The sequence below is a fragment of the Ahaetulla prasina genome, chromosome 8, assembly GCF_028640845.1.
Source record: "Ahaetulla prasina isolate Xishuangbanna chromosome 8, ASM2864084v1, whole genome shotgun sequence".
In the NCBI taxonomy this organism is placed as follows: Eukaryota; Metazoa; Chordata; class Lepidosauria; order Squamata; family Colubridae; genus Ahaetulla; species Ahaetulla prasina.
Window position 1 is genome coordinate 40,983,528 of NC_080546.1, and position 144,179 is coordinate 41,127,706.

At 36.2% G+C, this 144,179-nt stretch overlaps 1 protein-coding gene and 1 long non-coding RNA gene across 9 annotated transcripts; one reads left to right on the forward strand and one right to left on the reverse strand.

The window, feature by feature from the left end:
* Positions 1 to 8,405: 8,405 nt before the first annotated feature.
* PCDH10 (protocadherin 10) lies at positions 8,406 to 65,267 on the reverse strand. 4 transcript variants are annotated; one of them, XM_058193265.1, is made up of 6 exons: positions 61,713 to 65,267; positions 59,859 to 59,917; positions 59,179 to 59,285; positions 47,289 to 47,594; positions 16,159 to 16,234; positions 8,406 to 9,043 (listed from the first exon to the last, which is right to left on the reverse strand). In XM_058193265.1, exons 1-5 carry the CDS (start codon positions 64,356 to 64,358, stop codon positions 16,200 to 16,202), a joined length of 3,153 nt encoding a protein of 1,050 aa, XP_058049248.1. In that variant the 5' UTR covers positions 64,359 to 65,267; the 3' UTR covers positions 8,406 to 9,043; positions 16,159 to 16,199. The 4 variants fall into 4 exon arrangements, with proteins under 4 accessions (XP_058049248.1, XP_058049249.1, XP_058049251.1 ...); XM_058193266.1 differs by lacking the exon at positions 16,159 to 16,234; XM_058193268.1 differs by lacking the exons at positions 8,406 to 9,043; positions 16,159 to 16,234 and adding an exon at positions 41,547 to 41,583.
* A 2,539-nt stretch (positions 65,268 to 67,806) lies between these two features.
* Positions 67,807 to 117,874, forward strand: LOC131202963 (uncharacterized). 5 transcript variants are annotated; one of them, XR_009156258.1, is made up of 5 exons: positions 67,807 to 68,003; positions 68,385 to 68,496; positions 72,907 to 73,001; positions 85,476 to 85,521; positions 112,244 to 117,874. It is a non-coding gene; the product is annotated as an uncharacterized LOC131202963 (long non-coding RNA). The 5 variants fall into 5 exon arrangements; XR_009156260.1 differs by lacking the exon at positions 68,385 to 68,496; XR_009156259.1 differs by lacking the exons at positions 67,807 to 68,003; positions 68,385 to 68,496 and adding an exon at positions 68,538 to 68,860.
* The last annotated feature ends 26,305 nt before the right edge of the window (positions 117,875 to 144,179 follow it).

Consider the following 144,179-nt stretch of genomic DNA (forward strand, 5'->3'; position numbering starts at 1 on the left):
ATGGGGATTTTGCAGTAATCTTTCTCTGGAGTGGAGTGGGAATGGAGATTTTACAGTATCCTTCCCCTGCCACACCCACCAAGCTACACTCACCAAGCCATGCCACGCCCACCAAGCCACACCCACAGAACCAGTAGTAAAAAAATTTGAAACCCAACACTGATATGAAGCCACGCCCCAACACTAGTATCCCTGCCTCAGCCCCACCTCTGATCATCAAACATTAGATTCTCATAGGAATGCAAACTCTACTGTAAATGGCACATGTGAGGGATGTAGGTTCATGTGCTCCTCCCCCATCCCCCAGTCCATGGAAAAATTGACTTCCACAAAACCAATCTCTGGTGGCAAAAAGGTTGTGGGGGGCATTATTACAAAAGGTCAAGAATTCCAATCAAAAACAAACATTGCTTAGTTACAAAACTCAATGGGTCTCACATTTGAACTCATTCCATGGAGTTCCTGTATAGAAATTTATACTTTGTCAGCATTACAAAACTATGTACTGTGTATAATATACCGTAATCTACCTCATGGAGTTACCGTGGGGGGCTGAAATGAAGGAAGTTCTCACATAACTCACCTTGAACTTTTGGAAATATAAATTTATAAAATAATAATATAGAAAAATAAAATGTCTAATTCCTTGAGATTTGTTTTCTCTGCTTCATAATGCTTAAGGCAAAATCTCACTTAAACGAAAGCCATGAGCATTCTGCTCATAATGTAGATAGGTGGATTTTTAAAATGCTAATTTATGTTTTAAATGATCCTTTATTTTTCTGATTAACTTGAGAAATCAAAAACAAGCAAAGAAAGGGGGTTTGGAAATGATGAATAACATTATATATGAAATAATTGTCCTTCACTAAAACTTCTCTCAGTTGCCATATTCTGGGGTTTTTTTTCCTACTACACTTTGTATCTATATTTTCTTTTGGACAACTGAATCCATATAATTTTATTTGGATGGGATTTTTTTCCTTGTCAATAGAATACTGTTCCTTTCATTTAAATTTTAAGATCACTTTAGTTCAAAAAAAATATATGTGGAAGAGAAAGTATCCTCTAAAACACATATTTCAGTATGTATGTGTGTGTATGTGTGTGTATATATATATATATATATATATATATATATATGTAGGTCTTTGGTTATTCGGGTTTTCTCCCGCGTAAAATTGGAAGTGTCTTGGCGACGTTTCGACGAAGTCTCATTCGTCATCTTCAGGCTTGGCTTGTGCTGGGAGCATTGCTCCCAGAAGCACGGTTGAAGCCTGAAGATGACGAATGAGACTTCGTCAAACGCCGCCAAGACACTTCCAATTTTACGCGGAGAAACCCAATAACCAAAGACCTACATACAAACACCGAAAACCTCAGAAAACAATATATATATATATATATATATATATATATATATATATATATATATATATATATATATATATATATATATATATATATCCATATATATATATATATCCATATATATATATATATCCATTTTGTATCAAGACTAATTGAATTAGAAAAGAAACAGAAGATGGAACTGATCTTTGCTGCCATCCCTATTTCTTAATGTTTCCAAGCACCAGAATACCATACAGTTAACACCCTAACTGCGATCATCACATAACTTTATCAGATGCCTAGAACCATGAATATGGTCAGCTGATGCTGCAGAAGCCTGTTAGACAGTGCTGCCCATCAATTTGGAGAGGATGTCCTCTTTTACCATGAAGTTACACAATCCATAGTCAATTTCATGCAGGACTTAATTGATAAGGATGAAAAGTCTTTTGCTTTATCAGGAAGCTCTCACAGTTCAGTAATAAATACCCCAGGCAACTAACCTGTGGGGGGTAGAGATGTGGGCTACTGGGTTAATTGCTATTGAGTAAAAATTACTGACCACACTTACTTCTTTTGATTAACTATCCTGTCCAGCAGAAGCAAAAAGCATTAGCTCCATCCTCACAGCACTGCTCATTTCTTTTTTGAAAGAGTGTTCAATGCTCACTCACAACAAGCCATCAGTCAGCTAAGCAATGATTGCGGGGAGTGGGGCAGGGGAAGCTGCTAAGTAAGATGAAAGAACCATTTCTCCCAAGAGCTATTGAAAAAGTCAGTTCTCTTCTTTAATGTTCAGTTTCCTCTTCCCACTGATCAACTGTTCAGTGGCTTCATGGTGTTCTTGGTATCCTAGCAGCAGAAGCTACCACCAATTTTGTTTTTTCTTCTCAGGGTGGGGTGGGGGAAGGAAGAGGACGGAGTGAGAAAATTGTCTTGGACCTCAGAAGGCATACAGAACTAACCCAAAGAAACAAATTGTGATCTGCACTGCTGCCAGCATTGCTGGAGAAGCGTGGCACATTTTCTTTCCTTTAAACTATCAAGTTGTCATTTTAAGAGAAAAACACTACATTTAACATAAATTTTAAACCTGTTTTCTTGTGCATAAGCTGAGGGCAAGAATAAATGTGTCATAGAGAGTGTTTGTAATATGGTCCAGCAAAATCCGAAGGCACGTCAACTTTAATAAAAACCCATTCTACTAGACTAGAGCAAAACTGATGCAATTCTCAATTCTTTTAGTGTTTTTGCACAGAAAATCTGCTGCATAATCTAGATTTTTTTTAAAAAAACTGCCTTTGTTTAAAAAGACCTATTCGATGTGGTGGTTTCCCTTGTTTATATTAATGACCACAAGGTATGCGGCCACCCATTTGTTTTCCAAAATTAAATTGCAGATGAATAAATCCATGAGTGTAGTAAATGACACAGTGAAAAAAAATACCTGAATCAGGTAGTAGAAGCACAAGCCAAACTTTTAAAATATGCCAGATGGAGTCTATAAAAAGAAATAAAGCTCCTCCGCTTTGCAATCCTATTTTGTTAGTTGAAACCACTTTCTACCAGCTGTTTCTGAAGATTGCCAATGTAACACAAATATATCATCAGAAGAAAATGAGCAGAAAGGAGATTGGGCATGAATTACATCCAAACTCAAAGCACAATAAGGAAACAATCGTAATACCAGCACACAGTAAGTACATTCAAATTCTTATATGTAAACTGCTTGGAGTTATTTCTATAAAAGAAGAAGAATAAATAGATATATCATCCCGGTTTGTAAGGTGGCTTATAGAAACCTGTGCCAATATGTTCATTAACAAACTGATCATATATGACAATATTAATGGCAAAATACTGTCACCATTTTAGAGTTCATTGGAAGCTAACTACTAATTTGTTCAGCTCAGTCATGAAAAAAATGACTGTTCAGATTACTCTAGAAAAATTCCTATGAAGAGCTTTAATCATATCTCAGGGATGGATATCCCAAACTGGGTAAAGGGTCACTAACCATATATTGGAACTTCACATTTTATTTCAACGAAATTTTAGTATTCATAACACTATATAAATTTTGTTTTGGCTGAGCATATCTCCAACCTTAATAAAAAAACTATTAATAAATTATGGAAAACCTGGTTTCTACATTGAAAATATATCCCTATTGCAGTTCTGTTTTTCCATGTAGTAATTAAAAAAACCTTTCAAAAGACTTGTCTATGGAGATTCTCAGTCATCAAAGTCATGGTTGTCCCAAAGGTGCTTTTCCAAGAGCCAATTGGATTTTCTGGTTTTTCTTTGAAGACTTTCACTTCTTGTCCAAGAAGCTTCTTCAGCTCTGACTGGATGGTGAGGAATGGAATGACTCTCTAAAAGAATGCAAATGACCAGCTGTCTGCAAGGAGTATACATCCTTTCATTCTCCACAATCCAGTCAGGGCTAAAGCAGCTTCTTGGATGAGAAGTGAAATGTCTTTAAAAAAAAACAACCAGAAAGTCCAGTTGACTCTTGAAAAAGCACCTTTGGGACTTTCAAAAGATTGTTATAGATAATGTATAATTTGGATGATTTGGTAAACTTCTTTATGTTTTTAGTGTAGATATATTATATACTAATATATCATATAGTATAATATAATATATAGTATATATTATATACTAGGGCATATAAAACCTTTGCAGACCTTTACTTGAATACTGCTCACCTGCCTGGAACCCTCACTGTATTTCAGACATCATTACATTAGAGAGGGCCCAGAGATATTTTACTAGGAGAGTACTCAAATCCTCTGCTCAAAATAAAGCCACCAGGCTTGAAATTTTAGGCCTAGATAGCCTTGAACTACTTTGTCTACATTCTGACCTATGCTTAGGTCATAAGATTATTTACCAAAATGTTCTACCTGTAAATTAGTACCTTAATTTCAACCATAATAACACAAGGGCTATCAACAGATTTAAACTCAATGTAATTTGCTCTAATCTTAATTGTAGGAAATATGACTTCTGCAATAGAGCAGTAAATGTCTGGAACACTCTACCTGATCCTGTTGTTAGTTTCTCTAATCCCCATATCTTTTATCTTAAACTGTCTACCATGGACCTTTCATGTTTCTTAAGAGGTCCCTAAGGGGGCATGCATAAGCACACCAGCGTGCCTACCGTCCCTGTCCTACTGTTCCCAATTATATGTAATCATTCTATGTGTTTATGGCTATGTTTTTGCCTATATTGATTTTTTTTAAAAGGTTGTAAGCTACTCAGAGTTACCCTGTGATAAGATGGGCAGCCAATACATTTATAAAATTTACCAAAATGCATAAATAAAATAAACTTGCCAATATACTAGTTGTATCAATTATCTCCATTGGTAAATAATGATGCAAATATATGTTGACCAGATTCAAGAGAGTTTAGGATTCAGTTTATGATTTGAACTTGGGCCTCTTTTTTATAATTATTTAAAATTATAATTATTTAAAATAATTTATAATTATTTTTATAATAGTAAAAACAGTGACTCCTTATATTATAGCAAATAATGGTGTACAAATCTCTTTAAAAATGCAAAAAACACTTGCCAATTTAATAACAAATAGGGTTAAAGACAGGAAGGAGGCAGAATAGCCATGCTATGTTCAGAACCCCAGAATACAGTATTGGACTGGATCTCTAAGTTTCGTTATTTTGTGTACACATGTGATACTGAGAAACAATTTCATATTTATAGACATGGCTCAGAAAAGCAAGACAGTACTCATATTTTTCCTTGTCTTCTAAGGAAACAACCATTCATTAGCTTTAAAAATATAGAACATTTTCTTATAGATGATAGTGAGGTAGATTGTATGCATGTGTGTATTCACAGACAAATATAATTCCAATATTTTATCTGTGGATGGAAATTATATTAAAGCATATAATAGCACATTCTTCACTTAAATCTGGAGTACAGTGAAACTTAGCCCACAGAAACCGGGTATAAGACTTCAAATGTTCATTTTTTCATGCTGCTGGATCACATACAGTATCTGGAAAAATATATTTATGCTTCCTTCAAGAATCCAAAGTGGCTTCCATCAAATTCTCAGCCAACTAAATATATTGTTTTAATAATAGGTCTGCAATCTGGGATCTATTTAGACCTGTGCAAACATTCAGCTTCTAGATTAGTTCTCTTTAAATAGATAATGATTACAGGGGACAAAATAAGTTCTTGAATTTCATCTTGAATGTTTATATATTATACCATATTTATGTCTTCACACTGCATCTAAAGGATCTAAAGCTGTTGGGAAAGTTCTCTTAAGATTCACATGATGAGTATAAAAATGTGAAACAAATTGATTACCATCCTACTCTGTTCATGCAAGGAAATTAGATAAAAATTCCATTCTCTTTTATAAAAAAGCACCAGTCTATCAGGACAACTTGATACAAGATTCAAACCACATTAAGTTTTTGACAGTTATATAATAGTTGCTTGATTTTAACCACATTGGTTCTATGTACTTTCATTTAAATCATGTGCTATTGGAGCAAACTCCATTTTGCACTCTTTGCTTGTTTTTAATTTCATTTTTTACCCATCAGGCATCAAGTTCAGCTATTGCTAAGCATAAAAATATTTAATTGAAGTATTTACCATAGCTTACAAATACCATGCCATTTTTTCATAATGTTATCAAAGGAAAATGGTCAGGATTTTATTCAACTTGTGAAAACAGAGCATCATAAGAAATTTTCTTTAAATTTTCTTTTTCCAAAATTGATAACCAACCCTGGAAACCCCTTTATGTGTGTGAATCTCTCTGGCTTTCATTGTGTAGTTGATATATTTGGATGAGAGAGTAGGAAAATCTAAAGCATGAAATGAATTGATGCATAAACATATCCATTGCAGACAGAGAGAGATGGAATTACTTCAAGTGATGTAAACCTTTTCCCCAAAAAAGTTGCATGCAAAATGTGAGGGAGATTTTTGGTAAATAAAAAATACTTTAATAGTCTATTTAAAAAAAGAAAATGTGATTATTTGTCTCCACAAGACTAGAACGAATTCTAATTAACAGAAAATATCTCTACAGTGAGAGGCTGTAAAAATAAAGCAAACCAATTCCAAGAGGGGTTTCAATTTCTTGCCTTAAAATCAGCAACAAGTTGACAGACTATTCAATTCTTCACACATATCATTACTAAAATAGCCCATTTCCCCATAAAACTAACAAGGCATAAAGGTGACCAAACTTCTATTACCTAAAGCTAAAGATTTTACGGCTATGTTTCTTCAAATTAAATCATTGTTTTCTGTTTCCCCCATCCCCATGGTTTAAATATATTTATACATTGTTAAAAGGATTGCAATAAATTTCTGTCAATATACAAATATTTTAGAAAGAGGCATTCAAAATTTTCAGCAGAAATATTTCTGTGAACAATTTGAAAATGGACATTAGTTATCATTCCATTGTTGAAGTATTTTATGCACATACTTCCCATTCATAGTATAGGAATATTGCAAGAAAAAATATTGATGAAATAAAAAGTGGAAGTTATTCCATAGTTTATGTGAACTTGAATGTCTTACAGACATGGGATGCACTCATACCTGGAAGTATAGAAGGATTTGTGTGAAATGTTCCCCTCCCTATTGTCATGAGCGAGAACACTGACATATATGACATATAAGAAATTCCTTTTGTGCACTGTTTCAAACATAGGATCCAGAATCAAAAGCTATCCATGGAAGAGTCTCCCTTTTGTTTTTATAGTTTTAGGGTTACCTTTTTCCATCCTTACTTTTACTAAGTCATAATTTGGACGATTTTCAGATATGAATAATGACGCAAATAGTGGCTCATAGATGTGATCTCAAATTTCCCAAATAATAGAGGATGCTGTTCATCAATTCAGAAGCATGCTGCTTCCACTTTCAACCAAACCAGGAGTGCATTTTTTTAAAAAAATCTGAACCAAGGGCCACACTTGGGATGAAATAAAATATAGCTAATATGATTTCTGTTCAGTCATGTTTTAATTATGACTTCCTATTACATTAAAAATGTGGTAAAAAATTTCTGAGGGCTACACCAAAGCTTTCAGAGCTGCACATAACCCTATGACCTCAAGTTCTACAATAAAACAATTGTCCATATCACAGATACTATTTTAAAATTTCCTTTGTGCACTAGTCAAGGAAGGAAGGAAGATAGGCAGGGTTTTACAGTTTTTCAACTTAAAAATTATAAAATAAAGGTAAGCTTTGCTTTCCAAAGTTCTGAATGTTTGACAATTTATTCTTTTTCTAATTAAAATACCCTTTCTGACATATGTCAAACCATGAAACTCTTATAAAAATAACATTGATGGGCTTAAACTGGTTAACAGTGAAATTAGCATCAACTAAAATTAACTTCAAGTTGCATTAGTATTAAAAGGACCAATTCAAATTAATGTCTGATTATGACTCTGTCCTTGGCTGTTCTTCATGAAAAGATATATTGGCACAAAACTATGACAAATGATTATGTAGGTAAGCTATGTTTCTTGGAGAATGGGAAGAGGATTTCCTTAAATTAGTTATCTTCGTTTATATCATATATTACATTTCAAAATGTACAGACACCCAATGTACATTTTTTAACAACATATACATGTGAGTTTATAGAGCCATTATAAAAAGTTTTTGATTCTAAATTAAAAGCCATAGAAATAGAATCAAAATAATGGAGGTTGATAGTACAGTCAGTGCTTATTTTCATAATTATTGACAGCTGTATCTTTGGCATTGGAAATTCAGTACAATTTTCAGAAAAAAATGGTGTTGCTTACAGCTTTTTAAACAAGGACAAACAGGATTGACCAAAGTACAAAATTTGGGGGATTATTATTAAAGATTTATTTTTTTTTTCTATTTTTCTAGGCAAGGTTAATTTAAGGACCCTGAATTACCTTCTCATCTTAGGGTATGGTGCAGACTGTATGGACTCATTTAAAAATCAACTAAATGGTACCACGTTTCCCGGAAAATTATATGTAATATAATATATATTTTTATATTTATTTAGAAGCTTTGAAATAGTACAGTAAACACTTTGCAACACGGTGTATAAACTACAGAATGTCTCTGATATTTTGTGGGCTTGCAGATTAACAACATTTTCAAGACCCACAGGTGAAAAGAACATGATTCACAATTTCTTTTGTAAAGTTGGAATAGTCTGGGGAACACTTGATCACACAAAAATAATATAAAACAGTCAAGTTTAAAACAGTGATATTGCATTTATAATGCACGTTTCCTTTGTTTAAAATCTGTACGATTGGCTTCTTGTGGCGAATATAAACATCTAAAGGGCTCAGTGACATTTTGGAGAGAGAAGAGAAAGAAGGAGCTATATAGTGCTGTAAACAGGCACACACTGATCAGAGAGGCAAAATCAGTTGCCTCTTTAAGTTTCTATAGTTCCATACATTTCAACTCATTTCTCAGGCCTGCTGAGAGCAAGTAGGTCCTACTATTGGCCATAATGTCTCCAACAGCACAATATTTCTTCAGTTAACACAGAACTGGATGGCCAAGATAATGAAGTTGAAAAGTTGATGCTTTTGTTGGTCGACTTTTGTGCAAATCATGCTGCTTCAGGTAAGTCCCATAGAATTGACTAGCATATCCTTTTCCGTGCTGTAGAAAAAAAGGGGGAAAAATCATAAGTAAAGATGTTAATGTGCACCAGTATTTATTAACAAAAACAATAAATTATTAGATAATTTAACATTGACAATAGTCATTTCATTCGTCTTTATTTCAGAAATAATATAATTATTAAATTATCCCCTCCCCAAGAAAGTATAAATTGCTTATTACAATATTTCTTTATAAATCTTTTAAATTTATATTTAAAATTGGAATATTGTATTATATCCAGAAACATTCTTTGGCAGTACTCTTCTCTTTCCCTTTTCCAGACTTCAATTGTCTAATTTGGTGGGATGATCATAGGACTAACAAGGACTAGTAACTGGAATTTTTCAATTGTGATTATTGGATCTTACAAAATAAGGATAATTACTAAGACTGAAATAATAATCTTTGTTACGATTGCTTCTGCTATTTAGGTTATCTGAGGGACCATCTCTTGCTAGTCACATCTACCTGACCCATCAGAGCAGGGAGGCAGGGAATATTGCAGGTCCCATCCCCGAGGGAGATGCACCTGGTGGGACCGAGAAGAAGGGTCTTCTCCATGGTGGCTCCCTCTGGAACATCATTCCCCCAGAGATTAGAATGGCCCCTACTCTAATACTCTTTCAGAAGGTGCTGAAGACCTGGTTCTGCCAGCGGGCCTGGGGAACCTGGAGCAGGATGGAGTCCATTAAATGGCTCATGTGTTCTGCTGTCACTGGGGTGGGGGGGTGGGAGGCAGGGAGTGATTCTGTTATATTATACTATATTAATGTATTTGATTCTTTTTGTTAGCTTTTATTGTTTTAAATGTGGCTTTATATTCTGTAAACCTCCTTGAGTCACCATGGGCGAATAGGCGGTAATATAAATTCAATAAATAAATAAATAATAGATAAATAGAATCATTGCTATAAATTAGGTGTGGCTAATTAGAAACGGCTGAAGGCTCTGACCTCCCTTATACTATTTGGAAGACCTTGAATAGGTTCAGAGTTTGAATGCCTAAATGTAAAAACAATATGCTCAATTGGAGGCTCCTAGCAGATAACAACATGCTATGTGAATTTGGAGAGATGCAGAGCCCGGCCCATCTGCTGGTATGTCAACTACTACCAGAAACATATACCAATAATTACTTATTTTTGGAAAAGCCAAAGTGGCTTCATTCAGAAGAAGAAAAAGCAATGACAATGTATTTTCTATTTAAATTCATTATTATGCATATCAATAAAAATAAATTCAAGATATACTAACATTATAACCAAATCCTACAAATCACCGTAAGACAAATAATACTCTAAGATCAAAATTATATGAAAAATATCAGACAAAAGAATATTAGATCTGAAATGACTGGATTGTCTTAATGTAATTTTCTTTAAAGAGAATAAACTGCATTTCACAGTTTTAAGAACTATCCCTGTGAATGTTAAAGATTTGTATAATATAGGTCAATAAGTTTTACTGTATGCATCAAAAAAAAACAACATTGGAGAATTTGGAGAAAATTTGTATCCCAAGCACTATCAGTTTCTCAACATAGCTCAAAACATATCTCATTTTTGTTAATTTCTGGTATAATTAATTCCCTGTCAAAAATCTCAATCCCCTCCTAAGACATTTGTTCTCATGTGAACTAAATAATGAAAAGATGGTGACCCAGCTTTCCTCAACATATCTAGAATTTATCTACTATTATAAATAATTATAAAAATAAATAAAATGATCTATCTACCCAAATATTACAAATATTCAAGTACTGATTTGATTATGAATAGTTTATGGATAGGAATGATATAGAGACAGCAATAGTATGATATAGTTCCACTGAAGTGTCTCCAAACACCATCTGAAAATTATTTCCAAATGGTTAAAGTGAAGATGCATTGCAAAAATACTATTGCATTGGCAGTGGCTACATAGTTCTACATTCCTTATAAGGAACAAAACTCAGTATTTTGGTAGAATTTATTTGGAGCAGCCAGGGCCGAAATTCTTCCTACATTTAGCTCCACTTAAATTCCAGTGAAATAAGTAAGAATGTAGCTGAGTCTTATGATGTAATGATTTGTGATTTTAAATAAATAGTTCTAAAGGGAATAATAAGCATTATTAGATACAATGGTAAAGTCTGTAATGCTTTTGAAGGACAGTATTAATATCAATTAGCATCTATAATGAAAAGAAACAAATTTGACTATAATTTCAAGAATCTCATCCTGGAAAACGGTGGTGGTGGTGGAGTTTAAAAGCTCTTTTATCTAATAAGGTAGCTAGAATCAAAAGCTAGTTTGTGATCTTGTTAGAGCTAGTTATTCAAAGGGTGGGGGGATCTCCTGAATATTCTGAGGTTTTATGGAAATGTTCAGTTTAATAGACTTCAGATTCAACTGACAGAATGTGTACATTGTATGTTCCTGTATATGTGTTAAAATCCCACTCACCATTTTATATATGTTAAAACTACATAAAACCCAATATAGATTTAGTGAACATTCTCTTTTAACAGACATTCTTTCCTCCCATTAATCTCTTAAATTGCGGTTCATAGTATAGCAAATACAGCAAGATTGATTAATCAAGAAAACTGTAAGTACAGAGATGATGGTTCCCTTTAAAAAAAGAGTATTTTTTCTCATCCATTGGAACAAAAACTATTGAGATAAAAAATTGTTTTTAATGCAGTTTACATAAAGATAAAAAAGGAAGAAGACTTGCTTTCTAGTTGTATTTCTTACAATGATCTGTTAAAAACATTGACTAGATGGCAGGTCTTTTCATTAGTAGCCATTCTTCCTTCAGGGGTACATTAAGCATCACCATCTGTGTGTTCTGCAAAGATCAAAATGTTCTAATGTGTTTTTGACCTTAGTTGACCTTTAATATACAGTACTATATTTAGTATATTGTTATTTTTTGTTATATTGAGCATTGCCAGTATGAACAGTTTACAAAAAGTAAAAATAAATATTTATTAGTGCTATGCAAAGCTGTTTAGAGGGATTTACAAAGAACCCATCTGAATGTACTGCTTTTAGTATCAAAGACCTAATGCATTTAAAATCCAGCATAGCCTGTAAAGGACCGTCTTCTGTTGTCTGAGAAAATACATTTTCTCCCAGTGACAATGTCATTTTTGTATGCTATGCACTTGCATGTTCAGATCACTTCGGAAAGCCCTCAAAATAGCTATGCTCTGGGAGAACACAGCACTTCCACAGGTCCAAGACTAATTACGCACAGTCCTACTAGCGACCACTTTATCAGATATATCCTATTTTGGCATGTTTATATGCACACTTTTATATGTTCTTCATGAATAGTGTAGCTAGAAGAAAAAGAAATGCAATAAGTATAGACTGTGTCAATTCCATTAAAGCTTCAAGTCTGGTGAAAATTCAGTGATTTGTATTCAGTATCAATGCAATAACAGTATAAAACATCTCTATTTTATTATTTTATCACTTAAAAACAATTAAACTCTCATTACAGTTATTGAAGAATTATCCAAAGACCTGTTTACACACCTTAGGATAACAAGTTTGAACTCAAAGCAAATTTCTAATGTTAGCACATGTTTATCCTTTCAGGAATCACACTAAAACATGGATATCATCCTTAGGTCTCTGTTCCTAGTTCATATTTTAAAATTAAAGTTGTAATGCAGACAATAGCAGCATTATTAATACTAGGAAAGACATTTATACATTCAATAAAGGAAACAATTATGAATAACTCAAATAGTCACTAATTGATTAGCTTTAACTTCATGACAGGCATTATTCCATTATTATATAACTTTTTCTCCCTATGGGCAAGGATGTAAAAACAGTATTTTATCCAATGTGTATCTTTTTAATGGTATCAATTTCTTGCGAAACAGGATCTTGTTTCTATGCAAATAATATCAATATATAGCTGAATTCTATCCAGATAATTAGGACCGTTATTATGTAATTATATACTTAACTATATACTGTAGTATGAGAGTTGGTCCTCTCATGCAGTTGGTGCACCATTGAAATCAGTATTTCCCATGGCCACAAGTTGGACTACTTTATTTAATGTGTGAGATCACTCATGATGCACAAAAAATGCTTAAAACAAGAATTCATAATCCTTACATAATAAATGTATGTGAATATAATAAATTATGTAAGGATTATGAAAGTAGTATTAGTGAAAGTAGTATCATTTACTATAAATACTATTATGTAGTATTTCAGCCATTTGTATTTTTATGTGTATTAAATCACATTCCAGGTCACTTTATTTTTCTGTTACGCATTTTAAGTTAGTATTCCAAAATGCATAGATGTAGATTGATTAAGTCACAAAAACAGAAATGTCATGAAGATCCCCACAGAAATTCCACTGAAATTGATAAATGTTATATCCATGTAAGTCTATTTTCCCAATCTGCAGACTCCAGAACACATTCTAAATCAATCTCTTCAAACAAAAATAACCAAAATCTGCAATTTGAGTCTTGCTCACAATAGACTTTGCCCCCCTTCCCTTCCCTTCCCTTCCCTTCCCTTCCCTTCCCTTCCTTTCCTTTCCTTTCTCTTTCTCTTTCTCTTTTTCCTTTCCTTTTCCCTTTCTAAGCTTAACCTGAAATTAACCTGAAAAGTAGTAAGTACAATTATATCTCTATTTAGCCCTACAGCTAAAATATAGCCATACAACTCCTTCAGCTAGAAGACATATAGGAGCTGTACCTCCCTAATGGGATCAGTAATTAGTCTTCTATTGTTCTTGCTAGTCCTATCATTATCCCGCCAAATTAGACATCTGAAGTTTGGAAAAGGGAAGGGGAAGAGTGAATACGGGACCGCCTACTGCTACCGAATACCTCTCACCGACCCATGCGCTCTCATAGAGAGGGACTCCTCAGGGTGCCGTCAGCGAGGCAATGTCGTCTGGCGACGCCCAGGGGAAGGGCCTTCTCTGTGGGGGCTCCCACCCTCTGGAACGAACTACCTCCAGGACTTCGTCAGCTTCCAGACCTTCGGACCTTCCGCCGCGAGCTTAAAACATACTTATTTAACTGCGCAGGACTGAGTTAGATTTTAAATTATGGGTTTTAAACTGGTTTTACTTTTATATTTTTAATTATTGGGCTTTTAGAATAAGTTTTTTAATTGTTTTTAGATTGTATTTATGTGTTTTTAAATGCCTGTAAACCGCCCTGAGTCCTTTGGGAGATAGGGGGTATACAAATCTGATCAAATAAATAAATAAATAAATAAATAAATACTGACAAAGAATTTTTCTGGATATAATAATCCAGTTAAATATAAATGTTAAAGATTTATAAAGAAATATTATTATAAGTAATCTATAGCTTTTTGGGAGGAGGATAATTTGCTAACTACCGTATATTATTTCTTAAAGCTGAAATAACTGTGAAGTCCAAAATGACTATTGTTGATGTTAAATTATCTTATAATTGATTACTTTTGTTAGTAAACATTTCTGCATTTTATTGATTTGGTGCTTTATGTGGATTGTAGTATAAACACTGAATAGAAAAGCTGCTTCCACAGTCTGAAAAACAAATAGAATCCTACTCAAAATTATAGCATATAAAAGATTTATCAGTTCTTTCTATCTGAGCTGAATTGGCTAGGCTTAAGTCAACTTAATGGAAAGAAATGTATTTAAATTTAAGGAATTGGTTTTAACTGGATCTAAATGACCTTATTTATCTAAATAAAAATATCTCTAATCGCACAAGCATCATAAACAAGAACCAATATCTCTACAGTTTCTTGGGGATTCTGGAGAAGTGAATTGTAGTCTTAAGCTTTTAGTCTTTGATTTCCAGCTTCAGGCACAAAAGTGTCATGATCTATCTGTGGCTTTGTATGTGGAAAATATTCTTCTGAACCCTCATTAAATGTGTGTACATATATATATTATCTGTATGTACATCTGTGTGTACACACACACCTTATCTGTATCTTTACCTACATACTATTTAATTTGCTTGGCCTTTAACAGGATTCCCTTGAACAATTACCACAGATATATGTAAAACCTGTATTTAAAGACTATTATGTTGCAGGTAATCCTCGACTGACAACAATTCATGTAGTGACCGTTCGAAATTACAATGGCACTGAAAAAGGTGACTTATGACCAGTGGTGGGATTCAAATAATTTAACAACTTAATGATTTCTTCCAACAACCAGTTCACCAAACTGCTCAGAAAGTTAACAACCGGTTCTTCCGAAGTGGTGCGAACTGGCTGAATCCCACCACTCCTTATGACTGTTTTTCGCACTTATTACTATTGCTGCATCCCCAAAGTCATATGGTCAAAAATCAGACACTTGGCAACTGACTCATATTTATGACGTTGCAGTGACCCGGTCATATGATCATCTTTTGTGATCTTCCAACAAGCAAAGTCAATGGGGAAACTGGATTCACTTAATAATGTGTTACTAACTTAACAACTGCAGTGATTCACTAAACAACTGTGGCAAGAAAGGTTGTAACATGGAGTAAAACTGACTTAACAACTGTCTTGCTTAGCAACAGAAATTTTGGGCTCAATTGTGGTCTTAAGTTAAGAACTACCTGAATTTCTTTCTGAGTATTTCTATATATTTTTTTCAAAAGCTGATTCTCTGAAACTCATTTAATTTATTTTTATATAATATGAAAGAACCTTCTCCTTTACTCCAAACTTCTAAATGAATATGATTGGCCTCTATAGTGGGAGCGTAATTAATCTTGCAGTTTTCTGCAAGCACTAAAATGTGCCAATATAGAAAATTTGTCTCGACCTGTATTATTATCCTTGCTTTACAGTTGGGGAAATAGAGCCAGAGAGGTTATGTGGAAAGAAGAATTGTTCTGTAGTTAAAGAGATAATATGAACATATCTGAGCTACATCTGGCTTTGCCTTTTGCAAGGGGGAAAAGGGGAAAGGAAATAAAATAACATAAAAGTCTAAAACGCAATCCTATATTCACTTACCTGGGAGCAAATCCCATTGAACTCAATGGGGCTCACTTCTGGTAGGAATATATAGGATTGCACCTCACACCTCTCTGTCCATAATTCCCCCATCTGTAAAAGGAGAATAATAATGCTTACCTATCTCACAGAGGATCTGCAGTTCTTTAATCACTATTCTTTTATAATCCACTTTGTGATCCACAAATGGCAAGGCCTAGAGAAGTGGAAAGCATTACAATCAGTATAAGAAAACATAGAAGAACCAAGAATTCTAAATAAATAAGTTGTCTCGTACAAAGAGCTTTATAATCTCTTAAATATGAAGATAAATTGAAAATAACAGATTTATGTTCATCTCTGACCTGATGGCTTATTTTGAAATTTATAATTAGAAAATTTAAATAAAATTGACATAATTATACATCATATATATGATTTGGTAATAATATTTAGTAATAGTAATCAGAAAAACAATTATCACACAGAAAGCAAAAAATACATAAAATATACGCTTAAAAACAAAGGAAAATGTGAAGGTTAGCACAGACAATTTTAAATGACATAATAAATTCTACACCAACCTGTCTAAAAATTCTATTCAAGATATTTTTAAAAAAATGATTGTATAATGCAATTTTAATTTCAATGCCAATATATGATGTAATATACAATAAAATCTTTATTTTCATTAAGAATGTGTTTATTAAATAGATTTGCTATGTTTGGGTGCTCATCATCATGAAACCAAGAGCAAGTGGACTAATTTCCTAGCAATACAGTTCTTATTATCTCTCTCCTTTACTTCTCTTACATGTTGATTTTTACAAAGAAATCCTGCTGTGCATTGCACCAAAGTCCCCAATCACATCTGAATAATAGAATTTTGCCTTCCTGTCAGTTGAAATTGAAGACAATAAGCCATGTTCAGAACTTCAACATGCTTATTTCACAGCCCATTGTTTCAAGGGGCAAATGAGCCAAACATTTACATATGTAGAAAACATATCCATGACAAAAACAAACAAACAAACAAACAAACCAGCTTTGTTTTAGCTATCAGTTTATACTGTATGGTTTGTTTGTTTGTTTGTTTGTTTGTTTGTTTACATTTATACCCCGCCCTTCTCCGAAGACTCAGGGTGGCTTACAGTGTATAAGGCAATAGTCTCATTCTATTTGCATATTTTTACAAAGTCAACTTATTGCCCCCCCAACAATCTGGGTCCTCATTTTACCTACCTTATAAAGGATGGAAGGCTGAGTCAACCTTGGGCCGGGCTCGAACCTGCAGTAATTGCAGGCTACTGTGGTCAGCTTATCACTGAGATCAGTTTTGCAAATTTTGAAAAAATAGAAATCCTAGGTAGAGCTGATAAGCATGTTGAAGAAGTGATGGTGTGGCCATTACAAGCATCTCCAGAAGAAATGGATTATTTGGAATTGTGGTAGTCAGGATTCAGGTTGAGGCACTTAGCAGAAACTGCATTGGTTATTCTTACTGATGAGTTTGAGTAAAATAAGGATGGTAATCACCCTTATCCTGCTTAGATCTCATAAGGATATTTGTTGATATCTTCTACATTATTTGCATATCTTGGGAGATGTTTTATTGTATTGGGTGGGTCCGGTGGTGAAATCCAATTTTTTTTACTACCAGTTCTGTGGGCGTGGCTTGGTGGGTGTGGTGTGGCTTGGTGGGCATGGCAGGGGAAGGATATTGCAAAATCTCCATTCCCACCCCACTCTGGGGCCAGCCAGAGATGGTATTTTCCGGTTCTCTGAACTACTCAAAATTTTTGTTACCGGTTCTCCAGAACCTGTCAAAACCTGCTGGTTTTTACCCCTGGGTCAGTCCAGATATTGGTTGGGAGTAGAGGAATTAAGCCAGCAGGCACTTCAATGTGGAGATCCCCCAGGACTTTTTTATTTTTTGTCATTTTTAATATCTACACAAAAAGGTAGGAAAAGGCCATCCATCAGTATGGGTTGAGACAGCAATATGCTATTGATACCAATTACACATGATAACTTGGTCATTACAATGGCCATGTTTATATTACTTGGCTATGGGTTTTTCTTGTGTACCTCAAGATTATATTCACAGCCCATTAGAAAAGCTGATTCAGGGTGATACCAAGTTTGATTTCTAATGGGGATCTGCTCTATTTGAAAGTGCACATTCATAGTTTGAAAGTATGGGTCCCTGAACTCACAGTTCAGAATATGGATCTCAGAGCACATAACTTCTGCTGGAGATCATGGCCAGAAAGGTTGTATGAAAACTGCCATTTTTCTTAGAAGAAGATTTTCTGATGACAGCCCCTTCATTACCTTATTACCTTATCTATGGATCACCACAATGTGCTGTACACGGGGCTTCCCTTGAAGTCCAACCAGAACTTTCAGATGGTACAAAATATGATCACATGTACTTAATGTGATACTATAATATAATAACCCAGCTATCAAGCTTCACTGCTTATTCCTTGTCTATGAGCACAGTTCAAGTGGCTATTACCTATAAAGTCCTATATTGTTAATAGCTTGTTAGAAGTATTTATCTCATGTAAATTCTAATGGAGAAAAACATTCCCAGTGTTCTCCTTTGGAACAGTTTATCTCCTATTCCAAACCAAGAACGAACCTATTCTCTTAGCCCTTAGAGTGCTACTTAAGGACTGCATGTTTTCCCCAGAAAGTCTTTCAAGAATAAATAACCAAAATTAAATTTGAGCCAAACATTGCTATTGGTACTATGATTATAGTACTCTACTATATTATGACATTATTGTATTGTTAAATACTACATTTTGAATTAAAGCAATTTATGAATACAGTAGATACTGCAGAAAAAACAATTGCTACCAACCTGCTTTCCATTGAGGTCCTGTATACTGCACAAGTCAAAAATATTTACAGATCCCTCACATCCTGGACATTAACTGTTTCAACTCCTATCCTCAAAACAACCCTATAGAGCACTGCACACCAGAACAACCAGACACAAGAACATTTTCCTGAATACCATCATTCTGCAAAACAAATAATTCACTCAACATTATCAAACTATTCACATTAGGCTGCATTACTATTGCTATTGGTCTTCTTATTGTTCCTGTCGCCCACCTCCTCCCACTTACGACTGTATGAGTATAACGTTGCTATATCTTTATGATTTATATTGATTGTTTCCTAGTATGATTTGATCGCTTATTTGTACCCTATGACTATCATTAAGTGTTGTACCTTACGATTCTTGATGTATGTATATTTTCTTTTATGTACACTGAGAGCATATGCACCAAGACAAATTCCTTGTGTGTCCAATAGAATAAAAAATTCTATTCTATCTATTCTATAAAAAAAATTAAAAAATGTTTTTAAAATGTGTATAAAGAAAATAGGTAGTTTTTATATTGGTTTATAGTCAAAATATCAGCATCAATATCTACGGTTATTGACACTGTTTCTCTGAAAGAAAAGCACAGGGATTTTGAAATCAATAGCAAGAAACTCCAGAGTCAAATGCCACAAGATTTGTATTATCTTTCAGCTGACTTTACAACTATGTGCTGAGGATGGAAGTTTTGTCAATATGAAGGCAGGGAACCTTTTAGACTCATCTAAGAATATGAAGGGAAAATTAATGGAATGAGCTAAAGGAAAAATAAACCTGGCTGCGTAAATGTAGACCAGATCTAAATTTGCATGTTTCTCTCCCAGCAAAAACATTCTCTTTTTCCACATTGGGCAATGTTGTTGTTATAACACTTAAATAAAGCAGCACAACTAGCATGTCTTATTATTTTGATGCAGGAAAATGTTACAAAAAGTGTAGAGTGTAATTACAAAAGAAAAATCACTTGTATCACCACCAACCTAGATGAAAATAATGGAAACAATTCCATGTGATCAGCCCTTAGTACTGAATACTTAAGCACAGCTTTGAGTTATTATGAAAAGTGGCTTTTCTTGAAAAGTAGAACTATATCTTCAGGCCATGCTTAAAAAAATATTTTTTAAAAAATCTTCAGTTCCTGTCATCAAATATGATGACATATTGTCTAAACAATTTTTATTATTTCTGTAAATCTAAGGCCTACCAGCTGTTCCTCAAGACAATTTGCTCCAAAATCTTCATTATAAACTGTTACTCTCCTTCAACATTAAAATGCTTGTCTTAACTCCCAACAAGAGACTAGTGCCTATCTTGAGTGATGTTTGCAGACTACTAAATATTATTATTATTCTGTGGTTCATTAATTAGCAGTCCCAGTGAGACTTTTCTTACAGAAGAAAAATAAAAGGGAGGGTTAAATAAACAAATATGAATATTCATACTATATGCATGTTACTAAGACAAAAACAAGTTTCCATCCAAGTAAAAAATATAATAGTGTTCTTCACCTGATTTGATAACTACTGTATGCATTATAGTTTCTTTCTGTTCTTTTTGGGGGGTGGGATGGGCTGGGTTGAAGGAAAGAGCAGAGGTGGGTTTCAGCAGGTTCTGACCAGTTCTGGAGAACCGGTAGCAAAAATTTTGAGTAGTTCGGAGAACCAATAGTAAAAATTCTGACTAGACTTGCCCCCATCTATTCTCTGCCTCCCGAGTCCCAGCTGATTTGGAGGAAATCAGGCTTTTGCAGTAACCTTCCCCTGGATTGGGGAGGGAATGGAGATTTTACAGTATCCTTCCCCTGCAATGCCCACCAAGCCACACCCACAGAACCGGTAGTAAAAAAAATTGAAACCCACCACTGGGGAAGAGACTAAGTGGGTTTTCAAAGCAACTAACTCCAATATCTTGGGAGACTAAGATATACTATGTGCCTGTATATCTTAGAAAGTGGCAAAGGAAAGAAAGATTTAAATTTTAGCTGTTAAGGCATGCTAGGACAAAAAAGGTAATATATATAAAGCCCATATGAGATCAAAATTACAATTTTCTGACAAAGTTCAAGAATTTGCTCTTATATGGATCAGCAGTTCTATGCACAGACTGGATAAAAGGCGTGTGTGTGTGTGTGTGTGTGTGTGTGTGTGTGTTTTCACACTGAGGAATGTATGCCTCCCGGTCCCAGTCCTGGCTCCATGCCCACACAAACTGCAGAAGGAGAATCTCCCTGCCCCAGCCCTGACTCCATGCCCAGGCAAACGGAGCAGCTAGACCCCTCCCCCTCCTCCACAGCAGGTGAGCCTGAGGAGGGTTTATTACCAACAGCTGATTGGTGTGACCCTCGCATCAGAAGATTGGAGAGACGGAGGCTACAGAGGGAAGGGAGGGGCAGGCCTTAATGAGTGCTGAGTCATGGTGCCACACCCCATGGCCTATATAAAGGAGCTACTTTCTGGCAGTCTCTGAGTCAGGCAAAAAGTCAAACTTATCTTGCTGAAGTCACTTACTGGTCTCCTGCCTGCTCTGAGGACTTTGCTAGGACTTTGGGCAGAGCTGCAGAGGCACGCCTGATTCGGATTTCCCGGACCCAGCCGTCAGCGGAGGAGTGGGACACGACACTTATAAAGGATGGAAGGCTGAGTCAACCTTGGGCCGGGCTCGAACCTGCAGTAATTGCAGGCTACTGTGGTCAGCTTATCACTGAGATCAGTTTTGCAAATTTTGAAAAAATAGAAATCCTAGGTAGAGCTGATAAGCATGTTGAAGAAGTGATGGTGTGGCCATTACAAGCATCTCCAGAAGAAATGGATTATTTGGAATTGTGGTAGTCAGGATTCAGGTTGAGGCACTTAGCAGAAACTGCATTGGTTATTCTTACTGATGAGTTTGAGTAAAATAAGGATGGTAATCACCCTTATCCTGCTTAGATCTCATAAGGATATTTGTTGATATCTTCTACATTATTTGCATATCTTGGGAGATGTTTTATTGTATTGGGTGGGTCCGGTGGTGAAATCCAATTTTTTTTACTACCAGTTCTGTGGGCGTGGCTTGGTGGGTGTGGTGTGGCTTGGTGGGCATGGCAGGGGAAGGATATTGCAAAATCTCCATTCCCACCCCACTCTGGGGCCAGCCAGAGATGGTATTTTCCGGTTCTCTGAACTACTCAAAATTTTTGTTACCGGTTCTCCAGAACCTGTCAAAACCTGCTGGTTTTTACCCCTGGGTCAGTCCAGATATTGGTTGGGAGTAGAGGAATTAAGCCAGCAGGCACTTCAATGTGGAGATCCCCCAGGACTTTTTTATTTTTTGTCATTTTTAATATCTACACAAAAAGGTAGGAAAAGGCCATCCATCAGTATGGGTTGAGACAGCAATATGCTATTGATACCAATTACACATGATAACTTGGTCATTACAATGGCCATGTTTATATTACTTGGCTATGGGTTTTTCTTGTGTACCTCAAGATTATATTCACAGCCCATTAGAAAAGCTGATTCAGGGTGATACCAAGTTTGATTTCTAATGGGGATCTGCTCTATTTGAAAGTGCACATTCATAGTTTGAAAGTATGGGTCCCTGAACTCACAGTTCAGAATATGGATCTCAGAGCACATAACTTCTGCTGGAGATCATGGCCAGAAAGGTTGTATGAAAACTGCCATTTTTCTTAGAAGAAGATTTTCTGATGACAGCCCCTTCATTACCTTATTACCTTATCTATGGATCACCACAATGTGCTGTACACGGGGCTTCCCTTGAAGTCCAACCAGAACTTTCAGATGGTACAAAATATGATCACATGTACTTAATGTGATACTATAATATAATAACCCAGCTATCAAGCTTCACTGCTTATTCCTTGTCTATGAGCACAGTTCAAGTGGCTATTACCTATAAAGTCCTATATTGTTAATAGCTTGTTAGAAGTATTTATCTCATGTAAATTCTAATGGAGAAAAACATTCTAGTGTTCTCCTTTGGAACAGTTTATCTCCTATTCCAAACCAAGAACGAACCTATTCTCTTAGCAGAGTCCTCAGCCAGCAAAGCTGGCTGAGGAACTCTGGGAATTGAAGTCCACAAGTCTTAAAGGGACCAAGTTTGGACACCCCTGTCTTAGCCCTTAGAGTGCTACTTAAGGACTGCATGTTTTCCCCAGAAAGTCTTTCAAGAATAAATAACCAAAATTAAATTTGAGCCAAACATTGCTATTGGTACTATGATTATAGTACTCTACTATATTATGACATTATTGTATTGTTAAATACTACATTTTGAATTAAAGCAATTTATGAATACAGTAGATACTGCAGAAAAAACAATTGCTACCAACCTGCTTTCCATTGAGGTCCTGTATACTGCACAAGTCAAAAATATTTACAGATCCCTCACATCCTGGACATTAACTGTTTCAACTCCTATCCTCAAAACAACCCTATAGAGCACTGCACACCAGAACAACCAGACACAAGAACATTTTTTCCTGAATACCATCATTCTGCAAAACAAATAATTCACTCAACATTATCAAACTATTCACATTAGGCTGCATTACTATTGCTATTGGTACTATGATTATAGTACTCTACTATATTATGACATTATTGTATTGTTAAATACTACATTTTGAATTAAAGCAATATATCAGAAGCAAACAGCACAAATAATAGTAAATGGTGGGTTAACAGAAACTTTTAAAATTGAGAAAGGGACGAGACAGGGATGTCCCTTGTCCCCATTACTTTTTATTTTTGTCATTTTAATATCTACACAAAAGGTAGGAAAAGGCCATCCATCAGTATGGGTTGAGACAGCAATATGCTATTGATACCAATTACACATGATAACTTGGTCATTACAATGGCCATGTTTATATTACTTGGCTATGGGTTTTCTTGTGTACCTCAAGATTATATTCACAGCCCATTAGAAAAGCTGATTCAGGGTGATACCAAGTTTGACACCCTGTCTTAGCCCTTAGAGTGCTACTTAAGGACTGCATGTTTTCCCCAGAAAGTCTTTCAAGAATAAATAACCAAAATTAAATTTGAGCCAAACATTGCTATTGGTACTATGATTATAGTACTCTACTATATTATGACATTATTGTATTGTTAAATACTACATTTTGAATTAAAGCAATTTATGAATACAGTAGATACTGCAGAAAAAACAATTGCTACCAACCTGCTTTCCATTGAGGTCCTGTATACTGCACAAGTCAAAAATATTTACAGATCCCTCACATCCTGGACATTAACTGTTTCAACTCCTATCCTCAAAACAACCCTATAGAGCACTGCACACCAGAACAACCAGACACAAGAACATTTTTTCCTGAATACCATCATTCTGCAAAACAAATAATTCACTCAACATTATCAAACTATTCACATTAGGCTGCATTACTATTGCTATTGGTCTTCTTATTGTTCCTGTCGCCCACCTCCTCCCACTTACGACTGTATGAGTATAACGTTGCTATATCTTTATGATTTATATTGATTGTTTCCTAGTATGATTTGATCGCTTATTTGTACCCTATGACTATCATTAAGTGTTGTACCTTACGATTCTTGATGTATGTATATTTTCTTTTATGTACACTGAGAGCATATGCACCAAGACAAATTCCTTGTGTGTCCAATAGAATAAAAAATTCTATTCTATCTATTCTATAAAAAAAATTAAAAAATGTTTTTAAAATGTGTATAAAGAAAATAGGTAGTTTTTATATTGGTTTATAGTCAAAATATCAGCATCAATATCTACGGTTATTGACACTGTTTCTCTGAAAGAAAAGCACAGGGATTTTGAAATCAATAGCAAGAAACTCCAGAGTCAAATGCCACAAGATTTGTATTATCTTTCAGCTGACTTTACAACTATGTGCTGAGGATGGAAGTTTTGTCAATATGAAGGCAGGAACCTTTTAGACTCATCTAAGAATATGAAGGGAAAATTAATGGAATGAGCTAAAGGAAAAATAAACCTGGCTGCGTAAATGTAGACCAGATCTAAATTTGCATGTTTCTCTCCCAGCAAAAACATTCTCTTTTTCCACATTGGGCAATGTTGTTGTTATAACACTTAAATAAAGCAGCACAACTAGCATGTCTTATTATTTTGATGCAGGAAAATGTTACAAAAAGTGTAGAGTGTAATTACAAAAGAAAAATCACTTGTATCACCACCAACCTAGATGAAAATAATGGAAACAATTCCATGTGATCAGCCCTTAGTACTGAATACTTAAGCACAGCTTTGAGTTATTATGAAAAGTGGCTTTTCTTGAAAAGTAGAACTATATCTTCAGGCCATGCTTAAAAAAATATTTTTTAAAAAATCTTCAGTTCCTGTCATCAAATATGATGACATATTGTCTAGAGCAATTTTTTTATTATTTCTGTAAATCTAAGGCCTACCAGCTGTTCCTCAAGACAATTTGCTCCAAAATCTTCATTATAAACTGTTACTCTCCTTCAACATTAAAATGCTTGTCTTAACTCCCAACAAGAGACTAGTGCCTATCTTGAGTGATGTTTGCAGACTACTAAATATTATTATTATTCTGTGGTTCATTAATTAGCAGTCCCAGTGAGACTTTTCTTACAGAAGAAAAATAAAAGGGAGGGTTAAATAAACAAATATGAATATTCATACTATATGCATGTTACTAAGACAAAAACAAGTTTCCATCCAAGTAAAAAATATAATAGTGTTCTTCACCTGATTTGATAACTACTGTATGCATTATAGTTTCTTTCTGTTCTTTTTGGGGGGTGGGATGGGCTGGGTTGAAGGAAAGAGCAGAGGTGGGTTTCAGCAGGTTCTGACCAGTTCTGGAGAACCGGTAGCAAAAATTTTGAGTAGTTCGGAGAACCAATAGTAAAAATTCTGACTAGACTCGCCCCCATCTATTCTCTGCCTCCCGAGTCCCAGCTGATCTGGAGGAAATCAGGCTTTTGCAGTAACCTTCCCCTGGATTGGGGAGGGAATGGAGATTTTACAGTATCCTTCCCCTGCAATGCCCACCAAGCCACACCCACAGAACCGGTAGTAAAAAAAATTGAAACCCACCACTGGGGAAGAGACTAAGTGGGTTTTCAAAGCAACTAACTCCAATATCTTGGGAGACTAAGATATACTATGTGCCTGTATATCTTAGAAAGTGGCAAAGGAAAGAAAGATTTAAATTTTAGCTGTTAAGGCATGCTAGGACAAAAAAGGTAATATATATAAAGCCCATATGAGATCAAAATTACAATTTTCTGACAAAGTTCAAGAATTTGCTCTTATATGGATCAGCAGTTCTATGCACAGACTGGATGCAAGGCGTGTGTGTGTGTGTGTGTGTTTTCATAGGTTTTCACAGGTATAGGTATGTAGGTCTTGGCATATTCGGGTCTTTTCCCGTGTAAGGTTGAGGGTATCTTGGCGACATTTTGATGAGGTCTCACTCATCATCTTCAGGCTGGTGCTTTCAGCTTCGTGCTTGTGCAAACCCAAACCCATACAGATTCAAACCCAAACCCATCCCACAGATGAAACACAACCACCATCCAGAAGCCAGACCATGCTGACACCACTGGCTGCTGTGCCCCCCTCCGATCCCCACACAAAGCAGGAGCAGGCTGACACACACCAGGAACACATGACAGGACCTTGGACTTGGAGCCAAACCAGGGCCCGGGATGTTGCATCACAGCCATCTGCTCAAGACATCACATCACAGAACTTCAGAGGCCACAACACCAAAGCTCAGGAACAAAAGACTAGGACCACACCCACACAGGATACTAGGAAACAGCTGACCAATCTGCAAGCACCCACTCCATCTACCAATCAGGATGCAACCACAGAGCCAACCAACCCGTTCACAGCAACACTCCCCACCTCCCCACCAGTATTTATAGAGAGATGGCAGCTCCGACCACTCTTTGCTCGAGAAGCACGAAGCCGAAGACACCAGCCTGAAGATGATGAATGAGACCTCGTCAAAACGTCGCCAAGATACTCTCAACCTTACATGGGAAAAAACCAAAAATGCCAAGATTGAATTGAAAATTTTGGCATATTTTAAAAAACTGCAGAAATTGAATAATAAATTGAATAATGTAGAAACCAGGGAATAACCTTATTTAATTTCCTAGATTTGCCTGATGCATGCATTACTTATCAAAACTACACACTGGTAGTAATTAGAAAACCATATATAGGCTAGAGAATTTCAAATTCAAAAATGCACTAGAATGACTTTTGACCAGTTTGACCCCAGCCTAACCTCTTTTTAGAGGCTGTTGTGAAGATTAAGTCCATCCCCTCCACTTTGCAGAGTGGACACTATAGACAATATACAAAGCTTCAAGAATTTATTCACTATAAAAGCAGTATAGAAATAATATGTATATTGGGCAGAGCCAGTGTGCCTCTGCATTCTATTCCTTTAAGTTTCTGTATAGCTGACTATGTCTTAGGCATTTGGTTTTTTTAAATTAATACTGTACCCAGAATTCTATGTTTCTGTCCCCAGCCATTTTTCATCTCACTTGAATACACATTGTCTGTGCAGTAGAATTAATAGCTGAACAGAATATCTGGGTTAGTAGCAACATTTCTAAAATATTGCATGTTTTTCTCCCATCAAAAACATCCTCCTGTTTCACATTGGGCCGCATGTCCCCAAAAAATCACAAAACATATAACAAATATCTCAGCATCTACCGCAACATTTTTGCTGTAATAGATCATTTGTGTCCTCCACAATATATTGTTCTACTTTTAAATCCATGAAAGACATACTGCAGCAAGAAAAAAATATTCAACAGGTAAATCATTTTGTAATGGGATGAAATGGAAAGAACTCAAGAACATTTTAGGATAGATTGTAGGCAGAAAAGAAGAAAAATTGTCTGGTGGAATGATTGAGACTGAAACTGTATAAGAACATCAATGCCTTTATCTGGTTTCATTTTTATACAAGAAAGTGAAATATATTTATCTTTATATTTCTATACACATTTTTATACAAGAATGTAGAATATGTTTATCTTTCAATCACCGGTAAATTGACATAAACCTCTATAGATAAATAGTTCACTTAGAAAAAAGGTGACACCCTAGTAATCAAGAACATGCATTTTGTATGAAAGATCCCAGATTCATATTTCTAAATAGAGTTAGGAAAGAATATTGCCTGATATTTTGGACAACCACTGCCTTTTACTGTAGACAAAACTATGTGGAATGGACCAGAAATAAAACTCAGTACAAAACAGGTTTCTAGATTTTTCAGTTCCAAGCAAACAGAAAGGGAGTTGCTAAGCTCAATCTTAAAAAACGAAGAAAATTGGGAATGCCACAATTTGCTATATAGGATAATTATTTGACTGCTTTTGTGCTAGGCAATGATCTGTGATGTAAAAAAAAATCATTTCTGTATTGCCTCACAAGCTTAACAGCATTAACACATGAACATCATGATATTCAAACTGACAGCTTTAATTCCAAGAAAAAAACCCACATCAGCTCTCTCAAAAATGCAACTATTACATATTTAATTTTGTTCACTGCTATGATCTCTTTTACTGATGCATTTGAAGGGAAGCATATACTCTTGCTATCTCACATTTTAAAACATACTCCATAATTTTTATTAAAAATATTTGCAAATAGCTTTGTTTTTCTGAATTTTAATCTTGCTTTTAATCTTTTTTTTCTAAACAGCTTATCTTATTTTTGTTCTTATATGTATGTATTTTTATTGTGAATTACTTTCTTAGCTTTTGAGAGCATTTGAAAGATGGGAGAAATGAAAGAAATAATATGCAGTAAAGCTAACAATATAAATGTGAATATAAAAATGCTTTTATATGCACATTTTATGTGTACTTTATCACTTTAATTTTGTTATCCAAATTTTACTTAGTTACGTGTTTGGTTAACCTCATTTATTCTATAAAAGTTAAGCTGTTTAACATATCACTTTCTCTTCCAAATTTTCTCTGCAATACTTTAAGCCCAGCAAACAAGCAATCTTTGTTCAGTTATTTAGAGTTGCTGAAAAACATTTGAAATATTCACATAACACCATATATAAAAGAAACATGATACTAACATGATCATTTCTCTCTATCCAACTAACGTTTTTGAAACTTCTTTGATCCAGATATTTACAATCATGATTATATATATAAAAGAACCTTAGAATTTTTCAATGTGCAATAAAATTGTATTTGTTCATATGTACTCTCATCCAAGAAGCACTGAAATATTGCAGCTTCAGCTTGGAGTACAGAAACAATCAAATGCTTTTCTTAATTACCATACATAGCTATGCTTTATTATTGCTAATGTCCTCTTAATAACTGTCAGTTATATTATGCTTAGCATTAGGTTTGGCCCATTATATTTAAACACATTCACATAAAGTTGCTTCAAATTAAATTGTTTACTTTCTGTTTATTTAAAGAAAATACATTGTTTCCACTTGCTATAGCTCATTTAGTCATACACATTCACACAACCCGTAATGACTAAGTAATGAACATATGGGTTACCTAGCAAAATGTCTCAAATTTAATCTGTGGTATACTGAACAATGCACTTCCCCCACCCCCCGGTCTGAGGATCATAGCTGGTCTTGGTATGCTAGGAAATGCTTTTCATAGAATAAGTAGAAGCCAGCATTAAAAAAAAGTTCCACTTATTTTATTTAAATGTAATAAAATCAGTAAAATATGTAGTCTTAATATAATATACAGTTTGACAACCACAGGTAAATATCTGGAAGATACACTTAAGGACATATGGACTTCAGGCTTAAAAATGTGCACTTCTAATGTACAGCCAGGAAATAGTCCTTGTTGAGACCTCCTACAGCCTTTACGGGACAACACTGACATCATGTATCAATGCATAATATGCTATGTTCCAAATACAGTGGTACCTTGGTACTCATCATTAATAGATTCCATCAGGCATGATAAGTACCAAAAACGATGAGTACTGAACATTTTTCCCCATAAGGAATAATACAGTGAAACACAAGGCAGCCAGCACCAACAAGTTCTAGCTTCTGTATTGAGTACCAAACAAATGATAAGTACTGGGACAAAATTTCTCCATCAAAATGCATTGAGTGCAAATTCAACGAGTTTCAAAGCAGCTGAGCATCAAGGTACCATTGTATAAGAACCCACATTTTTAAAAATACTGTAACTCTTGCTTATTTTCCAAATTTTCCTTTTACAGGAAGGTTGTTGACACGGTGGTGGTAGATCAACCACTGATCACCTTAAATGACATGGCTTATCTGGATCCCTTTTAGGCCCAGCATCAGTTGTTTTCATTGAGGATCTCAATCTGGACCTGGATAAAGAGTCTTTTTAGCTTTTTCATTGCTTTTGATATCAATAACCAGGGTATCTCATTCAGTTACCTTACACAGTTTATCACTGAAGGCACTCCCTTGTAGTTCTGCTTCTTCCTCATGAAAGATTTAGTCCACTGGAATGAGAAGGAGAGGTCATCTCAATGGCCCCTCCTTTGCAGTTTCACAGGGATCAGTTCTTTCTCTATACATCTTTAAGATCTATACAAGATCATCTAACAATTTGGATATAGTCCCATCATTATGCAGATAATGCCAACTATATAACACTATCCTGACCTCTAGGGGAAAAGCAATTAATGTTCCTTCTTGGGGCTGAGATGTCCTCAGACTCTGGATGGGAAAAAACAGCTGAGGTTTAATGTAAGCAAGACAAAAAATAAACCACTGGTCCTGGTGACAGACTCAGATTCAATCTTGCAAGACAGAAATAGTTTGTTCATGAAGTTTTTCATCAATACTGATTTTATATTTGGATAGGCAGGCACTATCCTTAAACATCAGGTTTGTGATTTTGATAACCTTTTAATATATGGCTCCAGATAGTTCAACAAGTGAAATCTATCATTAGATGGGTCTTTCCTTTAATTGCTACATCTGGCATAAGAATATCTCACCATGGTAACTCACAACCTTATTACCATTCAGACACCTACTCTTGCTGTATGGAGTGTTCACTTTAAAGACTATTTGTAAGCTACTGTTATTCCTGAATTCAAAAGTCCATGGACTAATTGACGCACACCATTACATGTATATTATTCTTTGCTAGCATTCTGCATTGGCCACCAGTTAGCTTCCAGGTACAATTTAAAGTGTTAGTTTTTACTTATAAATCTATTAATGGCTTAGCACTTGGGCTCCTTGGAATATTAGACCAACTCTGGTTGAAGCAAATGATGCAGAAATCAAATTGCATTCTGAAATATGCTGAAAACAGAACTATTTTGGAGGGCAACCTAATTACACTAGTCTGTCTCTTTTTTAATTTTATTAGTTGTTTTATTCTTATTTTAGTATGATGCTATGCCGATTTTATAGAATAGAATAGAATAGAATAGAATAGAATAGAATAGAATAGAATAGAATAGAATAGAATAGAATAGAATAGAATAGAATAGAATACTTTATTTGGCCAAATGTGATTAGACACACAAGAAATTTGTATCTGATGCATAAGCTCTCAGTGTACATCATATCAAGGATGCTTTAAACTTTTTTTCCATATGTAACATTAACCTCCAAGAGTTGTTTGCAGTGGGACATAAATGTAACAAACAAGCAAGAAAGGTGGGTGTCCAGGGGGTCTTCATTTAGCATCACAATTGGGACTGGAAATTCCATTGCTAGGCTCTGCAGTCACTAAGCAGAAAATCATTTTCCTCACTTCCCATTTGGTCATTAAGTGACACACTGTGTGACAAACATTAGGATTTTATTTCTGCCTTCTCTATTTGAACTGTTGGTAGCAAGCCAGTTGCAAAGTACACAAATGCTGATGCTGTGACTTCAGGACACTACCACCATCATAAATATGTGCTGATGATCAAGCACCCAAAGGACAATCATGTTACTGTGGGATATTGTGAATGCAAAGTTTGGTCATAAAGCTAATTGTTTTACAACATCATAACTGAATGGTCACCAAATGAGTCAGTCAGTAAGTGAGAACTACCTGTATAGGAATCCCATTATTGCCTATTATCACATTGGAACAGTGTACAAAAAAATCTTGATTATCAACCATTGCAACAGCATAGCTCTCAATATGGTTAAGAATAAGGCATCTCTTAAATTCTGTGAAACCCAGCTTCCAAGTATGGAGGAGCAGAAGGCCTCCTCCTACGAGACAAGTCTAAATTTGATCCAGTTTCTGAATACAAAGGGGGCGATGCTTGTTCATTCTAGATTTTGCAATATATGAAATTCACACCTCTAAATTAAAAAAAAAAGATGATGTTTACCCAAGCGAGTAGATTTATTCAAAAATTTGCAAAATTAAATGAGGGATGTGAGATCATATATCTAGGCAGTAAATAAAATAAGGACTATAATAATTGCTCTTTTTTCATCTTTTCTGACCAACCAAATAATTAAATCTCCTTTTACTCTAATGATGGTTTTATTCCTATTTTGAGGCTGCATGAAAAATGAGCATACCTAAAGTATTAAAAATGCAGCAGGCGACACACAAGCAGCCTTTTACAGAGTTGCATTTAAGTGCATGTTATATAACTACTTAAATAAATTCAAATATTATTTGGTGATACTGACTCAAGGCAACTATAGACAGAAAAGCACTGATGGATGTAGCAATAACTATTCTCTGTTTTCTACCCATTCATAATCACTCTGACACTGAAACTGTCACCATTACCATTAAAAGGGAATAGATGGCGCATCTAAATGCACATTCTCTACAAAAGCATATTTAGGATACTGGACTAACAATCAAGAAAATTTCCTTCAAAAGTTTATGAACCAAATAGCATAGAGATACATACATGCTGCTTCATTAGTTTTAGTACCAAACAGGAATTATGTGTCAAGCAACTCCACCTTTTCATTTTCAAAAGATCAGTATAAGATACATAAGCAATGGTTTTCTTCATGCCAATTTTTTAAAAAATTCTTCACCTGTAATCATGTATTCTGAATTGAGAGTATGTCTAAAGACATACAGTGAGAACAGCCAATCAGTAAAGTTGCATACAACTGAAATGTCCACATGTGTTTAACATGTGCAATACCACTGCTTTGGATATTCTAAACTAACTGAAGAAGCTTCATGGATGAGAAGTGAAACATCTTTAAGGAAAAACAAAGTCCAGTTGCCTTTTGAAAAAGCACCTTTGCAGCAACCATGACTTGGATGACTGAGAATCTCCATGGACACATTCTAAATTAAATTAAATTTTTGAATGTTAGGCTCCTCATATTCCAAAATCAAGTAAAACCTAGGTGTATTTGGCACAGAGAAAAAACAAACTGGACTTATTTGGTATTGTATTACATAATCAAAAGCCAGTGTAATGGAAAGAACTATTTAGGACACTGAGTCAACTGACTTCTGAATGGATGAATCCAAATTAAAATTAAAACTTCTCTGACACCAGACCAGTCATTCCTTAAATGTATCTAATAAAATGGAGCTCATCATCTGCCTTCTGTTTTTACTTGTTGTTATATTACGAAGTCAACTGTTCAAATGTATAACATTTCCAGATATTCCTTCTTGTCATTTATTATCATTGTTCCATATAATGGGCATAGAGGAAGGGGAAGAATTAGACTGATGAAAGTGGCATTCCTATCTTAGTCAAAACACTGCATACATGTTCAAAGGAGACAATTTATAGCAAAAGGGACAGAACTTGTCACATCAATATTTTTGACATTTTGATGAGAGCAATGAGATCATGTAGATGTCACTGCCCATATTCTTGTGCTCTGACCAAGATCTTGCTATTCTTCTGCATCATCTCTTCAGATACCTGAAAATAACTGTCACAGTCCTTCCACAATCAAATTTTTTTCATGGCTAAAAATATTTATTCCCTCGGTCTGTTCTCCAGACAGTTGTTTTTCTATCTCCTGTTCATCCTTGCCATCTTTATTTGTACCTGTTCATATTCTTTGAATCTTCCTTAAACAATAGTGTCAGAAATTATTCAATGTGTCAACACATCATGGAAGACCTAGCAACTGTACTTCTATGATACAATATAAAACTATACTTCCCTTTTTTAACAGCCTTATAATGCTGCTGGCTAATATTCAGTTGATGAACATCTGAAGTTCCAAGATCCTTTTCACATGTAAATTTGTCAAAATTATTTATCTTTTATCCTTTGTGTATTTTTTTTTCTTAAAAGAATTCAAATCAAAAGTGCTTTGGAATACATATGGATGCAAACATAGCACCAGTCTGTAACTCTTTAAATAGGTTTATTTATTTTATTAAATTTATATACTGTCCATCTTGCTGTCAAGCTATATATGCAGTCCTGAAAAGATACAATTTTTAAAGAAATTTAAAGAAATTTTCAGAAAGATACTACATGAAAAGACCTATGGACCTGCTTCAAACTATTATTATTATTCATCACCTTAATGAGTAATCTACCTCTACTAATTTACCTGTACTCTTTCAACGTCATTTTGAATTTTTATTCTATCTTCTGGGATATCAAGTTCTTTTTTTTTAGTATCCACAAACTTGATGAACATTTCCTCCAGCTGTTTATTCAAATCATTCTGTTGTCCCATCCCAAAAATGGGTTCTTGCCCAGGGTGCTGAAGCCCAATTGAACACACCAAGGCAGAGATTTGTCACACAACTTTATTCTATGCAGAAAGAGGACATGGGGAGGTTTCTCTCAAATCCTGTGTAACTTCTTTGTTTACAGCAAAACCTTTCTAATCACAGACTACCAAACCCACAAACTTGATCACCATTGAGTTGTTTCCCTTTTTCCTTACATGTGTTTTCCTCTTTTCCCTTCCGTGGCAAAAACTAGCATTTACAAATATAGATATTTGTGTCCATAGATTAACCACAGGTTTTCATAATACGACTATCACTTCAGCAGTTTTTATGTTCTATATGCTCACTTTTGTAATATTTTAGCAATACTTGCAAGCCTCCTGGTTTCATTTCCCACTACATGATTTGTCCCAAAGTACCTCTAGGAGTTACTCAGAGCAAGCTAGACTTCTGGTCTTGGATAGTTTGGGGTCACTCTTCTGCTTAGCTAGGCTATTTGTTACTTTTTTCCTATGAGAGTACTTCCACAAAGCTATCTTATTGATTATATGTGTCAGCAAAACTTATTGATTAATATCATACATTCTAGGTTGTGAATTGTTTGTCATTTCTCCTTATCGGTTCATTAAAATGTTTACTGGCAAAGAACTGAGCCCAGTGGAACTACAGTTGACAATTAACTTAAACTTTAGAGACAGGAAATTTAAAATATATTTTATCAATTCAAGATGCACACTCAACTGTTTATTAGAAGATTAGATGCTACTTTTTTTCTTTCAAAGCACTAAATCATTTCTTAGCCTTCCCCACCCCCAACTTTTGATATTAATATGTGAGCTGTTTTTTTAAGCATAGCTTGAAAACTTTTCAGGAACTGATCTTTTAAAAATAGAATTGTAATTTCGTAATAGTAACTATTCATTTACAAGACAGCTTTTCTACAGGAGTAATCTAATTTTCATTAATTAACACAAAAAAATCACTTTGCTTGCTTAAAGTCCTCTAGTATCAGACCACTCTGAGATATATAATGCCTTGTTAATTACCATAACCATGACTATCTATATGTAGTAGGAATGAAATTAAGAGTACTCCGGTTGATTATCTCAATTTTCATTATGATCAGTGTATGATGCTGCAGGGTAATTTTTCAGAGTAAGGTAGGTGGCATATAAATTTAATAAATTTAAAATAAATTAAGACATTGTCAGGATCCCGTGTTCCATCCATTTAAGCATCTTCTGAAGCCAACATTTCAAACTCAGAGAGAGAGAACCAAGTAAGTCTATAATTCTAAGTTGCTGCCCCACCACTGAATTCTATACTATACTATATCATTACAATCTTCCACATGTCTTCCATTTCCAGTTGTACCTTACATCATTTCAGGTGTCTGTCCAATTTTTAAATCCATATTTATGTATAACCTTTATCATTTTGGATTGTCTTCTCTTACTTCTGAATCAGTGAAGGAAAACAACCTGCATCTTAATTTAAGGAAGTTCATATGACTGTTTCCTACTGTTTTGCCAGCAACATAGTGGAGAAGGGATCCATTTATACTTTTGGAAAAATAGCCTTCACAATTATTACACTTATTGCCAACAGTATAACTCAAGTTATGTATATTTCTCCTGTATATAAACTATCACTCATTAGTCTGAAAAGCATTCACATTTATCATGGAGATAAGAAGAAAATGAAAAAAGATAGGGATGGGGGAAGGAAGAGGAGGATTTAAGTCATAAAATGCAATGATAGGCCAGTGTATATGTTTTTGTGTGAACATTCATAGGTAGATGTTTATTTTTATATGCAAGTAATTTGCCTGATATTCCATTCCTTCCTCAGTCATGAGTATTAATTTTCTTCTAAATGAGAACTACCATTCATACCAAAGAGATTTCAGATGATTACTTCCCTACAGTTGCATTATTGTTTTATGGGATCCCCTAATACTCAAGATCAGTGGACAAGTGATTCCAAGATATTGATAGTATATTCACAGCTGTATCCACTAAATGCAGGTTTTTTAATTATCGTATTTTAACATTATTGTGAATCAGGTTTTTTTAATGTCAAATCTACATTTTAGGACGACCTGATTACAATTGTAGAGCAGCAATACTTAGAAATGTAAATAACAAAAGGCTTTACAGATTCAGCACAATTATAACTATTCTTGCTTATTAAAAGCTGGTATCTCAAGGGAGGAACATCCTAGTTTCCTACATACTGTAAGGAAGATTCTTTTCCCTTTTTTAATGTGAAGGAAGCATTCAATATGCAATATTCTACTGCATTTCTAAAATGCTACAGATGTATGCTTTACGTAATGTAAACAATACGTGATGGCTTCGAAATAGGAACATACAAAATGAAAGAAAAAAACTGCATTCTAGCCATGACTATATTTTTAATTAAGGTTTCTAGTCCATTTTGCTGTCATTTATTGTAGCAGAAAGTATTAGATACTATGCTTTTTTAATGAAGTTTATTCATCCACATCGTCCACAATATCTCATATTTATTTGCTTTAGTCTTTTATTTAACATTCAAGAGCAAAGCAATTATGTCTTGATTTGAAGTGCTATCTTATCACATTTCAGCCCATCCTTCCAATTTATCAAGATTATAGAGTACTTAATTGCATTTGGCATAAAGATCTGCAATCCTTTCCAAGCTTGTATTGTTTAAATACGTGATTAGCATATTCTTCACAGCAATGTCTAAGTCACAGATGAGTCATGTTATATAATAAATAGGCCACTTGTTATCTTCTCCATCTCAGACACTAGGGTCTCAACAACAATTAACTTGCCTTGTTATCATAATGTTTCATTTTGGCTTTTGTTATATTTCTCCATAAAAAGAGACTGACATAATAGCTTTCATTGTGAATTGGAGACACTTGATGTTTCTCTAATGCAGAATTGTAAGAAATGTGCCCTTTGCTTAAAATAGCAGCGTTCATTGTGGAAGCGGAAGTTGGTGTCAGATTTGCCCAGATGTGAGGTGAGGTTGACGGAAGAAAGCCCGGATGACCCAACATCCTCCAAATGCTAGTAGCCAGCTGGTACAAAGCTAGTTCAACCCCTGTGGTGTACTATGGATAGTGCACATGCATGAACAAAATGAACTAGCAATCTTAAAATGCCAGAACTACTTTGTGGTAAAAAAGATTGTAGACTTCCCAGGCTATTATGCCACGTGCTTTTAAAAAAATGTTCCTGGAAAAGGTGTAAACAAAATGTATTACATAATTAAAGACTTTATCTAGATATTTTCTTAACCATGAAAAGCTAAGTACCTACTTAGATTCACAAATGTTATGTATTTCTGCACCAAGTGTAGAATTTTTTAAAATATTATTTAATAATACCTGAAGTTGTTAAGAATTAGCTAGCATTTTACCAAAATTTGGTTTTGTTATATTTATTGCAATTTTAAAAATAAAATTATATTTTATTTTATTTCCTATAAAGTTGTGTTATATTTGCCTGTAAAATGATAATTATATAATTCACATACACATTTTGATACAAATTTATTTAGGTATGAAAGTGGGTATGAAAATGAATTAATTTAATAAACAGATCCAGCATTTGGTATACTTTCCAATATAAGCCACAAGGTTTATGTAGACAGAAAGGTTAATGTACTTCAGTAATGAGCCTAACTGGATATCAAGAAAAAAAATGATGGAAAAATATGTTAATGTAAGTTTGTAGAAAGTGCATATTGAGAGAAATAAATGCAAAAAATATAGTTTGTATGCACATACACCCATGCTGGAAACAGAGGTGGATGTAAGTCAAACTGAAATTAAGATAGAAAAAGTTAGGAAGTGTAATTTGTACATTTCTCCCTTTTTACCAATGCCCTCTGGAGTTCTCCGTATACTGGGTTTTGTGGAGAGTAAATTGCAGAACTGGGAACTCTGCACATCCTTAGCAATTTCGTAGGACTCCCTAATTGAACAGTTATATTTTGCATGAGTGCTTAGTATGTCTCTCCCCCTCCCCTGTGTGTGTGTGTGTATCTATCTCTCTCCAAATATGTATGTATGTGTACATAAAAATATTATTGACAAATTATCAGGTTGGAAAAGGAATTAAAATTATCTACTCCAATAGCCACCTTCATTTTATCCTTAACAATGAGGAAGAGATAGTCATATCCCTTGACTATCTGATTTCATAGCTAGGCTGCTCTTAACTGTACAGAAAGTTCTGCCAAAACACAACATGATTTACTAGAATTGTGTAGTGCTTTATATTCTAACAGTGCACCAGACAACGCAGGGATGCTTGCTTAGCTTAGATCACATCTTGCATCTTTCTTCAAAGTCTGTGATTGCCCACACAACTGCATTGTGTACCCAAGAAAAGCTGTTATTTACAGTAGTTTGTTTGCCACCAGGTGTTGTTTAGATTCATACACATGCTTTGAAGATTCCATTTGAATCTGAGGTATTGCCATTATCCACCTTCCGGTGAGTAATGAACTATGTGGTTTCAGAAATGAAAATATGCATTAATCTTGATACGCACAGTTCAGTAGAAAATATTTTCAAAATTCCAGATATCTGAAAAATGCTATAATGTACATTTCTCTTTTATTAGTTTCTTTTCAGAGTTGTAGTGAGGAATATAGATAGTCCTTGATTTATAACCACAATTAAGTCTAAAATTTTCATTGTTAAGCATGACAGTTGTTTTGCCCCATTTACAACCTTTCTTGTCACAGTTGTTATGTGAATCACTGTAGTTGTTAAGTCAATAACACAATTGTCAGGTGAGTCTGGCTTCTCCATTGACTCTACTTGTAAGAAGGTGACCACATGATCCTGGGACATTACAACTATCATAAATACATTTATATGAATTTTGATCACGTAAACATGAGGATTCTGCAATGGTCATGAGTGTATAAAATAGTGAGAAATGACTTTTTCAGTGCCACTGTAACTTTGAACAATCACAAAACAAATGATTGCAGGTAAAGGGCTACCTGTATAGAAGGAGGAAGGAATGTTTGTATAATTGCCTCCTTGTATATCGAAACATAAAAATAAAAATGATAAATAATGGTTAATATAATGATATCTAACACCATTGATTTATTCATGTTTTATTATGTAATGCCATTTTAATTTTTATTAAAAATGCTTGGGTTGCTAATTATTTTCTACTTTGAAACAGCTCATTTCTACTTTGAAACAGCCCAGGACTCCGTCAACTTCCGGACCTCCGAACCTTCCGTCGCGAGCTCAAGACATATTTATTCATCTGTGCAGGACTGGCCTAGATTTTAAATTTATAGGGGTTTTAAATTGGTTTTAATATTTATATTTATATTTTTAATTATTTGGCATTAGAATAAGTTTTTTAATGGTTATCTTAATTTGTACATAAATGTTTTATTTGCCTGTGAACCGCCCTGAGTCCTTTGGGAGATAGGGCGGTATATAAATATGAATAAATAAATAAATAAATAAATAAATAAATAAATAAATAAATAAATAAATAAATAAATAAATAAATAAATTTTACTTACTTGTACATATATTTATGTCTGCAACAGGTGGCAGCACTTGCCAACCATAACCAATTAAATAGGCTAATGAGTTACTGCTTGGATGGGAAATCACCAAGAAATCCATGGCTAAACTAGGAAGTTAGAAAGAAAACATTCTGGGATGTTTAGCGAATCATTTTCCCACTACTGCCAAGAAAATCAAAAGGATGAGATTTTGAACTTATCAAAAGCTGAATGAGATCTGAAAGGCCCTTTACCTTTATATATGTGTGTATACATATAAACATTTCTCTTTTTGATACTTTTTAGATTTTTACTTTAATACTTTTTTCATTTGTCTTAGCATCTCTGTTTCAATATGCTTGTGATGTCCACTTTCACTGCTTCTAATTTTCTAGATGATAATAGCATGTATTATCAAGGATTTGAATTTAGTCATTACACAGAACTAGATGAAAGAATCAGATTACTAATTTAGTATTGCCTATTCTTATTGGATAAAGAATTCAAGCATTTTCCATTTTTTATTACTTAAAAAAAAAGAAATGAATTGCATACGGCCTTGTTGATTTAAAGTTTGACCTCTAGCTAGAATTAAATCATTATGCAATTATACTATGTAGTATAGTTGTCAAGATTTTGTGTATATGATTTATTTTAAAAATGAAGAAAAATCCAGATTAATATTAGTTTTCAAAGCACATTTTGAATTACATATCAACAATGTATTTATTCATTGCCTTTTCAAAAGATTGTACTTTTATCTAGTAGTTGATAGGAAGAAAAGCTTCTCAGAAGTCTAGTTAAATTTTCTATTCTTCATACAATTCCTTCTACTGAAGATTGAAGGTATTTGAAAGGAAGTCTTCTTAATTCAAAAAGCTGTTTTGGCTCCATGGAGCTTGGGATAGTTGTGTCAAAAGTGAAGCATAAATATAAGCAAACTGAAATGTAATATCAAGACAGATATTGTTATGCAACAGATTAACAAGGGACTTAAAATAGAAGGAGAATAGAAAGTGATACTATATTTTCCATTCTTCACAAGGTTGAAAGGTCAAAGAAAGTAGATGTTCAGAGGAACTGGTAGAATCAATAATTGGTGCTAACAATTAAATACAGTATTTATGTAAGCTATCTTATTAAATGACACACAAATGTATAAATAGTCCATATTTTTTTATTTATTTAAAGTTTGTACTGCTCTAGATATTGGGAGATGATACTCTTATGACAACAGGAATGGTAGAACCTAGCCAACTTGATTGATACTGGAAAATCTAAGTAATTCTGTATTTGGAAGACTAACAATAATCAGAATTGTAACTTAAACTGGAAGATTAAAAAAAATAATCCCAAAGAAAGAAAATGGTAGTCCAAGTCCATATAGTGAAGAAAATTATATGGATGTGTCCTTGTAATCATTGGAAGTGGAGATTTATTTGAAGACTTATATTTCTGAAAATATTCCAATTATATTCTTAATTGGTAAAAATGAAATAATACATTTCAATAGCATAAACAAACATAAATCTGAGACAGAAAATTCCCTCATGCATTAAAATAATCCTTGTAAACGTATCTGGAAATAAGCACTGTTAATTTTCAGTTTCCTGTACAATCCAAACATTGTCCTATGCTATTTGCATGTCTTTGCAAGATTTCTCTGACTGTCCTGGTTGGTGAGTTAAGGTTACCTATTTTTTATTTCGTCAGGTTTTATGGTGATTCAGCCTAAAAGATACTGAGTATATTCTTTTTTGTTTTATTACTAAAACATGCTGCTAAATTCTTTTCAATGACTTTGAAATACAAAGAACTAAAATTTCTGTATAATTATTTTATAAATAATATGGATATTTTAAAAATACTTTTTCTTGATTATTTATTAATAAAGAAGACTTCAGAATGTTGTCAAGTTACATATGATTGATAGTAGTTAAGAAGTATGTTTCAGAATTTTATTATATATAATTTTGATTTTTTCCCCAATATTTAGGAAAAAAATATCTTGGAAATAATGATGGTTTTGCACTTTAGATTCAATAACTTCATTCTAAAAACAAAATTTGAATATGGGTAAACTAATGCCATAGATCAATAAGAGTACCAGTAAGAAGTGAATATGGGATAAATATGAAATGAATAATGTTACTTGATGTTACAGTACATTACTTTCCATTAAAATCATATGAAAAATATGACATCCTTGTACTACATCTGTTATTTCGTTTGACTAAAATGATTTTTTTAAAAATAGGATCTTAATAATATGCCTCCTGCCTTATTTGTAAAAATATGCAAGTCTATTTACCTAGTCTGGGCAATTCTGAAATCAGCTCTTTAAACAAGTCATCAAATTTATATCACAGATCAGCTGCTAATGTGACTCAGAATTTCAGTATATAGATAGCCCTTGTTTAACAACTTTCTCAGACAGACAACATTTACAGTTATGATGGTGATGAAAAAGTAACTTTCAAACCAATCCTTGTACATATCATCTTGTAGGCCTCTAAAGCAAAGAAAAGTTAAAGTAAGGTCATAAACACTGTCAGTTTCACTTAATAACCACTTTGCTTAACGGTGCAGTTTGCCAGTCCCAATTTTGGTTGCTAAACAAGGACTACTGGCATGTTCTTTTTTTCTGCATGCAAGTTTTTATTATCAAATGACAGAACTTGGTTATAAGATTTGAGTGATTCATTTGGTTTGTGTCGCATGATAGTTTATTGAGATCAGTGTAAACATTTATACTATTAAAGCAGATGCTGAGAGAATTACCCCATTTTCACTTGTAAATGTTGCCTCCTCTGTTGCAGTAGATGTTGATACTTTTACTATTTTAATTGAATCTAGTTTGTTTCACTAATGTATGATGGGTTACTGAGGGAGGGGTGGTTAGAGGAATTCTAGAATTCTATTAGAAATGTCGTATAGGCACAAAAAAAAAGGATTTGAACAGTTCAGAGACACCCAAACATCATCAATTTCTCTTCAGACTAGGTCAAGGTTTTATGGGAATAACAACACTTTTTGTCATTGCTTTTTTCTAAAATTTTATATTTCAAATTCTCAGTCTCAACTATAGCTGGTACTTACAAATATTTTTCAGATTTGACCCTCTGTAGCTTTTTTAAAATGTTGCCACCTAACATGGGCTAGAATGTTATAGAATGTTTCTTATTCATTCCTGACCAGAAATGCTTTGGTTAAGAAGAAATTTCCTAACAGTGAGGACGATTGGAACAGCTTGCCTTCAGAAGTTGTAGGGGCTTCATCACTGGAGGTTTTTAAGAAAAGGCTGGACAGCCACCGATCTGAAATGGTATTGGGTCCCCTGCTTGAGCAGGGGGTTGGACTAGAAGACCTCCAAGGTTACTTCCAGCTCTATTCAGATTGATTGATCTGATTGATTATCTCAATAGTTTATTTTGTTTTTTAAAATCTTACTTATTATGGTTTCATTATTTGGTAATGATTTATAATAGGACTGGTTTAATAATGTAAAAAAAAATCTTTACTTACCTCCCATAGATAGATATCTTAGACCTGAACTATTGTTTTCATTGTCCAAAATTAATAGACTTCAATTATTTAGCCCTACTAAGTCATTTAATAATTTTAACAAAGCAGATGTTTGTATTTCCTATTCAAAAATTGTATCAACCTACTTTTAATATTGCAGTGTATCTTTACTAATTAGAGTGTTTTCTTGACAAAAAAACCCCAAACACTTAGTATTCTGCAATAAAATCCTTTTTGTTTTCCTTTTTGTTTTCATTATCATTTGCTGACAGCCATTTGATTTCTTCAGTTATTAGGAAGATGACCCTTTATTCCTGCTCTCCATTCAGATATTATTTAAAGCTCCTGCAATCCTGATGATGTATAGCAGATTTAATTTAAGCAAGAGACCTCCTTTCCCAATCCTCCCTCTTCTCTTTCTCCTGTATTCACCATCTCTCTCTCTCTCTCTCTCTTTCTCTCTCTCTCTCTCAAAAAAGGTGCAGGGTGTATGAAAAAGAAAGGGGAAATCTGTTGACCTGACACATGTTAATCATTCAGCAAAGTGATAGCTTGTGATAGAACTCCAAAATCATGACATATAAAGTCTGTTTTGATATTGCAATAAACCTCCATGCATACTTGTTTTAACATACTTGTTTTAACATACTTGTTTTAATTTGCACCAAGACAAATTCCTTGTGTGTCCAATCACACTTGGCCAATAAAATTCTATTCTATTCTATTCTATGTCCAGATATAGAAAAACCTACTCTTGTACTCATTTAAAAACTCTCATCATTTGTAATTTTTCTAATGCTCTAAGGGACACTTGTTGAGATGGGCAGCTATAGAAATCAATAAATAAAATACATTAGTTTATATCTGCTGAGGTTAAAGTATTTTGAACTGCAGTATTTTCTGAGTTGAATTTAATTTAAAACATGAGCATTGCCTGGTGATTTTTATTTTTCAAGTTGCAAATTGACTCAGTTTTTTCCTAAAATGTATTTGCAACTGTTGGATGAATACCATCTGGTGTAGGGAACTTATTTTTATTTATTGGATCAATCTATTCCAAAATTTTGTCACTGACTTCTCAGATACATCCTTTAACCTGTTACAAACTTATAAAATGTATTATTCTGTCATATTGGCTACTTTCAGTTATTTAATTATGCATTTCTTAACTCACCTTTTTCAGCATTAAAAAATAATTCCAAGGAAAATGTTCAATGTATATCTCAGTACTAATCCAAATAGCTTTTATCTATTTTATCAGTTCTTTAAATACTTCTAAAAAGCTAATGTAAACATTCTTTTTTTTTCATAAGTAGCTATATTTTTTTTTACCTAGATATAATTTTGAGTCCATTTTATTTCTCCATTTACAGTAACTTACAAAGTTAACATTGCAATACTAAATAGTAGGTATTCTGCCTATAACCTGTAATTTTCTAAATATTTTCCATCTACCATTATGGGATTAAAGCCATAACCAAGTACTTTCCATAGTAAGTCATTGAGAAGAAGGGTATTGGTGTTTGATTCCATCACTGAAGCCAGGAAAAAAAATCACTTTTAAAATTTAGATAGTTCTCTTGTGTTTTTAACTGGAAAGTCTGAGACTGAAGCACAAAACAGATTTCCTAATCAGATCCAGGCTTCAACCATATACAGATCATGTATATCAAACCATTATCATTATTATTACCATCATCACCATTTTAATGAAATAAATTCAGAAATTCCAAACCTTTTGACAATTAAATGTTTATTAAGTCAAATTAAATATATTTATCCCTTCCATTTCTTCCTCCTTTTTCTTAAAGAAAGAAATAACACATTAGCTGATTGATACTTCCTCAGTTTTATCAATTAATATGGCTAGTGCTACATACCCAGTAGACTCTAATTTTGGGGGGCTTTTCTTATTTAGCCTTTTTATTTAATTCAAAATGTAAATTGCAATGTTTTCTTGATCCTTTTTTTTTTGGTGTAATCAGACCCAGGAGAATGCTAAATTTGATTATTCTATGGACATTAGTAGCCATTCTGCTACAATTATCTTTTGTATAAAATCTTGCTGTTGTCTTTATAAGTGAAATAAAAATAGTTTCTTTATTTATCTCTCTGCCTGCCTGCCTGCCTATCTGTTTTCAACCTTCACACTGTACTAAGGCACTGATTTCTTCTTTTAATAAATATATTCTATAAAAATAGTAGCTATGTATTGTTTAGGTTTAGTACAAGAATCAAAACCACCTTCCACCCCACAAATATATATGGGTTGCTGTTAACTTGTAACACAGCATTTATTTCAATTCATTAGGAAATTAAATGCTGAATTCTAATGAAAATTAAGGTTTTGCAAATTTGGATGCTAGCTTGTCATTTTTGATGCACTTTGTAAACTGAATAAAACAAAGAAAGAAAATATGATAGATCTGAGTTCAGGTTGTGGATATTAGCAGCATGCCTCTAAGATAGTAGCTGTTGAATGGAATGTGCATGGGATGGATCTTGATGTGAACAACAGGCTGTCAACTCCATCTTTATCCAAAATTTCAAATGTACACCAGATGATGCTCATGGGAATGTATGTTTTTTTTAATATGAAGTTCTTGTAAGTAGTATCTAAATCTTAACAGTGATATAAAAATTGTCCATTCTCTCAACTATTCAATCTAAAAGAAAAGCTGTATTTCAGACTGAATCCTTATTTTACAACGGGCTAATTTCAAGACAAAAATAAGGATGAGTAAAAGAGATCAAATGAAGTACTCTAGTAGCAAGTGTATTATTTGAAATTGCTGTTATCACCTCTGCTGTCTTTCAGTCTTTAATTTCCTTCAAAAATCTCCCTGAAATATTTGCCATAGTTGTACTATTAAATAAATGGTTTGCTGATGAACGGTGCCTTCTTCTGTTCCAATGATATAGATTTTAATAATCACTGAATATATTTCTAATGAACGGAAAAATTCTACTCTTGCAATATAAAAATGGGTTGATAAACTTAGTAATATATCATCTTCATTCAACGTATTTTATCTAGCTCATAATGTGAAGCATATAAAGAAATATATAGCACCTTCTGTGTTGCCTACATAAGCATTATCATATGAATGAAGATCATAAAAATTCAGAAAACATCAAAATAGAACATTCAAATTCATTGAAGTATGATCAAGGAAACAAAAAAAAATAGTGGAGTAGACGGAAGGTATAACTTCCTGTAAGATGTCCTCTAAGCACTACTCCATGGTAAAAACATTATGATGCTTAATGAATTTCAATGAAGAGGCACCACAAACGGCTACATAATGTGCAGAAATGATGATGTTGTTAATTCTTTACTTAAGACCCTGTATAGTAAGGCAAAACTTCTAAAAAACAAGCTAGGGATTTTTGTTTTGTAAAAAATAAATTAATCTTCAACGGTGTCCTAGAAGTAGAAAGCTTAAAATGCCATAACTGTTTTTCTTTAAAAAATCAATGTTATATGGAGAGTAATTGACGAGAGTGAAGAATTTCAGAAGAATGGGATGGGGGTCCTCCCATTGTCTTTATCTATTCCTAGCAAGCATATTGGAAATGATGTTTTACTCCTACAAAAGGAACACTTTCTAGCATCCTTTTTGGACAGTACTTACTCAAATATGGTGGTTTGTAAGGCGCTCGTGTATTAGACAGCAGTCCATCCAGTTCCTTCCTCTCCAGGGTGCTGTGAAGGGCCTTCTCTTTGCCAAAGGTGGAGAAAGATCTCTCTGCCCCTGGCTGGGCTTCTGGTGTTTCAAACACTTCGGTGTCTGGAACAGAGTCCATTCCAGGTACATGAAGATTGCTGCGGTAATCCGCAGCCTGCCGTCCATCAGAAGGGACAAAAGAGGGCATCCAACACCGATCTGAGTGACCCAATGCTTTACATTCCTCTGTGCAATTAGAGAAGAGATCCATGCCTATAAGCAGGAAAGAGAAAAACTGCAGATATAACCTTTAGTGTCATCACCTGCTGAAGGCATGGTGATAAAAAAAGATACTTTCTATTCTATTATCATCTTACCAGTAAAGAATTTGATTAATAAGTCTTCAAAGAAGCTTCATTATACAAAAAAAGCAAAAGAAAGAAAAAAGATAAGAAGTGCAAGAATGTTCCACAACTGGCCAAATAATCACAAGATGACAACTGGGATCACTGTTATTAAAAAAAAATTCTTGTCATCTGCTTTGTCAAACCATCTAGGGACAAGTCCCACTTTCCAAAGGTGAAAGTGTCAGCTTAATGACCATTAATAGACTACATAGGCCTAATGTATATGCAAAGGTGTGACATATAAAAAATACCGATGGTAGGGGAAAATATGTTGAGAATGTTCCTGAAAATTTCAACAAATTAGGCCACTGGTTTTTTTTAAAGAATACACTTCTCAGACTTTCTTCCACTTAATCCCACTAGAGTCCTAAGTCACATTAAAAGCCTATAAAAAGAAACTGCTAAAATTCACAGCTAGTCTAATATGACATAGATCCAGCTTGTATGACAAATGTGTGAATGCTTACTCTATACCAATATGAATCCCTGCCAACAGAAAACAGTATGCTTATAAATCCTTTTAAACGTATTCATTTCTCCAACGATAAGCAAGCTTTTCACTCTGTGTCTTAAATGGGTATTTCTTTTTTCATATGAAACCGAGTCACATTTCTTAAAGAAATAGCAATGTACTTAAATGAAATAGTCAATGGGACTATTAATTGTGATAATATTAATATGAGCGTAATAAAAGTTAAAGAAGTAAAAAGTTATTTTTTACAGTGTTGCTCAGAAAAGAAGTGAAGAGCTGTTTATGCCTGTACAACAAACAAGGGTACTCTTGCCGATTTGGTTCAACAATGATCAAATTATAATAATTTTCATATACATACATGTCACCCATTCCCTACACATTGTAATTCATTAATATAATAATGCTGAATATTAAACATTATTTGGTCAAAACATCATTGGGTAAAAGATATATAACCAATTTTCAGAATTATTTGATTCATTGGAAGTGCATTATTGAAGAATTCCAAATCTGCTGATAAACTGAAGACCACACAAAGTAGGAATTATTTGCTATAACAAATGTACTCTTCTGTGTCAGTCCCCAAGAGTGACATTTGGATCCTAAAGATTATATTTTCCAATTCAGGAATGCCTGCTATTGGACAATAATACATCAACATGAATACATAAACCATATGGTCAAAAGTATCTAACCCTCTAAAGATCAGTAGTAAAAATAGGTTAGTATTCTCTTCTACTAATTTTCAGTTTAATTGGAGCCATGTTGGTAAAAATCCCACAAAGTTACCAGTAAATTTTTAGGAAGGAAGGAAGGAAGGAAGGAAGGAAGGAAGGAAGGAAGGAAGGAAGGAAGGAAGGAAGGAGTATTTGACAATTAATACTTTATAATAGAAATGTTTTAAATTCAGAAAAAAAAGAATTTGGCTTTGTCTGAAATCTTCTACAGATAATTGCAATCACAAAAGTTTGAAAATAAATAATTAATGAGTAAACTTTGAGGAATGTACATGTAAACATCATCTGGAAATAAAATTTTAGAGGAGCAATATGCACACACAATACAAAACAAATTATATACATGCACATAAATGTATTATATACATGTGCACATACAGATAGTCCTCAATTTATGACCACAACTAGGACTGAAATTTCTGTCATAAGTCAATGTGAGTCATCATGTGATCAGATGTGATGTGACTATTTTAATGAAGTCATTAAGTGACTCACATGGTTAACTGAATGATTGTGGTTGTTAAGTAAAATTAGTTTTCTAAATTGTCTTTGTTTCTCAGAAGACATTTGGGAAGGTTGTAAATTATGATCACATGATTATAAGATACTGCAATCATCAGAAATACAAGCCAGTTGTCAGGCACTGGAATTGTGAACACATGAGCCCATGGTGATATCATAGTCATAACTTTGAACACAGGTAAATAAATTAATTTTTTCAAGACTGTCATAATTTTGTAAAATTGCTAAAATTTAGAAATTGGTTTTAAATTGAGGACTACCTGAATATTATAATATAAATGCTTGCAAAATAAATGGCTAGTTTACTTACTACTGGTAAAATAGTAAATAGAAATATTAACCAAAAAAAGTAAGTTTTTTCATGAAATGCCTATTTATATTGAATACAGTTCATTAATCCAGCTTTGTTCTACCATCTGCCCACCAGATGTGATGGGACCCCAATTCCAATTCTTTTGGAGAACAGATCAAGATTGTACTGCTTAGTTTTCCAGGAGATATGATCATAATAAAATCAGATGAAAATCAGAATGAAATTATCATTATCATCATACCAACTAAAGTGATTTGAACTTATTAAATTTTAATTTACGTATATGATGAAATATATTAATTTCCACAATCAAGGTCTTCAAATGAGGAATTATGAGGCATTCACACAATTGTTAGTCAACATAGCTACTTGTTAGAAAATACCAACACATCTAAAAGCTATTTGGCTGGAGAAGGATACAATATCTAAAAATGTACCCTTACTAATAAGGCCAGTTGACTCACTGATACAATTATTCACAAACTTAACACTGCACTAAGTAAATATTAAAAACATACATTTTGAATAAGCATTTAATAATATGTAATGAAAGCTCCTATCCAGTCTTGTAGACTGAAGCTCTCAGACCATTTTCCTTTACAGTCCAAAAAATTTAAAACAAAACTCTGATTTAAAATTATATTCATGTATGTAAACAGATACCTGTTTGTAAGTAAACACATAGACACCTATACCGGTTAGGTAATTTCAATATAGAAATTTAAAACTTGTTACAGTGTTTCTAGCAGGTGATTCTTCACAGTGTCAAGATATTCTAAAATTCTAAAGACATGGTGTTATCAGAAGCAGAGGTGCAGATTCAGTAAACTGAAAATACCAGAGGCTTACTGCCTGGTGATTTATTTGGTTCTTTTTCCCCCCTCAAACTTGACCATCATAAAAACGAGATTTAGGGTACAATTCTACACACTTTATGCTTACTGTAGAAGCTAGACCCAACGAACTCAGGTTATGGGCAGTGATTAAGGATAGGAATACAAAGAATATAAAGAAAGAAGCTTTCAGTTTCTGTTGTTTAGGGCTGATATATATTTTTTAATATAAAAACAAATAAGTGTTTCTAATCACTAAGTGGAAAATGTATTTATTTAAGTAGCATACAAAGATGTACATATGGTTTGATATGTAAGAAGCATGTTTTGGGGATGACAACAATGGTATGTTAGGCTTGATTTCAAGTACTATTTCTTTAAATTTATGGTCTGCTTCTTCCCAAAGGATAGAAATGAACTTATATAACATTAAAATATACATCCATCCAGCCAAGCTATTTGTTACAGATGGTAAAATATTGTTAAATATTTTGTAGGGACAAACAAATATCTGATGTTCAATAACATTTGTACCACTGACTTCCAACAAAAATTAGTGCTTTTCACTATTTGACAAACCTCCTGGTTAGAACAGATTGCTGGCATGAAGAAATGTGGCAACAACTATTCATTCCATAGTCTTTTATAAACCAAAAATTCCAATATTATATTTAAAGGAAATATTCAATCCATTCAAACGCTTCCATTCTCTCACATAATCATTTCAACACTCAAATAGTCTCTCAATGAATACATTTGTTATTTCAGCCAACTTACAGAAAAGGAATGGATATCTGAAAAGTATAAACGTTTCTCTTTTTTAATTAGCATTTTATAAGTACATGTGAGTTATAGATTTTCAACACTTATAGCAAAAGAATTCTAATAATACAGTGTATGCTTTATGTTCATTACCCTTCTTGAGTCAACTAAAGTAAAAATGATTCCAATAACTTGCAAACAATACCTTTCTCCAAAAGGCAAACATGGGAATTGGTAAAACCATGTGGAACATGGGTGCAGAGATCTTGCTAAATTCATTGAGATTAACCTAGCAAGCACAAAAAAAACCCTCCAGAAATATTAAGTGATCTTCAATCTATATATATATATAAAAGCCAAATGCCACTCATCACGAAATCTCCAGATTCTGTAAAGCCTACAAACTTGAAATTTGGCATGTATGTTCCCCTTGGCTTCTAGGTGCTTGCTAAGAAAGAATTTTCTGAAATGACCATCAGATTATTAGTATTTCATATACAATATTATATCCACATGCTCTGATCCTAAGGAATTAGATGTTCTACTCCCCTTCCCTACCTGAAAGGAACTCTGTCCCAACCGCCAGTTGCCTTATATCAGAGTTTCTCAATTCTGACAACTTGAAGAGGTGTGGACTTCAACTCCCAGAATTCCCCAGCCAGCTGTGCTGGCTGGGGAATTCTGGGAATTGAAGTTTATTTATTTATTTTATTTATTTATTTATTTAAGTCCATACCTCTTCAAGTTGTCACAATTGAGAAACACTGCCTTATATTAACATGCTCTGCTGCTAAGGAGCTAGACCTTCTACTCCCCCTCCCCACTAGAAAAGAACTCTGTTCCAACTGCTAGTTGCCTTACATTAACACGCTCTGCTGCTATCTCCTTCGCTAAACTAGACATGGGCGTGGCCAGTGTGTGACTCATCCAGCCTGCGGGCTGGGACATTCCACTCCCACTCCCCTTTGTTTCAACTGCCAGTTGCCTTATATTAATATGCTTTGATGCTACAGCGTTACACATTCTACATTAAGTTTCAGGCTTTAAGTATCAATTTATCACGCCCGATCACATATTTTCGTAGCAAAGCATTTCGTCCAGATAATATATTATATGCACTAACGATCCAGCTATAAGTAATTGATTTGCCAGGTTAAATCTACTTTCTACCGGATGTTACATTTTCAATAGCAATAGTGTTTTCCGCTTGTTTAATTTGAAGGCTGGTCACCTAAACCTTTCTTTGAATGATCTATATCTGTGGATCTTCTATTCTCTCTTGTCTGACAATGCAATTGCAAAACATCAATCCCACAGCAGAATCAAGAGCATTTTGGATTAACAACCAAAAATGGGGAAAAATTCAAAGATGCTCACTGTCAAAGAACTAACAAAAGCTGTTTTAGTATAACCCTACATAATTTGGCACAAAGCAACTGAAATATCAGAATCATCTTTAAATAGAACAGAAATAAAAGTCAGCATGGATTGGATAAGGAAAATAGCATTTTCTGTCACCTTTGTCTTATATTCTTTTTTTCCCCACCCAGAATTTGCAAAGTATTCTTCAAGTTCTATAACTTAAAACCTCTGATTCATTTTGCAGATGGCAAGAAATGTTTCTCAACTCTCTTAACAAAATCTATCCTCTAAAATTGTATATATTCAAACTATCTGGTAGGAATTTTTTGATACAGACTAGGAACAAAAATGGCCCAACAAATTACATGCCAGCCAATGTTGCATTTTATGTGGTGTTCCACTGACACACAATAAGAAAGTCATTAGCACTATCTACAATCCAATCCTGCAAATCTTTGATTTTTGTACTATAAGTGAAAACTAAAAAGATACAGCCTCTTTTTTCACACTGTTACAAATCAAATTTCAAATCAGTATTACTTTTAGTATAAACACCTGAAAGAATGAAGTAATACCTTTCTTTCAAGTCTAGCTCAGTGTCTACACTATATAACATTAAAAAACCCCACAGAAATAGATACTTAGAACCTATGTTAAAACTGTCAGAATATTATTTCTTTTTTATACTACCTTTATTATTTTTATAAATACCAGTAAGTAAAGAGAGAGAACATACACAATACAGCTTCTTCCTCCTATTTTCCCCATAACAACAATCCCGTGATTTGGGCTCAGAGAGGGTAACTGGCCTTAACTTTCATGTATTGGACAGGACTAGAACTCACAGTCTCCCAGTTTCTTGCCTGCTGTCTTAACCACCAGACCAAACTCGCTCTCAATAATACAAGGTATAACACAAGGTAACATGTTGCCCATGGATAATGTACACAAATAAATTTAGATAATTCATCTTCAGTACTGTATTTGACATTCAAAAAACATTCTGCTAAACCCCCAACCCCCCCCACACAAGAGGGCTTTCTGTTATCATTTATCATCTACTGTTCTCCATGGATTTTAAATTCATTTTTACTATGAAGCCATGGTCTTTTTTTACAAGGCTATGCTTTGATATATTCTAAATAATCCCTTTTGTAGCCTGCAAATGTTGTTTGCATTATTTTGTTAGGGACAAGATTTATTTTATTTATTTATTTATTTATTTAAGTCCATACCTTTCAAGTTGTCACAATTGAGAAACACTGCCTTATATTAACATGCTCTGCTGCTAAGGAGCTAGACCTTCTACTCCCTTCCCTACCTGAAAGGAACTCTGTCCCAACCGCCAGTTGCCTTATATTAACATGCTCTGCTGCAAAGGACCTAGACGTTCTACTCCCCCTCCCCACTAGAAAAGAACTCTGTTCCAACTGCTAGTTGCCTTATATTAACACGCTCTGCTGCTATCTCCTTCGCTAAAGTAGACATGGGCGTGGCCAGTGTGTGACTCATCCGGCCTGCGGGCTGGGACATTCCACTCCCACTCCCCTTTGTTTCAACTGCCAGTTGCCTTATATTAACATGCTCTGCTGCTAAGGAGCTAGACCTTCTACTCCTCCCCACTAGAAAAGAACTCTGTTCCAACTGCTAGTTGCCTTATATTAACATGCTCTGCTGCTAAGGAGCTAGACCTTCTACTCCTCCCCACTAGAAAAGAACTCTGTTCCAACTGCTAGTTGCCTTATATTAACATGCTCTGCTGCTAAGGAGCTAGACCTTCTACTCCTCCCCACTAGAAAAGAACTCTGTTCCAACTGCTAGTTGCCTTATATTAATATGCTTTGATATATTCTAAATAATCCTTTTGTAGCCTGCAAATGTTGTTTGCATTATTTTTATTTATTTAAGTCCATACCTCTTCAAGTTGTCACAATTGAGAAACACTGCCTTATATTAACACGCTCTGCTGCTAAGGAGCTAGACCTTCTACTCCTCCCCACTAGAAAAGAACTCTGTTCCAACTGCTAGTTGCCTTATATTAACATGCTCTGCTGCTAAGGAGCTAGACCTTCTACTCCCTTCCCTACCTGAAAGGAACTCTGTCCCAACCGCCAGTTGCCTTATATTAACATGCTCTGCTGCTAAGGAGCTAGACCTTCTACTCCTCCCCACTAGAAAAGAACTCTGTTCCAACTGCTAGTTGCCTTACATTAACACGCTCTGCTGCTAAGGAGCTAGACCTTCTACTCCCTTCCCTACCTGAAAGGAACTCTGTCCCAACCGCCAGTTGCCTTATATTAACACGCTCTGCTGCTATCTCCTTCGCTAAACTAGACATGGGCGTGGCCAGTGTGTGACTCATCCAGCCTGCGGGCTGGGACATTCCACTCCCACTCCCTTTGTTTCAACTGCCAGTTGCCTTATATTAATATGCTTTGATATATTCTAAATAATCCCTTTTGTAGCCTGCAAATGTTGTTTGCATTATTTTGTTAGGGACAAGATTTATTTTTTAAAATGTAATGTATTATTCAAAAATACTTTTTCAGAAAAAAAATGAATATTAATAATTTGTTTTAACTGAGCTATTATTCACGTGAAGGAATTTTTCACAATGCTTTATTGAATTATAGCAGAGAATGTGACATATAGTTTAGATCTTACAGTTTTCTAGTTTTACAAAAAATAAGTCGTCCATTTTTAGAAGTACCAGTGCTAGTCCATTTCTGAGCTCATTTATAAACATCTAGAGTCAGTTTATCTTCAATGTGCCTTTCTAAATGTATCGGATTTAAAATGAAGTGATGCAAGTAGTTGTCTGGCTACTAAAGAAGAAGCTTTTCAATGGGGATGTTCTGATTATAGAATTCATGTCTCAGACATGTTTGTGTTGATATTTCCATTGTGATCTTTTCCATTTCCAGCTGAAAATGTTTTATTATTCCAGGCTTTTTAGTTGGGATTTTTAGAAACACATTTAGCTATTTTCAAAATACTCTTATTTCTAGTGGCTTATTTTATTGCTGTTGGCCAGTCACTCTCTCACAGCCCAAACTGAATCAGGGGTTGCTGTGGGGAAAATAGGAGGTCAGAGCATTATGTCTACTGAATTGGGTTGTACAAAATAAATGGTGGGACATAAAGCTGAGAATAAACATACTCTATGGGTGTTTTAACCTGATTTAACCTCTTTTTCTTTGCATTGAGCTGGGATGGTAAATGAAGCCACTCTGTGATGTGTACACTTGTTTTTTTTATTGCAAGCCTCTATTATGTGTTAATTATGCATTATGTTTTTCAGTTTTTTAGATTATTTTTATTAGATTTTTTATTATTATTATTCTTTCAATGTTTTTGTCTTTTGACCACACAGAATCACAGATTGTGAGAGGGTGGCTTTGTAAATCTTTTAAATAAATGCTAGTCTAACATTATTTTAATGCATTTATGAATTTTAGCTTTTTAACTTTATTTCCACCATACAAAGTGTCACACTGTGAAGTGATATATAAAAAGAACATATGACTAGTTAGGAGATGTATTTCAACAGAGCCATCTGTACCTGTTGTTCTTAACACAGAGTCCAAGCCATGACACATGAATCAACAATAGGCAATTTGGTCTTGCATGACCAGATAGGAAGGAAAAAAGAGGCTGAAGATTTTTTTTTTTCTTTAAAAAAGGAGGAATAGTAAAGTCAAGTCTATTCAAGTTTCATTATAGTATAACATGAGACCTAATGGGTAATCACAATCTCTTCAGAAAATGTGGCTCTTGAATACGTGCTAAATAATTAGTTGTGGAATTTGGTTTCGCTTTTTTTTTTTAAGAAAACAATTTACAAAGGAATATCAGTGTAATGCTGTTATAGAGTAATAAGAATGAGAGGCAAATGGAAGACATAAACCCAAATCATAAAAAGAAATGAAAGATGACAATAAGAGAAACAATGGGCCAAAAGAAGTTGTAAGGTCCAAATAAATACATACAAAATTCCTGGCAAGTTTTGGGGTTTTCCAATAGTTAAATTAAGCAAGATGTAAACATTTTGAAAACTTTAGTATTCAGTATCGTATTTATCTGATGCTAGTGAAGAAAAACTGATTTTGATTGATAAAATGGAAATAGGTTTAAAATCATATGTGTTACATGTCTTTATCTCTCATATAATTAGACTACTGATGAAGTTGGGAACTAAAATATTTAGCTAAATTATCTGTTTTACTTATTACTTTCTGCCTGAACAACGTTGTTTAATTATTAGTCATATTATATTTACATATTAGCATATAAACACAATGTTCTTTAAGGTTCTCTAAACTAGGTAGGAAAAAAAACTGTACATTTATCAGATACTCTAACCCAATTGTCCCAGCATCAACACTTATCTATGCAATGCAAAAAAAACCCAACCCTAAATGCAAAATGATTGCGTAATTTGGCAACCTACGTATTAGGAATTATTAATCTGAAGTAAAAATTCATATCATACTATCAATTCTGATTAAAAAACAATTGCTGAATGCAATTTATTCCTCTTTTATATCTGCAGAAACTTGAATCTAAAGTTCACAAATCAAACTACAAACCAAATATGTCATGAATCTGAAGTCAGTCAACGGAAATTAGATTAAATGAAAAAATTTCAATTTACTAGTAAAGTATATAATAGCTAGATTATAGAAAGAGTTTAGTTTCAAAGCAACCTTTCATACAATCTAATTCCAGGTAAATCATCTAAAAGAAGAACAGGGAAGTTATGTATAGCAACATTACTGGATTTTTTTAAAAAATGCCTTTTGTTTGATGTGCATCCCAAATGATTGCATCCATTCATTCTGCTTTCCCATTCTAGGTCCTTGCAAAGATGTTTATTTTCTTCTCTCACACTTCGTTACCATGGTTCATTATATTGAGGGATAAACTGGCTGAAGATGAAATATTCATGAACGTGAGTGCTGCAATAAAATTTATTTATTTATTTGAATTTATGAGCTGCCCAACTCCAATTTGTTTCTTTCTTTTAAAAGACAATAAGAGAACAACTAAGGAATAGAACAAATAAAGCGTTTGTTAAAAATAAAATCTTCAAATATTAATAGTTGCCTTACAGATGATGCCAGAAAACTGGGAGAAGAGTGGGGAAAATGAAACATTTAGAAAAGAATAATTTGCAAAAAAATAATAAGAAGCTATTTATGTTCCAATGTACATTTGGCAAGAGTTGATTTGTTATAAGGTTTCCAGACACAAAATAGATGCTGTGTTCATTAAGCACGAAGCCCTCCAAGACGCAGGGAGCTTAGAGGCTCTTGGCTTTTCTCAAGTCTCATTAGGTCTGCATATTAATGACCTGCAGCAATATAAAGCAGTCCTTGAATGGAATCCCAGGCTCCCCCTCCCCCAGGTGCCTAAACTTTTCATAGCCAAAGGAACAGCATAGAACTTTTTAAAAAAAGACTGGAATTCCCTCCTCCCCCATCAACACAAGTGCCAATGTTTCTATGTTTCTGGGTAGATGGGGGTTTGCTCAGTCCAGCTGCCTTAGAAGATGTTTTAGGGAAGAGACAGACAGAAAGAAAGGGAGGGAGGGAGGGAGGGAATAAACACGCATCAACCTGGAAGGCATTTTTGTAGCAGCAACTCTCTGGAGTTTTTACCAAATGAGAAAAGGCAGAGATTTATTACTACTAAGCCTAGATTCCAGGAACTCAGTTGATTACAATCTAGTGACAAGTGCCTCTAACACCTGCTAAACTGCAGGGATGCTGTTGCAGTGAAGCAAATGCTAAAAGAGTCAGCATTCCTCTTAAGTATACAGATGTAAAGTGAGAATACTGTCAGATTTACCAAGGGAATGAGAGTCAAATTCTCTTCAAAGCAAACATTGCAATACTTACTACTTGAAAAATACCACATTTCCAAGAATTTTCGAGTTTCCGACTGAAGATAAACGACTGCTCTCCATGATTGATAGATATTACAGTCTACTCTGTCACACACTTGCAGTTCTCCCTTGTTCAATTCTCTGTGGACCCATCACTTGGGCATAACTCTGAATATACTAAGTTCTGAACTGAGCTGAGAATTGCTACTGAAAACCAGTTTGAAAATATCCCATTAGCTTTTCAGGATTTAAGAATCCCACTAAAATATATCAGCATTTTTGTATCTTCATATACAAAGCACAATTAATGTTTCAAAACTATCTACCTTGCAAAAGTCAGCCAGCATTTTTTTTAAAAAAGCCATCTTCCTATAAGTGTATTACAACTGAAAAATCTATTTGTTACATCCAGTCAGATGTACATTAGCACAAAATTATAAACACTCTGCATCAAATTACTTATGGCCCATTATTAATTTACCTATCTATAATTGCTCCTTATAGATCTATTAAAAGATCAAATATTTAGAGTTCTCCCCCACACACACATCAAACTTACCAGTGGATTGACCTCGATTAGTGGCGTCATGATCGCTGTCTCCTTGTTCACTGTCTCCATGACCACTGTCCTTAGAGCTTACTATGTCTGCTTCCTGGAATGCAGAACTAGAAATATATAAAAAAAGGGGGGAACTTAATGTTTGAATCACCAAGAAAAGAGAAATTCATAAAACATTCTTCTGCCATCATATGGTGACAGATGGTGCTGCACTCAGCTACATGGTCTTTGCTACACTGTTCCAACTAAGCAGCACTCTCCAACAAAAGCAAAACTTATATTTTCAGGGACAGTAACCAAATGTTTAGCGTGCTTGTTATTACCACCATGGGTATTTGGTGTCATTATGCTAAACAATTTTGTTAAATGGTCAAGGATCTAAATTTGGACAGATAGTGTCCTATAATATTATTGTTGAGTTTTTGAAATGTAATTCAAATCAGTATAACATTTATCTCTTTTTTCCCCCAAGCAATTTCAATGTGATTCACCAAATGCCACAGTTCAGAGATGTTCATTCATTGCACATATATGGTGCCACCTGAATACATTTTTTTGATATTGCTCAGCTACTATTTAATACCTTCTGTAAGTACATATCTGTATTCACCTTTGAGAAATACATGGGTTGTGCATAATTCTGACCCTAATTTAGGAAATCAGAAATGTGGAGCTCCCACCTGTTTACACGCCGAGGTCTGTCAACTAGATAACTGAGTTCTGTCCGCTGATGTTTTGTCTAAAAAAATAATTAGGAAATAAACAAATATTTTTTTGAAAACCTATGCATTTTTAGTCATAATAGCACACATATATGCATATATACTTGCTTTTAATCAATTAAATAACCAATACTTCTGGAATAGCTCATCTGGTTTTCTCTTAACTTGCATAAGAAAGGATTATACATTTATCTCTAAATACAATTAACAGCAACTACTCATCTAATGTAAAATCGACAACTGTTACTAAAACTAGCCAACAACATGTACTCTGGATGGAGAAAAAAAGTCAAGTGACAGTTAAATAAACACCACTTCAAGGCAAACTATGAGGGAAAAAATGACATGTTTAAAAATAATGTATAGCCACCAAATTGATATATCCCAGTGATATATCCCATTCCTGATAGTAGGCTTTACTTATGAGTAGGTATATTTAGAACTGCACTGGAAATAGGTTTGACATTTTCCCAGCAATATGTACAGAGAAAATATAGCAAAGTTATTTTGTATCATATGACTGTCTAAACCCAGATTATAGGATAGACAAATACTATTTACACACTAGCTTAATACAAAAGTTCCATAAGTTGCTTTCAGATGCATTTTCTCAAGGTGTCTCTTTTGATGGGGGAAAACATATAGAATGATAATCTTATGTAGCGATACTTAGTGGATCTTTAACTATGAAATTATTTTAATTCTCTGCTTGCTAGTTAGATGTTCATATTTCATAAGCCTCAATCACAAATAAAGGCATTTCTAAAGGTTTTTTGTTTGTTTGTTGATTTCCCTGTAGGAATTATCTTCAGACACCAAGTCTGTTCCTGGAAAAAGCAATGAAAACAACCATAGAATTAATTCTAACTAACCATTCTACACAAAGAATAGTTAATACTACTCAGGGTATGCTAGTTTGATTCTGAAAATGGAACAAGCAAACTAAAATGCTCACAGTATGGCCTTTGTTAAACTGCAACAATATTTAAGTTGTTCATTGACACTTCTGCATCTGAAAAGAAAGTGGCTGAAAAGTGACAAATGTGGTGCAGAAGAAAGCTGCACTGCACTGCAGATTGACTTATGTACACAACAATGTTTTCCAGATAAGAGCTTGTGTTGTTGGTGAGTTGACATAAACCAGGTACATATTCATCTGCAGCTACTTGTTATAGTTGTAACAAGTATATAGTTGGAAAATCTATTAAGGAAGGTTGAACAATAAGCTCCTAATAACAATTAGTAGTGAGAAATGTCAAAGTACAGAATTGTAAACATTTGTGGAAAGAAAACCATCAGAAAAAAATGTGTCAAGTTTATACTAACTCTAGAATTGACACACTGCAATCAGTATTAATGCTACTACTTAAGGCTACCATCTTTTGACTGGAAAAATCTAGACAACCACAAAGTGGCTACAAAGAATTTTTGTTTTCCTTCCCTCTATCTCTTTGTTGCCCTTTACTGATTGCACAAGTATTGTGTTATCAATAATAAAAATGTAGGGATGTTTGTCAATTGTAACAATATTGCAATTACTGCAATACCACATTACAATAATAATTGTAATATTGCAATATTAATGACCAAGCACACAGGTTGCATGAGAGGAAGTTTCCCTCAATGCAACAGGCAGCCCAAGCCAAAAAGTGTAGACTAGTCTAATTAGGATGCAATGATGTAGACCTTGAGGTTATAGTAGGACATTAATTAACCTTAACTGGTGACATTTAGAGGGAAATTGGGGAGAACACTGCAATGTACTTGGCAGCGAGTGGATGTTCCTGAGAGGTGGAGAGGCTAGCGTCTTACCTCACTAGACAATATACTGCCATTCGAGATGATGTCGGGCTGCTGGTCAGTGTATCCCGTGACGATGGCCCCGCAAGGGTTGTGCTCCGCCTCTGTGCTGCGGGAAGGGCTACAAGGCTTGAGGAACATCAGATCGGTCTTGGCCGACTCGGGTGTGAGGCAAACCTGATAGCAATAGTTCTGGTTGTGGTGGTGGGAACTGAAACTTGCCGACTCCTCTACGGGCACCTGGACTGGGTTGCTGGGTACATTAGAGCTCTGGACCAGCATGATATCCGATTTGCTGAGCTTCTTCTTACGGGCCCGCGCCTGGCGGCTGCAGCAAGAACAGCAGCAACAACAGCTCAGGCAACAGTCGCTGGCCAAACACGTGTAGATGTTAAGCTTCTTCTCCTTCTGGCAGCGGACGGCCAGCACGATCATAGCCAGCAGGAAGATGAAAGAGACCGACCCCAAGGCAATAATGAGGATCAGAGTCAGGTCCAGCGAGGTGTCGGCGCTGCTGGCACCGCCCGAGCGGCTGGGCCGATGCTCTCCACCGGGACCTCCTGCGCCCCCAGGGACTAGCCCCCCAGCACCCCCTCCTCCCCCGCCCCCGCCAGCGCCCGCCCCCTGGCGCTCCACCGCGCTGTCCACCAAGACCACGTGGAGGGCGGCGGTGGAAGATAGCGGGGGCTGCCCGTGGTCGCGGACCTCGATGACCAGCTCGTAGGGCCGCTGCGGATCTCGCTTGGCGGGCACTTTGCGCGCCGTGCGCAACTCGCCGGTGCGCCAGTCCATGCGAAAGAGGCTCGCCTCGTTGCCCCGGGCGATGCTGTAGGTGAGACGCGCGTTTTCGCCGTCGTCCGCATCCACCGCCGCCACGCGGGAGACCAAGTAACCCGGTTCGGCGCCTCGGGGCAGCACCTCTCGCGCCGGCGTGCCGTTGCGGCCCGGCAGCGGGCTGACGATAGCCGGCGCGTTGTCGTTCTGGTCCACGACCACAATGTTGACGGTGGCGTTGCCGGCTAGCGCTTCCTCGCCGTTGGGTTCCTCGCCCCCTCCGGCCGCGTCACGGGCTTCTACTTGGAAGCTGAACTCCTTGAGCTGCTCGTAATCGAACGAGCGCAGCGCGTAGAGGAAACCGTTCTCGGAGTTGATGGAGACGTAGGTGAAGACCGACATGCCCTGGATCTGGCTCTCCAAGATGGAGTAGGCTAACTGCGCGTTGGCGCCCTGGTCCCGGTCCGCAGCGCTGACGGCATAAATGTAGGCTCCGGGCACGTTATTTTCGCTCACGTACACCTGGTAAACGGGTTGCGAGAAGCGGGGCGCGTTGTCGTTCACATCGCTGACTCGCACCTGGATGGACTTACTGGTGGTCAGCGGCGGTTCACCCATGTCCCGTGCCACCACTGTTAAAGTGTAGGCGTCGCCTCCGGGCTGCTCTCGGTCTAGTGGCCCCTCGGTGACAATGGTGTAGTAGTTCTTGAAGGAGCTTTTCAGGCGGAAAGGCGCGTCGCCTTGCAGCAGCTCGCATTGCACTTGCCCGTTCTCCTCGGAGTCTCGATCCGAGACGCTGAAGAGAGCCACCACCGTGCCTGGAGCTGCCGCCTCGCTCACCGCTTCTTTGACGGTGGAGAAACTGATCTCGGGAGCGTTGTCGTTCGCGTCCAGCACCCGTACCAGCACCTTACAGTGAGCAGGCACGGCGTTGGGCCCCAGATCCTTGGCTTGGACGTACACCTGATACACGCTACTCTCCTCGTAGTCCAGTTCGCCGTTGACTTCCAACCGCCCGGTCCGTGGGGAGATGCCGAAGAGCTCCCGCGCCCGGGCAGAGATGTGACTGCTGAACGAATAGATGATCTCGCCATTCTGGCCTTCGTCCGGGTCGCTGGCATTGAGCTGTAGCACCAGGGTGCCGGGCGGCGAGTTCTCCGGCAGGGAGACAGTATAGACGGGCTGTTCAAAGGCGGGCACATTATCGTTGGAATCTAGTACTCGAATAGTGAGCAGAGCCGTGCCGGTCCGCTGTTGGGGCTGCCCACCATCCACGGCCGTGAGCACGTAGCGGTGCACCGCCTGCTGCTCTCGGTCCAAGGGCTTGGACAGTACTAGTTCGGCGAAGCGATTGCCATCGGGTTGCGTCTGGACGTCCAGGGAGAAGTAGCTGTTGGGGGTGATCTCATAGGTGCGCAGCGAGTTAGTCCCCACGTCTGGATCGAAAGCGCTTTCTAAAGGGAAACGGGTGCCCGGCGTGGCGCTCTCCGAGATCTCGACTGTCAGGTCGGGCTCCGGGAAAGCAGGCGGGTTGTCGTTAATGTCCAGCACTTCGATTTCGACACGGAACAGCTCCAGCGGATTTTCCAAGAAAACCTCTAGGTGCAACTGGCAAGACGGACTTTGCTTGCAGATTTGCTCCCGGTCGATCTTTTCACTCACGTATAGCACCCCGGTTTCCAGATTGAGATCCAGATAAGGGCTTCGCGAATTAGGCACCGTCTGGAAGCGGCGAGCGGAAAGTTTTGTAATGTCCAAGCCCAGATCTTCCGCAATATTTCCCACGAAAGTGCCATGTTCCTGTTCTTCCTGCACTGTGTAGTGAAGCTGCGAAAGGGCTCCCTCCACCATCCAGTTTAAGGCAAAGAAGAATAGCACCACCATCTCCAAAAGGGGAAAGAGATCCCCCTCCCCGACGCCAACACTTCCTCCTTCTCCAAAGAAAAAAAACAACACCCTCCTCCTTCGAGAAATACCGTGTTTAACGGGCCGGAGAGGAAAAGCAAAAGACTGAGGCGAGCTTCAACAACGATTTATGGTCATTCCTTTCCCTTCATTTTCTCTTGTCTTCCCCATCACCGTCTCCCTTCACACGAAACTGGAAAAAAAGGGAAGGGGGGGACGACGACGGAGGGCTGGGAAATCATGCAAGCTAGGCACAGGAGGCTGCCAGGCAGAGCTCCCACCACATCAGTGATCTTCGTAAGAAATGGCAATAGGTAGGGGGCTATATAGACAGAAGAGCCCGTGTTAATTTATTCCCAGTGTCCAGGCACTGCACCGCATCAGCAGGAGAGGCGGTGGAGGCAGCAGCAGCAGCAAATCCGAGGGAACTGGTATATTTCAAGATTATCCTCGGGTTGGCTTCCTTGTAGGAGCAGGAGGGGGGAAAGCCGATGGACATGCCCCTTTCGGTTGAAGAAAAATAAAATTGACCCAAGAAAAACTGCTCTTTCTCCCTCCCTCTTCCCGGGGAGGGGGGGGGGACAGATGAAATTAAAAACAGCCAAAAGATACTACAGCCATCGAAAAGATGTGGCGGGCTGGGAGGAAAGCAAAAGAGCAGTTCGGTGACCCTAAACTTTAAATCCCTGAATTTCTCGAGGACTCAGTGGAGATTCTCTTAAACCTCTCTCGCCATCTCTTCCTTGAATGCCTTTTCCCTGGAAGCGGTCTTTTTTCTTTCTTTCTTCCCCTCGCTAACAAGAGTCCGGATCAGTTTTCATCCACCCTCCTTTTTAAGCTATCTCTGGCTTCCCAGACTCATTCACTGACTAGGTGGCTCTTTCTCTCCTGTCCCAGCTCGAGCTTCTGTGATCTCTGCTGGCAGTTTCTGAGCTCCGAGCGCTCGGCTTGTCTGTTTTTGCGCAGCGATCTGCTTCTGCCAACCAATCGCCTTGTAGTTACAGGCTTAGGACGAGAGCGTATTGGTTTAGCCGCACGTCGAGTAACTTCCGTCAGAGAAGGGGGAGGAGAGAATACGGGAGAACCCGTCGCTCTTATTCTGTGTCTGTCTCTGTGTGTGTGTGTCTGTGTGTGGTGTGTGGCGGAGAGAATAACCCTGACACTCCCGAAGCGCTTACTGGGGATTCTCTGCCTCGGAAAGTTACTATTCCCTTGTTGCAGTTACTGAGCAAGGAGATTACTTCTCGTCATCAGGCAATACCATGACGCTAATAAACAAGCTGGTCCTTGGAGATGGAGTTTCCACCTGCTGCGGACTTTCCCTTTCGTCTTTTACTCTTTCCACACTCTCCTCGCTTTAAAAAAAAAGGAAAGCCCTTAAAATAACAAAACAAACAAGGAACATTTGAGGTAGATTTTCCTCTTGTCTGTTGCCTCATTAATTTTGTATGGCAACAAACACTTTCGAGAATTTGACTTTCCAGCAAGTGTCTGAAGTTGAATCCTTTCTTGTAGGGAGGGCGGTATTGCTCGTATTGGAAACATTTGGCCGCACGTCCTTTTTGCGCTTTAATCGATTGGACTGTGCAAGCTGCTTGGCAGAAGAAATTAAACAGAGAAAAGAAGGAGGGGCAGATAATGAGACTCTTTCAGGTCACGTGATAGTACTAAAAACTACCAGGAATACAGTGGCAAAAAGCTGGCAAATGTTTTAGATAGGATTTCCTGAACAAGGGTTTGCTTCATCAGCTTGACGTCTCACGTCTAAACAATCTTTCCCAAAAGTGTTGTACTCCAGAAATAAGGGATTTCGACAATACCTGGCCAGCGCTACCAAATTATGGGCGTTGAAATCCAATACGTATGGAAAAGGCACAAGTTTGGGAGAAGCAGCCGAATGTCTGGCCATAATTATAAACACATTGGCTTAAATGGCAAGTGGTGACAGGCAATGTAACCAAGCTGGGGGCAGGAAGAAAGAAGGCTTTTTCTTGGCTTTTATGATAGCCCTTGGTTGTGTATTGTGATGGCGAGAAATTAAGATCAATAACACTGCCTGTTCACCGCTTAAACCTACACTTAGACTCCTACGGATCGGCTGTTTACTACCGCTCCTGGCTCTCCTGATTTAATATGGTGGCGCAGGGGAATTGTACTATAGCAACGGATCCTAGTGCTCTCTTGGTGAAACGCTGCTTCTCGACTTCTTAAACTTCCAGGAGCCGCAAAACCCCTGAGGCTAAGTTCGCCCCACCCCCATCGCCGGAGAGTCTTAGCGCTTGCAGGGAAGCGACGAGCGTCGCCGACTACTTGCCCCTCCTTCTTCGAATAGTGTATCACTACAGTAGATCTGAAGCATCACTGAATGGTGAATTGGAGCAGAATGGCGGAAGATGTCTCATTAACCGAATACCTCGTTTTACGTCTTGCTTGAAAGAACTCCGTAGGGCTTACTACTGAGCAGGCAAGCATAAACTTCAACCGCTCTAGGGTTCAAGCAATTTAAACCAAACCAATTTGAAAAAAAGAGTTGGCAGATCGCAGCATAAGTAGTCAGTAGGGTGGCCTTCCAAATCACAGGTAGATTGACTTGGAAATGGCTGTTTCCGAGGAAATCCTATATATGTTTACTCCAAAGTAGTTCACCTGTGCATTAGGACAGCAGCCTGAAAGAGCTCTCCAAATTACAGAATTGAGAAAAAAACTACCACGGGATTGCTTTTTAAGGAAATAATTTATAAATGGAGTCTGAGGTTATAATTATATTTTTATTGTGCTGCCAAGATCTCCTCACAGATATGGAGGACACAGGGGAGACGCCGTGTTCGGTTGCATTCAAATATTTACACATCTAGTTGAGGAAAATAATATCTCTTATTAGTAAGCGCCAAACATGTATACATGCGCCCCTTCAGCTCCGTGTATTTGTATTTCGTTGGCTTCTTTAAAACAAGGAATTGAATGCAAAGGCAATTTCTTCAGCGAAGCTGGTCGAAAACTCGATTTTCCTTTGAACATATTTAGTCCTCCATCCCCTTTATGTTTTGGGTCTAAGCCTAACCGATAAATCGAGCGATAGGTCCATTTGGCTCTTAACACTGTGAAGCGTCATACAGATTTCCGGGAAAAGATATGGAATTACAAGATCAAAACAGCCTAGGTCTCTAGGAGGATATCCCCGGAGCCGTCAAAACACAACTCCCTTTAATGTAATAGCATATGTCCGTTTCTTCCACCCGCTGAAAAAAAGAAAAAAGGATTTTTAGCTTTCTGAGAAGCTCTTTATCACCCCCCCTCCACCCCCACCCCCCGATCCCCGCTGCAAGGCACACATCTCTTAGCATCCTTCTCTTGGCAGCTCTCCGGCTCTCCGCCTCCGCTTCTTTTCACGTGAATAGGTCCTGCCTTTGAGCAGAGGAGAGCCTAAGCTGCCAGGGAGAAGAAAAGGGGGAGCACGGAGAGAGGGCTTGTTTTTAGCTGCAGTAAATTTACGGACCGGCAGAGCAAAGCTGCCCGAAAGCCGCCGCTGCAGCGTCACACGCTGGTGGAAAGGATGAGAAAGGCGAGTTGAAAGCACCAGCGAGACCTGTGGCTTTCCCGGAGTCAAAAAGAGGGAACCGCTAGGTGGGTGAAGATCATTTTTTTTGCCCCCGCGGAACTTCCTTTCCGCGATTTATTTTGAGGCTGAAAAAGATGTTCAACCTCTGGATAGGTTCACAGCTGGGTGCGATGGTTAAAACTTGCCCCTTTTTAATCTAGTGCTCTAAAACGCCATCAGGATGGCTGAGCGGGTGGTTGTGTTGAAAACACCAGACGTGGGTTGAGAGCTTCGGAAGGGAGGTGAGAAAGCGACATCCAGCCACGGTTAAATTCTCCTTGGGAAGCGAATACTGTGCGTTTAAATAGGAAAAGGAGAAAAACGAATTGGAAGAGTCCGGATAGTAAATAAGCTCCGGTATCCATGGCACAAGTTTCTTTTTTCTTCCCCCTTCCCTTCCCTCCAAGCTGGAAGATGGAGAGAAACAATCTCCGTTTGGCAAATGTAAGCGGCAGGCTCCTCCTAGCGATCAGAGTGAGTCTCTGCTGGAGTTGGGATGTCGAATTCGCGACGCCGTGTGTAAGTACTAGGCAGACGCTAAAACGCGGGTCTGTGCGCGTGCACGGCTCCGGCCTCCCCCCCCCCTCTCGCTCCCGCTCTTCTCCTGCACGCGGCGGTTAGCTTACGCCGCCGCTGCGCGCGCCCTCCTTCCGAAGAAGACAAGCGACTGCAGATCGGCGGTTCCAACGGAAACCTAAGAACCGGCCCACTTCGTAAACACGTGCAAGCCTCCCATTCGCTGCCCGGCTTTCCCCTGCTTTGGAAATGGCTGGCTGGCGTGCGTGCGACGCAGCGGTTTCCCTGTGGCTGGGCAGACTGCGAGGTGTTTTTTTTTTCTCTTCTCCCCATATTGGTTCATAAAATGACCTCATTGCATTTTCAGGTGAAATTCCTGTACCTCTTACTTTTATTTCGTCTCCCGAATTCCTTCTTTCATTTCTCCCGGGAAGCCCGATTCCTTCCTTCCTTCCTTCATTCATTCGTTAAGTGTCTTTTACATTGCGCAGCCCTTTCTGCTGTCTCTCACCTGTCAAAACCCCACTTTTTTTGTGCGTGTGTTTTACAGAAGCTAAGTTAAGTATCATGTTGCTGTCTTCCCTAATACAAGGAAAGCTCAGTGGTTGGCATCATTTAGCTCACTTTGGCTTGCTAGTCAGACCTGATGGTGTTTTGGTGAGAGATTACCTGAAAGTTGGGGGAGGGGGGAGGGGCAAAGGAAACCAGAAGGGAGCTCCCACTGGTATTGCTAAGAAAACTGACTGGATGAGCCATAAAATCACCAGGTGTGTGTCTGCGTGAAGAATTTATTTTCCCAGTTTACACACAGAGGGAGGGCAAATGTACAAAATCAGGGGCAGTCTACATTGCACCCGTGAGGTGATTTAGGCCCTTTCCTTGCTAGTGATTTATAGGGTTATGCTGCAGTTCTCCAATCACTGCTGTGCTGAAGAATCCGTAATGAAGATAGGTTTTATATCTCCATGCTGATGGCTAAGGGATGTTATAAACTGCTGTAAATCACTAGTGTGGAAATTATCAAAAGCTGCTTCAGTTTTCAATCAGGGCAAAACAGATAGATTTCATTATTGATATCTTTTGGGTATTTCTGAGATTTTCTCTTGTTCCTCTTCTTTTTTTATATTTTACTCTGTTTAAAAATCCTTGTTTTCCTTTTAAGAATTTTCATAGAGAAGATGGAGGAGAGCAGGAGGAAAATGGACTTTCCGTGTTAGGCATTTTCCTTTGGGAAAAGGAAAGTGGGCCAGTTTGTTAACATCTGGATAAATGACTGCTTGTGGTGATTTAACATGACTTGAAAGCAATCTGTTTCTAAATCCTCTTATTATTGTGCCATGCTTAGAGCTTTCTGAGAGGCATTTTTTTTTCTCCGAGTAATTGAGGAAAAACAGGAAATCCTGATGGAGTAATAAAAATGCATTCTCTGAAGGAGGGGAAAAAAGATGGTCCAGATAGGATAATTAACTAATAAACAATGTGGAACAAGAGGCAAACAGAAACATATTTCTTCATGTTGGTGAAGAAAATTTAAAACCCATAAAGTACAGCGAATCTTCCCACAACCTGTGGATATGTAGAAATGGATGCCATGCTGGCTGGATATGATGGGAATTTTGAAGCCTAACATTTGGAAGGGCTGGGTTTGGAAAACTGGAATAACACTTGCAAAACATGTTGCCTAATATAGTATCATTCAGAAGGACAGAAACAAAAAGCAACTTTTGCCTTTTAATTTTTGAACATTGTCTCAGTTTTCTCTGTTCTTTTAGTATGTAAGCCTATGGGCCAGGACATATAGCTGAGAATGACATTGACATTAATGCTAAGATTATGGCTGCATAAAATTTATAAACTAAGGAATGCATTTTTAAAATGGGCAAATAAATAAGAAAAATAAGGTAGGTGTGTGAATTTCGAGATTATGCAGCTGCTTTAATGAAATGCAGACAAGTGCTATGATTGCATCCTTGCATGTTCTGATAGAGTTTTTGTAATTGACTCCCAAGCAGTGCCCAGCCTGTTTAAGGAAGTTCCTGTTTAATCTATCTCTGATCTATATCTTAGTACTGAAGCAGAAATACCAGAATACCTATGCAACAAAAAATAATTTGGAAACAATTTATAATTTATTGCTTTTCCAATCTCGATTGCCATCCAGATATAAGAATTAGCTTCCAATATTCACAGTAACAGTCCTATTGCATGGAGAATTCTATTGGAGATTGTGTAGCTAAGAAAGACTAGCTCAGTTCACACAAGTATTCATGTATGTTGGCTACATTAATTCTATGCATATTTAGAGAAGTATAGTTATACTATGTTTCCTGGAGATCAAGTATACATAGGTTTCATTCTGAGAGATATATTGCATATGTTAATGAACTATTGAAATTCAGTTGTGTAGCGTTAGTTCCACTCTCTCTACTTTCAGTTTATTATGGCTTTATCACCAATCTTCCCCCTTGATCTCAATATTTTATCCCCAGCCCCTGATTTAAGACCCTTAATCTGTGATTGTGTACTGGTAATACAAGTAATACTTTATCCTTAAGTCTTCACCATCCTGCCAGAACTGTATAATATTAGCTGACCTGATGTAGGCATGATCAGAGTTGTTAGAAGGGGACTGTTAGAAGGAGTGGGCATCCCAATCTAGTTATTAGTCAGCTTCCACTGGAATAATTTTTCTTCCAAAGTTGTCCTTTTTATGAGCATTTTTTTTACTTCAGTACTCTACATGCCTCTCTCCTTCCTGTTATATAATTTTGACTTTTTTTGTGGGAGGTCAGTAAGGCACTGGAGCGGGGAGCAGAACTCCGTATTTTATTTTGGGAAGAAGGGTCTTTTGAGCACTCTTTTAATACTGTGTTTCCCTGAAAATAAGACTCTGTCTTACATTTTTTTGAATCCCGAAATAAGCGCTTGGCCTTATTTTCAGGGAAGTCTTATTATTTTGGAGCACGATGGGGCTCCTCTTGCCGTCTTACCTGATTTCCAGTTTTGTGTTTAAATATTTTCGGGGATGGCTTATTTTCAGGGGGAGGCTTATTTTAGCACATGCACTCAAAAGTCCAATTGGGCTTATTATCAGGGGATGTCTTGTTTTTGGGGAAACAGGGTAGCAACATTGTGATGTAAACAAGCCTCCACTATTCTATTGGGAGGAAAAGGGAATATTTTTTTATGCTTTTCCATTTTAACGGTACTTTGAAAAGTATCTTTAGCTGTAACTAAATCATCTTTGTTTTATTGTAGTGTCCAGACAATAAAAAAAAACTGTTGACCTGCACTTTTGGTATTATTTATTATTTCCCCTATATTCAACAGTATCAGTTCTACTTCTCACTTCTGCCTAAAGTAAAAATGGTGGCTCTCTAAGTAAGTTTCAACTTTCCTTACGCTACATGTCGAAACCAGCTACACCATAATGATAGAGTGCCCTCATGCTTTCTGGAGCTATTTCTTTCCTAATGTCTTACAATATTCACTTGAAATCTAAACATATGGGAGGAAGTCCAGGCAAGCCAACCTAAAAAAAATTCCAACCATCACAAAGTCAGACCTCCTCATTCCCATGGCAGTGGGTTACCTAGTGGATGTTTTTCCCATGGCTAATAATATATTGAATGAGGACAAGATGGCAGCAAATCCAGAGGTGAAAAATAGTCTCCTTGCCTATAATGTGTGGCACCCCCCGCCAATCAGAAGAATACCATTTGACAGTGATTTGGAACAGATAGAATTCAAGCATGATAGGATGTGGCAGTAAGAAAAGGAATGTCTGTGTTGTTCATGCTGACTTAAGAGTAGGTGGCTAGCATTTTAACTCAGTAATGGAAAAAAGACCTTTGTATGTAATTCTTAATAATAATCTAATTCTGGAAGACAGCACAGCTTCGATAGCTTTTGTTATTATAGCCTCTTTCTTTTTGAATTAACTACTATCATAGCTATGTGCCAAATTGAGAAAGAAAGTCTATCAACTGTTTTAAACACATTTATGTTAATGATATTTGGAATTGGGCAGTTATATTACATTTAAATAATTTATAAATCTTAAATAATTATAAATCTTTACTTTTAGCATTGAAAGAACTAAGCGTTCCACCAGCTATAGCTATGTTCAAATCTTTAAAAAAAATACACCATGGCTTTTGAGAATATCTGTTTGAGGGTATTATTTTACGTGAAAGTCAGACTAGCAGATCTATCTATTGATAATGCATATTTGCAATTGTAAAAACAGTTGGGAGAGAAGCAATGAGATTATCCCCCAATTTCTTTTAACTACACAAGATCATCTAGATTGGCTTATAAAAAGATTGTGGGATATTAATGTATTATATTATAGCAAATTGTACAAATAGTTACCTTTTCAATGTTTATGAACCATGTATTCCACTTTCCTAGATATTTCCTGGGGAAAAAGAATCATTATGAATTTATGTGTGCTTTGTTCAATATGTCAGCATATAAGCGTCCACATTGAAGAGTACAGTAGGCAGGTATGTAATAAATTATAAATTTATCATCTTTCCTTAGATGTTTCAATAGAGGAGCATCGTTTTTTCAATATTTCCTACCTTAGAATGTTTGTCCATTAATGTAAGTAATCTAGACAGATAGATAAGGAGACAGATAAAAGTTATATTTCAGTGAAATAAAACAGACAGATCATTAATAATAATATTGATAGTTATGTGAAAAGAAATGTATTATATTTTCCTACTCAAAATATTGTTAAGCCATGTTACAGGCCATATATTCCTCCTAGAGTAATTTACAGATTAAAATTATGACCTTACCAATGTCAGTACTGTTTGTTCTTAGTTTACAATGGCAATTGGAGTTGTTTTGACACAGTCATATAGTGGGATATTACATGACTGCATTGCTTAGTGACAACAGTCCAGGCAGTCCTGGTTATTAAACAACGAACATGTGGGTTGTTAAGGAAGGACCACATGTGACTGCAATGTACAACTTCCTGCCCAGCTTCCACATTGATTTTGCTTGTGGGAAGTCAGCAGGGAACATCAGAAAACATGATCACAGTTTGATGAGACAGAATAGAATAGAATAGAATAGAATAGAATAGAATAGAATAGAATAGAATAGAATAGAATAGAATAGAATCATATGTTCTCAATCTCCCTTGTAGGACTCTCAAAGTTGTTTTCATTGCCGCTCCAGTGTAATCAAGCACATCTACTATTCAAAGTTATGAAGGCACTGAATATAAATGCCATCTGTGATGCATCTTTGTAGTTCTAACTGTGGTAGCATCAGGTGATTTCAATCCAGGCACTTGGCACCTGGTTCATGATTATGTATACCGAGACCATATGCATCAAGACAAATTCTTTGTGTGTCTAATCACACTTGGCCAATAAAGAATTCTATTCTATCCTCTCTCACCCTCTCCCTCCCTCTCTTTCTCCCTCCCTCCCTCCCTCCCTCCCTCCCTCCCTCCCTCCCTCCCTCCCTCTCTCTCCATCCAATTTAGAAACCACCCATCTCCTTTATAGCAGGGCCCTGTTCTTGGAGAAGTTGATCTATGACACTGCTAAAGCTTAATTGCTAACTTGATAGTATTCACTCTTTCATAATGAAAATATAGTAAGTTTAAAACATTTTTAAAAATATCCCCTGGAAAAGTGTTTTGTGTTAATGGCAGAACACATCTTTTCCATGCAGAGATCAATCCAGTAGAAAAACTATAGAGTTGCTGTGATCAGTGTAAAGTACTGGAGATATGCTGCCAATCGATGCTTTGCATGCTGGGGTAGCGGAAACAATGTTCTAGTGTAACATAAGGTAGCTTTTTCTACTACTGCATTTTTCTAATCTACAATTTAGGGTACATGTATCTTTATCAATTTTGATTCCCCCCCTTTCTTCTTTCTATCATTTTTCTTACAAGAGTGGGTTCTTCTTACAAGAATGTTGATCGTTTGTGGCAGAAATTGATCAACTGGCTTGTTACATCATGACATCATGTGCTGAGAAAAAAATACTGGTTCAAAGTCCTAAAGTTGGCTTTCATGGCTAGGGCAGGACTGGAACTCTCCATCTCTTGGTCTAGCCTGGTGCCTTAACCACTAGACTAAACTAGACTCATCTATTTTGATTGTCCAAGCCAGGAAAACTCTGTACAATTCCATTTAGTGTCCATAGAATTCTATTGTGCAATTTCCTGTTGTTTTCATGTGCAGCATGGGAAAATAACTTCCCACTGATTGCATCTACTATGCATAAGCAAAGCATTAGGCTAACAGCATACTATTAACTGCTGCCAGCATCTTTATCTCTTCTCGGGTTTGTCCAAACTATGTGCAAGGGCACTCTATTTTCGTATAGTCTCACTTGTCAGGCAGGGCTGGACAGCATTTTGTTAAACTCTAAATAGTGAATTAAAAGCACTGATGATTTGAAGCAACCCCCTAATGCAAAATGATAAATTGCACTTAGGTAATACATGAACAAGAAAATGATTTATAGATTTTCACAATGGTCTGAGCAAATGAAGGCAATATGAATTATATATCCTAATGCTCACTATATCATTTTCTAATAATACTGTTGCAGCTGCAATGCCATACACGACTTTCTTCAATAGAAGTTATTGATTAATAAGAAGTCCAAATCTAGTTTTATAGCAGACATGCTTTTTCTCCTCTTATTAATTGCTTTAATGCCAACAAAAATGTTTTATGTATGTATGCATGTATGTATGTATTTCTTGATTTTAGAAGTAAATGACAAGATTCAACTGAGCACCACAGTTTCGGTCTGCTACTCCATATGTCACCATTTTAGGCTGCTATTACTTCTACAAATGAAGAATAATCTTTTATAAAAACCACATTTTCCTTCATGCTGCCATTTAGAAATGCAAATAAATGGTTGTAGGCTGGTAAATCTATCTTTCATATTGAAATGGAAAATGAGCAACAAATTCGTCTTTTCCTAGTGAAATGTCTGAAGTTTGATCATCGTCTGTCTACTTTGCCTATAGAAAATGTTTTCATTGGATTATCTAACAATTTAGATAAAAGAGCAGGTGATTTTGAAGCCTGGTGTTAAAGAAACAGTGTATTTTGTTTTGTTTTTACTATAGGAGCATTAACACATTTCAACATAACTTTTTGTTAGTTTGTTGTTTTCTTCTGTTCTTATATCTCTGGTACTATATTGCAACCTAATTTTTAATGTCTTGGACTTACCACTCTTAGTTCTCCATTCTGACTTATTTGGATCTGGCATGCCTAACAATGTGGCTGTAGTCAATGATCATAAAATCAGGACATTAAAAAGAACACATCAAGTCTTTTTGTTTCTTAAAGCAATAGAGGTTGATTGGAAGCAATGTTTTCTATCACTAATGAAAATGAAGCAATTCCACTGGTGTTAAGACAGAGCCTGTTGTGACTTGACTTTGTCAGATTTATGAGACATAGATCAAGTGACAGACCTATTTTTGGTAATGCCCATTTTATGCAATACTCTCTCCCAAAGGGATGGATGGTTCCAATTTTGTAAGTATTTTGAAAAAATATACTAATGCTACATTTTCCCAGCAGGCATTAGGGCCTTAGTTTAAAGAGTGCCTTTTACATACTTCTGCTTTTCCTAATTGATAATTATCTGGCACTTTCCCCAAACTGCTGATCTAGTTCTACAGAGGAATTATTGAGTCTGTCATTTGCACCTCTATAACTGTCTGGTTCGGTTCTGCAACCCAACAAGACAGACACAGACTTCAGAGGATAATTAGAACTGCAGAAAAAATAATTGCTACCAACCTGCCTTCCACTGAGGATCTGTATACTGCATGAGTCAAAAAGAGGACTGTAAAAATATTTACAGACCCCTCACATCCTGGACATAAACTGTTTCAACTCCTACCCTCAAAAGGACACTATAGAGCACTGCACAACAGAACAACTAGACACAAGAACAGTTTTTCCCCGAATGCCATCACTCTGCTAAACAAATAATTCCCTCAACACTGTCAAACTATTTACTAAATCTGCAGTACTATTAATCTTCTCATGGTTCCCATCACCCCTCTCCTTCCACTTATGAGTGTATGACTGTAACTTTGTTGCTGGTAATCCTTATGATTTATATTGATATTGATTGTTTCCTGATTGCTTATTTGTACCCTATGATTATCATTAAGTGTTGTATCATTAAGTGTTAAATTGTACCCTATGACCATCATTGTGTTGTAAATGTTGTACCTTGATGAAGGTATCTTTTCTTTTATGTACACTGAGAGCATATGCACCAAGACAAATTCCTTGTGTGTGCAATCACACTTGGCCAACAAAAATTCTATTCTGTTCTATTCTAAAAAAAGAGCCACTGGCAGTCAGGCCCTTCTATCCCTTTCCCACATCACCAGTCTCACTTGTCAGGCAGGGCTGGACAGCATTTTGTTAAACTCTAAATAGTGAATTAAAAGCACTGATGATTTGAAGCAACCCCCTAATGCAAAATGATAAATTGCACTTAGGTAATACATGAACAAGAAAATGATTTATAGATTTTCACAATGGTCTGAGCAAATGAAGGCAATATGAATTATATATCCTAATGCTCACTATATCATTTTCTAATAATACTGTTGCAGCTGCAATGCCATACACGACTTTCTTCAATAGAAGTTATTGATTAATAAGAAGTCCAAATCTAGTTTTATAGCAGACATGCTTTTTCTCCTCTTATTAATTGCTTTAATGCCAACAAAAATGTTTTATGTATGTATGCATGTATGTATGTATTTCTTGATTTTAGAAGTAAATGACAAGATTCAACTGAGCACCACAGTTTCGGTCTGCTACTCCATATGTCACCATTTTAGGCTGCTATTACTTCTACAAATGAAGAATAATCTTTTATAAAAACCACATTTTCCTTCATGCTGCCATTTAGAAATGCAAATAAATGGTTGTAGGCTGGTAAATCTATCTTTCATATTGAAATGGAAAATGAGCAACAAATTCGTCTTTTCCTAGTGAAATGTCTGAAGTTTGATCATCGTCTGTCTACTTTGCCTATAGAAAATGTTTTCATTGGATTATCTAACAATTTAGATAAAAGAGCAGGTGATTTTGAAGCCTGGTGTTAAAGAAACAGTGTATTTTGTTTTGTTTTTACTATAGGAGCATTAACACATTTCAACATAACTTTTTGTTAGTTTGTTGTTTTCTTCTGTTCTTATATCTCTGGTACTATATTGCAACCTAATTTTTAATGTCTTGGACTTACTACTCTTAGTTCTCCATTCTGACTTATTTGGATCTGGCATGCCTAACAGTGTGGCTGTAGTCAATGATCATAAAATCAGGACATTAAAAAGAACACATCAAGTCTTTTTGTTTCTTAAAGCAATAGAGGTTGATTGGAAGCAATGTTTTCTATCACTAATGAAAATGAAGCAATTCCACTGGTGTTAAGACAGAGCCTGTTGTGACTTGACTTTGTCAGATTTATGAGACATAGATCAAGTGACAGACCTATTTTTGGTAATGCCCATTTTATGCAATACTCTCTCCCAAAGGGATGGATGGTTCCAATTTTGTAAGTATTTTGAAAAAATATACTAATGCTACATTTTCCCAGCAGGCATTAGGGCCTTAGTTTAAAGAGTGCCTTTTACATACTTCTGCTTTTCCTAATTGATAATTATCTGGCACTTTCCCCAAACTGCTGATCTAGTTCTACAGAGGAATTATTGAGTCTGTCATTTGCACCTCTATAACTGTCTGGTTCGGTTCTGCAACCCAACAAGACAGACACAGACTTCAGAGGATAATTAGAACTGCAGAAAAAATAATTGCTACCAACCTGCCTTCCACTGAGGATCTGTATACTGCATGAGTCAAAAAGAGGACTGTGAAAATATTTACAGACCCCTCGCATCCTGGACATAAACTGTTTCAACTCCTACCCTCAAAAGGACACTATAGAGCACTGCACAACAGAACAACTAGACACAAGAACAGTTTTTCCCCGAATGCCATCACTCTGCTAAACAAATAATTCCCTCAACACTTTCAAACTATTTACTAAATCTGCAGTACTATTAATCTTCTCATGGTTCCCATCACCCCTCTCCTTCCACTTATGAGTGTATGACTGTAACTTTGTTGCTGGTAATCCTTATGATTTATATTGATATTGATTGTTTCCTGATTGCTTATTTGTACCCTATGATTATCATTAAGTGTTGTATCATTAAGTGTTAAATTGTACCCTATGACCATCATTGTGTTGTAAATGTTATACCTTGATGAAGGTATCTTTTCTTTTATGTACACTGAGAGCATATGCACCAAGACAAATTCCTTGTGTGTGCAATCACACTTGGCCAACAAAAATTCTATTCTGTTCTATTCTAAAAAAAGAGCCACTGGCAGTCAGGCCCTTCTATCCCTTTCCCACATCACCAGCCTTACCTGACCCAGGCACACCAACATAACTTTGGAGGGAATTGCAAGCTTTAATTAAAAATAATGGCTGTTAAGATTTTAAAAAATCAAATTAAACAACACAATAATTATAAAATATTAAATCTTATAGTGAGCAATGTTGCTTGAGCTAAAAATATCCCAAAGTCTCTCCCTTTTGGCCAAATAGCTTGACACCAATCTGTTGTCTCATAAACATGTCTTCTGCAGACCCAGGAAGAGGCTATGGAGGCCTCTTGAGACAACTAGGATACAGTCTCTAGGCTGAGATATTGCTTTTGCGCTTTCTTGGAGGGGCAATCTCTTTTCAAAGGAGTCCAGCCTCTTTTTGCTCCATCTCTGTGTTTTCTCCTCAGCTGTTCGAATCTGTTACTCTACCCCCAGCCCTCTAATTTAATTCTGGGGATTACATTTCCCAGATATTTTCTCCAGGGCCTCTTCCTGTCCCAACTGTAAATTCTGCACAATAAAATCAATGAAATTCCTGACACAGATCTATGTACATGTTATTATTGTTATAGCACAACAGCTCCACTGCTATAGTATACATGAATGTATGTATGTATGTATGTATGTATGTATGTATTTAATTTATATAGCGGCCCATCTCACCAAAGGTAACTCTGAATTGTGTACAATTTAGTATTCTTGCTAGGTGAGATTTAATCTGTGTATGTATTATTATTATTATTATTATTATTATTATTATTATTATTATTAATTATATTTGTATACCGCCCATCTCCCGAAGGACTCAGGGCGGTTCACAGCCAAAAAACAACAGAAAACATATAATACATATAAACAGCTAAAAGAATAGACAGTTAAATTCAATTGATGCCCTAAAACTATAAGTATAACACACACATACACACACATACACACACAGCACACACAATTTCCTAGCATTTAAGGTCAGTTGTTAATACTAAGCATGGGCTGCAGCAAGGTTGTGTTTGACCTTGGGGGGCCAGGGTGGGTGTGGCTAGTTCAACTCACTCATGTCAGGTGCGCCTGTGATGGCCTGAGCGCTCTGCCACAGAAAATGGGGTCCCGAGCTCTGTTTTTGGATGTGATGGCTTCCTGCAACCCTCTGCCAGTAAAAACAGAGCTCCCGAGCTTTTTTTTACTGGCAGAGGCACTGCAGGCTGGTCCTTTGCTGTTTCCATGGCGACCCCGCGGGTCAAATCTAAATACACCATGGACCGGATCTGCCCCCTGGGCCTTAAGTTTTACACCCCTTTTCTAGATGGTTGGGGAGCTTTTCTAATCTCAGCTATGGTTGTTGTGCTCTGATAAACTGGTTGTCCTCTTTCCAGATGATTGAGGAATTAGTAAATAGCTATTACCGAGGTTTAGGGATAAGACTGCCGATAATAAGCCAATGACATATTTCGGGGGTCAAACACGTTGACCCGTTTTCAGTGAAACACGGTATTTCCTAACTATCTCTTGAATACGAAGTTGTTAACAGACCACTCCACTTAAACAACTATTTTCATGAAATACTCCCTTTAACTTTTAGTTAAAAATCACCTTTTTGTTGTTTGGGATCATAGGTATCTGTTCCTAACTACAATGATTTCAAAGTGGCAAAATGTTAACATGCTGTTATAATGCAACTCTGCTCCTTCCTTGTAGTATTTCATGTATAAAAAAGGAGTAGAGTTTGTGTCATAGGGTCATGTTTCATCATTATCTCTACAAACAGACCCAAATAGCTTGATTATTCAGTCTGGAGCATGGGTGTCAAACTCTATCGCATCACATGACGTATCACATATCGCAATATTTTTTGCCTTTGTGGAGCTGAGGTGGGCCTGTGCATGACACATCGGGCCTGCGAGCTGACAGTTTGACTCCTCTGATCTAGAGTGAGAACACAACTTTTTTGGTGCTTAAATAACATGACCAAGGTAAAAAAAAATCAGTAATAAAATTGGGTTATTTTAATTCAGTTAATATAAAAACTTTACATATAATTTCCTCCTTTCCCTTATATCATTTTTAAAAAATTAATTTAACATCAAGCTTTGAAGAGGGTTTGTGGAACATGCCAAATATTTACAGGTTGTATAATCCTACTTTGAAGCAAAAGAAAACGAACATACTTTACTATTTACTGTATATGACAATTTTTTAAATATTTGAAAATGACTTTCATAGTGTTATATGTCTCATAATGTTTATTTTTTTCTACAGACTTAAACATACTCAATGCGTTTAACCTTTCTTCACAGAACTTGGTGGCCATGACTATATTTATCACTCACCTTAAACAAATAGTAGGAACGTTCCAAATTATCTTAGTGGACATTCATGCCAAAAAATTAACCCTATAACAATCTATTTATGCCTCTTCAAAGTGAGAAAATGGTGATGTGAACTAGCTGAAAAATACAGAATAATGAAACTTTATTGAATTAACTTTCATTGCCAATCCATAAGAAACACTTACTTGTGTTACATAATCTATATTGTAATCTGAGTTAAGACAATTCCATTAAGAATGGTAACTGAATATTATTAATCAATAACAATGTTCTTAAGTGACAATTAGTTTCATGTTTAATCCATGATATGTTCAATTAGAGTTGTGTGTGTTTGTCTGTATATACATGTGTACACACACATATCAAAAATAGTGTTTCAATGAAGATTTTAGAATGGGGGGAAAAAAGGGCCAACATAAATTATATTCAGATAGTTTATAGCAGGGGTCTCCAACCTTGGCAACTTTAAGACTTCTGGACTTCAACTCCCAGAGGAGTTAAAATTGCCAAGGTTGGAGATCCTGGTTTATAGCTATCTTATGTGTTTTATTTTTGTTTTTAATCAGATACCATCTTTGTTCTCTTCCTCTTTCTCCCAGATAGGATCTTTTTATTTTATTGTTTTAAACTTACTTATACTGTCAACCATTGTATACTGAAAACAATAAATCCACAAAAGCATTGCAAAGGGAATATCACCAGTCAATTATTCTTATATTAAACACTATTCCTCTACTTTATTGAATGATGTTAAGTGTTGTGTATGATCCCATTGGTGGGAAATTCCAGCGGGAGATTCCAGCGGGAAAACATTTGAATTCTATTGGTGGCCAACTGATCCAGGTGTGTATATAAGGAGAGCATCCTGCCTGTATCTTTTGCTGAAGTCTCACATTGAATAAAAAGAGCTGTTGTCACAACTCCGGTCTCGGTCTCCTCATTCGGCCAACTCAACAGTAATGATGATGATGATGACAACAACAACAACGATAATGATTTGCCTAATCAGAGACATACATTAACGTTTAAAAGTTAAAAGGCTAAGATGAATTCAGATTATCATCAATATCTTAATTGTAGAATTAGGGAGAGAGGTTATGGTAATTAAAGCATATATTAAAGAAATATAAAAAGGAAAAAAAAACATTTTAAAAGGCATAAGGAAAAAGAAGGATCTATATCAGTGATGATGAAAGTATGGCACATGTGCCACACAAGCCATTGCCCCAGTTGAGCGCCACTGTGCATGTGCCCGTCCCTCCCACCGGCCAGCTGGTCTTCAGGTTTCTGCTGCACATGTGCAGTGGGAAGGGTGCATGCGAGGGGCACACATGCATGCGTGGGGTGCATGCGTGGGGAGCGCACACATTGCATTTTGGGGGGGTTGGGTGCTTTGGGCACTCAGTCTGGAAAAGGTTAGACATCACTGATCTATATAATGCCCATTTAATATGAATATAAAATGAGCTCAGTCCTTAAGCTCATCATTAAATCTACACCATATAGATACTGCTTCACCTTATGTCTTAATACTGAAACTGTAGGGGTCTCTGAGCTGCTAAAGCATCCAGGCCATCCTGTTTAGTCAGCACATTTTCAGTTGCATATATCACCAGTAGATACAATAAGTGAATCATATTTATAGCATAATCTCTCAAAGTCTTTAAAACAACCAGTGCAGATCAACTTTTATCTCATGTTCAAACTAAATACTCCAAATCAGGGGTGAAATGCTCCTGGTTCGGACCGGATCACGCGATCCGGTAGCGATGGCAGCGGGTGATTTGGAGAACCGGCAGCAAAAATCCCTGCCCCTTCCCCCCACCCCCCACATGCCCAGCTGAGCCACAAGATCATCAGAGGGTTTTTATTTTTACTTTTAAAAGCATTTTTTCTTTGGCCGAAAAAATGCTTTTAAAAGTAAAAATAAAAAGCCTCTGATGATTGCATGGCTCAGCTGGGATTGTCAGAACCCTTTCAAAGCATTTTTTTACAAGCTCTTCGGTTGAATGGGCTGTAAAAAAAGTTTTTAAAGGGTTCTGGCAATCAGGCAACTCACCTGAGATCGTCAGAATCCTTTCAAAGATTTTTTTCTACAAGCTCTTCGGCCGAAGAGGTTGTAGAAAAAATGCTTTTAAAAGTAAAAAAAAAGTTGGCCACACCCACCCAGTCACATTACCCTCCCCCCAGTCATGCCCACAGAACCGGTAGTAAAAACTTTTACATTTCATCCCTGCTCCAAATACTCCCCCCAAAAAAGCAAAAATAAGTGTGATTTTTAAAAAATGTGATCTGTGTCTAGGTACAGATAACACTGGCTGAAATACTATAAAAGCTTAAAATTATTTTATTTATATAAATTTATGTTGTCCATCTCACTGACAAGTGACTGAATTAATTATTTGATTGTATCAACTAATACATTAATTAACAATGTAGCAATTACCTTTAATAAAAATTCTGATCCCGAGCAAAGATTCTGTTTTCTACTAACTTTATTTTAAACAAACAATGTATTAATTTCTTCAAAACCAACAAAATACTATAATTGTCAAGTGACTATACAAACAAAGGAAGGCAGTTTCAATGTTCATTTTCAGTCTTTCAATGATACCATTCTTAATTGGCATTCCAATTATAGCCTAAAGTGTGTGAAGTTGACACATTATTATTTTTTAGTTTCTGTTCATTTTAAATAAAGATAAATCCATGTGGTTGGACTTATACACTATCAAGGATCACTAGAAAAAAAGAAGCTGGGGTGATTTTCAGTTGCATGTGCAGAATTTCAGTTACATTGGAAAATTCTCTGCTGGCTTTAGTTTCCCCATTAACAATGGATTTGGCCTTTCTAGCAATTGTAAAAGAAATCTCTAGAGTATCGTTAGTCAATGTAATTTTAATTATCTAGATTTGCAAAACAAACAAATACATGCCCTGGTTTTGTTTTGTGAGAATTAATAATTGTTCTTAGTGCAGGAAAGATTACCAAAATCAATGGTGTGATTAGGAATGTAAATAAGAACAACAAGCTGTTACCATATTTGTAAAAGTTGCCCTAATATCTAATATTAGCTTTGTACTTTACTTATAGAGCTCAATGATAAAACCCATGAGCCAAACTTTAAAAATAAATATTCAAAATTAAATATTTTAAAAATAGTTTAGAAACTATTATAAAAATATAAATTTGAGTGATTTTTACAAATCCACTAATTTTTGTCGATTTAACTAAATTAACTAAAACTATGAGAAATTTTAGGAAGAGAAATGAAGCTGCCATCATCTATCCAATTCAAAATGGCTAGATTTCTTTCAGGAATCTCAGTTTACAACACTTCTCTCAGCACAAGATTCTCACAAAATAGTATGTAAATCAATAGTATATCAAATGAAATATGTACAGAGTTATATAGCAGTTTTGTCACCTGAAAGTTTCTTCTATCATTAGCTTCATGAATCACAGCTTTCTTCAGTTATGAAATGACATGCTATCTTAAATGTAATTGTCTTATTCTCCTGATTCTGAGAGAAATAATTGTGGATGTTCTGTATTAGAAGGCCTATTATAAATATATGGATTCTAATTCTACGCATATAAAAATAGCCCAAGTCTTGTAAAAAAAGAAAGGTAAACCAGATATGATTGCCTTTGAAGGTTATATTACCTTATTCCCAGTTCCATACCCAATCAGAAAGACTGAGCGGCACAAAGACTTGTGATTGTTTAGGGCAGAGTAACTGATTAAATGCCCCCAAATTAAGCTGTCAAATGCCCCAAATAATAACTTTTAATGTGACAATAGGAAGGCTACATTAAATACATTACAATACAAATACAATACATACAGGATAATCATAATTATATTTAAAGTGCATGTAATTGAAAGATACTAAAGTTTTGACAGATCTGGCCAACTACTTCTGGAATTTGATCAAAAGCATGGTCCTTATATATTTTTTTATAGCCTACTTATGGCTTAAGTTCTCTACTATCTTAGATGAGTTAAGAATTCTATCAAATAGAGGCTATCAGGATGAAAAATTTTAATTTCAAGCTACAGAGGAAGTATTAATGAACACAATCGGGTTTAATGATGTATAACTTTTTCTAAACAGTAAAGCCGGTGTGTGTATGTCTGCATGCTAATGTGTAGTATAAGATGTATGCATCATTGTGAGTGACAGAACTGGGTTATATTTTTGGTATTTCAATTTATACTTTCAGATGCTTGATGACAGATGACAAAGGATTTTCACAGTGACTTATAGTTGTATGTATTTTACCATATTTTGATTTTGTATTAATCCCTTACTTTGCATAAAAATATTTGCTTTTCTAATACAAATATTCATATTCACGAAATATGTCATTAAATAGAATAAACATATGTTAAGAACTGTAGTTTTCTATAAAATATCTATGCATAGTAAATATGAAGAATGATGAATTCAAACAATAGCCTTATATTATAATATAAAACTGTATATATCATTTAAGTATTACTTGCTCTTAACTTACATTTTTAATTTGATTCATAATTAAAATGGAATGTCCATACTTTAGGTCTAAGTGATTGGTGTACAGCAATAACTCTGACAAGGGAAAGTGGACATTATTAGCACTCATATTTTGTTCCTTTACTTGATATTAGTGAGAACTATCTTATTTCCCGGTATTTTTAGTATACTTTTAGTATCTCTATTGTCAAGGTGGATGTGGGAATATTCACTTTTATTGCAGTTAATGCTATCACTTATTAATTCACTGTTATCTAGGCAGAGGAGCATAAATGTTGCTCAAACAATGGCCATTCCAGTAAAACAAGTTATATTATAACGGCCTCTGCAGCTGTTTACAATTATTCTTCCCTTTTTAGTGACTAATTAGGATACAGGTCAAAGACATTTAATAAGACTTTAATCAGTTCCTACCTGTCAAATCTCTACAGTTTCCAAGTAACATTTTGGGAATGTGTATGCAATTGCCAGATAAATGTGATGATAGATGAGAAGAATAAATAAGTAAATAAATAAATAAATAAGTAAGTAAACAAACAAACAAACAAACAAATGTCAGCATTCACTTTTTGTAACAGGAACCAGATCTCTAGTGACCTTGGGCTCTGGGTGCTACTTTGGAATGCCAAGTTGGTCTGCAATAAATCTATGCTTATCTATAATCCATAATTTTATGGATGAGAGTATTGATCTGACATACATAAAAAAGGTCCTGATTGGGCCCAGAAAGGGCTATATTACCCATGGATCCTTGGTGTACCCTGAGCTTGGTGGTTTTCTTGCAGACATTCCTTTACCAATGTAGTTTGGTGATGAAATGTCTGCAAGGAAACCACCAAGCTCAGAGAGTGGAAAAGACCCCACAGTTCAATCCTGAGCTACAAATACTCTCTTCTATCAGGCTATTACCCTTTCAGAATTGTACACAAATAAGTTTTGGCTATGCATAAGCTGAGACCCCAGGGAAGACAGTAATGATTATTGATATCTATAAGTTGTTGAAGATTTTCAGATGGGCTGCTTCATGGATATTTGGATGAGGGACTGTCTGGTTGAAGTTAGGCTTTAAGGGAACAGTTAGGATGGCTGATGTTGCATTATACTCCCTGCAGCTCAGTTTCATTTCTTCCTGAATTGCCAATTTTATTTATTTTTTGCTATGTTGGCTTCAAAAACCCAGGGTTATTAGTTATTATGGATTTTAATTTGTTGTTAAGATTCGGAGTCCATGTGAAAGGGAATTAGTTAAGGACTGTATGATAAAATGGGCACAAAATATTCAGCAACCTATAATGACGGAAACGTGGGAAAAATCTGGGTTACAAATGTTAAATTTACTCAAGCACAAAATTTAAGAGAAAATTTTTATAAAATGTTTTATAGATGGCATTTAGATCCAAAAAAATTGGTGTGTATGTATCTGAATTTGCAAGCTAAATGTTGGAGATGTGTTTGTGATCATGTTACTTATTATCATATATGGTGGACTTGTAAAAAAATCAAAGCATTTTGGATAAGGATTTGGTGGATTATGCAAAATATTTTGAAAAAGAAGATAAAGTTTACCCCACAACTGTTTCTTTTGGGTATAATTATGGACTGTACCTCAATAGAGATTAAATTAATTTTAAATTTAATATCAGCAGCCAGACTATTGGTGGCGCAATATTGGAAGAAGGAACATTTGCCTACAATTGAAGAATGGGCATAAAAAGTAACGAACTTAGCGGAAATGGCAAAAATTTCAGCGTATTTGAAAGATCATTCACAAAAAAGATATATATTGGAATGGGGAAGGTGGATTGATTATGTTCAAAATAAATATTAGACTAAAAATTATCAAATAGCTTATGAATGAATAGAAAGTAATAATTGTATCTGTATATATATTTCTTTTGTGTATGGGAAAAGGGACTTATGGTTCTATGGGACGGATTGGAGTTTATGAATAGTTAGCGTAATTTAGCTTATGATTGTTAGATGTTATACCCTGTATTTTGCTCTGGGAAGTCCAGGTGTGTGTGTGAAAGGGGGTAGAGGGAGAGAGTGGGGGTGGAGGGAAGAGGAGGGCATGTATTTGTTAAAAAAAAATTGTAAAACTTTTTAATAATAATAAAAAAAGATTAGGAGTCCATGGCCTTCATAGCAAAGATGGAGATGTTCCAAGTCATAGAAGGTGTGGTGCATATTAGTACTAAAAAGTTAGATGTGTTTTTTGTCTGGGGCAATTGCAATGTGGTGTCTTATTGAATGATATTATTATCAGTTGCTATGGACAGATCTCTCTTTGATTGCCATTGGGTTGATAATGTCACTCCATCCTGCTAGAAGACAGGGGTTATTAAATTAGCCGAGCCCAGTTTATGGAGTCTATCCTCTTTCCAGGAATGTCAAACTCAATTTTATTGAGGGTTGCATCAGGGTTGTGTTTTACCTCAAGGCCAGGTGGCCAAGGCCAGCTCTACATCACTTGTGTCGGGGCACCTGTGGTGGCCTGGGTGAGGCTAGGGGAATCCACTGTCTTCAGCAGAGGAAGGCAAAACCAAGGAGAATGCCAAACCCTTGTCCTCCAGAAGAGCCTTGCGTCTGTTGGTGGCCAAGTGCTAAGGCAGGACTTCCCTTCTTTCCTTCCTTCCTTCCTTCCTTCCTTCCTTCCTTCCTTCCTTCCTTCCTTCCTTCCTTCCTTCCTTCCTTCCTTTTTCTTCCCTCTTCATTGTCCTTTCTTCTTCCTTCACCTCTTTCTTTCTTTTTCCTTCCTTGCTCTCTTCCCATCTTTCTTTTTCTTTTTCTTTCCTCTTTCCTTTTCTCCTTTCCTGTCCCTTCTCCTTTTGTTTTGTTTTGCTAGCCCTTTACCAGCAAAAATGGAGCCTGGGGGGCTGCGCACAGCCCCCTTAGGCCCCTTTTTCGGCCTGGATGGTCTCCTGTAGCCTCTGCCAGTGAAAACAGATCCCAGGGGGGTCATGGTAGAGGGCTGCAGGAGGCCATCCATGCTGAAAATGGCCTGGGAGGGCTGCATGCGGTCCTTCAGAGCTCCATGTTTGCTGCAAAGGCATTACAGGGTGGTTGTTCCCTGTTTCCAGGGCAGCCCTGCGGATTAGATCTAAGCACCCCATGGGACAGATTTGGCTCGCAGGCCTTGAGATTGACATCCCTGCTCTTCTCCTTTTCATCCTTTTTTTATGATCTATTCTTTTATCTTTTTAAATTGTAGTATATTTCTAATCATGAAATGCGAAGTTACAAATAGGTTCATGTGTTCTTGTGCTTGTATATAGTATGCTCAATGTATATTATAGCTTAGCTTTTATTTTAATTTGTTATATCTAAAATTGTGAGAAGGCCAAGAAGTGAATAGATGCTATATGCAGTAGCTATTTCATGCTCAAACTATTTTAGAAGGGGAGTGTGAATCACCTGGTTTATTTTTATTTATCAATGCTTGGCTCTTTCCTTAGCTGGCATGATTAAATGCATGCACTTAAACCAGCAAAAAACAAACCTTTTGTAAATTTCAGTTTAAATCATTCTTATCTGCAAATCCTGAAATGTGACCATCCAGGGGAGTTGGACTTGGAATATTGCATTCAGTTTTGGTTGCCACAATACAAAAAGCTGTTGAGACTCTAGAATGAGTGCCAGAAGAGCAACAAAGGTGTTTAGGGGACTGGATGCTAAAACATGAAGAACAGTTGAAGGAATTGGGTGTGTCTAGTTTAATGAAAAGAAGAATTGGGGTAAAAGGATAGCAATGTTCTGATACTTGAGGGCTGCCACAAAGAAGAGAGAGTCAACCTATTCTCCAAAACACCTGAAGATAGGACAAGAAACAATAGATGAAAACTAATCAAGGACAGAACTAACCCCAAAATAAAGAGAAATATCCTGACATTTAAAACAATTAATCAGTGGAACTGCTTGCCTTCAGAAGTTGTGGGTGTCCATCACTCAAGCTTTTTAAGAAGAGATTGGATAACCAGTTGTCTGAAATGGTATAGGGCCTCTTGCTTGAGTGAGGGTTTGAACTAGAAGCTCTCCAAAGCCCCTTCTAACTCTTATTCAGTTACCAGGAAAGAGGGAGGGAAAGAGATGAAATGTGTATTGAGATATCCTCATCTAAATGATTCCTTATAGATTTGTATTGTAGACTTGTAAGAAATGGCAGAGTGGAACTTGTATCATGATGTCATGAGCCACATTTCATTATTTTGGCTAGCTGCAGACATTTGTATCCTGGACTAATATGTATAATCAGTGAAGCTGTCTGACAGATTTTGTAGTACCATGAATTATGACATAGTATTCGATTCAAAAGTATCTAGAATGCAAGTAAAATGTGAATTTGATATTTACAAACCAGAGAATACTATTCCCTTTTTTTGAGCAAATACTGGGAGAATCCTTGGTAATCCTAAATTTTCATACTTACAAATTGTGTCCCATCTGCAGTCTAAAACATATAACATAGTACAACAGTGGTGGAATTCAAATAATTTAACAAACAGTTCTCTGCCCTAATGACTGGCTGGGTAGGTGTGGCTGGGTGGTCATGTGACTGGGTAGGTGTGACCAACTCGACATCACTCATCATACCCAGCCCTGCCTCCCAGCCACTCACCTCAAAGGCAGAGGTGGGATTTAGCCAGTTTGGACAGGTTTGGGCTAATCCCACCACTGGCTGGCCCAGCCCTGCCCATTTTTCATTCCATTTTGAAGTCCACAAGTCTTAAAGTTGCCAAGGTTGGATACCCCTGAGCTAGATATTCTGATAGATCAGTGTTTTTCAAATTTGGCAACTTTTAAGATGTATAGACTTCAACATCCAGAATGTTGTCTGGGCAATTCTGGAAGTCCACACATTTTAGGAGTGCAAGTTTGAAAAACTCTGTCAAAATGGGCAAATTAAGATCCTTTGAGGGATCTGTGCTTTGGTCTTTTTTAAAAAAACATATTACAGATTATCCTGAGCAGTATATATATGCAGGAAGACTCTAATAGAAACATGCTTTATGCATAGAAATATAGAAAGGCATCTAAGGATCAGTAATCTCCCCACTTTCATGGACCATAATTTAAGAGAAGTTCACAATGATCTCTACAGATGTTTTCCTCAACTCTCCTTTGCCTGTCTATGCAATATCTATGCTCTGTCATTGAGCTGTGATCATTCTGGCCCTAAAAATAGACACAAAGTTCTCTCAATCACAAAAATTGTCCTCCATTCTCTTTATTCATAGTATAGGAACCTAAAAATAGACACAAAGTTCTCCCAATCATAAAACTGTCCTCCTCTGTCTTTATTTATATTCTGGAATAATCAGATAATGAGGAAAAGCTGAGCAGGAAAGATACATGGACAGACATTATTATTGATCTGATTTATCCTAGAACTGTTATCCCTGGAAAAAAGGGACTTTTACATTGATAAAGATTCCTTCCCTATCCCGCCCCATTACCTATGTACTGAGCTTATTTTCTCAGAATTGATTCTAAAACTGGACATAAAGTTTATTAGTACAGAAATTGTAATTGGAGCAAAGAAGGAAGCAGGGGACTTTAGGAAGACAACATTATGGAATGCAAGTTTTTGATGAGGTTTTCTTGTTTTCCTTATTTTCCTATCTTGGCTTTAAATCATCCCAAAGACATTACATTTGTTCAACATAGTCTATATATGACATGTGGGAATTTGTATCATTTTCCCCCCACAAAGTTTTGCTATAGTCCAGGTGTTACTGCGCGTAGTAGTGCAATTTTATACTATTTCATATAGTTCAGAAGGGGGATATGCTTTGGGGTGAAGGCTCACTTTGTGTTTGCCAGAAAATGTTTAAAAGATTTGTTCAGTGGGGCAGGAAAAAGCACAATGGATGTGAGGTATTGAGAGGTCTGAAGTGTGTGCACACACAAGCTACGAATTCGTCTTCCCCTTTCAAATCCAGATTGTTGTACACCTTCAAGAGAGGTAATTGAGGATTTGAAATCTTCATTTTTCGGCCTGTTTTTCAGCCATTTTCGGACTGTTTTTCAGGCATTTTTGGCCACTTTTCGGCTGTTTTTTGGGCCATTTTTGGGCCATTTTGGATGTTCAATAGTAGTAAATAAATAGGGAAATTGTACCGTTAGGCCTTTGACTCAATTTTCCTCTCTATTTATTTACTACTACTGAACATCCAAAATTGCTTGAAAATGGCCCAAAAAACAACTGAAAAACAACCCCCAAAATGGCTCCAAAATTGGGTGGGGGTGGGGCCAGCCAGCGGTGGGATTAACCAGTTCACGGAACTGGGCAGAATTTTAACAACCGGTTCACCTGAACTGATCAGTACCGGCTGAATCCCACTTCTGTAGTACAGACAAGATTATATCCCCACATTTTCAGGTCAATTTTTGCATTTATTCATGTATAATATACAGGGAAGTTTTACTGCAATGATGGACAGTGTTCTTTTGCCCTTTTTTCTTTATCTCTGTTTTTACTTTGCCAACCTTATAGCATTACTGCACGGTTGTTGTTGTTTTTTTAAATTTTTCTTTTGACTTTTTGGAGTGGGTTGGAAGGATGTAAGGCTCAGAACAGGCCCTATAAATCTAAACTCCTATTTTGTCCTTAAAATGAATCAAAAAGGGAAAAAGTGTCCAATTGTGTGGCAGAAGTTCAGGGTCTTTAAGGATTAAAATGGGCACTTTAAACTGCTGCAAACCTTAAATCACAAAAAAGGGAAACAAATCAATTTTGATTAGATTTCAAGGATGATAAAAAAAAATTGGAAAAAGAATGTTGAGAGCTATTGAATATAAATATTGGGATTGTATTATTTTGAAATCACTCCTACACAAACCTATAGTAACTAGATATAACAATTGGTTTCATTGGGGCTCCTTCTCAATTAAGAAGCAAAAGGAAACAAACTTGGATATGCATATTTTGAGAGAAAGTAGATATTTTCCACTATTAGCTTCTGCTTTCAACTCCCGATAATGAAGAAATATCAAAGAACAAATATATGTATATGTGTATAAGAGAGAGAGTGGTTTTCCCAATAGATGAAAACAAAATTGTTTTCAGATTTTTTTAAAAAAAGAATTGCTTTTTTCGTTCACTATTATTGCTGGTTGAACAAATGCGACAGCTGTGGATTAAACCCAAATCAATAAAAGAGTTCCTATCAGTTCAATGAGATTTTGATAATCTTTTATTTTTCTTCAAACTGCTTAGTGCAACAGAGGCATGTACTGTACGTTAATCTTAGTTTTGAATATGCAGGATGTTTGTTTTTGTGGTTAGATATTAAGAGAATAGAAATTCATTCATTGAATGTCCCTGGAAATTTCATTTTATTTCAGTTTTTTTCTCTTTACCTCACAGTTTGTGTTTATAAAGAATGTATTAAAAATTCAGATAAATTCTCTAAAAATATAATGCATGCTACTTTAAGGTATTAGGAACCTGAGGCTTGTGAGGAAATGATTTGTTTTTAAAAAAATATTTTATCTTAATGAAAGAGTGCTAGTGTTTTATGCTTCTGTAAATAACGGTTTACCCTCTCTGAATAGGAAGTTAGTGTAAAATTGGCAGAGGATTATAAACAAATTTATCATAAACTAATGATAAATGAGAGCTTGTCTTGGTTCTACATACAGATCTTATACATGAAATATAACATCATTATCCAGGCATAAGTTGTCTTTGAATGAAAATTGCTGAACCTAGCACTAGTAGCAAGACAGAATCATACATGTCTGCTCTTGAAGAACCAGAATCATGTTCTGAACTATAAGTGATAGAATACATCTATTTGTAACTATGTCATACTGCAAAACATGATATTTCTAAACCCCTGGTTTGTTCCTCTCTTTATTTACTACTACTGAACATCAAAATTGCTGAAAATATTTAACTAACAACAACCCCAAAATGGCTCCAAAATTGGGTGGGGGTGGGGCCAGCCAGCGGTGGGATTAACCAGTTCACGGAACTGGGCAGAATTTTAACAACCGGTTCACCTGAACTGATCAGTACCGGCTGAATCCCACTTCTGTAGTACAGACAAGATTATATCCCCACATTTTCAGGTCAATTTTTGCATTTATTCATGTATAATATACAGGGAAGTTTTATTGCAATGATGGACAGTGTTCTTTTGCCCTTTTTTCTTTATCTCTGTTTTTACTTTGCCAACCTTATAGCATTACTGCACGGTTGTTGTTGTTGTTTTAAATTTTTCTTTTGACTTTTTGGAGTGGGTTGGAAGGATGTAAGGCTCAGAACAGGCCCTATAAATCTAAACTCCTATTTTGTCCTTAAAATGAATCAAAAAGGGAAAAAGTGTCCAATTGTGAGGCAGAAGTTCAGGGTCTTTAAGGATTAAAATGGGCACTTTAAACTGCTGCAAACCTTAAATCACAAAAAAAGGGAAACAAATCAATTTTGATTAGATTTCAAGGATGATAAAAAAAAATTGGAAAAAGAATGTTGAGAGCTATTGAATATAAATATTGGGATTGTATTAGTTTGAAATCACTCCTACACAAACCTATAGTAACTAGATATAACAATTGGTTTCATTGGGGCTCCTTCTCAATTAAGAAGCAAAAGGAAACAAACTTGGATATGCATATTTTGAGAGAAAGTAGATATTTTCCACTATTAGCTTCTGCTTTCAACTCCCGATAATGAAGAAATATCAAAGAACAAATATATGTATATGTGTATAAGAGAGAGAGTGGTTTTCCCAATAGATGAAAACAAAATTGTTTTCAGATTTTTAAAAAAGAATTGCTTTTCGTTCACTATTATTGCTGGTTGAACAAATGCGACAGCTGTGGATTAAACCCAAATCAATAAAAGAGTTCCTATCAGTTCAATGAGATTTTGATAATCTTTTATTTTTCTTCAAACTGCTTAGTGCAACAGAGGCATGTACTGTACGTTAATCTTAGTTTTGAATATGCAGGATGTTTGTTTTTGTGGTTAGATATTAAGAGAATAGAAATTCATTCATTGAATGTCCCTGGAAATTTCATTTTATTTCAGTTTTTTTCTCTTTACCTCACAGTTTGTGTTTATAAAGAATGTATTAAAAATTCAGATAAATTCTCTAAAAATATAATGCATGCTACTTTAAGGTATTAGGAACCTGAGGCTTGTGAGGAAATGATTTGTTTTAAAAAAAATATTTTATCTTAATGAAAGAGTGCTAGTGTTTTATGCTTCTGTAAATAACGGTTTACCCTCTCTGAATGGGAAGTTAGTGTAAAATTGGCAGAGGATTATAAACAAATTTATCATAAACTAATGATAAATGAGAGCTTGTCTTGGTTCTACATACAGATCTTATACATGAAATATAACATCATTATCCAGGCATAAGTTGTCTTTGAATGAAAATTGCTGAACCTAGCACTAGTAGCAAGACAGAATCATACATGTCTGCTCTTGAAGAACCAGAATCATGTTCTGAACTATAAGTGATAGAATACATCTATTTGTAACTATGTCATACTGCAAAACATGATATTTCTAAACCCCTGGTTTGTTCCTCTCTTTTCTTATTTATTCCTTCTATCTATGATTGTTTATATATTTTGTTTAATGTTTAATATAAAATACATATTTATAAAAGAATCTATTGTAGTTGAGAGAAAAGGAGGATGAGCAGCAGGAAGAGGAGGAGGAATGAAAGCCAGGCTGGTTTAGTCTAAATTATATATTCAATAAGAATGGCACTGCATGTAAAGGCAGAGACTAGAGAAGTTGAAGGATTCTTAGTTGAGTGAGAGATACCACAAGCGGAATATTCTTCTAAGGTGGGGCATCTGTGAAAGGGAGATGGCATCATATTTTCAATATTGTGTTCTTTTCTATGCACATTGTACACATAATTATTGCATGGGTGTAGCTTCAGTTATATGATTGTGTCTCACATCATCTATTTGACCTCACCCGGTCCAAAATACTTACCTGTCTCAAGGATAGGCTGTTCCTCTGGCAACCTTAGCTTTGTAGCCTAATCAAGACTAGTTGTAGTTGGGTGGGAACTGGGATCTTTTTGCATTTAAGTTTCTATCTGCTTCTGCAATGATTTCCACTACAGGCTACTTTTACTACCCTTTGCAATATCTCCAAATAATGTTGCAGGAAACTGCTTGGACTAGACAATAATATTTGCTTTACCCCAAATCTCAACTGCCAGTACAAAACATGCTTCATACAAACTGACCTGTAACTGAGAATACATCTTTGCTTAAAAAGTTCCATCTGAAACATCCTTAATTTAGTTTTAGCCTTGAGGGACAGGGATTAAAACTGAAATATTAAATAACCAGTGTTTTCTCTTTCTGGACTGGTTAATTACTTACCTCTTCATCTTTTTCTTTATAGATCATTTGGATCTATAAAGATCATTTATTGTTGTGGTCTTAATACAAAGATGTGGCAGACTTAACCAATGCAAATTAACAAATTCAAATGAAGAGAAATTTTCTACCTAAACAGATTAAACAAGAATAAGCTATTGGTTTTAAAAGTCAAGACCAGTTTTTGAATTTTATCCATCTATAAATAGTCAATGAGCCTGTTTAAACATTATTGTGATAAGTTCTATCTGATGACTCCAGTCAACAGTTCTCTAGACTAACAAAAACATTAGAGTGGATTTCAAAGAAAGCATAATACAATATTTAAAAAGATGTTAGGTAAAGGTAAAGGTTCCCACACACACGCATGCTAGTCATTTCTGGCTCTAGGGGCAGTGCTCATCTCCATTTCTAAGCTGAAGAGCCAGCGCTGTCAGAGCACGTCTCCAAGGTCATGTGGCTGGCATGACTAAACGATGAAGGCACACGGAGCACTGTTACCTTCCCACCAAAGTGGTCCCTATTTTTCTACTTGCATTTTTTACGTGCTTTCGAGCTGCTAGGTTGGCAGAAGCTGGGGCAAATAATGGAAGCTCACTCTGTTATGCGGCACTAGGGATTCAAACCACTGAACTGCTGACCTTCTGATCGACAAGCTCAGTGTTTTAGCCACTTAAAAAGATGGTAATTAAAACAAAAATATTTGCCATGATATATATCTGTTATGTATTTAAACTTTAGGAGGGAAGTTTGGGCGGGAACAAGCACGTTGCTGATTGGCTGATGCCTCAGCCAAAATAGTATTTAAAGAGGGGTTTTTGCTGTTGGTCTTTTGCTGGGTCACAATAAACTAAAGAGCTGTTGTCACTCGTGTGGTCTCCTGCCTCGTTATTGCCCAAACATAACATTGGCGACGAAGGTGGGATACTGAGGCAGCGAGACCAGGAAAAGAGCTGAAGGAGCACGGATTTGCAAAACCCAGCCAGTATCGGGATCGGTTACATAGCCATGTCCAGCTATACACCGCCAGCACCATTTGACCCGGCCAAAGAGAAATGGGGGTCGTACATGTCTCGTTTCGAGTGTTTCCTCGAAGCAAACGAACTACAGGGAGTCTCGGACAATCGGAAGTGGGCTTATTTCCTAAGTCACTGTGGACCGGAGGTTTTCGATACCGCCGAATCGCTGTCAGAACCAACGCCGGTACAGTCGGTGCCATGGCAAACGCTGCAGACAACACTGAAGGCACACTATGCTCTGGTGCCGTTGAAGTTTGTTCAGCGTTTCGAGCTAAGACAGCGAGTTCAGCGAGAGGGCTAATCGATAAGCGTGTACATGGCCGCATTAAGGAAAGCCGTGAACCACTGTGAGTACCGGGATTTGGATGATTCCCTACTGGAACAACTCATTTGTGGGGTCTGGAACATCCGTTTACAGAGGAGGTTGCTGTCCAAAAGCAACCTAACCCTGGCCCTGGCCCTGGACGAGGCAAGGGCACACGAGATGTCCACCAAAGCGGCGGAAACCCTACAGAACCTGAACACACCGAACACCGGCACGAAAGCAATGCCAGTCCACAGCGAAGTTGTCAAGGCCGAATCCGGGGAAGAGGAAGAAGAAGAAGTTTTCCATACCGGAAGGGCAGAGAGAGGCGACCAGGATGAGTGCGTGAGCTGTGGGGGCCAACACCAATGACAAAATTGCAGATTCAAGGACGCAATTTGCCGGCAGTGCAAAAAGAAAGGGCACATTGCACAGGCCTGTCGAGCCCCTCAACCGTCCCGCCTAAAATTCAAACCGGCCAATCAGCAGAGCGCTGGACCGACAAGACGGCCAGGGATTGGCTCTTCCAAAAGAGGCGCGAAATTGAACCAAACAACTGTACGAGTGGGTCACGCATCGATGCGAATCGAAAAGAAGATATTCACACAAACGCACATCGAAGGAGTGCCGTGTAAAATGGAGGTGGACACCGGATCGTCGATCACGATCATGTCCTGGGACACCGTCACGAGGAACCTGCCAGAGGTCGCGAGACGCCAACTGCAAACCCAAAAGCTGAGAGTGCAAGACTACCAGGGAAACCGGATCCCTGTTCGAGGAGTCACGTCCGTCAAAGTGAGATATGGAAATTTTAAGAAAACTCTACCGATCACCATCGTAGATGGAGACCTTCCAAGCTTGCTAGGCCTGGACTGGTTCAGAGCCCTGGGGATGGAAGTGACCGGGGTTCACCGAAACGGAGTCACCCTAAAGGATGAACTGCTGAAAGAGTTCAAGGACGTCTTCCAGGACTGCCTGGGCAAGTACGTGGGGACCCCTATTTCGTTTAATTTAGATCCCCAGGTGGCTCCCATTAGGTTAAAGGCTAGGAGGGTCCCCTTCGCCCTTAAGCCCAAGATTGACCGGGAGTTAGACAAACTAGTAAACCAGGGCATACTAGTCCCCGTCGACCATGCCAAATGGGAGACACCAATTGTAACTCCAGTCAAGCCGGACGGATCGGTCCGGATTTGCGCTGACTACAAGGCAACGCTTAACAAAGCATTGCAAAAGAGCGCATACCCCGTTCCCGTAGTGCAACATCTGTTGCACTCATTGGGACAAGGGCAGGTCTTCGCCAAACTCGATTTGGCCGAAGCCTACCAACAACTGCCCGTAGATGAGGACACAGCCGAGGCGCAGACGATCGTAACGCATCGAGGCGCATTCAAATGCACTCGACTCCAGTTTGGAGTCAGCGTAGCCCCAGGGTTGTTCCAAAATCTAATGGAACGTCTATTACAAGGAATACCGGGGGTCGTACCATACTTTGACGACGTGCTAGTTTCAGCAGAGAACCTAGATGAGTTAGGGACCAAACTACGGAAAGTTTTGGGCATTTTCAGGTCTGCTGGACTTAAGGTCAAGCTCAACAAATGCCAGATAGGAGTTGAGTCCGTAGAATTCTTGGGTTACCAAATAAACAGAGAGGGAATTCACCTCATGGAGAGCAAAGTGCGAGCCATCAGGAAGGCTCCGGCTCCCAAAAATAAGGCTGAGCTACAGGCATTTTTGGGGCTTGTGAATTTCTATGCGGTCTTCTTGCGAAATAAGGCAACAGTAGCAGAACCGCTGCACAAGCTATTAGCGAAAAAGACTGCTTGGTCGTGGGGCAAGGCTGAGGCTAGGGCATTCGAGGGCGTTAAGAACCTATTGTCCAGTGATAGCCTACTAATCCAATACAATGGGACATTGCCACTAGTGCTAGTCTGCGACGCGTCACCCTACGGGGTGGGGGCTGTCCTCAGCCATAGGTTACCGAACGGATCGGAAGCCCCCGTTGCATATTTTTCCCGTACAATGTCAGCAGCAGAAAGAAACTACAGTCAGCTAGATAGAGAGGCCCTAGCCATAGTTTCGGGAGTTAAAAAATTCCACGAATACTTATTTGGGCGACAATTCGAAATAGTGACAGACCACAGACCACTATTGGGACTTCTGGCAGGGGACCGTCCAACTCCAGTTGCATTATCACCCAGAATGACCCGTTGGACTATCTTCCTGGCAGCATACTCGTACAAATTGTCCCATCGTCCAGGAAAGGACTTAGGACACGCAGACGCTTTAAGTAGATGCCCCTTGCCAGAGACGATCAAAGACCCAACCCTAGGGACACCCATCTTACTAATTGACTCTCTAGACTCCGGCCCGGTCACTTCTAAGGAAGTGACTAGGGCATTATACAGAGACGTTATTATAAGGACTGTAATCGGATGGGTACAGAGGGGATGGCCAAATACACCGGGAGATCGCTTCAAGAACTTTACAAAAAAACGATCGGAACTGTCGGTGCAAGAGGGTTGTCTGTTATGGGGGGATAGAATGGTTATTCCAGAGAAACTGCGAAAAAATGTGTTGGAACTGTTACATGAGGGGCACCCGGGAATTGTCAGGATGAAAAGCCTGGCGAGGAGTTATGTGTGGTGGCCACAAATGGATAAAAATATTAGCGATAGGGTAGGAAAATGCCGGGCCTGCCAAGAGTCAAGGCCACTACCCCCAACAGCCCCCATAAGAGAGTGGGAGAAACCCCAGGGTCCTTGGTCCAGGATCCATATAGATTTTGCCGGGCCATTCCATGGGCAAACCTTTTTAATCATGGTAGATGCATTTTCAAAGTGGTTAGAAATTCTGCTCATGAAATCCACAACAGCCGAAGCTGTAATTACAACTTTGCGGCACCTTTTTGTAACACACGGATTGCCGGACACCCTGGTGTCCGACAACGGCCCGCAATTCACGGCTACCCAATTCGAAGGGTACTTAGCAGAAGAGGGCATCCGACATGTCCTCTCGGCGCCTTTCCACCCGGCGATGAATGGACTTGCAGAAAGATTCATTCGGAGTGCCAAGGAAGCGCTATCTAGAATCACCCCCGGTGATTGGCAAGCCAAAATCAACACCTTTCTAGCGGTACAACACAGGACCCCCTGTGTAGCCACAGGGCGCAGCCCATCCGAACTATTAATGGGTCGGAAACTAAGGTGTCCCTTAGATCGATTGAACCCTACATATTCCCCTGACAGGTACCAAGGCATTCACGAAAAAACCAGGGAAATGACAACTGGTGATTTAGTGTGGGCACATAACTATAGTGAAGGCCCAGCATGGCTAAAAGGAACAATCACTGGGGTAACTGGCCCAAAATCATATATAGTGGACCTGGGGGATGGCAGAGTATGGAGGCGCCACATAGATCAACTACGTAGAAGGGTACAAAACAAACCAGAAACCACGCAACCAGACCCTGACTACCCAATATCTGAACCAACAGCTAACTTAAGCCCGCGGCGATCAGAGGACTTATCTGAACTCGAAGAAGTCCAGCGACGCCAACTGGTTCTTCCTGAAGGCTGCAGGGACGACTCTGCAAATAATCCAGGGCCGGAGGGCCCAGAGGAGGAGCTGGGAGGAACAAACAGTCACTCCGACCAGCTCGACTCACTCCCAGAGAATGAATTGCGCAGGTCAGAAAGAGTTAGGAGACGCCCTGTCTACCTGCGTGACTACGTGGAAAAATAACATGCAAATTCCATGCAAAGTAGGGGCTCAATGCGTTCTGGGAGGGGAAGAGTGTTATGTATTTAAACTTTAGGAGGGAAGTTTGGGCGGGAACAAGCTGTTGTGTCTCGCCCAATCTCACCACAGCCGGGGTCTGCTTATCTGCTTCCGAACGCTGAAGAATGTCCTAGCATGCCTCTCGGCCCCAGCCCTGGCTCCATGCCCAGACAGGCTGAGGAGGGGGCATCTCCCGGCCCCAGCCCTGGCTCCATGCCCAGACAGGCTGAAGAAGAGCAAGTATCTCCAGCCCCCAGCTCTGGCTCCATGCCCAGGCAAACGGACCCCTCCCCCTCCTCCACAGCATGTGAGCCTGAGGAAGGTCAATAACGAACAGCTGCCGATTGGAGTGACCCTTACTTCAGAAGAATTGATAGGCGGCGGCGTCAGAAGGAAGGGAGGGGCAGGCCTGGATAAGTGCTAAGTCATGGAGCCACACCCCATGGCCTATATAAAGGATCTGCTTTCTGGCAGTCTCTGAGTCAGGCAAAGTCTAAACATATCTTGCTGAAGTCACTTTCTGGTCTCCTGCTTGCCTTGAGGACTTTGCTAGGACTTTGGCAGAGCTGCAGAGGCACACCTGATTTCGATTTTCCTGACCCGGCCGTCAGCGGAGGAGTGGGACACAACACAAACACGTTGCTGATTGGCTAATGCCTCAGCCAAAATAGTATTTGAAGAGGGGTTTTTGCTGTTGTCTTTTGCTGGGTCACAATAAACTAAAGAGCTGTTGTCACTCGTGTGGTCTCCTGCCTCGTTATTGCCCAAACATAACAATATCCTAGATATTTGAAGAACAACTGGTGATCTACTCATAGGTGCTAGGAAATGTGTGCTTAAGGTATTGCTAAAAAAGTCAGCATAATAATCTATGAACACACACAAATTAAGAACATTATGCTTTAGGGCAAAAACAGCCTGATCCAAAATCAGCAAAACACAGTTCCCTGGTTTTATGAAGCTATTGCTAAAACTTTATAGTTTGAATACACATTTCAAAATGTAGTCACTTAGTTACCAAATAGCTCTTCTCACCCAATGGAGCCCTCAAGAACTTCAGATAAAAAGACTTCTATTTATATAGGTGTGTTTGAAAATAGAAATCATAGAGTCATAGACTAAAACTGCATCAGTTGTTTAGGCAAATGAGTCCCACTTCTTGTTCAAGAGTGGAATCCAAATTACAGATTTCCCACCGAGAGCCTGCAATTGTTGCTTGAACATATCAGTGTGAGTTTTCTACTTCTATAGATACTTGCCATTTTCACAAAGGCCTCTTTTCTACTTATAATCTTTATTTGCACGAGTGTCACGGAAAATGATAAATATAACACATTGCCATCATACTTGTATAATGCCTAAAGAGGGTTTTATCGGTTTGAGGTTTTAATTTCACAAATTTCAAATATCAATACTTATTTATTTTTTATTTATTTATTTTATTTTGTCACAAAAGTATATATAAGCATATGCATGAAATAATTATACAATATATAAGCATATATATATAAGCATAAGTATGTAATAACTATATTAATTGGATATAATGAAAGGAAGCAATAGGACAGTAACGGTAGGCACATTTGTGCTCTTATACTCACCCCTTACAGACCTCTTAGGAATGGGGTGAGGTCAATAGTAGACAGTTTTTAGTTAAAGCTTTTGGGATTTTGGGAAGAGACAGTTAGACACAGAGACAGTTAGTGTGTTCCAAGCATTAACAACTCTGTTGCTGAAGTCATATTTTCTGCAATCAAGATTGGAGCAGTTAACATTAAGTTTAAATCTATTGTGTGCTCTTGTATTGTTGCAATTGAAGCTGAAGTAGTCTTCAACAGGAAGGACATTGTAATGGATGATTCTATGAGTTAAACTCAGGTCATGTCGAAGGCGGCAGAGTTCTAAGTTTTCTAAACCCAGGATTTCAAGTCTGATGGCATAAGGTATTTTGTTGTATTCAGAGGAGTTGAGAACTCTTCTTGTAAAGTATTTCTGGACACGTATTAGGGAGAATACTTCTTTTCTACTTATACAGATATATTGATGTTTGAAATTTTATATATGCATTTTAATGATTTTCACTCAAAATCTTTGTATGGCCTTACCTTGTGTTTTCATTGTGAAAATATACAGCCCGAGACACAAACCCAAACACAAGAAAGCACTAAATGACAATATTCATTCAGGCATCTTCTCCCAATCTTTTTTTTTAATGGTTGAGTAATTAAGAGACATGTTGTGCTATTAATTCAGCATTAAAGCAAAATCTGATTAAATATTTGAAAAATCTTCATCTGTAAACAAAGTGACCTTTTCCCAGGAGAATCTTTACTTTGATTTCAGGAACTAGGTCATATAGATTTCACAGGTAGTCCCAATAATTAGCAAACCCCCTGTTGTGGTATGGATCATCAATGGGACACAGAGAATACTGTTTCAGTATTAATATTTTTGTATTAGAAGGCTGAAAATTCCAAGGCTTCCTGTTATTTCCTACATCAATAGGACTAAGATTAGAGAGGCAAGTATACTTAGAGGATAAATCCACTTGAACTCAATGGATTTTCTACATAATAAATTCTATATTGTTTTTTGAAGCTAGGAGAACAAAATGGGTTGATTTTGTGATATTTTTGAAGGAAGGAATAAAGAACTTTATAGCCCATCATATGCATATTTGTACAAAACAATAACACAAAAAGTCTCTCTCCATTTCAATGTACATTTTTCTGTTTTCTTGAATTATAAACTCATGAAGACATATTCAATATCCTTAACACTATAGCCACATACATATGGATTAGTATTTGTCACTGCAAAACAAAACAAATCAGATGATATTTTTTTCACTCTAAAACATATTTAAACATGTCTATAACAGAAGAAAGTAGAAATAACAGTTTATACTTCCCAGTTTAAAAGTTCAAAATGGCTACTATTTATCCAAAATAAAGATAAACAAATATATTCACCACCAATATAGTGTTTAGTTGTTACTACCATGAAAAATTCATCACAAAGATTTGTCAGAGTTCCTATTAATCTTACTGTTCTATTTGAGCCCTCTATATAAAGTGTGCAATTGCCGCAAACTACAGTGGCAGTTTTGAATTAACTTTCTATAGAACTTGACATAATTCTGATAAATAAAATATCTTACGAACATGATTTTTGATGTGGTCTCAGATTTGAAAATGTCAATTGCTTATGTGAGGAGATATGACGATCCTTACATTGAATACTAATATGGGTAGGCGATTGATCTTGTCAGAGGTGGCAAGTCAATCTTTTATTTATTTGTGTATCACAGGCACTTTTAGGCTAACTCAATCTAAGCAGTTTATAATGCAAAAATACAACATCATAAATATACAGCAAAACATACCAAAGTTATTTATAATGTTATTATAATATAACTGTTAATAGTAAGCAACATCATAATTCATCCAAAATATTTCCTCTATTTTTTCCTCAGCAATCCTCTTCAAAAACATCAGAACTTCCCAAGCCATTTGAATATGAAAAATGAGGGCACAATTGTTACATCTCGTAGCATTTAATATATTGGTGGGGTTGTAGTTCAGTAATCAAGAACATTTATGTACCATAAATTGGGGCTTTATTATGAATTTATGCATTTCTATTCAAATATTCAACTAGTACAACTATTATTGTAATATAGTAATGTAGAAAACTTAATGACAAGTCAGATCATTGCTCATCTGACTTAATGTATTCTATACCAACTAGTATCCATTCTCAGAGTTAAAGATGTGGGTATAGATGTGAGTATATGCCCTGTATATGCATGATAAATTTGAACCTGGGATCTTCTCCCAAATCATGTATCAACCAGGGGTGAAATTCAGCTGGTTCTATCTAGCAGCGGCTGCGGGAGGCTGCACCCACCTGCATGGACATCTTGACATTGCTTTTTTGCAACAATTTTAAGCCTCTGCACATGCTCAGGCAGCTTTGCACATGCACGAACAACACGGTGCGCACACGCATTTGCAAACTGGTAGGGAAGGTAAGTGAATTTCACCCCTGATATCTATTGAACAATCATCTTTCTTGAATTTGGGAAAGGCACATAAATCTGGCATTCCTTCTTGGCTAAATCCTGTGATAATATCATTTCTTCATTAAAATTTTCACAGCCACAAATTTGCTAAGACACTTATTATTAGCAATCTGCTATGTGAAGATCTGTTGAGAAAGTACTTATTGCAGTAATAATTAGCATATAACATATACATAGATGACCATAGGACAAACTGTACTTTTATCTATATAAATTGAGAATGGATATACAATTTTCATTTACAGCAAAAGGGTAAATGATACTATTTTACTGTATGTTTGAATATGCATAATGAATCAGATATTTGAATAGATTCAGCTTTATAAAATTTAAATGATTACTCTGGAGACCAATCAGCATGTATAATCAATTAATTGCAATAATTTGTTAGATTATTCATATTTTTCTAACCAACAGAAGATTTCTTTATTGATTAGAAAAATATAGAAACTCTGTTATTTATAAATTACAGAGAACTTCTATAATGACATATATAGGAAAGAACCAAAAGTGTCACTGCGAGATTGGCTGGAAAAAAGCAGACTCTGACGAGCCTTAAGAAAATCCAGCCATACAAACTGCTGTCGGGTGGTCTTCAGACTGGATCCGTCTTGTAGGGACGGTGAAGAAGGAGAGCACCTCAGACGGCCAAAAGGAACAGGCAAGTTCCTCGGAAGTCAGAGGAAACTCTTCAATCCAGTGGCAGGGACAGGCGCCATTATGACTGTCATGAAGCTGGGGCAACCCAAATAAGATTTGTGCAGGTGCGATGTTTTGGACAAAGTATTGGTACCGGGTGAGTGATTGGCCAACTCACAGGTAAAAAAGAAGTATTTAAAAATTTTTCAAAAGAAGTCCTGGCGAGGAAATATCAGCTAATTGGTGTTGGGGAATGTTAATGAAGGGAGAAGAACAAAACGGAAGTTAAAGAACTAAAGCCCAGAATGGAGTTTGATATTTGGATTGGAAATTGGATTTGGAAATATTAAAATTATTATATTAAAATTATTATATGAAAAAGAAACCCAAAAGAAAATAATTTCTGAACAAGATTGGACATAAGTTTTGAACTTTGAAGGAAAAACAAAGAAAAATTCAAAATAGAAAAGCCTTGTAAAGGAATTTTTTCAATTGGATTTGAAATTGGATTTTAAACTGGAATTTGGGATATATAAAATTAAGAAGAGAAAAAAGAAACTTGAAAAACATTTGTTAAGCGGATTTAATACACAAATTGGATATTTTGTGACTGTTGATTTGAAACTTGTGGATTGGAGAGAGACATCTGCTGGCAGAAAAAAAGCACTACAACGAACAATTCGAAATCTGGAAAAAATTACAGTGACCCTACAAGAGCTATGAGAAGTTTGAAGGAGGATATGTTTTCTTTTAAGCTGTTTGATCTTGACAACCAAAGGAGGTGGAAACTAACAAAATTGTAAATTGGAGTTAAAAACAAACCAGAACATCAAAATGTGGCACTAATTGAGATGGTTAAAATGTGTGTATCATTCAATCTTCATAGAAAATGAGAAATTGTGTCAGAACATATTCAGTTGGATAAAGAGGCTAAGAATGAGAAGCAAGAAAACAGCACTGAAGATAAAGACATTGATAATGAAAAATTAAATGATTACATTGGGAGTAACAATAAAAAAGAAGGGACAGGAGGAAACAATCTACAAAAAAGCAAGCAAAGTAAGAGAAGAAAAGGAAAGGGGAAAAGGCGAGAGGAAAATATGTTTAATGATTACACCGGGATTAACAGTGGCAAAAATAGAGAAGATAGGATAAGCAAAAGATAAAAGAAAATGGGAAAGGATTAGGCACAAAAAAGTTTAATGATTACACTGAGATCAACAGTGGGGAAATAAAAAAAGTGAGAGGAGAAAAGGGGAATAGATCAGATGGGAACTTAGGGCAAACTAGACAAGTAAAGGATTTAAAAGTCAAAGGAAGAAAAGACATAATAATTATAAAAAGAAAAAAAGAAAATGAATGGGATAAAGGGAGGGAAATTTTAAGAGGTGGATTGCTGGATGGACCAAGAGAAAATGGTTAAAAGGAGTAATTAATGGAAAGGAGAAAGGATATACTGTATAAAGGAGGATATACTGTATACCTATATTTATGAAGTGAACTTTATTATTAATATTTGTGATTGTAATATGAAATATATTGTGTAATACCAATGGTAGAATGGAGAAAAACAAGGAAAAAGAAAGGAAATATGCTATATACTTATAGAATCAAATGAATTGTATTAATATCAGTATTGTAAAAATTGAATTATGATATAAATTGTGAAATACAAAAAGAATTTTAGAAGGGTTAATATGATCTTATTTATTTAGAAGGGGTTAAGATATGGAACTTCAAATCAAATTGAAATTGAATAAGATAATAAAAATTAAGAAAAAGAAGATGATTAAGAGATTAAGATAATGTTTGTATCTGAAAAAACTGGTGTGAAAAACAAAACTGAAGAAATATATTGTTCTTGGTAAAATGGTAAAATGATTAATAGGGAAATAAGAAATGATAAATTGGTCCACCATAGAAAATAATTGACATTAAGAGATAAATGTGAAATATCAAGCTATAATAAAAAAGTAGAAACTGTATGAAAAGCACTATTTAAATTAAAGAGTTTCAATAGAAAAAAGGGAATAAGAGGAAAGAAATTGAAATAATTTACCAATAATTTTAATGGTAATTTTGAGAAATATATGTGATAAATGGAGAAGTAAGATAATGAAATGAAATAAGATTAAGATTGGAGGGTTAGGGCAGATGGTAATATTGATTATATATTAAATATTAAGTAGAGATAAAAAATAAAAAAGGGGAAAAAAAGAATATTATGGCAGAAATTGAAATGCTGTATATAAATTATATTTAGGAAGTAATGTTATAAGCTGTAAATTTTTACTTGGTCTATACTCTATTGAGAAAAAATGTACTGTTTTTGTTTGTTTTTTAAAAAATAAAAATGTTTATTAAAAAATATAATGACATATATAGGATAGTTTATCATGCATAATTCAGACATTAATATTACAATATCAGAATTGTTTAAATTTTAGAAAGTTTTCAGACACAAATTCTGGAATGAATAGAAGAAACAGAAATAAAAAGTACCAGCACACTTTTACAATGTTACAGAATTTTTTAGATGTATTGGCTATACAAATAAAGTAATAACAAAATTGCAAAAAACAAACAAACAAAAAAAACCTCAGTAAATTAAGACCAATCCTGATGTATGGATAGGAAAAGGGGAAATAGTGATGTTTTGCCTGTTCAAGCATCAACTGCTAGAACTTTGGTTGTTGTTATCTCCCTCGTGATTTGAATATCCATATATCAATACATTTTCTTTATCCAAAGTCCACTGAAGATGTCTCCTCGAATGGGAATGAAATGTTTGCAACCAAATCGCCAAGCTTGGAGCTCAAACCAACAATATAATTCCTATTATTACCCTCTTCAGGCATTCAAAAATTATAAGACACGACAGGATGCAAATTTCAACTACCTCTCTCTGCACTGATGGGAAAGATCTAAAATACATGGATGCCTGCATTCAGGCATGGGTCTGGAAACAGTTTGTATAGCATTCTCTATTGAATGAACCATTGTAGATATATTCTCTACCTATACCTACATTTAAATATTTCCTGTCAAAAAGGCAATCAAGACTGAAAGCCTGGAGAGTGCATTCATGTCATCATTATTTCAAATTATGATATGAATGCAGATAATTTTCTGGGGTTTAAAAATTTTTAAACTTTTAAAGCTCCTTTTTAGCTTTTTATTGAAAATTCTTATTTACACAGTAAGTTTACATATGTATTTTTGTGACAGATTGCATTCTTCTAAGATGTATAACTTATATACATGCAGTGTTACAGTGTTTGTTTTCACTTGATCTATGCATATAGAAACACCTGCATGTTTTTCTGTATTATATGCTATACTTGGTATATGTTCATGAATCATTTGCAAACAAGACAGTAAATGAAATTGGTATGGTCAGCCAGCTGTTAAGATGTGCATTTGAGATTTTATTAGAAACCTGAGCACGGTCGGCAGCTGAATTCTAGCAATTACATTTATGCAGTTTAAAAAATATTCGGTTTTCATCTGAATTTCCCATGATTAGAAAACTGAACAGAAATTAATCAGATCTCAGAAACATTGGCTTTATTTCAACTCAATTGTATTTTGTTTTTCGTTCTGTGTACAATATTTTGATGACTCAGGAGAAATTACTGTGCTTGTGAATTGGTATATTTTGATAACAGTCTCCTCTGTTTATAAAATATTGGAAAAATGAGAATTTTTTACCTTATGAAACTCTCAATGTTTTAAATTGAAGAAGCTAGTATGCATAGTAAACTAGTATTCATAGTATGTTTCTGATAGATATCCTTTTTGGATTCCCATCCCAAAAGTCAATTGACAGGATTAAAAACAAAAATAAAAAATATATGTTTATATTAAAATTAAAAGTATGCAACTGGAAAGATACACATTGCATGGAGTGCATAATAAGAATTGTAGTACTCTTTATACTAGAATCATAATGGTTAATGTCTGAACATTGAATTGATACTAGAAGAATATGGAATTCATTCACTTCTCTTTGGAAATCTCAAAGTAAGAAAAATATTTTTGGAGAACAATTAGATCATATCTCTTTACAATGTGGTATGAAACAGAGTGAAAGAAAAGTGGCTGCTTTATCTAAGAGCCAACCTTTTTGTGATACTGAAAATAGTATCACAAGAGGTATAAGAATTTATAGGCCTAATGTAAAAGACTCAATATTCTGGTTACTAATTGGACTTGTCAGAGACTGCTTTTTGCTAGCAGTTGCTGGAGTTTGCTCCAGGTTGAAATGGTTGTTTAGATTTTTCTTTTACCTTGCTTATCATTTTGGTAGGGAAGGTGATATATAACACATCATTGCAATTATATTAAGAGTTTAACAAAATGATTCCTGCTACATAAACTCCAGAGGCACATTTCATAAAAACAGTTGTTCCCAGATCTATGTTTATCTTAGATCATTATTACAGGAGGGGGAACACTAGCAGGTGTAAAATTTTGTTGGCTTGATGCTTTTTTCCCCCAGGAAAAAAAAAAGCCACACTTCATTGCACTGTATATATGTATGTGTGCTGCCTGCTTGCAATTCTAATAAGATTCTTTTCCCCTTTATTTTTGTAATTTTCCCATTGACTCCAAGAATAATATTAACATGCAGATACAGGGAAAGACAGTAGAGAGGAGCTTTGGAGAAAAATTGGTAGGAGGAGAGAGATTTAAACCTCTCACTTGCTAATTTTTTCCTGCAAATGTTGTTCTCAAAAAAGCACACATTTCGAAAATACAAATGACTCTGTCATTAGGTAGTTCTGCACACTTTTCTATCAGATATTGCATTCCTTTGATGCTACTTTTTGGTTTTTTTATATTGGATAAATCTAGAGAATACTGTTGTAACCTGGTTCCCTGCAGATGTGCTAGATGACAATTTGAAATGCCCTCTGAGCAGCAACCGCTGAAAGATATCAACTTGAGGAAAGTTGGCCTGAAGTTTCTTTATAGGAGCAGTACTAGGCATACATAGCACACTATCTGGATGAATGTATCAAGCTGTCCTTAAAGCACAGGTGTCAAACTCACGGTGTCACGTTGCCATCATGTGATGTTTTGCAACATTTTCCCCCTTTGCAGAGCTGAGGTGGGTGTGGCCTGCATATGATGCATCTGGTTTACAGGCTGCCAATTTGACACCCATGTCTTAAAGGTTTAGCATACAGTTGGTCATATTTAGTTGGGTGATTTTTTTACATGTGTTTGTACTTACAAAAGTGAATATACTAATTTGTTCCAGAATTTGACTTTTTTTTTTCCTGGATCCAATCTGGATCAGTTAGTGAGACCAGAGGTATAATCTTCCCACCTTTTGGACTCAGGCTGGAGCCTATCCTCTGGGAACTTTTCTCTAACAGATTCAATCTGTCTGTCTGTCTGTCTGTCTGTCTGTCTGTCTCTTTCTCTCTCTCTCTCTCCCTCCCTCCCTCCCTCCCTCCCCCCTCCCTCCCTCCCCTCTCTTTGATGTTTTTTTAAATAGTTTATACTACAGAAAAAATGGTTATGAAATCTGAAAGAGTTTAAAGTATAGCATATATTATAGCTAGAAAAAAATTAACAACATTTAAATATACCTTGATAAATTAGAAATATAAGATTTTGTTCATAATGGGAATTCATTAAAACATATGCTGCTATGTAGGACTTCCAGTGAGGGCATGGTGAACATGTTAAAGAAATGGGTACAATATTACAAAGCATATTGCTTATCAGATACAGGATCTGGACCACTAAAATCTCTCTAGAGAATGAGGGATTGTGATATTTCCCACATATATTTGGTGTTTTTTGCTATCTGCTTGTGAGTTGAGTGGCTGAAAATTAGGGATAGGTGTAATGAAGCCTTTTAAAGAATAAGATTTCACCAATCCTGCTTTCTTAATCACTTTGGAATACTTTTAATTGGTTTTACATATAGAGCACCTCCATAATGATGTGCTGCATGGCATTTTTTTTCCTTCAATGGTCTACAAAAATAAGTTAAAAGTATGAGTTTAAATATTTTTTTTCAGAATTAACAGCGAAAGGGCGATAAGATGGTTGATTTAAAACTGGCCAACTCTTCAAATGGAATAAAATAATACTAATGCGGGGTGGTTTTATAAAAAAAAAGGCTGAGTTTATAAGCAAAGGATGAAATCCACAATGGGTTCAATGTTTGATTGAAGAACAGAGCCAAATAAGCTATAATGGATTTGGAAAGCTTTATTTTAGCATAAAAATTATGCATTTATGTTTATTAATTCTGTTTATTCCCTCCTTATCTATAGAGTACATACAAAATATGAACCATTTGAAAAAGTGATCACTGTCTTATTAATGGAAGGACATAAGGTAAAGACAATACTAGACAACACAGTATCAACGGTAGAGACCTTCAAACTTCTAGGTTCTACCATATTGCAAGATCGAAAATGGACATCTAACATCAAAAACGTCATCAAAAAAGGACAACAAAGAATGTTCTTTCTGTGCCAACTCAGAAAGCTCAAACTGCCCAAGCAGCTGCTGATCCAGTTCTACAGAGGAATTATTGAGTCTGTCATCTGTACCTCTATAATTGTCTGTTTGGTTCTGCAACCCAACAAGACAGACACAGTCTTCAGAGGATAATTAGAACTGCAGAAAAAACAATGGCTACCAACCTGCCTTCCACTGAGGACCTTTATACTGCACGAGTTAAAAAGAGGGCTGTGAAAATATTTACAGACCCCGCACATCCTGGACATAAACTGTTTCAACGTCTACCCTCAAAACGTTGTTACAGAGCACTGCACACCAGAACAACTAGGCACAAAAACAGTTTCTTCCGGAATGCCATCACTCTGCTAAACAAATAATTCCCTCAACACTGTCAAACTATTTACTAAATCGGCACTATTATTAATCTTCTCATCGTTCCCATCACCCATCTCCTTCCACTTATGATTGTATGACTGTAACTTTGTTGCTTGTATCCTTACGATTTATATTGATATTGATTGTTTCCTGATTGCATATTTTTACCCTATGCCTATCATTAAGTATTGTACCTTAGAATTATTGATGAACATATCTTTTCTTTTATGTACACTGAGAGCATATGCACCAAGACAAATTCCTTGTGTGTCCAATCACACTTGGCCAATAAAAAAAATCTATTCAATTTAATTCTATTCAAGATAACTATTTAGGTACTATAATCCCTAGCATGAGTGCACCATAGTAGAAGTGACTAGAATAATGCTATGACTTTACAATAATGAAGAATTGGAAATTCTCCACTGGGAATGAACATAATTTTAGAATGTGGATGGAGAATAAAAAAATAAATTAGCTATACAGTAGATATTGTAAGTAGAATATTTAGGAGACTCTTGTTGGTGGATAGATAAGGAACTAAGCTCCTACCCTGGAGTCAGATCAGGCTGGTTATCCCCATATGGATAAGAGGCAGGTAGTGGTGAATAGGTTGTTGAGCATGATGGTTGTGTGGCTGCTGAATGATTTAATAGAAAACAGTCACAAGAAGAATATGTGAGTGTAATGGGTAACAACAAAGGCACAAGAATTCAAGAATTGAGAGTAGAAAGATGACTGTTTGCTGGTGAGAGTAGACAGAAATTGGGAAATATAGTGGTGAAAATGCTGCTTTTTATGAAAAGGAATGGAAATCTGAGACCAATCCTATCTTCTGGCCTCATCTTGGGGCCTAGGTTCCAGGGCTTGGCAAAAAAAAAACAAAAAAAAACATGTAAAGTGATGCTGATTGTCAACAAAGAATTAAGTTAGAACTAAGATCTAACTAAACGTGGGTAAAGCTCAAGTTCAAGAATGCTAAATTACATTGTATTAGTAATAATGGTAAAAAATCACTACTTCTCTTCACTTTATCACTTTATCTTTATCTCAAATTGCCACACAACAATCTTTTTAAGGTTACCTGGATCTTATTAGATAATTATGAGCTGGAGGATAGGTTAGTAGCCACTATGATGAATCTTTTGGAGGATAAAAGTCATACAGATACACATTTTCTCAGAGTTGAATACTACCAGGACATGTCCTAATGAGCTAACAATACTAGTGAGAATAGGAAGAAAGGTAATTATGAACTGATTTGAATCATGGCAATTCCAAGGAAGTGGACAAGATTTTCTGTGATGTGGGATCTGTCATGTATAGATTACTTTTTTTATCAATGACAAATGGTGATGAGGTTAGGAAAGGATTGAAAAAATAGACAAACATTAAATACAAGCATTTGACATCTTGTCTCATAAATAGCAACTTAATCCAATTAAAAATGTTTCAAATCTAAGAGACTCTAAGAGAAACTCTTAAGATACTTCATCTTAATCAACTCCCAGTCAATGAGTCTAGGAAATTTCTGTTACAGTTTCCAAGATTCTATATACACCTGAAATAACATTAACATTTCTTTACAGCAATCTGTAGATTTGCTTGCCAATTGTATGGGACTTGACGTTCGACCGTTTTGTTAGTGAAAACTACTGAGGACTAGACAGGAGGGTTACAGCAAATGACAGTTAAAATTACTGTCTCTTTCTCTCATTTTCTTCTTGTAAGTTATTATAGTTTCTTTTTTCCCTCCTTAGTGAATTTATTGACAATGGAATGCCTCAAAATTTCCCCCCAAATATCTAGCTGCCAAACGATTCCTTTAGAACTCTCCACTGTCCAGCATCTGAATCTTTTTAACCCAACCCTGGCCATCTCCTAATATTTCCACATTCTCACAAGTTACTATAGACTTTTTCTCCCAATCTTGCTACACATCCCAGGCTGGGATCTTCAGACTTGGCAGGCTGTGTTGTTTTTCCACTCTACATGATGGTAACCGTATGATGTCCTCTCCAGAAACAGACCTGCAACATCTGAAATGTAACATATGCACACTACTCTCTTTCTCCTTTTTATATTCTATATTTAAAGCATGTTTATGTCACTGTACAGGTGCATTCGTGTTCCTTTTTTTTTTCTTATACAGGCTCTTGGCCTTGTGCTGAATCATCTATTTTATCTAAAAAAAGAAATCTTTGACCTTGGCACAAACCCAGCCACTTCTCTCCAGTCGAGGACTTTACCCTTTCACAGTATGTCCTTTTCTCAAGAAGCCATTACTCAACCCTGTTATTCTAAGTAACTGCTGGCCAGTCTCCAAATTTCCCTTTTTAAGTGAGGATGTAGAAAAATGTAGAAAAACCATTTTGGAGAGTCCTGGAAAAAGGATTTTATGGTCTCTTTCAATATGATTTCAGCCTGGGAATTATACTGATTTTGTATTGGTCAGTCTTATTGACAGGTTTTGTGGACTCCTCTGCTTCTGAGGCTGAAGAGAAGCACCTGGTGGATTCTAGTATCTGCATGGCAATGAAATTTTTCTTCTTAATTGAAATATATCATTAATTGATCTAGTATATTTTCAATGTACAAAATATCAACAAGTATCCCATTATCTGAAAGTGCGTCTATATTTATACATTTTAAAAACAAGTAATAAAAAATTCTTTAAGGTGGTTTTACCTCAACACATTATTCATAAAAGATCAGCTGAGTACAAATTTGTGGCACAACATTGAAACCATATGTTATATTGTGACCCAATAGGGATACAAAATAGCATATTACTACTAATAAAGATGGTGATGAAATAATTGCACTTTCATACGCCTCTTACCATGATTTAGACAAGAGGGAATTTATAAGAAAGAATACTGCAGAATTATTCTTTTGGTAAAATATCTTGTTCAAGGGCTTTCCTGTGACCAAAGGGAATTGTCTTCCACTATTGCAATAGTATGTAATGTGTAGTTTCTGCAAACAACTGGATTTTTATCAATCTATATGTACCAGTAAGCACATATGTATCAATCCATATGTACCAGTAAGAAATTTCTGGAAATATTTCCCTATTAATTGAATAAACATTTTAAATACCAACTGTCTCAACTTTTTAAAATGTACAAATCTAGCAGTTGTTTTGGTGTTTCCTGGTACACTTAGATTTAAACGTGGTTAATTTGGCTTATCATGCTGAGCAAATGAACTGGTTAGCTCAATTTATTGCACAAATCCTGATAATTGGTTAATTCATTACATTGTGGGTCTTCCCCATTGTCCACATCAATTTTCCTCTTTATTTTGTGGTAAGGAATTGGGTAAATTATATATTTTAAGCAAGCGATATAAACAGAGAACGAACCATTTGTAGAGAAGCTGTGAAGATAACAATAGTAGTGTGAAGTTTGCTTATGATCTCCTAAACTGAAGCAACTCTTCAGAGATTTCATCATCATTTTAGAATAGAATAGAATAGAATTTTTTATTGGCCAAGTGTGATTGGACACACAAGGAATTTGTCTTGGAGCGTATGCTCTCAGTGTACATAAAAGAAAAGATACGTTCATCAAGGTACAACATTTACAACACAATTGATGATCAATATATCAATATAAATCATAAGGATTGCCAGCAACAAGTTATAGTCATACAGTCATAAGTGGAAAGAGATTGGCGATGGGAACTATGAAACGATTAATAGTAGTGCAGATTCAGTAAATAGTCTGACAGTGTTGAGGGAATTATTTGTTTAGCAGAGTGATGGCCTTCGGGAAAAAACTGTTCTTGTGTCTAGTTGTTCTGGTGTGCAGTGCTCTATAGCGTCGTTTGGAGGGTAGGAGTTGAAACAGTTTATGTCCAGGATGCGAGGGATCTGCAAATATTTTCACGGCCCTCTTCTTGATTCGTGCAGTATACAGGTCCTCAATGGAAGGCAAGTTGGTAGCACTTATTTTTTCTGCAGTTCTAATTATCCTCTGAAGTCTGTGTTTTTCTTGTTGGGTTGCAGAACCGAACCAGACAGTTATAGAGGTGCAAATGACAGACTCAATAATTCCTCTGTAGAATTGGATCAGCAGCTCCTTGGGCAGTTTGAGCTTACTGAGTTGGCGCAGAAAGAACATTCTTTGTTGTCCTTTTTTTAATGATGTTTTTGATGTTAGCTGTCCATTTGAGATCTTGCGATATGATAGAACCCAGAAATTTGAAGGTTTCTACTGTTGATACTGTGTTGTCAAGTATTGTGAGAGGTGGAAGTATGGAAGGGTTTTTCCTAAAGTCTACCACCATTTCTACGGTTTTGAGTGTGTTCAGTTCCAGGTACATAAGGAACACTACCCAAGGTTCCCATTGAAAGTGGGTTGGTTTAGGGGGGTCTCTGTTGATTTGTTTATTATATTTATATGTGGTAAATTTACATGGTAAAAATAAATAGAAAAGCTATTTTTTTAAAACAATGCACAATAAAAATGTAAAACTATACAGAAAACCGAAACCAAGGAGACAGATGGGGAAAAGATATTTTTACCCTATTAGAAGGTCTATTAGTAGGGTCCTTCTGACAGACAAACCTGTCAGCCTATTTTATATAATATTGAGGTCATTCAGACCCTCAGAATAAAGTATTAGCCATATGTTTATGATACCTAACTGTACTGCACTCTATAATTGACCTCCAAGGAGTAATCCATATTTTTTAACATAGTCTAATTTTGACAAGGGACTATATGATAGCAAACTAACTAAAATTAAATGAAGAAAAATGATATATTGTTGATAAGGAGAAAAATGAACCAAATTAAGGATAATTTTATATTGGAAAGATCCTTGATTTCATGTATTGGATTACAACTATCAGCTGTAATAAAGAATGTGGTTAACCAGCTGTGATTACTATACCAACTGTAACCCTTTCAGAGTTAGCCAGACTTGGTGACATTGATTTATGCTTTGGTTTTGACAACTGCAAGACACTTGATAATGGAACTATATTTAAAAGATGTCTGTATATTGCAGTCAATAGAAAATACGTACCTGACTTATAATTACTGCAAAGTACAGGGATTATCTGTATTAAAATATTTATACAATTACTAGGCACACTTTAAGGAGTTGATATCTAAAACCAAACTTCATTTTTTTTCTTTGGAAATTTTTATCAGAATATACAAGGAAACTGGTACGTAGTATAATTTATTTGGTACTTTCATAAGTATTTATTACCAACTAAATGCATTTATATTTGCTAAAAGATATGCAAGTAATATTTTTGCATGTTGGGAAATATATCAATTTCCTTCTACAGGAAAAAAAATCAAATTATTTGATTCTCATAATTTGTGATCTGGAGCCAGACATAATTATCACAAAAAGCATTAAAGCAAAGTTCATAAAAATCAGTGCAAAACATAATACAGCCCAATGTATTTTTATTCTCCACAAGAGCAATTTATAATACTCTCTGATTCCTTGTTTGTTCATGGATGGCTAAAATGACAATGTGGTCCCTATCTAATACTTCATATATAAAAGAATTATGAATAGGAAATGGATAGATGGTTGCTTTCTGATTTGACTAAAATCCATTAACATCACTTATTTGTTTCAGCTTGTGTCTAGCTTCCTAAAGAGCTTTAAAACTGTGAGGAAGGAAATTAAACTGATTAGTGTTAGATTGTTGAAGAACCTAAAATACTAAGCAGAATAGATCTATAGCACTGTGTTATGTCATTGTAATTTGATAAACATATATAGCTTTCCAGATGTGTGTATGAAATTATTAGCAGGGTAATCAAAAGGAGATTAAATATATAATGATTTCAAGCCTCTTTGCCTTTATTAGAAGCATTCCATTGAAATGATTGAACTCCAGGTTTGTAAATATATGCATAAATGTTCTAAATATGCATGTCTTATAAATCTTATATATGTGCCAGAAGAATGAACAGTAAAAGTGTGTATTTGTATATTTGGGTACAAGTTATTCAAAACAGATAGCAGATAGATCTGTAAAAAGCTACGATTTACCTCAGTCCAGATTTTTGCAATGGTCTGATTCAAGACATCATCCTGACTTGGAAAATTGAGTTGCTCTGCTTCAGTGCCTTGAATCAAAGTGAGCTAACTCAATTTGTCCAGGTACTTGGATCCTATGGAAGGAAGTTTCTATAAATGCACAGTGCATGAACGGTCGCCAGACTGAAGTGAGGTAGCCGCTCCAAAGAAGTTTCTGATCAAAGGTTTATGGAATCAAAGCCTCCTCAAAGATTTAACCATCCTAACAGCACTCCAATAGATAAATCAAATTTATATTTTTAACAACACTAACAGTGACAGCATGTTGATAGAGCACTGAAATATCATAGGGATGAAAATAGATTAAAAGACTTCTAATATAAAGCTACCAGATTATGAAGAGTTTTAAGGTCAAAACTAGTATTTTGAATTTAAATCAAAACAGATCAAAGGCAATACCCTAGACATGACTGCTATAGTTTGGCAAAATTGCCAATTCCTAATTATTATGTGGTGCAGTCATATTCACAATATAAATACAACTTCAAAATATGAGTACAACAGTTTCCAGTTTCACCTCAATGTCCTGCCCATAATACATTAGAGCAAGTTCCATTGAAATTTGTCAAAATATAGATTCCTTGATTCAACAACAAAAAGAACTATGTACCATTTATTATCAGAAAAAGACTAGTAGCAGCTTTTCTGCTAACTATTTTTTTTAGAAGGCAAAAGCTTTTGTGAGTGGCAGTGAATGACTCAGCCATACTGAGTGGCAAGATTGAACCACTCCACACATCTGTTAAAGTTTGCAAAAGTGAATATCTTTTAAAAACATTTGCTAGTGAAAAAAGAATCTATCGGACTCTTCCTGATGTTTTGGCAGCAGACATTAACCATACCCCTGCTTTGTCTTCAATAAGAAGCAGTTTATTAATCTCTCGCAATAAAATATTTGAAAGCGTTTCCATTTAGATAGTTGTGGCTGGGAATTTTTCAAGTAAGAAATTATACTGCCTGATTCTGCTTTTATTTATTCATTTTTATTTATTCACTTTATGATATTGAAATCCAAATACTCAACTGAAATAGCAATTGATAAGATTGCCAGGAATGGTATATAAAGAGCTACTTCTAAGCTTACTGTACTTAGCTGCCCCAAACAGATTTCTTGCAAGCATATATCCAAGCCTGATAGAAATTGGCTTGTGTATATTCTTCATATATATTTGAGATGCCTTCTTTCCTTTTGGATGATGCTAATGTAAAATCATAAAAGGTAACCATATAAATAATTCCTCTTTGCAATACTCGACAAAACTCACACACATTTTAATGTTTCAATTTTATGCACTTTCCATCAAGGAAAGGAGCCAATGAGATAATATAAAAAAAGGACGTTATGATATCAGGTTACAGTAAATGCTGTAAAATACTTTACAGCTGCAATTTCGTGATTAGGTTGGTTGCAGGAGGGAAACTTGGTTAGCAAAAATTGACTTCTGCCACTTCCTTATCTGAATTTCAAGGATATAAAGAAACATACTTTACTTCCATCAGATATTATTAATCACAGAATTTGTCCATCAGACAGTTTTGTATCATCTTTTTATCAAACCAAGAAATGAACTGTGTCTCAGCTTGACTTCTAACAAATCAAGCACCTTCTTAAGCACCAACCTTTTTCTCATTTTCATTATAGAACATCTTTCTCCCTTCCTCTGAGTTATTGGAATATATCTGCACTTCTACATACAAAGCTTTAAAAAAAGCAGAATGGCTTTGAGTAATCTCTCGTAGTATGCAATTTACTCTTCAGTATTTCCCAAAACCTTTGATGCTTTTCATATTCAAATAGTGTTCCAGCATCTAATTTTTAAAAGTTCTGCTTTTGTGGCTAAATGATTCATGGATACTTTAATGTCAACACTGAGCAAATTGTTATACAATTTTTCAATTGGATAAAACCAGCCAGTTTACAATGCCTTGAATGTAGTTCATAGATAGATATAGATACAATAGATATCTGTATATCTACATAGATATAATAATATTCCATTTATCTTCATTTGTGATAATTATCTATCTATCTATCTATCTATCTATCTATCTATCTATCTATCTATCTATCTATCTATCTATCATCTATCTATCTATAACATTCTATTTCATTAATCTTTTAAATCTATAAGCAAACAAAAGTTATCAGAATGGAAAAAGATTTGCAAAAATAATGCTTCTTAATTGTACCATCCAATACATTTTACAAATATCAGTACTTCCATCTTGCAAAAATTAAAATGGCAAACTGCAAAAACTAGGAAAAATCCTATTTTCTTATTGCTAATGAATGATAAATAGAAGCTGACCATTTTAAAGTATCTATACATACATACATACATACATACATACATACATACATACATACATACATACATTATTTGGACCAGGGCAAGGCCCAAAATAATTTAATATAAATTTAATTCTGAAAGATGCCTTTTCTTGATTTACCAAATTTAGGAAACTTTTGAGGTGGCATTTTTTTGCTGTGCCTTATGTTAACAGAAGAATACTCCCATAGTTTAAAAAAAAAGTATGAGAGTTATGATTCAGAAGTCACAAACTTTTCTGAAGTTATAGGTCAGTAAAATGAGGACCCAGTTTGTTGGGGGCAATATGCTGACTCTGTAAATTGCTTAGAGAGTGCTATAAAGCATTATGAAGTGGTATATACTGTAAGTCTAAGTACTATTGTTATTACTGTAGTGCTTTCAATGAAGTTGTGTTTCTTCTTAACCATTTACTTAATTTCAGATGAAAGGAATAACATAGCTATTCATAGGTAATATAAATAATGTGTAAAAATAAAAAAGGAGCCATTATCAAAACAACATATTTTTTTATGCTTTTTTATTGCAAAAATTTTTAAAAATATTTTTTTAAAAATTATTTTGCTTATAGTATTTCAGAATACCTAATGTATTATTCCACCACACTATTGATTGTAATCATAAACTAAAATAAATAAATTGAATCTAAAAATACATAAAACACTGTTAAACCTAGAACTTTAATATTGGTAATATTACCATTATTAAAAATCATTGTTAAAAATGATTTTACTGCTATTGTTACTATAGTTTCTATTTTCTGCCTCTCAGGACTCTATGTTTGGATACATATATTTTTAAATGGGTTGTTTTTAACAAAAAATGGCAACTAAAATAAATAAAGCAATAAAGTAATAATTAAAAATATAAATATAAGAGTTCAGTGGTGGGTTTTCTAGGTTATCAGAACATGCCATAAAATATATACTACTGGAAAAATAACATACCACAGTTGTTCAGAATAATGGATTTTCATGAGTAGAAGCCCATGCAGTGATGATTCTGATTGTGTGTGTGTGTGTGTGTGTGTGTGTGTGTGTGCGCGCGCGCATGCACGCACACACACACACACACACACACACACACACACTTATTTAACTTATAAAAATATGGATGCAACTATGTTTATTAGGAATGCAATTTTAGAGTTCAATAGTAAGGGATAAAGACATTTCAGTAGTGCCTTCTGAAACATTTTACACACATTATTGGTTCTGTGCAAGATTAAAATGCATTACAAAAATACACTCTCCTGTATTCTGAGAATACTTGCTGTGATTACTTTTTATGTCTCATAATAACCATAACATGCTTTAATTAAAATAATGGACTTGTGTCTTGGGTACTTGGTCTAAAATTGTCTGCCCTTTTACATTGCCTGTACATGCTTACTACTTTCTCTCCCCATTTGTTTCCTGTGCCTCTTCTTAGTTCTGACTCCCCCATGGCTAAGATTCTTGTTTCTTACTGAGATGCCAAATGACTGAACAGTAGGAGACTGTCGATAGTAAAAAAGATGGCAAAAGTTCAGAATGATAACTCAGGAATCAGCAGGCAAGCATTTCATATAGTGCCTTCTCAGTGACAATTGATACACTAGCTAAGGGACTGCTAAGAAAAATTGCACTTTTCTTTATCATTCCAGAGCAATGAAGAATTTTGTTTCAATGATTTTTCTGTCACTATATGAGAAAGATAGGGTCTGCAACCATTCATGAAATAAGGAGGATTAAGGTTTTCTCAAAAAAATTACAAAGAGAGGGGATAGGTGCTACACTGCTCTCATTTCACATTTTAAAAGATGGAGAAAAGTGTGAGGGTCATTTTCCTCCTAAAAGCACTGTAGGTTCACCAAAAATTACTGCATTGGATGAAGAATTTTTTAGGTTAAGTGATTTGTATTGGATCAAGCAATGAATGATGTTTGCAAAAAAGCAACCATGCATGTCCTTCATATTATCCCCTTTCAGGCGAGGCAACATTATGCAGACCACAGAAAAGAAGAAATATTTAGCCAAGAAATTAAAGCATGAGATAAAAAAAGAAAAGCTAAACTAGTTGGCATTATTCATTACACTTCTCTGTATTCCCGTATCCTTGAAAAATGTCCTTACTTTCAATACAAATGTAAATCTTTGTATATCTCCTTTTATTCTGTATAATTCTCACCATTCCCTTTTTGAGAGGATCATTCACTGAACTGCAGTTTTCTTAATTTTCCCATTTCTCTCAATCCTTTTTTTTTTTTAAAAAAATCTCAATATAGAAATCACTCATGTTTGTATTTTATTCCCATTGTTTCAGTAGCTATTCGATTTTAACTTAACTTTGTTTTATCACACAAAGTTCTTAAACATATCCCCCTCATCTCATTCACCTTACTTTTGTTTCACACATGTTTTGAACTCTTCTAAAATGCTTAAATTCCGGGAGAAAATCCTTTTATGTATCAACTTGACTTTGAGACAGATTTTAATATCTTTTGATATCTCTATTCTTTTGGATTATATATCTGCTAAATGGAAATTCATAGTGGAAACAAAATGAATTTTGCATGCCATTTTTATAGCTAAGAAATTGTATCGCATTTTATTGGAAATAAAATTTTATGCTCCAGTTACTCAATAGACTAAGCACCTCATGTTACTTGCAACATATTAATTTTTTTAATTAATATATGGCCACCCATCTCAATTATATGACTCTCAGTATGATCTTAACAATTAAAAGCAAAATAAAAACAATAAGCTAGAACTATAAATAATGTAACATAAAACAGTAGCCAGGCAACAACATATAAGAAGCATCCATTGTTAAGAAACAAGCTTATTGGTAGTTATTTAGAAATGAGTTATTTACAGAGCTAGATTATGTATGAAGAGTTATAATGAAATATAATAATATTTCATTGAAATCTCTGGGCAAAATGCTGTGTATGTTTGTCTTATTTTGTTTAATTAACAAAAGACAAAAATAAATTAGAACAAATGTTTCTCCTTAGTATTCATATTTCTTTTAAATATATTGTAATGAGCCGTATAAACATCCATTTTTGGTTCTTTCTATATTCAATTCTTCACTGCATACTGACCAATATTTTTCATCAGTATCAATATCAGTAATATATATCCATATAATTTCCTATTTTTAATAAACATTGTATTGAGTCAGAAATTAATTTACTTGCTCTACTTTATATATATTTATATGTAACTAGTAATTAATAGTTCTCTTTTTCTACCGGCCTAATATTTTGATAAATTTTAGATTCATACTTCTTGTCCTGTTGTACATACTTTCTAAGATTCACTGCAAAACGTTCAAATGCTCAGCTGAAACAGCACCATCTAGTTACAAAATATACAAGATTGCTGTTTCCAACAAACATGCATTTAATATCACTCTAAGCTTTCCACAAATTCTTTAAATATCAAGACATCATACATCACAACCATTCTCTATGTATTCCATTTATTCTCATATCTGCTTTAAGTCCAACACGTGCCATATTTTTGTTATTTTAATTTTATTTGCAGATTCATTCTTTTTTGCTTAACCCTACATATTAGGTTTCAATCTTCTGTATACCATGACCATTATCACATGGGCCCATTTGATCTCTACTGGCCATTATACATTTGGTAAATCAAAGTTTTCACATAATGCTTATTAATACAATAAATCAGTTCTTGTATTATCAACAATTATCAACTTTATTAATACTAATACTATATTCCCTGCTGTAGTAACGATAGTACCAGTTAGTTTTGGCACATTTTAGCCAACATGTCTCAAGCACAACTGAAGCATATATCTCAATCACATTCACATCATTTTATGCAAGCTAGGAACCCTAAGCGAAAGAAAATTCCTTAACAAACTTAATATTGCCTTTTCCCCACCTTCTGAGAGCTATATATAGTGTATGACACACATTCTCTCGTTACATCTCGCCTGGACTATTGCAATGCTCTCTACATGGGGCTCCCCTTGAAGAGCACTCGGAGACTCCAGTTAGTCCAGAATGCGGCTGCGCGGGTTATTGAGGGAGCAGCACGGAGCTCCCATGTAACACCTATCCTGCGCAGACTGCACTGGCTACCTGTGGTCTTCCGGGTGCGCTTCAAGGTATTGGTGACGACCTTTAAAGCGCTCCATGGCTTAGGACCGGGATATTTATGGGACCGGCTTCTGCCGGCTTCAATCTCCCAGCGACCGGTACGTTCTCACAGAGAGGGACTCATTAGGGTGCCGTCAGCCAAACAATGTCAACTGGCGGCCCCCAGGGGGAGGGCCTTCTCTGTGGGGGCTCCTACCCTGTGGAGCGAGCTTTCCCTGGACTTGACAATTGTCTGACCTCAGGACCTTTCGCGAACTTAAAACCTATTTGTTCCATCTCGCTGGACTGGCTTGATCTTTTAAAAATTTTAATAATTTGTAGGGGGTAATTGTGTTTTAGTCTTGGCCAATTGAATGAGTTTTTTAAGGGTTGTTTTAATATTGTCTGTTTTTCTGTATTTTAACTTGGCTGTTCACCGCCCTGAGTCCTTCGGGAGAAGGGCGGTCTATAAATTAAAATATTATTATTATTCTCATTGTAGTATTATTTTCCCTTAAAAGAGGTTAAATTATGTAAAGGTAAGATTATATTTAATTTATTCCAATTTATTTCTTTTTGCAAGCAACAACAACAAATTCCTGTTAGTGTTCAATGTCAGTCCATACAAAACAGAAAAAAAGGCCAATAAGTTTGGAATGTGTTATTGCCATGTTGTAAACTTTCCTAAGAATAGTCAGGATTTATCTTCAAATCTGAATCACCAGTGATTTGTTTTCAGGAACATAGTAGAGACAAGAAATTGCACAAGCCTTTTCAAATACTAGGCCAAGGTCTCTCATGGAGGGCAAACATCCAGAGTCAGTGAGTTGCTTTCAGGGGAGTGAAAAATGTGTGGTGGCTGCTTGTATATATTTCAAGATGTTGGTTGATGTGGCTTGATTAAAGTGATGCTTAGCCTTCCTTTCAGCGAGATTTTCCAATCATCTTTGTTCTGCTCATCATTGCTGCTGGCATATTATTAGGCTAGGTATTCTGCAAGAATCTATCCCCTCACGACCAGAATGAATTCTTAGCTCAGGATTGAAATGCTCCTGGTTCAGACTGGATCATCTGATCCGGTAACGATGGCAGCGGGTGGTTCAGAGAACCAGTAGCAAAAATCCCTGCCCCACTCCTGCCCAGCTGAGCCGCGCGATCATCAGAGGCTTTTTATTTTATTTTTTTTTTTTTTTTTTTTTTTTTTTTTTTTTTTTTTTTTTTTTTTTTTTTTTTTTTTTTTTTTTTTTTTTTTTTTTTTTTTTTTTTTTTTTAAAAATTTTAATCTGATTAATTGGGTTTTAAAATTTTAATCTGATTAATTGGGTTTTAAAATTTTAATCTGATTAATTGGGTTTTAAAATTTTAATCTGATTAATTGGGTTTTAAAATTTTAATCTGATTAATTGGGTTTTAAAATTTTAATCTGATTAATTGGGTTTTAAAATTTTAATCTGATTAATTGGGTTTTAAAATTTTAATCTGATTAATTGGGTTTTAAAATTTTAATCTGATTAATTGGGTTTTAAAATTTTAATCTGATTAATTGGGTTTTAAAATTTTAATCTGATTAATTGGGTTTTAAAATTTTAATCTGATTAATTGGGTTTTAAAATTTTAATCTGATTAATTGGGTTTTAAAATTTTAATCTGATTAATTGGGTTTTAAAATTTTAATCTGATTAATTGGGTTTTAAAATTTTAATCTGATTAATTGGGTTTTAAAATTTTAATCTGATTAATTGGGTTTTAAAATTTTAATCTGATTAATTGGGTTTTAAAATTTTAATCTGATTAATTGGGTTTTAAAATTTTAATCTGATTAATTGGGTTTTAAAATTTTAATCTGATTAATTGGGTTTTAAAATTTTAATCTGATTAATTGGGTTTTAAAATTTTAATCTGATTAATTGGGTTTTAAAATTTTAATCTGATTAATTGGGTTTTAAAATTTTAATAAACATTGTATTGAGTCAGAAATTAATTTACTTGCTCTACTTTATATATATTTATATGTAACTAGTAATTAATAGTTCTCTTTTCTACCGCCTAATATTTTGATAAATTTTAGATTCATACTTCTTGTCCTGTTGTACATACTTTCTAAGATTCACTGCAAAACGTTCAAATGCTCAGCTGAAACAGCACCATCTAGTTACAAAATATACAAGATTGCTGTTTCCAACAAACATGCATTTAATATCACTCTAAGCTTTCCACAAATTCTTTAAATATCAAGACATCATACATCACAACCATTCTCTATGTATTCCATTTATTCTCATATCTGCTTTAAGTCCAACACGTGCCATATTTTTGTTATTTTAATTTTATTTGCAGATTCATTCTTTTTTGCTTAACCCTACATATTAGGTTTCAATCTTCTGTATACCATGACCATTATCACATGGGCCCATTTGATCTCTACTGGCCATTATATATTTGGTAAATCAAAGTTTTCACATAATGCTTATTAATACAATAAATCAGTTCTTGTATTATCAACAATTATCAACTTTATTAATACTAATACTATATTCCCTGCTGTAGTAACGATAGTACCAGTTAGTTTTGGCACATTTTAGCCAACATGTCTCAAGCACAACTGAAGCATATATCTCAATCACATTCACATCATTTTATGCAAGCTAGGAACCCTAAGCCAAAGAAAATTCCTTAACAAACTTAATATTGCCTTTTCCCCACCTTCTGAGAGCTATATATAGTGTATGACACACATTCTCTCGTTACATCTCGCCTGGACTACTGCAATGATCTCTACATGGGGCTCCCCTTGAAGAGCACTCGGAGACTCCAGCTAGTCCAGAATGCGGCTGCGCGGGTTATTGAGGGAGCAGTACGTAGCTCCCATGTAACACCTATCCTGCGCAGACTGCACTGGCTACCTGTGGTCTTCTGGGTGCGCTTCAAGGTTTTGGTGACGACCTTTAAAGCGCTCCATGGCTTAGGACCGGGATATTTATGGGACCGTCTTCTGCCGGCTTCAATCTCCCAGCGACCGGTGCGTTCTCACAGAGAGGGACTCCTTAGGGTGCCGTCAGCCAAACAATGTCGACTGGCGGCCCCCAGAAGGAGGGCCTTCTCTGTGGGGGCTCCTACCCTGTGGAACGAGCTTTCCCCTGGACTTCGACAATTGTCTGACCTCAGGACCTTTCGCCGCGAACTTAAAACCTATTTGTTCCATCTCGCTGGACTGGCTTGATCTTTTAAAAAATTTTAATCTGATTAATTGGGTTTTTAAAATTTTTAATAATTTGTAGGGGGTAATTGTGTTTTAGTCTTGGCCAATTGAATGAGTTTTTTAAGGGTTGTTTTAATATTGTCTGTTTTTCTGTATTTTAACTTGGCTGTTCACCGCCCTGAGTCCTTCGGGAGAAGGGCGGTCTATAAATTAAAATATTATTATTATTATTATTATTATTCTCATTGTAGTATTATTTTCCCTTAAAAGAGGTTAAATTATGTAAAGGTAAGATTATATTTAATTTATTCCAATTTATTTCTTTTTGCAAGCAACAACAACAAATTCCTGTTAGTGTTCAATGTCAGTCCATACAAAACAGAAAAAAAGGCCAATAAGTTTGGAATGTGTTATTGCCATGTTGTAAACTTTCCTAAGAATAGTCAGGATTTATCTTCAAATCTGAATCACCAGTGATTTGTTTTCAGGAACATAGTAGAGACAAGAAATTGCACAAGCCTGTTCAAATACTAGGCCAAGGTCTCTCATGGAGGGCAAACATCCAGAGTCAGTGAGTTGCTTTCAGGGGAGTGAAAAATGTGTGGTGGCTGCTTGTATATATTTCAAGTTGTTGGTTGATGTGGCTTGATTAAAGTGATGCTTAGCCTTCCTTTCAGCGAGATTTTCCAATCATCTTTGTTCTGCTCATCATTGCTGCTGGCATATTATTAGGCTAGGTATTCTGCAAGAATCTATCCCCTCACAACCAGAATGAATTCTTAGCTCAGGATTGAAATGCTCCTGGTTCAGACTGGATCATCTGATCCGGTAACGATGACAGCGGGTAGTTCGGAGAACCAGTAGCAAAAATCCCTGCCCCACTCCTGCCCAGCTGAGCCGCGCGATCATCAGAGGCTTTTTTTTTTTACTTTTAAAAGCATTTTTTCTTCAGCTGAAAAAATGCTTTTAAAGGGTTCTGACGATCAGGCAACTCAGCTGGGATCATCAGAACCCTTTAAAAGCTTTTAATAGGCACCTCTGGCAATCCCAGCTGAGTTGCCTGATCATCAAAACTTTAAAAGCTTTTTTTCTACAATCTCTTCGGCCGAAGAGATTGTAAAAAAAATGCTTTTAAAGGGTTCTGACGATCAGGCAACTCAGCTGGGATCATCAGAACCCTTTAAAAGCTTTTAATAGGCACCTCTGGCAATCCCAGCTGAGTTGCCTGATCATCAAAGGCTTTTAAAAGCATTTTTATACAACCTCTTTAGCTGAAGAGATTGTAGAAAAAATGCTTTTAAAAGTAAAAAAATAAGTTGGCCACGCCCACCCAATCACATTACCCCACCACCAAGCCACGCCCACAGAACTGATAGTAACAAATTTTACATTTCACCCCTGCCTTAGCTGCTAAATTTCATGGTCTCTGGTAATTGCCATAGTATTTGATTGCCTACCAACTCTTCAAACTGATTGTCTGGTCTTCCTCATTAATTTTGGAGTCCATAAATTCAGAGAAGATCATAACATTAAAGTACAAATCTTTTCAAGGCAGTTTGCAAAATAAAATAGCCCACTCATCGGTGTCAATGTTAATAGTACAAAGTGCTTTGTATACATACAGACTCCAAATACAATAAAGATAAAATATAAGAAATTAGTATGTTAATAATATGTTGTTGATAAGGGTTCAGTGTTTTGGGGACCACTGCAGAAAATGTCTCCTTGAAGTCAACTAATCTTAGAGGCTTGCAAACAGCATTTTACAGCTTTTAGAATACCAATGGAAAATGCTGGCCTCCAGACTTAGCACTGAATAGACAATTTTTGGAAATCAAAGGCTGCATTCTGGACACTTACATTCTGGAGAGAGAGAAGCATTTCAAAGTTCATGTGGATACATTAGAGAAACTCTTTGTGTATGTGGATGCATGTGAGAGATATCTATTCTAGGCATATCCTAAAATTCATATTTCTTTCTCACCTGAAAATGATAAGAAAATTGTTGTCAGTGATCAGCAGTCATGGATAGATTGGACTCAAAGTCTCCCCCACCAAAAAGTAGAGGACTCCATACAGCCTTAGATTGTTTGACCCTAGGTTTAGGATCCTTTTATGCACAATGAATGATAGTTCACTTACCAGCGAAGAGAGGAATTATGCAACTCTAGGCATAGGATTCATTTTGCCCCATCACTATCCATTGTGCTGATCTCTCCATTAATATAATCAGAAATATATTATTCAGCTTACATCCAGTTATTTGGAAGCTCAGTGTAAGCAACCTTGTAGAAAGTAGATAAAAAATATAGGCTGAAAAACTTTTAGCAGAAGAATATTGAGAAAGTTAAAAGAACCATTCAAATAACATGTTATTTTAAAGTAATTTTATTGGAAAACCTTAGAAAGAAACCATGAGAATGTTAACATTTGATGAAGGTGAATTTGCTGCTGCACATACTATATATACTTTGCAAATCAGGAAAAAAAGCAATGACCTTTGCAGTTCAGATTGTGAATACATAGTAGAAAGGTAATGGCATGTCTATCTATCATTGAAATAGACTGGAGACATTGGGAAAAATAATGATTATTTGTAAACCAACTAATAGATTCCCAAGGACAGATCATGTGGTTACATATTGCTACTTTGAATATGAATGATGGAAGCTTGAAAGAAACACCCAAGGGATAAAAACTTTATGCCAGAATTACTTGGTCTTTTTGTTTTAGAATGCATTTTTTTATTGCTTTAATGTATAAGAGAGAACAGGGAAGGGGAAAGGTGGGTCAAAGGGAAGCAGGAGGAAACTACAAAATATGTATAAATGTATAATTAATTAGAAAGGGTTTTCAATTAACAGCATGCTGAATTCTGACAAGTCCCAGTTTTTATTTGCTTGATAGTTTAAATATTTAGTGAAATAGCTAATGTAGTATGTTTGCTTATATAGATGTAGCTTCCTAAAATACATTCTTGCCAGATAGAGCTCATTCTTATACACTGCTTCTCAGACATGAAGACCCTTTATTAACTTTTTCTGAAAAATAATTCCTCATGAAATCACCTCCATCTCATCCCATCCTCCCACCACTGTCTCCCAAATTGTCTTTCGTTGTTCCAGTTTGGAAGTAATGTTTCACTTCTCCCAACCATACCTCACTATGCAGGGACCTAGGACACTTCAGTGATAGACTGGAAATCAGGACATCAGGAAAGCAGGAAACAATATTGCATATCCATGTACACTTTGCCTTTGGTTTTGAAACCTAAGAATAAATTCTTGTTTTTGGGGAGTGGGGAATCCATCCTTGCATATAAATCCAGTCAGTCCTTGGAAATGATGCAGTCCAAATCTTTTAGGGCTAGGCTTAGCTTTAAGCAGTAGAACATAGCCTTTTGCTCATTCCAGACATGGGAACTCTGGCTGTCTGCCACTCATTTACTCTTCACATGGATTGTACATCCAGTTCTCATTGTTGAATTCAAGGAAGGTTTCTTGGCTTGTTTTATCCATTGCCAAGAGTTCAGCTCTCCATTTTATTACTAAAAGATGAAAAGCACCAGTAAATGTAAGTGATAAGAGCCTCTGGGAACTTAGGAACTTCCAGGGTGAGATGCAGGGGAATTAGACTCCATTCTCCCTGTCAGATTTTCTGTGTTTTGGAAGCCAGTAATGGCAAAGCGGGTCCTTGGAGGGGACAGCTATACTGTGGGGAGCATCCAGGGGTGACAGGAGAGAAGCGATCCCTCGTTACGAAGGCTGAGAGCCCTGAAAACCAGCACAGAAGAGACCAGATCTCAAGGTGAGGTCCAGAGATGTGGTGACCTGGCAAAGATAGGAGAGGAAGCAGAAAGTGAGAAGTGGCAGAAGTATCAGATAGGGGGGGAAAAAGCATGTGACACCAAACTATCTCTCTGGTAGATGGGATTTACAAAAACTACTGAATAGAAGTAAGTCTCCGAGGTGGAAGTGTTGGTGCCTTAGCCGTGGTGGAAGAAGAAGACTGAATTGTTGTAGATTGGCAAAGAAGGAAAGTGATTGTGAGTGTGGATTTGAATAGTTGATATATTGGAAACAGTGTTTTGAGAGTCAAAAATCTGTGGTGGAACATGGCAGGAAGAAAGAATAGGCTACCTTTCTGGGACAGTTGTGATAGAAGTGGAAGAAAGCAAAGAAAGTGAAGAGAAGGACAGTGACAATGACAGTGCAAACTGAAGGTAGTCACCATTCGGAAAGCAAAGAACAAGGAAGTTGTAAAGTGAGCAGAGAGACCAAAGACTAAGAACTGTGGTAATTTAAATTTATTTATTTATTTATTTATTGATTGAATTTTTATACCGCCCTTCTCCCGAAGGACTCAGGGCGGTGTACAGCCGAACATAAAATACAAAATATGTACAATTAAAACAAATTAAAACATAGCAAAATTACAAAAATGGCTAATAATTAAAATTAAATTTAAAATATTTAAGAATATTAATAAAACCCCAATTTAAAATCAAACTATTATGCCAGTCCCGCTTGAATAAATAAGTATGTTTAGCTCACGACGGAAGGTCCGAAGATCAGGCAGTTGACGTAGGCCAGGGGGGAGTTCATTCCAGAGCGTCGATGCTCCCACAGAGAAGGCCCTACCCCTGGGGGCCGCCAGCCGACACTGTTTGGCGGACGGCACCCTGAGGAGACCCTCTCTATGAGAGCGTACGGGTCGGTGGGAGGCATAGGGTAACAGCAGGCGGTCTCATAAGTACCCGGGTCCTAAGCCATGGAGCGCTTTAAAGGTGGTAACCAAAATCTTGAAGCGCACCCGAAAGACCACAGGAAGCCAGTGCTGACTACGGAGCAGTGGTGTTACGTGGGAGCCACGAGCGGCTCCCATTACTACTCGCGCAGCCGCATTCTGGACTAACTGCAGCCTCCGGGTGCACCTCAAGGGCAGCCCCATGTAGAGAGCATTGCAGTAATCCAACCGAGATGTAACCAGAGCGTGAGTGACTGTGCATAAGGCATCCCGGTCAAGGAAGGGACGCAACTGGCGGACCAAGCGGACTTGGTAAAAGGCCCTCCTGGAGACGGCCGCCAGATGTTCATCAAAGGACAGCCGTCCATCCAGGAGGACGCCCAAGTTGCGAACCACCTCCTTTGGGGCCACTAACTCGCCCCCAACAGTCAGCTGTGGATGCAGCTGACTGTACCGGGGTGCCAGCATCCACATCCACTCCGTCTTGGAGGGATTGAGCTTGAGTCTGTTTCTCCCCATCCAGACCTGTACAGCTTCCAGGCACCGGGACAGCACTTCGACCGCTTCGTTGGGGTGGTCCGGGGTGGAAAAGTACAGCTGAGTATCATCAGCGTACAGATGATAACTCACCCCGAAACAACTGATGACCTCACCCAGCGGCTTCATATAGATGTTGAACAGGGTAGGTGAGAGAATTGACCCCTGAGGCACCCCACAAGTGAGGCGCCTCACGGACGACCTCTTCCCCCATGTCAACACCGTCTGCGACCGGTCGGAGAGATAGGAGGAGAACCACCGATAAACGGTGCCTCCCACTCCCAATCCCTCTAACCGGCGCAGCAAGATACCATGGTCGATGGTATCAAAAGCCGCTGAGAGATCTAATAGGACCAAGGCAGAGGAACAACCCCTGTCCCTGTCCCTCCAGAGGTCATCCACCAACGTGACCAAAGCCGTCTCCGTGCTGTAACCGGGTCGGAAGCCGGACTGGAACGGGTCTAGATAGACAGCTTCCTCCAGGTGCCGGGGGAGCTGCCACGCAACCACACTCTCTACAACCTTCGCCACAAAGCGAAGGTTGGAGACTGGACGGTAGTTTCCCAAAATAGCTGGGTCCAGGGAAGGCTTCTTCAGGAGAGGTCTCACCACCGCCTCTTTCAAGGCGGCGGGGAAAACCCCTTCAACCAAAGAAGCGTTTATAATCCCCTGGAGCCAGCCTCGTGTCACTTCCTGAGCAGCCAGCACTAGCCAGGAAGGACACGGGTCCAGTAAACATGTAGTTGCATGCAACCTCCCCAGCAACCTGTCCACATCCTCGAGAGCCACAGAATCAAACTCATCCCAAATAACCTCAACAAGACGTGTCTCCGCATCTCGGTTGGATCATCGCAATCTTGGTCCAAGCTATCCCGAAGCTGAACGATTTTATCGTATAGATAACCGTTAAACTCCTCAGCCCGTCCCTGTAGGGGGTCATCCCGTCCCTCCTGATGAAGGAGGGAACGGGTCACCCGAAACAGGGCGGCCAGGCGGTTATCTGCCGATGCAATGAGGGTGGAAACGTAGGAACGTTTCGCCTCCCTCATTGCCACTAGGTAGGTCTTAGTAAAAGACCTCACTAGTGTCCGATCAGCCTCGGAATGGCTGGACCTCCAGGTACTCTCTAGGCGTCTTCTTCGCCGTTTCATCTCTCTTAGCTCCTCGGAGAACCAGGGAGCCAATTGAGATCTAGGCCGGGTCAGAGGCCACAAAGGCACGACATGGTCCAAAGCCCCAGCCGCGGCCTGTTCCCAAGCCGCAACCAGTTCTTCAGTCGTGCTGTGGGCAAGATCCTCAGGGAATGGCCCAAGCTCCGTCAGGAACCTCTCCGGGTCCATCAGGCGCCTGGGACGGAACCAACGTGTTGGCTCCGTCTCCCTGCGGTGGTGAGCGGTGGTCCAAAAGTCTAGGCGAAGAAGAAAATGATCTGACCATGACACCAGTTCTTTCAGTACATCTCCTAAATCCAGATCATTAACCCACTGACCAGAGATAAAAATCAAGTCTAGCGCGCCTCCCCCAATGTGTGTAGGGCCATCAGTTACTTGAATCAGGTCCAAGGCCGTCATGGAGGCCTGGAACTCCTGAACCACCGTTGATGACAAGCCAGCCGATGGCAAGTTGAAATCCCCCAAGACTAGAAGTCTGGGAATCTCAACCGCCACGCCAGCAAGCACCTCTAGTAGCTCAGGTAGGGCTGTAGTCACGCAGCAAGGAGCCAGGTACGTGATCAACAGCCCCATCTAATTCCGATGGCCCCACTTCACAAGGAGGGATTCACAGCCAGCTATCTGAGGAACAGTGGACTCCCTCGGCTCCAGACTTTCTTTGATCACAAAGATATGTACAGCAGAGAAATCTCCCAACCCTACCAGAAACCGCAAAAAAAAAATTAGATAGAAAATAACGATGTTAGAATTAAAAAGGGCGATTCAAAAACAAAAAAGCAATAAAACACCGGGTTCAGATGGAATTCCAGCAAAATTTTACAAAGAATTACAAAAACCCTGGATAATTTACTATTACAAACATACAACAAAGTACTAGAGTGAACAATGATACCAAAATCTTGGAGGGAGGCACTGATAATCTTAATTCCCAAAAATAATGTGGAAAGGAAAAAAATCCAAAATTATAGGCCAATCTCGCTGCTGAATGCTGACTATAAGATATTTATGACAATAATTGCAGAAAGGATGAAACATATATTAAATGAAATCATACAACCAGATCAGAATGGATTTACCCACCAGACACATAAAAAAAATATAAGAATGATAATGAATACATTAAAATATTACGAAACACATCTGGAGAAACAAGCAGCTTTGATATTCCTCGACGCACAAAAAGCATTCGACAACTTAAATTGAGATTTTTTAATTAACCAACTAGGAGTAATGAATTTTGGTGAAAAAATTATTAGAACAATTAGAGCAATATACTCAAACCAGAAAGCAAAAATACTATTAAATGGAGAAATAACAGCATAACAAAAGGAGTCAGACAGGGATGCTCCGTATCTCCTCTGCTATTTATTTTTTCAATAGAAACACTGTTGCAACAAATTAGACAGAATCAGGAAATCAAAGAATTAAAAATTAGAAGAAAGAATATAAAGTAGAGGAATTCGCTGATGACTGGGCATTTATTATAGAAGAACCCTTAGAGACGGGATTAATACTACTACAGAATATAAACCAATTTGGCAAAGGGACAGGGCTTAAAAGAAACAAAGAGAAAATTAAAATAATAACCAAAAATTTAACTAAAAGACAAAATGAAGAACTAGAGGAGAAAATGGGAATATAGGCCTTGACAACCAATCAATTGGTTCCTCTCTTCTTTGGAACAGCATTTTCTCTGAGATCGAGATTGTCATCAACTTACTGGGCCTTGGCAAGATGATTAAAATTGGATTTTTATCCAGGTTATGGGGATAGGTGTATTATGAAATGTTTATTCTCTGAATATAGTGTACTGTTTGTATTGAGCTTGTTATTTTGCCTGTAACCTGGAGCCTTGAAATATGTTAACTTTTTTGTCATATTTATAGCCTTATTTTACGTAATACAACTGAAGCAACAAATAAGCCCACTAAATAAATAAATAAATACATTTTTGTTTCATTCAAACCAACATTTCAAGTTATATAGTACAGATAAATGGGAGTATTGAGAGATAGATAAAAACACTTACGAGCTTCTGGGGAAGAATAAATGCAGTGGAAGTGAATATGGCTTCAAGATTGTTAAATACTTAGAGTGTACTGACTGTATTGATCTCACTCAGGTATTTTTAAACAAATTGATAAGTTAATGACAATTTTTAATGGAATGGTCTGATATAAGAAATCTCTCTTTTAAAGTTATATATCATATCACAAGAACATTTTCCTCATTTTAAACCATATAATTGTGTCTGTCTATTAACTTCAATAAGATATTGGAATAAAAGCAACATTGATTATGTACTATTTTCAGCCAAACAGAAGTTTTATTATTTGGCAGTCTTGAAATACTGGCAAGTACTTGGTTCCAATTATAGTAGGAAATTTTAAATATTTCCAACACTTAAGTCAATTAAGCATATTTGGATACTATTAGGTAAGAAATTAATATTTGATTTGAACTCTCATGAGAAATAGAGAATTCAGAATTATTTTATGGAAAATAATGAGCTTTTAGAAGAGGAAATGTGCAATGAATGGGATGGTTTTCTTGTATATGTTTATTGTACTTCTATATTTCAAAGACTTTGGAAGATTGTAAATAGAATATAATATACTAAAACAAGAAGACTACAATATATACAGTACAAACATTTATTATATTCTTTGGTCCAGATATCTTAGCAGTTTCTGAAATGTTGGTAGCATTGAAAGCACTTTTAGGGAGGCTAAGCCAACAATCCAGTATTATCAATGATTTAAAAAATCATAAAAACAAGCTTTGATAATATATAAGAAATGTGGAATGTAAAATTGAAGTATTCTATACTACACAACTGTTTCCCATTTTAAGGAACATAACAATCAAATGTGTTAAGCAAAGAAAAATAATGAAGGTATATTAGTATGTTTTCTTAGAATATACACTGGTACTTCATTTTTGGTTAGATATCAGTGTTATAGGAAATCAGCTTTTTAGGAGGAAGGTAAGGTTAGAGATACTCCAAATCTGGTGATATAATTTAATAATATGACAGTATTTATTTATGAGTAGATACGTGAACTATTGAATAGTGTAAATTCTTAGAAAAAATTAGATACATTATATTAAAATGGAATGCTTTTTCTTCTTTTTGTACTTTAATCATATACATATTCAGACAAAACTTGCTTGAATTGTTTAAGTTGTTATTTATTTATTATTTTCATTTGTAACTTTTAAGTAAAACCAACTTTCTGCAGCCTCACTGTAGAAACACAATAAAGCTCAGCTATAGGTACAACACAGTTGATGTCAACGTACCGTAATTTCCTCCCAACATGTTAAATAGCTGTGGGTGAACCCATAGATGCACAAAGAATGAATCTTAGATCATATATTCCATTAAAAGAAATAAAGTCCTTTGGGTCCAATAGCACTGTAGCATAGACTTATAATGAAACATCAGCATATGTATGCGTAAGACTAAAAGGCTTCTCTGTTTAACTATTCTCTTTGGGGAGCAGATTTTTGCTCCAATTAATTTTTTACCTTTTTTGGGTAAAAAAAATCTGCAGGGAAAAATTAACAAACTAAATCTGAGGATGGGTTACATTTATTTTCTAAACTGTATTAGGTAGCCAAGAGGTCTCATCTATCTCTGCTTAAGGACTGGGTGTTGTTTTACGTTCTATGTATTTTAAGTATTCTATGGCCAGCTGCTTTGAACAGAAGAGGCTGTTCCTAGTACTTCCTGGAACATTTAATGCTCTCCAATCTTTATGAAAAGGATACTAATTGTTTAGATTTTTCTACTGTATTTTTGACAAATTTAAGATCAATATTTGGTCCTAGAAGAAACCTATAACCTCCAACCACTTTCCTTAATATCCACTGCATTTATCATCCAGACAAGGAGAAATAGTAGTTCCTAAGCCTTTTTATGAACCATTGCTCATGTCATTTCAAGTGACATGGGGACGAGAAGGGACAGCAGGACTCATGTTGTTGAATAAAGAATTGAAGCAGGTTTGTATGAAAAGCTTAAAATAGGCCAGCTTGAAGCCCAAATTCTAAAAGTTTCTATCTGAGCTTTCAAGAACATAACTATCTGGTTTCAATTTGATTCTGAAGCATAACCTTCTTTAATCTCCAGATGAATTGGACTTCAAATCCCCAAATCCTTCAAGATAGCTATGCTTTGACAGGAGAGTTGCAAGCCAACATCAAAATAGATCAGATGGACTAGAGATATTACGGTGGGAAGTACTATTTCAGATATTAAATAGAGGGTGCTTTGAATACTCCTAAATGTATTCATGCAAATTCATTTTTAAAAATAGCTCAGCACAACAGGCAAAGAATTCTTGCTTTTTCTTGGCAAAAAGCCTGCTTGCTTGCCTGTCTGCCTGCTAGCATTTTGCTTCCGAAATGCTTTTATATTCTATCTAAAATGGTCTCAAATTCCTTTCAGCCTCACAAACACAAAATGTCAGGAACAGGGTGGGTTTTGAATTGGCAGTTTTGAATTGAAACAACTGAGCCATTTTGAACAATGCATTATTTCCTATTTATATAGAGTGATTTAAGAAAGCATTATACTTCACAATAAGGAAAATTATATCTGAAAATCTCCTCTAATTTTAGGAAATATAAATTCTTAGTAAAATCTTGGCTTAGGCTTCTTTTCATGAAAAAGGGTAGTAATGATTAGTAGGTCAAAAGAATTTAGTAAACCAACATGAGTATTAGTGATACAATATCATTGGTATTAATTGACATCCAACCAGCACTTGGCATCTAACCAAACTTTCTAATTTTATGAGAAATGGAACAAAACTATAATAGGTCATTTTTCACCTCTGTTGAAAAAACAGCCATCTAACCAGAAATTGGCATCTAACCAAAACTTACTCATTTTATGAGACATAAAAGAAAACTATAATAGGTCATTTTTCACTTCTGTTGAAATAACATAAGAAAATTAGCTCAAAACCCAAAATCTCCGTGAAAAACAGAAATCTCACTGTAGATTTTGTAACTTATAAAGTTGTAATTTAGTCAAATAGGCAGTTAAAATGTCTCTTCAGACATTAATTTTTGAAACAAGTTTTACTTGCAGTAAAATGAAGCTTGAATGGCTGCAGAGAGTTGTGTTCTGAGGCTCATCTTGGGCCCTATGAAACTCGCCTACCCGTCATCCTATAATTATGAAACTAAAGTTTTGATTTTTTTAATGTTTATTACACAAAAGCTTTGTTGATGATCTGGAAGCAAGATAATTGAATCTGTCAGCTAATCTCAAATCTAAGGAAAAGAAACACATCAAAAGATGGATTTAAGCAATATCATTCATTTCTCAGCTGATTATGTTCGTCAGATAGGCTACACCCCTATTATTTCCTCTTTATTATTACTGCTGCAAGATTCTATTTCAATAAGTACTTAACACTTTCAAGATGGCAGTAAGAATGGACATAGATATCTCTAAAAAAAGATCTTTGTGGCCTGTTTTTCAGTTGCAGAAGAAGAAGAAGGAGATGAAGAAGAGTCATGTTATGCAGCTCCAGGCAGTATTCAATATTAAAATACATATGAATCTTAACTTTAATGTTTCACATTTTTCATATAATTTTAAACAAGATTTTTTCTGTATTTATAGAGAAGAAAACAAATATAGTTTATAGTAAGATATACCTGACTTTATAAGAATAACATAAAAACTGATGGAAACTTATATGATACAAATTGAATGTGAGTTAGCAATGTGACATGGCTGCTAAAATAAAAGTGAAATTTAATAGAAGTATAATTTCTGGATTATACAAAGTAATAATTCTATTTGATATCCTATATCAAGTTCTGTCTTTTAAAGGTCACCAAGCTAAAGCTAAAACTCCAAAAAAGTGCAGTGAGAAGTGACCGAGGATACTAATTATCTTTTAAAAAAAGTTAACTAAGGTGAAACATGAAAGCACTTTCCATACCTGAAAAGGTATCCAAAGGAAAGGGTTAACACATATTATCTATCATCCCAAAGCACAGAACATAATGACTTAAGTTCCAAGAAAAGAGGTTCAGGTAGAATATTTCAAATATTTAGTAATCTCTAAGAGCAGTTGACAGTAGTACCAATTACACAGGGAGTAGGTTGGCAACTTGCCTTTTATTGAATATGTTCATGCCAAATTTCAGAAATGCTTAGTTACAATATCTTCATCCAGTAGAAACATGGGGTGCCTTCTATGTTTTTACATTACAATATATAATAATGGCCATACATGTTAACAATATGATCAGTGTTATGTGTGAGTGTGCATGAAAATCATCAGACTATAAAATAATATTATAATGCTGGGAAACATATTAATTACTATAATTTAAAATATTTTTTAAAAAGAAATCACAATTGAATTTTTTAAAATTTACTTTAAAAAAACAAAACAAAACCCAACTATCTTGATTTGAGTTTTTCCACTGATAACACACATGAATATAGATTTGGTTTTCACACTGAATAAACTCCATATAAATTTCTTTTCCACATCCTGTCTCTGTGCTTCAAAGCATGTTGTTTTTGAAATTACACCAGGGGTGAAATGCTCCCGGATCGGACCAGCTCGCGCGATCTGGTAGTGATGGCAGCTGCTGGTTCAGAGGAGCAAAAATCCCTGCCCACCCACCCCCGCCTCTGCTGAGCCGCACCATCAGCAGAAGGTCTTTTTTTTACTTTTAAAAACCGGTTTTGCTTCAGCCGAAACATGCCTTTAAAAGTAAAAAAAAAGTTTGAGGATCCCGCCCCTCAGCTGAGATTGGCAGAGACTTTAAACTTTTTTTAAAAAAAAAAATTAAAGTCTCCTCTGGCGATCTCACCTGAGTTCCTTATCAGCAGAACCTTACTTGTACTCTTACTTATAGAAAACATGTTTTCTACAAGTAAGAGTAGAGATTCTAAGGCACTTACCTGATTACTGATGAACGCATGGCTCTTTTTCCAGCCCAAAAGCAGTTTCACTTTCAGCCAGACAGAATCAATTGCTTAGCTAATCTATTTCCTTGGTGATCAACAGGCTGGCTTTGCTGGCTGAGGAACTCTGGGATTTGAAGTCCACAATAAAATAAAATAAAATAATAAAATAAAATATTTGTGCAGCTTTCTGAGATTTGGTGTGTTTCTGTAGTGTTTCACTGTAACTACACAAACACACAAAATTTCAGAAAGCTGTATGTGGCATTTTGTGTGTGTGTGTGTGTGTGTGAGTGAGTGAGTTGTGTGTGTATAAAGTGTGAAAGTTGGTTTTTGAGCTTTTTGTGACTGTGTGAAGTGTGAAGTGCAGCTGCTTTTTTACATTATGTGTGAATCCAATTGTGTTGTGTTGTGGTGTGTGTGTGTAAAGTGTGAAAGTTGGTTTTTGGTACCTCTTATTGTTTTTTATACTTTGTTTATTATTTTTATTATTTATTGTTATTGGCCACGCCCACCCAGTCATCTGGCCACCAAGCCACGCCCACCAATTAAGCCATGCCCACAGAACCGGTAGGGAAAATTTTTAGATTTCACCCCTGAATTATACCAGTAACAATGTTTATTTCTATAATATTCTTATTAAGCATTGTATTCTTCTACATGTATCTTTTAAAATAAAAAATATTCAAGTCATTGTATTAAGGTATTTGCAATCAATTATTTACCCAATATTGAATTTTGTGAATGTAATAATGATTCCATCATGACTATAGTAAATTGTGTAAGTGATGTTTGCTTTATAATGTAATTTCTATTTACAAAACTGGCTTGTAAGCGAACGGTCCTATAAGTATCTGGTCTTAGCTATGAGCTTCCTTCCACTGTCGTCATATTAGCTAGAGGCTACTGTAATCATAATTGTGGTCATAGCATAGACACATGTGCTAAAAGAAGTCTATAATCAACCATTCATATATTATATTAAATATGGATTTTGATTTCCTTTATCTTTTAAGATAAAGATAAAGGAAATCAAAATTCATATTTAATATAATATATGAATGGTTGATTATAGACTTCTTTTAGCACATGTCTCTATGCTATGACCACAATTAAAAATCTAGTGTCTCCCCTTTTTTCTGGATTAGTAGATAGTATTAGTATATAGCAAAGGGGGAAAAGACATTATAACTGCTATTTTCATCCAATGGCTTGCACTATGGACAAGTGGTGTATAGAGATGAAGGACCGTGACATGAAGAAAGGAGATCAGCCACAAAAATATAACTATATACATCTGTGGGATCTACTTCGAATAATGAGAAAAGTGCAGGAAAGGTGCAAGCACAAACCATACGTTTAACATAGCATATACATCTAGACATGCTAATTCTGCCGCAATAAAACTATTGTATGAAGAATAAAATGGCATCTTAAAAGCTCATAAATTTATAATAATGCATTCGTTCATGGATCACAGCCCATATCATCATGGAATATTAACCTGGTATAGTTGTGTTATACATCAATTGTTGAGTAAAAAAAAGAGAATAATAAAAGAAGAAAGAGCAAAACAAATATAGGAATTATAGAGTGTAGAAAGTGCTAATTACTTGCTGAAAGCATCAGTCACAAAACATTATTATACTGATGAGCTGATTAAGTCATAAATTATGTTAAAAAAGTCTGGATTCCATTTATTCAATTGAGAAAAACCTGCTAATAGCTACCAACTCATTATTTCATGGTGAAATTCATCTTCATACAAGTCTTGCTATCTTAAGAGTCAGTGAAAATATGCAAAACATTATTTTTTAAACATTGCCATTTCTGAGGTACAATCTGTGTAGAGATTGGCTAGCTTGTACAATATAAACTGGGTCACTGTTGGCAGATTACAGTATATATAATGATGAAAGATGAATATGCATAAAAACCTTTAATGATCAGTATATCTGTATTATCCAAAAATAATTTTATTTGAATATTTATTTATTTATTTTATTTATTTATTTATTCGTCATAACAATATAACAATATATATATACAAGCATTGCATAAAGGGTTATATAATATATGAACGTATATATGAGGAGAAACGAGGTACTAAAAACATAAATATACATAGGGGAAGAAACAGTAGGACAGGAACGGTAGGCACGTATGTGCTCTTATGCACGCCCCTTAGAGTCCTCTTAGGAAAGTGGTGAGGTCAACCGTGGACAGTTTTTGAATAAAGCCTTTGGGGTTATGAGAAGAAA

Excerpts from the sequence above, each read along its gene's own strand:
- PCDH10 (XM_058193264.1), bottom strand. The coding sequence starts at position 64,358 with ATGGTGGTGCTATTCTTCTTTGCCTTAAACTGGATGGTGGAGGGAGCC. Across the intron at positions 59,918-61,712 it reads GCAGTATATTGTCTAGTGAG|ACAAAACATCAGCGGACAGA; the intron begins GTAAGACGCTAG and ends TTATTTTTTTAG. Across the intron at positions 47,595-59,178 it reads TAATCGAGGTCAATCCACTG|GCATGGATCTCTTCTCTAAT; the intron begins GTAAGTTTGATG and ends TCCTGCTTATAG.